The sequence below is a fragment of the Thalassophryne amazonica genome, chromosome 9 (assembly GCF_902500255.1).
Source record: "Thalassophryne amazonica chromosome 9, fThaAma1.1, whole genome shotgun sequence".
NCBI lineage: Eukaryota > Metazoa > Chordata > Actinopteri > Batrachoidiformes > Batrachoididae > Thalassophryne > Thalassophryne amazonica.
The window spans coordinates 13,999,859-14,144,037 of NC_047111.1; the positions used below are offsets into that span (position 1 = coordinate 13,999,859).

Consider the following 144,179-nt stretch of genomic DNA (forward strand, 5'->3'; position numbering starts at 1 on the left):
GCTGGTGAAGTGCAATTAAAAGGTTGTGACATGTGACGCCAACCCCAAGCGGCCGGCGGAAAGTAGAGGTGTGGTGCAGGGAGCGGGCTACACAAACTGGCCCCACAGGGCAACCGCGGCCCACCTCCAGACCCGCGGAGGCACCAGGGAGACCACGAGACGGGGCGAGGGGGAAGTGGGCAGCCCAGGAGGAGCACTACAAACACAGGGAAAAGAACAAACCAAAAGGGGGGACAAGGGGCCAGGCAACCGTAGATGGGTGAGCCATTCTGCCCGGCGGCCACCCAAGCCAGGGAGGCACGAGATGAGACCTAGGAGAGACGGCGGCCCTAGGAGCTAGAGGGAGTACAGGTGGCCCACAACCCGAGGGTAGAAGCAGGGGCATGGGGGGCCACGTGCGATCCGGCCATGGGGAGAGGCACCCCCCCCCCCCAGGCACCAGACCCTGGCCCACCAATGGACAGGCCCAACGTGGATAGTATCAATGGCCGTGCAGTTATCCCCCCATCCACCACCACCCCACCCCCCCAATAGGATCAGAAGCCAGCTGGCGCGGCTCTCCGGGCCCCCGCGGCGCCGGCCAGCCGCCAGCACCCCCCCCAGCAAGGGAGGAGCCTTAAGGGAGCGTGGGCTAGCACCCAACCCATCCCCCCCCGGAAGCCCACAGAGCCACCGGGCAGCACCGGAATGCAAACCCCCCAGGCTCCCGATGCCCCACCCCCGACCCCAATCCACAGGCAGCCCAGGACTCCGCACCCATACACCAAGCATCCCGCAAGCTCTGGCCACACAGCCCCCGCCATACCCGAGGGACCACCCACACGAGAAGACACAAGCTCTCTCCAGCACCAATTCAACATTTTCAAGATAGAGAAAGAAAAACGCAAAAATACACGTATCAATCTCTGACAGCTGCAGTACCTGTAAGAGCTGCAACCTGGATCTGCAGCACAAGAGAGAAAAGTAGTAGGTTAGCATAATTGGAACAAGTCTTAATGTAATAGTAATACAGTACAGGTGCAAGAGTGGCAGAAAAAAAATTGAATAAATAAATTTAGACCTCCAAATTCCAATTCAAATTTAATGGGTTGATAAATAAAGACCATGTTTCATTAAATTGTGGCAATTGGTTTCTTAATAAAGCGGATATTCTTTCCATTGATATATATTCGAAGAGGCGGTTTTGACCAGTGGTTAATACTGATTGATTGTTATTTTTCCAATTCAGCAAAATAGTTTTTTTTTTTTTTTTTGGCAATAGTCAGTGCTACAAGTATAGTTTTAGATTGTTAGTTGGCAGTTCAATTAATTGTCATGTCTCCAGTAAAACATAAATTATTAGATAATGGAATTCTATGAGGTGTATAGATAAGAAACCGACACTTTATTTTTTTTAACTATATGGATTTGAATGACGTGCGATTACACCAATCATGCTTGAACCCTCGTGCGCATGCATGAGTTTTTTCACGCGTGTCGGTGACGTCATTTCCCTGTGGGCAGGCCTTGAGTGAGATGTGGTCCAGCCCTCTCGGCTGAATTCCTTTGTTTCACACGCTGCTCGAGACAGCGCGCGTTGCTTTATCAAAATTTTTTATGGACCTGTAAGGAATATCCGAGTGGACACTAGTCGAGAAATGAAGCTGGTTTTCAGTGAAAGGTTTAACGGCTGATGAGAGATTATGGGGTGTTTCTGTCGCTTTAAGGACTTCCCACGGAACGGATGTCGCGCAGCACTTCCAGGCGCCCGTCATCAGCCTGTTTCGAGCTGAAACATCCTAATTTAAGGCTTAATTTACCCAGGACGTCGTTAGAGAACAGAGAAGATTCAGAAGAGGCCGGCATGAGGACTTTATGCGGACATTCCACTGTTTAAGGACATTTTGTAATGAAAGACGTGCGCGCAAATTAGCCGAGTCGTTTCCGTGACAACGACGCAAATCTGTCTGCGCCGCGACAGGAAAAACACCTCCGTGTTGAAAACCATTTGTAAAATTCAGGCGGCTTTTGATGGCTTTCAACAAGTGAGTAACTGAGAAATTGTTTAACAGCTTGAGCATGTTCCAACTTGCCCGTTAAGGTTTCCAACGGAGGTGTTTTTCCTGTCGCGACCACCCGCGGTCGGGTCCGGCCCGACATGTGACTCTGCCCCCGCACGTCTTTCATTACAAAATGTCCGTTAACAATGGAATGTCCGAATAAAACTCCTCATGCCGACTTCTTCTGAAAGTTCTCTGTTCTCTGATGACTTCCTGGGTCAACAGAGCCTGAAATGTGGAAGTTTTCAGCTTGAAACGGCGAGACCCTGCCGCCTCGAAGCGCAGATCACCGTCAGGCGCCATGGGCCGTCCTTAAAGCGACACTACCAGACCAAAATCTCTCATCAGCCGTTAAAATTTTTACCGAAAACCAACTGAATTTATCGAATGGTGTCCACTCAGTTGTGCCTTACAGCTTTTGAAAAAATTTTTATCAAACAAAGCAGCAGTCTCTGAGCCATTCCTAAACAATGAAAAAATCGACGAGAGGGTGGACGACTCCTCACTCAAAGACTGCCCACAGGCGAATGACGTAACCGACAGGCGTGAAAAAACTCTCGCATGCCCATGAGGGTTCAAGCATGTCTGATGTAATCACACGTGATTCAAATCCATATGGTTTTTGAAAACAATAATAAGGTCGGATACTTTTCTAATAAACCTCGTATATCCCAAGATGGAGGAGAGTTTTTCAGTGACTTTGGACCAAAAACACTGGACAGGTGAGCAAAGCCAAAGGGCATGAAAATAGGTATCAGTGGTGTTTAGCTCACACTGTGAGCAAACATCAGAGTCTGAGAAGCCCATTTTATACATCTTATATTGTGTAATGTGTGTTCTATGAAGAATTTTGTATTGGATGAGTTGTAAGTTGGTATTTTTTTTGTCATTGAAAATGTGTTTTTACAAATCTGTGTCCAGTGGTCAGAGGTGAGGAGGAAGTCCACCCCCCATTTCAAGCTGGGTAAATGTAAAGCAGTGTCCACGCATGATATTAACTTATATACCTTAGACAAGGTTTTCTTTATTGAGAGGAGGTTCTTGATGTCTGTCACTAATGTGGGTGGTTCTGATGGGCAGTGAAGCGTCTGGAGTTTTGACATCACTGCATGCTTTACTTGATAGTAATGAATAAAATTTCCTCCTATAATTCCAAACCTCTGCATCAAGTTATTAAATGGTATAAACCTGTTATTATGAAAGAGGTGATGAAGGTGTGTGATTCCTTTCTGTTCCCATGTGCTGATATAAAGAGCTGCTTTATTAATCTTGAAGTCTAGGTTGTGCCAAATAGGAGCGTGCAGATTTCCATTAGTGAGTTTGTAATTTCTAAAGTTTCCACCAGGCAGTCAGAAGTGGAAGAAATGAACAGATTTTAAAACATTTATGGTGTTTAATGGAAGTAGTATTAAAGGGTAAATCTGAGAGTTTGATGTTACATTCTAACTGTTCTAATTCAATCCAGGAGCTGTGGACTGGATCAGGATGAATCCATTTTATCAGGTATTGTATCTGGTTAGCCAGAGAGTAATGTAGAAAATTTGGTGCTTCCAGACACCCTTGAGATTTATTTTTCTGAAGACTAGCGAGACTATTTTTTAGCTTTTTTTATTTTTCCAGTAAAACTTTGAAATGGCTGAATCTAAACACTGAAACCATTTGACTGTAGGTTTGAAAGGAATCACTGAAAACAGGTAATTAATTTGTTGTAATATTTTCATTTTGATAGTTGCTATTCGTCCTAATAGGGAGATGGGGAGGTTGTTCCATCGTTTCAAATCATTACAGATTTTGTCAGTGAGTGGGCCGAAGTTCAAATGGGCCAGCTCTCCTAATTTAGAAGAGATGTTTATGCCTAGGTACCTAATATTGCCAGAAGGAAAGATATAGTGTGGATCCTGGGGTGAAGAATTCCATGAATCCTCAGTTAAAGGAAGTATCATTGATTTTGACCAGTTAATAGAGTAATCTGATAGTTGTGAGAAAGTAGTGATCAGTTTAAATACTTCTTGTAGTGATTTTGAGGGTTCTTGGAGATATAGTATGATATCATCAGCATATAGATTGATTTTGTGGTCAGACATTGAAGAGTTGATACCCTTGATGTTAGCGTTCTGACATATTGCAGCCGCAAGTGGTTCGATAAATATTGTGAAAAGCAGTGGTGAGAGTGGGCAGCCTTGTCTAGTCCCTCTTTGCAATGTGAAACTTTGAGAGGTAATCTCATTAGTTGTGACTGTGGCCTTTGGTGAGTTATATAGGGTTGTGATCCAGTGAATAAATGATTCTCCAAAACCAAATTTATGGAGGACTCTAATCAGGAAATTCCAGCTGACTTTATCAAAGGTTTTTTCTGCATCCAGTGACACCACTATTGCCTTTGTATTGCTATGCTGTAATTTGTCAATGAGATTGAGAAGTCTTCTGACATTACTGGTAGAATGTCGACCCTTAATAAACCCAGTTTGGTCATTATGCATTATTGATGGTAATAGTTTTTCTAAGCGAGATGCCAATGCCTTAGCAATGATTTTTACATCAGTATTTATTAATGATAGCGGGCGATAATTAGAAGTCAGAGTAGGGTCTTTTTCTGGTTTTAATATAAGTTTTATTGCTGCAGTATTCAAATGAGTGGGAATCTGACCTTTAGTCCAAATTTCTGAAACACTCCTAAAGAACAGTGGAGCCAGTATCTGCCAAAAATGTTTCAGGAAATCGGGAGGAAAGCCATCTGGGCCCGGAGCCCTGCCATTCTGCATTTTATTCAAAGCTGCATGTAGTTCTATGATAGTTATAGGTGTGTCTAATATATCTGTGTGTTCTTTAGATAGCTGAGGTAGGTTTAGATTGTCGAGGAATGACTGGATATCTACTGGATTAGGTGTATTCTCCAATGACTATAGATTACTGTAGTAGTCTTTAAATATCTGATTAATTTCCTGTGGCGACTGCGTATAGTTTCCAGCTTGATCCCTAACAGATGTTATCACTGATTTTTCCTTATTGCATTGTAGTTGATTTGCCAGAAATTAACCTGATTTATTATTATGTTCGAAATTATTATATATAAGCCGTTGAATGAGGAACTCTATTTTTTTTCGATATAATATGGTCAAGTTGAAATTTTGCATTATTTAATTCAGACGTTTGATCACTTGCTTCCTCAGCATATTTATTTGTTAAATGTTTAATTTTTTCTTCAAGGTCATTTTCTAATTTATGTTTCATTTTATTTTTATCCACTGCAGCACGGGCTGGGACACTGCTCACCAGGCCTCCTTACAATTCCCTCGGTTTGCACATTTGCTATTTATGTTGGTGTAAATAAATCCAATTCATTCTCATTCCTCTGCTCCGTTTCAGTCTCCTGCATTTTGGGTCCAGCATTCCATTTGGGTTCAGACCGTAACAGGAAAGGCTAGTTGCTATCCGCACAGTCAAGGTAGTGCATTCCACAGAGTTGGAGTGGCCAGTCTCCTCTAGTTTGTAAGACGGATTGAAGAACATCCAAAAGCATCTGATTCACCAACCTAAGGGTGCTGGAGGGCTGGTGCAATTTAATAAGGTCATACAAATATTCCGAGGCCAGCCTATTCAAAGACTTAAAAACAAACCTAGACTTAAAATCAAACCTGTACCTAATCGGACGCCAGTGATGGGAAGAGAGCACCAGAGTTATGTACTCACACTTCTTTGTCCCAGTTAGGAGATGAGCTGCTGCATTCTGCACGAGCTGCAAGCAGTTAAGCTCTACTGGTCAATGCCAACACACAAAGAGTTGCAATAATCTAAGCGAGATGTAATAAATACATGAATCACTTTTTTTTAGATTTTTCTGGCTTCAATAAAATCCAATTTTGGCTTGAAGACTCAACTAGAGCCCTGCGCGGGACTATATTTTTCGTCCCTCTCCTGCCTGCTCCCACTGAAATTCCAACCATTCGTGCCCACACCTGTAATGTGTGTGCTACTTATTGAGTGTTGTTAGAAGGAAAGGTGATGTAACACACTGGTAAACATACCACTGTCCCACCTTTTTTGAAACATGTTGCAGGCATCCGTTTCAAAATGAGCAAATATTTGCATAAAAACAATACATTTTATCAGTTTGAACATTAAATATCTTTTGTGGTGTATTCAATTGAATATAGGTTGACAAGGATTTACAAATCATTGTATTCTGTTTTTATTTAAGGTGCGATAACCAAGACGCGTTACGAATGTTATTTTTCTGTCATTCGTGACACATATCTGACATTCTTAATGTGACTTAACGCATCTGAATATGTTTCTTAATAGTGCGTGTTGGTGCGTGATATTCTTGATATTCATGGAGCATGTTTTTGCCTGTCAAAAAATCTTCCACGAATGTCACACACCACCCTCATTTCGTCTCACGTCGTGGAGGTCACAACTGAGCGTACTGATCCATCTTGATGAGTATTGATCCTTAATAGAACGTGACACATTCGTAGTGGTTCCTGTGATGGTTCTTGGAGCCCAACAGTCACGCGTTATTACAAAGTGACACGGAAACTGTCAAGTTTTGACACAACTTGTAACGCGGCGTCACATTTCACTGAGCGCCACGACAGATCAGTTTTCTGTCACGTGCGCACAATTAAAACTCGGCTCCAATGTCGTTCCACAGTTCCTGCTGAAGCTCCTCAGGACGCTCCTGCAGGTGTTCCACCTGCTGTTGTAACCGATGAGCGGGAGAACGAGTCTGAGCCAGAGGAACCAGAGGAGCGAGAGGAGACTCACGTGCAGCCAGACATCTCTGCACCTCCTCCAGTCCGGCAGAGGAAGAAGCGCGTGCACAGTTAAACCCTGGTGTACCGCATTCAGTTTGATTGCTGACACCAAGTCGGCTAAAAGTCAAATTTCAGTGCTCTTCAGCGCGCTCCTGCAGGTGTTCCACCTGCTGCATGCGCCTGATGTTTGGGAAAATGCACGAGACGAGAGCCGCATGAAGCCACACATCTGGCTCTGTCCTCCTCCTCCTCTCTGCGCCACTCCATGGCACAGAGCCCAACTACGCATGCAGTCACAAAGTTCTTCTGAAAAACTGGAGCGATCTGAATTCGGTTGGATGAATATGGGTGTGTGTGTGGAGACAATTCACCTCGTTCACAACGTGACAGAACGTAACGATGCGCTGTTACACGCAATAGCGCGCGATAGCACGTAACAACGCGGAACACTATTCTTGACCGTGCGTAATGGTTCCTGATAATTCTCTGGCAACATATGCCATTAATCGTAATGTGTGGTAACAGGTTGCAGCAGTTCCTGAGGACACCTGACCCAAATCATCACATTCGTGATCAGCGGCCAAGAATGTGTACTTCGTGGCATTCGTGACTTGTCGTCGTTATGTGTAAATGCAGCATTACATTTTATACAACATCCCAACTTAACTGGAATTGGGGTTGTAATAGAGATGCATTAATTTTGTGTATTCTCCCATCCTGTGGGAGAAAGCATGCCATTTAAGCTCATTAATAAAGAAATTCATGGGATTCAAAGGCTGCTGTCAGATCAAGAAGAGTTAAAAAGGTGCAGTTGCCAGAATCAAGGTTTATTCAAAGGTCATTAAAAACTTTAAAACACCATTGATTAAAACTGGTCATGGTTTTGGTTCTGGACTTCCCCAAGTCGATGACCAGTTCCTTTATCTTGGAGGTGTTGAGCTGTAGATGATTTGTGTGGCACCAGACAGCAAAGTCCTTTACTCGGCTCCTGTACTCCTCATCTCTGTCATTCCTGATGCATCCAACGATGGCTATGTCATCTATGAACGTCTGAATGTGACACAGTTCAGAATTGTAGCAGACATCAGAGGTATACAGGGTGAAGAGAAGAGGGGCAGCACCATGCTCTGGGGTGCTCTGGTGCTGTTGATCACATAACAGACATGGTGTTCATCCAGCACTTGCCTGATATGCAAACTGCAAACAGTTCTGGGCATGTTGTCTGCTCAACTCCAGCTCCATTGCCAAGAAAGCTTACCAGTGGCTCTACTTCCTGTGGAGACTGAGGAGAGCCCACCCATCATCCTCAACATTTTCTACAGAGGGACTATAGCAAGCATCCTGTGCAGCTGCATCACTGCCTGTTTTGGAAACTACACCGCAACAGCCTGCAGAGCATAGTAATCAGCCAAAAAGATCACTGGGGTCATTCACTGTCAGAGTTGAACCTGCTGGAAAAGACAACTCAAATTTATCACAGAATATCACAGAAAATGACCACACAGAAACACTGAATTTCTTTCCTGCGCAGGAGAGAGCTGGATGAGTAGGACCCCCCTTCACCACCCACCAGTCAGCTCTGAAGGGGCCGCCCCCAGTCTCCTGCATTTTATTGAGGCAAAAATGAAAACAGGCAGATGCAGAGACATAACATAAAAACATCTTGGAGTCTCACAGTCTGCTCTCATATAGATATGGCATTATTATGGATTTCTTAAACAGACCAGCAGCAAACAGGACCAGCTTCAGCTGGTGTGAACAGGGTGCAATGTTCCTGCTCAAGACCAATCTTGTCAGGGCGGGCAGGAGCCTGTCACCAGGAGCGGCTGGACCCGCAATGCAAACTCCCAGACAAGGCTTTGGTGTTGGAGAAATCATGGTCTTTATTCCAGGCTTGGTTTCGGTACACATGTAATCAGTCAGCGTGGCAGAGGAACAAACAGGATCAGGCTGAGACGCAGTCACAAACGAGCAGGGTTCAGAGGCACGAGCAAACTCAGACATCCGAGATGAAGCAAAAGGCATGGTCGAGGTAACAGAGCAAGATTCAGAACACGGCAAGACAAAAGCAGTACTGTGAAGGTGCTGTAAAGTGTACTAAGACAACCATTTGGCAGTGTGCTGTGAGACTGTAACGACATAAATAACAGGTGCTGTGAACAATGTGCATGTGCAGACTGATTAGGTAATAAGGTGCAGGTGTGGAGGGAAGATTCCAGAAAGGGGGCGTGACTAGTAGACAAAGATCAAACACTGTGCAAGAGAGTGATGTAAGGCAGTGATTCTCAACCGGGGTGCCGCGGCACCCTAGGGTGCCGTGATCGATCGTCAGGGGTGCCGTGGGTATTTTTAATATTCGCGATTACCGTGAATTATTTATTTTATCCACAAAGCATAAAACGACTCAGAATCTGATGTCAAACGTGCTGCAGCCTCGCTCTCGTCTTAAGGCGGGACAATAACAAGGAGGCTGACGGCCGATTAAAACAGTGCTGTCTTCTTCAAAAGCCGTCTAAAATGCGGAGCTGTTGGTGTGTGTGTCTGTGCCTGTGTGTGTGCGCGCGTGGAGTTAACAGGCTGCAGACTGCGAGGGAGGGGGTGGGTCAGGGAGGGGAGGGGGTGAGTGAGGGAGATTCCTGAATGCAGGTGCGACACATTCAGTGCGCAGCGAGTGCAGAGCAGAGAGAGGATTTTAACCCAAGTGAACGTTAACAAAACGGAAACATGAAGCTGCCTTTACTTCTCTCTGAACTTTCTCTAAAGGTGTGATTCTGCCGTTACTGTCCTGTTCACACCATGTGCGCGTCGTATGCTGAATTTATGAGATCATGAGATGAAATAAACAGTCAAACATATTTAAAAAATGAGAATATATGAATGAACTGAGCCACAAAAAAAAAAAAAAAAAACAATGTTCAGACGCAGAGATCACAAAAAGCAGGTGAGAACTCTGAACTTTAACAGCTGTTATTTTCCAAAGGTATTTATTTGTTCAATCTTGAGCTTAATGCAGTGTTTAAGCACAAAACGTGACTGATGAGGAGAAACAATTTCAGAAATGCAACAGAAACAACCACAAATCAGAAAAGGTTGGGACTGTATGTAAAATGAAAATAAAAATAAAAATGTTGCACCATTCCCAGTTTCTCCACTCACAGAAGCCAAACGTTCTTCCAGAGTTGTGTAATTATACTACAATAGTAGAATATAAAGAAGGCGAAAAAAAGAAAAAAAAAATAGACAATATATTCGTCAATCGCAATTATTTGTCTGACAATTAATCGTCTCCAGAAATTCCTAATCATGACAGCCCTACTTGAGATCAGAGCACAAAATGCTTGAGGATTTTCGAAATGCGATGTTTTCTGTATTGATTTTCTATTGCGATAATTGGGTTCTGCGCAAAACCAGAGATAATAGCATTCTAATATTATTTTGGTTGGTGGTGTGCCGCAGGATTTTGTAAATATAAAAAGGGTGCTGCGGCTCAAAAAAGGTTGAAAATCACTGATGTAAGGAGCAAAGATACTTGGGCTGGTGTAGGGAGTGTGAGTGAGGTGAAACAACACAGACAGAAACAAGATGAGAGACATGGGGCAGGTGCAAAGAGTGTGAGTGAAAGGAAACAAAGCAAACAGAATCAAAGTGAGGGAAAAACATAATGTCAGGTGCAGGGCGTGGAGTGAAAACAAATGGCAAAAAACAGAACAGAGCTAAAATGGAAATCAAGGGCAGAATATAATACACTGACAAACCAGGCATGAACATGAGAACTGAAAGAAAATATCACCAAGCCAAAACTAAACTGGAACTGACTAAGAAGCCAAAGTGGCTAAACAAATTACAAATAAAACAGAGACTGTAATAACAAAACCTGACACTAGAGCACAACCAATAATAGAACAGCAAAAATAGGCAGATGATAACTAAATGATAAACCATAAAAACACAGACTGATTGAACGAAACCAGAACAGAACTGAAACATGACCGAAGTATAAAAGTAACAAAGAAAGAAAGTAACAAAGCAAAAATAGAACACAGAATAAACACATGATGAAAGTAACAATTAATAAAACAAGGCTGGGGCAGAAGGAGCAGAACCAAATAAAGAGGGAAAAGGTGGGCTCAACGTGCTGATTGTGCCAAAACCATGACAGATCTGCTAATTAAAATGTACTACTGTGCTCAGTAAACAAGATTTACGCTCTCACACATTCCTCAAGGCAGCAAGAGGTCATTTTACCATGTGAAAGGTTCAGTGGTTAACTTGGAAAGTAAAATCATAAAATCACACAAATGTACAATGTATATGAAATATAAGGATTGCAGTGGTGGGCACAGTTCCAATAATCTGATAACCGATAATTATCAAAGACAATGTTTTCATAATCGGATTATCTTTTCAGATAATTTTGAAAACCATTATCTGACTAATTATCTTCCGATAAATTTCTGTCAGATAATTTTTAGACTGTTAACGTGGTAAACAAAGCTGAACAGGTACAAACACTTATAAAATTTAAAATCAGTTGAGCACCTACCTGTTAAATGTTTTGTAGCAGATGTGTAGTTCTCTTCTCTGCAAACAGAGGACAGCTGCTTCTAGAAGAAGAAGGAGAAGGAGAACTGGTCACAAAAAAAAAAAAAAAAAAACGCATTTCTTTTAACCCCATACTAATAGGAGGGCAATATCACCCAAGTCGTCCAGAGGCATACATTTTTACCTTATGGTTCAAATTTTAACCAAACTAATTTTGGAAAAGTTATTTAAATTAACATCACATCTGAAGTTTTATAAAGTGAAAATATCAGATATATGTTTTAGTTTTAAAGTAATGCGCTAATTTTTAAAGTTTTAGTGTGGACATGCTGTGTCCAGGTGCATTATGGGTATGATAGGGTAATCTCAGTACGTTCACGACATGAGAAATGCATTTGAGACACTCTGATCAGGCTCCACAGACAACAGCATTAAACTCTAGTACCTAAAACTCTTGTGAATATATTCTCTGGGTTTATAGACATTGTTATTGTGTTTGCGTTTATTAAATTCCACACATCTTAAATGTAGCAGAATTGCAGACACAGATTAATTGGAATTTTGTTTTGGCAAGTTTGCAAGGTCTCTACTGCCATCTACTGGCCAGTAGTGTTCATGGCAGTATTCACCCTGAAGCTGGGCTGATATTTTCAATCACTGTACTCGGTTCCAGTTCAAACTGTACCACAGAACCGCACAGTGTAAAAGTTCAGAGCACACGATTTATGTTCTCACACACATTGTACGTACAAAAACCACACGTCGGACTCCAGAAGCAAAACGTAAACAGAAGCTTTTTTTCAAATAATTTACAAAAACTCTCGATGGGAGACATCAAAGTTTAAAAACAAAACAACAACAAAAAAAAAACATTACAAGACAGGTCTGTGGTGTTTGCACAGGCACAGTGCAAGAGGTTGGACGCTTGTCGCGCTTCAGCACCGGGATGCCCTCACGACAGCTGACCAGAATATCAAACAGGTTTGATTTTCATCTGACCATACGTTCGTCGATAAGGAGGTGGTCGTGAGATGTTAAACACAGCTCGTTACTCCATGTATACTAAACAATGTAGGATGTGTGATTAACCTGAAATTATATTTATTTTGACACCGTTATATCAGACGGCTATCTAATTACAACTTGGCTTTTTTTTTTTGAAAATGCCTTTTTTTAACAAATAAAAAATGGCATATTTTACAAAAGCACATTTATCTGTAAACACCAACACACGACACACCTCACATTAACGTGTTGGTTTACATAGAATGAATGAGTCAATCAATCAGTGTTAGCGAAGGCACATTTTACCCAGAACGCCATCTGTCTGTGTTTTTACAAAACTTCAGAATTAGTGCATTATTCAACATTAAAAGATATATGTTTTATCTTAACTTTGCACAAATGACAGAATTGACATTAATGGAGTTACTGTATCAGTATTCATTTTATTTACACCAAACCATAAGTCAGCATTGCTTTATTTTCCAAGACCTCCACCTGACGGCAACATTGTGATTGAGTAGAGAGTTGAGCTTTGTGGCTCCTCTCAGCTGCGTTTGTGCTGGAAGCCTTGTAGTAAACTGGAGCTTCCAGCAGGGGGCAGGATGCTCAAAGACACAAGTGCTGACTCATTGTTTGGGTCTGTCATCGCCTTTGATGCTTTCAGAAGTAATCGTGGTGCTAAACTCAAAATCAACTTGTTAGTAGTTGCAAGTGTACAGGAGACAATACTGGAATTTATCGGTTATCATTATCTGTAACTTCAGATTAATTTTTGGGTGGTTTATCTTTTTAACTTCATCAAAGATAACTTTTCAGTTATCTGATTATCTGTTATCGAAGTTCATTTTTTGGTTATCTGTGCCCACCACTGAAGGATTGAGACATTATAATTGGTAACATATATTTACAACCTGACATTTGCCCCCATGTTTATCAGTGTTAATGTCTATATTCTCACTATCACAAAGCCACCACTTCCATCACCGGATTTTAGGTAGCCTGATCATGTTTATAGAAACATCAAAATCTTACACCTGGAGGAAGAAATGTTTTCAACCATCATATCTTCCCACCTTGAATGGGGTAACAGGAATCAGGATCAGACTGCAGCAGAGCTATGTAATCACGATCTAGCAGCAAACCATTGACTGTGCCCGAAATCATTTTTTGGATCAATGATCGTATGAGTGGAATTATGCAGCAAATCATAACACTCAGCAGGCCCAACAATACAATAATCAGGGTAAGCAGTTTTAACAGGATGTGATACCACGTTAATCTGTAATGAAATCCTTACTCACAGTGTTTCTTAACATTGTTAAATTTTGGATGGCCAGACCTATTGAACCTCCATCATCATCATTGTCAGGGATGAACGTACATCAACTTTCTCCCACCATGGCACACACACCACCCGAGGCTGCAGTTAATTGATCCAAAACCATTCAATCTTACATTTCCATGATGCTCAGGGCTGTCAACTCCACCCTTATGCCTCTAACAGCCTCAAAACTGGAGTTGACAAAGTAACTGAATCTATAATTTAGAGTCTCCACACGTAACATCACCTTGCCCATGCCAACCAGGGGAAGAGTGGCAGCAGGACTTTCTGGTCTGTAGACCACAGCTTCGCATCCAGAGGCACATCTGTTCCCCATACAGAGTCGTGGAGAGCCAAGTCACACTTAAAGCGATGACTGGTTGAGAGGTGAGTGGCTACAATGTAGGAGTGCTGAGCCGTGTTTATTGGGGCACATCTGCCTGTCCATCCCGCTAGGAGGGCTATGACGGCGTTATGGCCACACAGCCAATACATGCTCACCTGAGCATAAGTTCCCATTGGGTCCGGCGCTTGGAAGTAATCTATGCATTTACCACCATAGGGAGCCTGGGTATTATTAAGGCTTTTTATGGACAGGCGAGTGCACGGCCCCAAAATGATCTCACAGAGTGGCTTAGCTATCTTTCCCAAATTGGTAATTGGGCCAGAAAATAAAGGCTGGTTGTTTGCATAACAGGTGAGTCGAGCTCTGGGATCAAGGAAAAGATTAGTGTGTACAGGTGTATCGAGTGATCCTTCTGCAGGCAAGAAATTTTTAAATGATATGTTTTTTGGTGCCTTGGTGGTTATATATGAGCCCGTATGTCGGTGAACTGATTGATTAAGTAAGATTGCTGATGCTAACACATGTGGAAACAAAAGGCTGACATTTAGAAGCAGCAGTGGTCTTATGCGTGGGTGTGCCACATAGACAGGCATCAGAGAACACAAATAACAGTTGTTCAAATTTACCTTGTTAGCCAAAAACATAGCATATCTATACCACATGTTTGTCTGATATGGGTTACGTAGCGTATCAAACATCCATTCAAAACTCAGTCGCGGGCTTACTTGGTTCTGGTCTGAATTTTCACGCTGTGTATATATTTTTATCATACCACCACACAGTAGATGCCACGATTATAGCAATAATTGTCAGGATTAACAGTAAAGTGTGAACTTTACACCCCGCTCTGGGGGCAAATCTTTCCATAGCTGGAACAGGTTAAGTAATATATCTCTTTTTTTTTTTTACAGTTCTATGCTTGGAGAGTAGATGTCTTCTTTCTTTGGTGACAGTTCAGGATTTCAGTTCAGCAGTTCTGGGCTTGGGGACTGAAGGAACCAGGAACTCTTTTTATGCTGTTTTTCCTTCAGATGTAATGCATGAATCTGTACTATATCAGTATGTGTAAAGCATGCTGCAGTTGGAAGTACAATAATATGTTATGTACTTTGTCCTGGGTCCTGTTCTCAATGTTTCACGCACACAGGTACACAGGAATGGCACAGGATTTCCTCGTGTTCTGTTCATGAGGAATTAGATGCATCTGCTTCTCTTCCTGGTCTGGTCTCGTATACTTCTTTTGCTCTATTTCAAGCTTGTAGTCCGTCTGCTTCTCATCCTGGCTTGTGTTGATAGGATTCTCCTCAGTTTTAGCTGGTTTCTCGTCTGCTTCAGGACCCTGGATGGGCTTGGGTTTTCTTATCTGGTTCAACTTTATCTTTGTCTTTGTTCTCTGGTCACCCTCTCTTGGGCTGTTGCCTTGACTCTGTGGAGGGACAGACATGCTTCCAGCTGTTGCTGGACCTATACAGGCCGTCAGGCGACACCTTTACACACTGTCTCCTTTGTCTGGATTAGTGTCTTTCAGATATCTTTGCCTTTTGCAGTGGGATAGATGCACCCAAGATGACCTCTCTGCAGTTTTTACTGCAGTGGGGGTGGTTAGCAGCACTTGGAATGGACCTTCCCATTTTGGAGATGACCAGTTCTTTATCTTAATGGCCTTAATCAGCACCCAGTCACCAATCTGGATCAAATTCTCTGTTTCCTGCACAGAAACAGGAGAATCTGGCATTGTGTATTACGTCTTTGTGGGTCAACACTCGTCTCATATAATCAACTAATTCCTCATCTTCACTCTCAGGCCCCGTTATTGCCTGCAAATCTGGTAACCTGTAGGGCCTGTCATACAGGATTTCAAATGGAGTAAGACCAGTTTCTAAACTGGGCGTTATATGCATGTACAACTTTACTAAATCTAGGCAATAAATCCAATTTCTTCCTATTTCGTCCATGCACTTTTTTAGTCTATTCTTGATTGTGCCATTCGTCCTTTCCACTAAACCTGCACTTTGGGGGTGGTAAGCGCAGTGTGTTTTTGCATTTATTCTCAAGTGATCCGTTAAATGCTGAATGATTTTATTTACAAAATATGAGCCGTTATCACTGTATAAAGTTTCTGGTATACCATGTCTCGGTATTATATCTCTACAGAGAATCTTTGCCACTGTCAGAGCATCTGCATGTTTAACAGGGAATATTTCCACCCATTTACTACATGCATCTATCAACACTAGGCAGTATTTCTTTCCCTCACATTGGTTTAATTCAATGAAGTCCATGTGTATTTGGAATGGATATTTAGGTGCTGGGAATTTCCCTCATTTTGGCCTCTCATTTCCCTGTGGGTTTTGTTTTACACAAATTAAACATGCTCTGCAGTAGTTTTTTGCATATGCCTAAAACCCTAACATTAAAAAATGGTGATTCTAAACATCCCCCCTGTAGAGACATGGCCCATGACTCAAAACAGCTGCCCACCTAAAGAGGCTGCGGGGAAAGACTGGTTTGTTCAAGGGTCAGGCATAAATACCATCTTCATTTTGGTGCACATTGTGATGCTCCCAAAGAGCCTTTTCAGATGTTGAAGCATTATTTTGCATGTCTTTAAGAATTTGTCGATCTATGCTGTCAGCTGCAGCGAGCAGAACCATCAGTCCCCCTCGGGCTGCAGATTTAGCAGTTTCATCTGCAAAAGGATTTCCACAGAAAACTGGGTCCTGACTGGTAGTGTGTGCAGCACACTTACAGATGGCAACCGTTGTAAGGAGCTGGACTGCTTGCAATAAGGACAGCAATAGATCTTTATGTAGCACTGGTTTGCCTGACGAAATCATCCCTCAGTTTTTCCAATATTGGGCACAAACATGAACTGTAGAGAATGCGTATTGACTGTCAGTATATATAGTCACTCTTTTACCTTTCATCAATTTGCAGGCCTCAGTCAAGGCTATGAGCTCTGCAGTCTGCGTTGACATATGATTAGGTAAAGACTGAGCAATAAGGATGTTGTTAGAAGAGACTACAGCATAGCCTGAAGCATTGGTACTGTCAAGATTTTTCTTGCAAGACCCATTAATGAAAATAACTTCAGAATTAGGAAGTGGCGTATCTCTCAAATCAGAACGGGGTTTGTGAATTTCCTCGGATTCAGCGAGACAGTCATGTGTTTGTCCCTCTCCCTCAACAGGGAGAAGTGTAGCTGGGTTTAAAACAGAACATCTTTCCACAGTAAGATGTGGTTGGGACAACAAGGTAGTCATACATGTTTCTGTGTAGGCTCTCAGTTGTCCAGGTGGTTTCCATAGTAGAGAAGCCTGAATCTTCGACTGGACTGGGTTGCTTGACGCGAGGACGTTTCGCTTCAAATCGCAGAAGCTTCCTCAGCTAAAATTCTTGCTCTGGTGGTCTGACTTCTGTCTTGACTCTTGTAGAGAAGAATAATCAAGAAGTCACAAAAGCTGGAGTTTTAAACCTAACCAGACCCCTCCTACCGAGCGGCAGACTGTTATAGGCTAGTGACTAAACAATAGCTCTAATCAGCACCTATTGTGCTCTAGTTAGCACCCTCCTAATGACAGGGCAGCTGTCCCTCTCCTGATGGCTCCCTTGACGACTCTGCTGATGACGTGAATGACTCATTACCGTGAACAAAAGACTGAAACTGCTTTGACCTGAGTACCCCATTGTAAACAGGGGATAAGGCGTGTCTCAGACCCCCTCCCCGGTTAAGGCTGGGTTTGAAACGTTTCACAAAGAATGCCTCCTTGACCCCTCTCTCAAACCATTTCTTCTCTCTGGCTAATATTTTAACTTCCTTGTCCTCAAACGTGTGGTTAGTGTCTTTAAGGTGGAGATGACCTGCAGACTGAGGTCCACTGGCGCCCTCTCTGCGGTGCTGGTATAGCCTTTTGTGTAAAGGTTGCTTAGTCTCACCGATGTAGTGTTCCTTACAGTTTTCCTGACATCTGATAGAATACACTACATTGCTCTGTTTCTAACTAGGGATCCTGTCCTTAGGGTGAACTAATTTCTGTCTCAAGGTGTTAACCGGTTTAAAGTAAACTGGGATTTTGTGCTGTCTGAAGATCCTCTGTAGTTTTTCCCCTACTCCTGCTAAATAAATGTAGTCATACATGACAAATGTCTGGCTGGGGAGAGGAAGGTCATATTTGTTTGTAACAAAAATGTAGACACAGCATGAGGCACTCTCAGGGTTAGAGAATGAAACAAAACTATTCCAGCTGAGGCGTGCACAGCCAAGGAGGCAGCAACCACTGCACAGACACAGGGTGGCAGCACCCTGGCCACAGGATCCAATCTCGTGGAATAAAAGGCCACCGGTCAGAGTTTACTGCCATATTGCTGTGTAAGCACTGATGTCATGAAGTCGCCTTTGCAATTAACCATCTGAACAAAAGGTTTGTTGTAATCTGGTAAGGCCAAAGTTGTGGTAGAGGTTAAGGGTTTTTAACATCACAAAAAGGTTGTTCAGCCTGTTCCGTCCATGTCAGAGTAGCTGACATGGGGAGATTTTCCCCTTAAATCATGTTTGAGAGGGGCCCCGTTATTTCAGCAAAGTTTGGTATCCACTGTCTGCAGTAGTTGGTTCGGCCCAGGAAGTACATCATCTGTTTTTTTTGTGAGAGGTTTAGGTTTAGGAACTTGCAATATTGCTGTTTTTCTGTCTTCAAAAATGGTGCGACCACCTGCACTGAGATTGTGTCCTAAATATTTTACTTGTGACTGACAATACTGGAGTTTATTCTTACTGGTTTTATGACTGTTCTGAGCCAAAAAAGTCAGTAAAGCTAAAGTGTCTTGAGCACAGGCTTTCTTTGTCTCTGATGCCACTAAAATGTCATCAACATACAGCAATATTTGATTTCCATTAGGTGGAATGAATTTTGCCAAATTGCTAAACATAGCTTGTGAAAAAATTCAGCGTATGTGGATCTCGAACACATGGAGCTCTTTGTATAACAGCAGCATTGACAGTTTGAAGGTCTTGTATCATTCTCCACCCCACAGAGGGGGGTGCTTTTTTCACAGGAAATATTGGTGTATTACAAGGTGAGTCAGGACATTCAATCAGGACTCCTGTGGACAACAAAGCCCCAATTACAGGCCTTATACCTTCAACAGCATCAGGTTTTAAAGGATACTGTCGCATGCAAGGTTTGTATTCAGATTTAGGCCATATTTGTACTGGTTGTGTTCTTTCTATTAGCCCTACGTCAGCAGGTCCCTGTGACCACAGGCATTCGGGTATAGTGGTTAAGTCGTTGTCGTCACCTTCTGATAGTTCATATGTGGTTCACCTTTGTGTGGGGTCTCCTTGCATGTGAACTGCTGCATGTGTTAGAATGGCCCAGTTTAGTCTGTATCAGTAGGCATCCTGTGTTCTCCCCCATCTTTTGTTGGAGTCCAGTCTCTTGCAGCCATACACTTTGTCACAAAAATCCCTATATCACACCATGAAGCATCAGGTGGTTTTGCCAGGAAGATGTGAGAGTCAGAGTATCCATCAAAGCATGTCATAGCATTTTTAGGAATGCGCACAGACTCAGTTTGTCGCGGCCACCTGGGGGGTGTCGGCGGGGTCCTTGGGTCCGAACTGTTTCTGGCTCCGGACCGTTAGTGCTGCTGGGAGCACACCGTCATCTCCACCTTGCAGACCGCGCACTCATTTGTTGTATTTAGCACGTCACTGTTATGTCATTAAATTTTGTTATCCTTTGTACCGTGCTCTGCTTATTTCATACTGGGTCCTTCAAACGCTGGTCGGTTCTCCGTCCTGCGTCCGACACATAACACCCCTTCCCCGTTTATGTAGTTTATTGTCTTTCCACTCTGTGTTGTCCTGTGTTGTCAGCATTTATGTAGTCCTGCATTATACTGTCTCCTGTTTTTATTGTGTGTGTATTATGTTATTTTATGTAAATATTGTGTTCTATTGTTGCACCATGGTCCTGGAGTAACGTTGTTTCATTTCACTATGTACTGTGTAGATGGGTGAAAGACAATAAATCCCTACTTGACTTGAAGAGGTTAGCCACACCCAGCCTGGACTCACAAAATAGACATACATACATACAGGGGGGAAAGGAAACACAGCAGAGAATACAAACAGAAAAAGTAAAATCTTAACAGCCTCTATCATTGAGACTTTTGAACTGAAGTCCTCAGTCATCTGATGTAATTCAGATTACTTAAAAGTGTTCAGTTGTTCAAAAAGAATCTTTAGCAGGAGTCACAGACAGTCCTGGGTACAGGAAGAGTAAACTGCAAGAAATGTTTCTTTATTACTATGCAAGAAAGGAGAGCAAAGTTCAACAGAGCAAGCATTACACCAAGAATGCTCTGAACTAACCTTGACATATGCCTGACTTTTATATGGTTTTGGACGGGAGTGCTCGCCCCTATGGCCAACCCTTCAACATTGTATCTTTTCACTATTGGAACAACAGTGTAACAACTCTCAAGGCCATGCACAGATGAGACCTGTACAAACTGTCCTAAAACCCTCTGCTCAGGGCATCGGTACAGTTCATGTCAGGTCATACTTTATTTTTTATTGCATTGTGATTTTATTTACTAATGACTGGAAGGTGGCGGGAGCGTTAGTAAGGCCGAAAGCCATGACCAGTTACTCGAAATGCCCTAATAGCGTTTTGGACACAGTGTTCCAGTCATCCCCCCTCCTTGACCCTGATAAGATTGTGTAAACCCAATTTAGTGAAAATAGCAGCCCTGTGCATGGAGTTGAATGGCAAATCCAAGAGTGGGAGTGGGTACCAGTTGCGGACCATAATGGCATTCAACCCCAAAAAACCTATGCACAGGTGCAGAGCCCCATCCTTCTTGCCTACGAAAATGAAGCCTGCCCCGAGGGGGATGATGAGAGACAGATGAGACCTGCTGCCATAGAGTCACTTATGAACTGTTCCATCGATTCCCTCTCTGGCTGGGACAGGTTGTACAGTTGACTGGAGGGTAGGGACGCACCCAGAAGTAAGTCAATAGAGCAGTTGTAAGGTCTATTGGGGGGGTGACGCTTAATGAATACCTCATGCAAGTCATGATAGTTAACAGAAATAGAGGTGAAATCTGGTGGTGGATAGTTTGATTCTCTGCCACCCTGACTGGGACGTACTTGTTAGGTATATTTCTGTGTTCAATTATGGTTTTCTTTATCTGTTTTCTGTACTTGTTTTGGTATTAAGGTAGTTATTTCATTTAGGGTTATACTTTTAGTTTCATTCTTATTCTCATTTTCCTTTGTTCTTTCTTGGTATATGCATGTAGAACTGGATTTAACCAGTTTGTACCACTTAGGATAAGGAGAGTTAGGTTACAATTATAAATCATATGTCTCCCGTTATTGCGCGGGCCTGGGGCAGGGGGGTGGGCCTCCCTTGAATGCCCATGGTATTGTGTGGGCCGCTGAAGAGGAGGTACTGCTGGCCCACCACCACCAGATGGCGCCCTGCTTGGAGTGCGGGCTTCAAGCACGAGAGGGCGTCAGAACTACTGGACTGACAGCTGTCACACATCATCAACACCAGCTGTCATTCATCAACTTCATCCTCCATAAAAGCCGGACTGCAACTCCACCTCCCCGCCGAGAAATCAGCTACCATTCAGGTAATCGTTCTCTGCTGTAATTTTCTGAGTGTTTGAACATTGTTCTGTGTGCAGCTGTTTTTCCTGTGGATACAGTCTGAAGCTGGATTGGTGGATTGTGTGAGCGCGACGTCTTCGCCTCTCACTCCTTCCAGGGAAGAGACTGACAGGAGCTGCACGGGTGATTCTGTATCTGGAGGTGGAGGTTTTCCCTCCTGGAAGACTAAGCACTGTAAGATTGCTGGGTGTGTCTTCACACACCCATCACTAACTGTTTCTGTTTCTGCCAGCAGTACCGGGTCTGACTGCTGAAGACAGTGGCCACCTGGGGCGCAGGGCTTGGCGGCTCCGGTGTTCTTCAGATCCGTTGGTGGTGGAAGCTGTGTGGGATCCGGCTCTTCTCTGGCCAGACGTCTTCTATCTTCGAGCCTGCCCACACGTCACCTTGTGTCTAATTGACAATCCACAGTATTGTTATTGTCTGTATTTCGTTGTGCGATTCACAACATTAAATTGTTACTTTTGGCTTATCCACTGTCCGTTCATTAACGCCCCCTGTTGTGGGTCCGTGTCACGACACCTTCCCAACACATGGGGGCCAATAAGAGAAGGAATTTGCGAAAAAGGTCCGCCTCTGTCACGCATATGTAATCCTATACTTGTATAAAAACTGTTTGTATCCATTGTTCTGGGTTCTGTAAGAGCGCATCTTGTCTGTAAGAGAAGTTCTTGCAGGGCCCAGGCCTGATTATTTTTGCTGTGACTTTGGTTAAATTTAAAAGTGCAGAATAGTTCGAGTTTGTACTTTGTAAGGGGCAGTATTACAGAAAGAACTGGGGGAAGAATTAACAAGTGGTGCCATGACCGGATGTGATAACTGTTTTGGATGAGGCCCCCATCTGGTAAGAAAGCGGACCTTTCTTTGTGCAACCAATTTTAAGGTGCCTTTTCTATGGTGAGCAGAAAACCTGTTATTGAATTTCTGCAATATTGATTACTGTAAAATTTATATTGGTTGTATTAAAGTGTCGGTCTCTGTCTCTCTCTCTCTCTCTCTCTCTCTCTCTCTCCAAAATTTTCGCTATTAATTTTGTATGTTCCTAAGAGTCACAGTAAAAAAAAAGTCCTGTTTCTCTTTTTGTCTAATATTTATGGTAATTTTATTAGTTGGGGAAAGTCCAGCCGTTTCGTGGTCCGGCTGAGCCGAAGAGAGGAGGGTCTTCGAAGCCGAGAAGGGCGTGTTCTCATTGCTGGGGTTATGAGCCTCAATGAGGGATGAATTTTCAGGGAGTGATTAGCCTTGGTAATAAGTCCCGAATGTTTGTTTTTTTATATAAATGTGGGGTGGCTTGCTGTACAGAAGGGGTCCTAATGGTGTGTACAGTGGTCCCTCGCGGTTCACCTCGCAGTTTCGTGGATTTTTTAGTCCAATTTTGCATGCTTTTTTTTTTTTTTTTTTTTTTTTTTACAGCGCATTGTGTTCTGCGTCCTCATCAAGCAGGCCAGTCGCGGCACCGCGAAGGGAGGGTACGCGCATTGTGTTCTGTGTTTGTTTATAAGAATCTTCTTGCCCAGAAGAAAAAAGAGCGCCAACAACTACCCATAACTGTGTTCTTCACTTGGAAGAAGATACCTGCACCGAGGTGTGACTCAGTGGAAAAAGACGCGACAGTGGAGGGGCACCAGGACGAAGAGGCGTTATCAGAGGAACTGTGAAATACTGGTCAGTCACTATTAATAATTTCTTATGTGTCCAACCTTGTAGGATTTCCAGAATGAACATTTGTCCAGGGTTTAGTGTTTCGCTCAGGCCTCATTTGAGGATGACTTCATGTCACAGTCGAACAGTGTTTGGTGGGAATTGTTACCACATAATTGTTACAACATATTTCTTGCTTTCTGATTCCTTTAATATCAGCTGCTTAATTCGTGTTTGCAGTGAGGCATGATATTATAATTATCCAGGGTAAAACATGTACATTGTACACAATATAATTGTAAGACCTGGATACAATCATTTCTGTATGTAAAATGCAACATACTCATTCTGGTAAAAAATAAATAAATAAATAAAAAGCATCAGTGATCATTGTCTATAATTTCCTGTAATCACATTATACATTCAAGTATTGCCAATTAAGTTAACAAATTTCTAGCATAAGTGTTTGGTTCCTTCGTGGTTAAAGGTAAAGGCAGAGCAGGTTTATCAGCTCAGAGAAATGCTGTCTCACAAAACGGTCAGAACGTCTGAAACACTATAGTGCTTTATTTTAAAACATGTTTGACCAACATTATCAGAGGATACAATTCAAATGAATTCATTTTATTTAAAGTAGTCTGTGTACATAGATCTATTTACTATTAAATTATTTTGTTAACAATATTCTTGCTGCTTCACAGTTGCTTGCAGTGCTGCTCACAAACCAGTTGGTGGCAGTAGTGCACTGAGTTGGGTTAAAACCCGCTGTTTAACAGAGCAGAAGAAGAAGACTTAGCTGAGTTACAGCGGTCAACTCCGTTCTGTTTTAGCAAATAATAGTTTGTGTTCCACAAGTTAATTCGCCTCATTGCGTTTTTAATGAAACAAACTCAAGTTGCCTTAAACCAAATAGTGCGGTGGGCAAATAAATGGGGCTTTAAGATTTCTATATCAAAAAGTAGTTATATGATTTTTGGACTTAAAAAGAAAATCCCAGACATAACCCTTATCATGTATGGCTGTCCTTTAGAGAGGGTGAAAGTTTTAAATTTTTAGGTATGTGGATGGATGAAAAACTAACGTGGTGTACACATATAGAAAAAACTGTTGTGAAATGTGAAAAGATTAATAATGTACTTCGTAGTCTGGCTGGTAGTGATTGGGGGCCAGAAAGGTCAACGTTGCACATGATTTATAGAGCAATGATAAGGTCATCACTGGATTAGGTATTAAAGGCACTGCGCTGCGGTGGTTTGAATCATATTTGTCTAATAGATTACAATTTGTTCATGTAAATGGGGAATCTTCTTCACAGACTAAAGTTAATTATGGAGTTCCTCAAGGTTCTGTGCTAGGACCAATTTTATTCACTTTATACATGCTTCCCTTAGGCAGTATTATTAGACGGTATTGCTTAAATTTTCATTGTTACGCAGATGATACCCAGCTTTATCTATCCATGAAGCCAGAGGACACACCAGTTAGCTAAACTGCAGGATTGTCTTACAGACATAAAGACATGGATGACCTCTAATTTCCTGCTTTTAAACTCAGATAAAACTGAAGTTATTGTACTTGGCCCCACAAATCTTAGAAACATGGTGTCTAACCAGATCCTTACTCTGGATGGCATTACCCTGACCTCTAGTAATACTGTGAGAAATCTTGGAGTCATTTTTGATCAGGATATGTCATTCAAAGCGCATATTAAACAAATATGTAGGACTGCTTTTTTGCATTTACGCAATATCTCTAAAATCAGAAAGGTCTTGTCTCAGAGTGATGCTGAAAAACTAATTCATGCATTTATTTCCTCTAGGCTGGACTATTGTAATTCATTATTATCAGGTTGTCCTAAAAGTTCCCTAAAAAGCCTTCAGTTAATTCAAAATGCTGCAGCTAGAGTACTGACGGGGACTAGAAGGAGAGAGCATATCTCACCCATATTGGCCTCTCTTCATTGGCTTCCTGTTAATTCTAGAATAGAATTTAAAATTCTTCTTCTTACTTATAAGGTTTTGAATAATCAGGTCCCATCTTATCTTAGGGACCTCGTAGTACCATATCACCCCAATAGAGCACTTCGCTCTCAGACTGCAGGCTTACTTGTAGTTCCTAGGGTTTGTAAGAGTAGAATGGGAGGCAGAGCCTTCAGCTTTCAGGCTCCTCTCCTGTGGAACCAGCTCCCAATTCAGATCAGGGAGACAGACACCCTCTCTACTTTTAAGATTAGGCTTAAAACTTTCCTTTTTGCTAAAGCTTATAGTTAGGGCTGGATCAGGTGACCCTGAACCATCCCTTAGTTATGCTGCTATAGACGTAGACTGCTGGGGGGTTCCCATGATGCACTGTTTCTTTCTCTTTTTGCTCTGTATGCACCACTCTGCATTTAATCATTAGTGATCGATCTCTGCTCCCCTCCACAGCATGTCTTTTTCCTGGTTCTCTCCCTCAGCCCCAACCAGTCCCAGCAGAAGACTGCCCCTCCCTGAGCCTGGTTCTGCTGGAGGTTTCTTCCTGTTAAAAGGGAGTTTTTCCTTCCCACTGTAGCCAAGTGCTTGCTCACAGGGGGTCGTTTTGACCGTTGGGGTTTTACATAATTATTGTATGGCCTTGCCTTACAATATAAAGCGCCTTGGGGCAACTGTTTGTTGTGATTTGGCGCTATATACAAAAAATTGATTGATTGTTTGATTGATTGATTATGGTTGTTTTGTTTTTGGTGCTGCGGTTAAATCCAGACTTCTCAAGCTTGATAGGATCCAAGCAAAAGCTCTGAGAATCTGTAGCAGTGCCTTCAGAACTACTCCTATCCCAGCACTGTTAGTCGAAATGGGAGAGACCCCTTTGAGTGTTAGGAGAGAGAAGTTGGGTCTTCAGTACTGGGCCAGGCTGTCAGGACTTGCGCATAACTCGTCCGCGAAGTGTTTATTGGAAGAGAGTTATGAATTTAGTAAAAAGAAGGATAAATCTAATTTCCTTTTTGATGTCCGGCAGGTCGTTAAAAGGGCTGTCAAGGGAAATAAGGTGATAGGGCCAGTGTGGTCTCTTATTCCTTTTTGGGTTTTGCCTGTACCAGATGTTGAGTTGGACCTTCTGGGGCTGAATAAGACTGTAGTCAGCAATTTAGTAAATTGATTTGTATCTCAGAATACAGTTAGTATGTGCCACATTTTTACAGATGGGTCTAGGGATCCAAGCTCTGGTAGGGCAGGCTTTGGGGTTTATGTTATGAATAATCATATAAGGCAGAGTACCCGTGTTACTAATTGCTCTTCTGTATGTTCAACGGAACTGTCAGCCATATGGTGGGCGTTAGAGTGGGTACAAAGTAACAGACTTCTGAGTGTCATATTTATTCTGATTCTGCAGCTGCATTGCAAGCTTGGATGGGCGGAGCCTCGGGAGGAGCTCGTCCTGACCTCGTGCTAGAGATTCTGTCTTGCCTCCATCGCGTTGAGTCAGCTGGCTGTTGTGTAACCTTCACTTGGATTCCTGGGCACTCTGGCATTTTAGGTAATGAGATCGCATATTCATTGGCCAAAGAGTCCCTTCTGAAAAATAAAGTTGATGCTAATATCCCTTTGGGAAAGGTTGATTGTTGTAGTATTTTTAAAGAGTTGAGTGATCAGAAGTGGCAAAAGCAGTGGGAGAGTGAGTCGGTAGGGCGGCACTATTTTATGTGTCAGCCTTCGATTAAAAATAAGAGACTCCTCTCCTCATCCTGTCGTAAGGATCAAGTCAAATTGATTAGATTGAGACTGGTGCATTGTGGGTTGGCAGCATATTTAAAAGTGAAAAGGAAAAGGAAAACATCCAGATGGTTTGTGTCAGTGTGGTCAGTTGGAAAGTGTTCATCATGTTTTAATGTGCTGTCCTATGTATTCTAGTGATAGGCGGAAATTGTTTAAAGATTTGTCAGACTGTGGATTGACTGAGTTTTCTTTTAGGTCAATTTTTTCTGAGGGCAGTTACTCGCATTTAGTGGACAAAGCTGTGATTAAGTTCCTCCATTCCACCAACCTCTATTTGAGAGTCTCACATGAGATAAAGTATTTATCTATTACCTGTGGGGGGCAGCATTATGCTATGCCAGCGTATAGCCTGCCGGAATCTATTGGAAGAAGAAGGAAGAAGAAGTTAATTCGCCTGTTCAGTCTCTATACTGTGATTAAGAGACCACTGAGAGCAGAAGAGGAGACTAATGCTGGGCGCTCGTCGACTGGGATTCCTCACAAAGAACCATCAGATAGCTACCCTTGAGGTAGCAGCTAGCTTCAAATGGCTGGGCCTTTGTGCCGTGATATCGACGCTGTGAATATCAAAAGAAGGTAACGGAACCTGATATGAGCACAAATTTGTTTTAGCCAGAAATAACAAAACTTGCTTGAAGCTTAATTATGCCAGCCATAGATTAATGGGAACCAAACTAACACATTTTTGACTAGCACAGAGCTAACGTTAGCCACAGAGAGGCACAGGCCTAATTAATATTTTGACTAAAACATGACTAAAATATATACTCTCTTTTATTAGGTGTTGACGCAATTGAAGTTTAAGTAATGTCAGTGCCCAGAAAGAGATTTTATGAAGATAAGCTTGTGATAATATTTTTGGATTACTGCTTGTTTCCCCCCCAACAGCAACCTGCCATAAGAGTTGTTGAATCAGTGAATCCTCCATCTGATCAGTGGGTTGAGTGTGTGCCTGCAGTTGATTCACATCAGCCCGATTATCCCGAGGTTTGTACTATAATTGTTATGTGCAGACGCGAGTTGAGGAGCGGACCAGCGTCTGACTGAACCCAGCACTAAATAACCAGAAAGCGGTTCCAAAAACAAAACAAATTTATTTCCCTTCTGTGCAATAATTTGTGTACAACATAAATGTGCGGTTGTCTGCCGAGGTGAAGGACGGCGCACTCTCCAGCACCCAAATGGATCGAAGCCCGACGCTTCTGGACCCAGACTCACCGCCGAACACCCCCCAGGTGGATACGACAAACTGACTCTGTGAAGGATGGAAAAGGTGAGGTAAGTCAACAGCTACAACAAATATCCTTCAAAGGCACACACTATCAGCAACACATTCAGGTCTGAATTTAAGCTTTATGTAAATGAGCAGCTTCTCACAACAGGTGGAGGATCATCATTCCGTACGCCACAGCAGTGAGAAGCGAGCTGCACAATTCTCATCAATGTTCAAATATACTGCGTAACAAAATACCAAATTACTGTTAACACTTATTCAGACAATCATCACCTCTGATGTGTGCTGACAGCATGTGTCCCTCACCCATCCTCCTTCACAGGCACGATGTGTCAAACCCAGGCGCGGTCCTCAACGAACGTCACAAGGTCGAGTTACCGGCAATTCTGCTTGAATCACTCATGGCTTAAATGCAGAACGCCATCTCATTATCTGCTTCAGCTGAAAGTCTTTAAGTTTGCACGTGAGCATCATCCACAGGTGCTGCAAGTTATTAGGCCTGCACGTGAACATCCTCCACAAGTGCAGCCAATAATGCTGATGAGGGTGAAGGACTCTTCTGCCAGCACCTTCTCCACAGAAAAAAACAGTTTGCATACCACCTGGAGAGCAAAGAAAAGAAAACAACACCAAAATATCCAGCCAAACCCCCCAACACACAACAATAATGGTTAAATAAGATTGTATAGTGTCTCGTGCCAGTAGATTCTAAAATTCATGTTCAGCAAGCAAAATATTCAAACATTTCTGTCAAGAAATACTCTGTTCTATTTGGGATATAATTTGAAAACACAGTAAAATCTGTCAGTAATGAAGTTGTATATGCTAACTTTCCTTCCTTAAAGAAGTAATTTACAGGCCCTGTTACTCAATAAACATATTTATTTATTGCTGATATAAAGTTTCAGAACTTCTTATATAAAAAAATTCTGTGTCCCTTGCATAATGTTTCCTTTGCATAGTGTGTGCATACTGTCTATGGTACCATACACTTGAAACATAAGGACTTCTATGCTGTATTACTGAGGTTTACCACCTTATCTGGGGTGGAAAAACTGACCTGTGCCAACAAAAAAATTAATTTTTTGAGATTGTTTTGGAATAGACCTGAGTAAGCACCAGAATGCATTTGCAATCTGTAAGTGAGATATCTTCTGAGATATCTCATGTCCTGATCTCATCCAGGATACCACAGGATGAATACTTCTGGTGGAGGTGGAGTGGCTGAACCAGGCTTTAAATATAGGTGAGGATGATTGATAACAGGTGTGGGTAATCAGCTCTGTTTTGCAGAGCCTGGGGAACAGATAGAGAGAGAGAGAGAGCAAAAGAAAGCAGAGCAGAGCAACCAAGGCAGCGCAACAGGTCGGAGTTTGAAGAGGCCATGAAGAATGACTTTCATTCAGCGTCAAAGTGGTGCTGGCAAACTGTCTAGTAGCTCAAGAAAGAGAGTGCTAAACTGGACTGACAATATCGTCAGGCAGTGGAAAGAACAGCTTGAGGATCTCCTCAAACCCACTGAAATACCTTGTTTGAGGACACATGGATGGAAGACTCAGGCAGATCTGGTGCCATTACCCTAGTGGAAGTGACTGAGGTAGTAACAAAACTCCTCTGGAAGATGCTGAGGGAGAACGACATTCACAATGAGATGCTGAAGTCTCTGGATGTTGTTGGGCTGTCGTGACTGACACACTTATGCAACGTCACATTGACGTCCAGGAAAGTACCTCTGGATTGGCAAACTGGGGTCTTGTGTTCTAATTACAGTGGAGTCACACTTCTCAGCCTCCCTGAGAAAGCCTATTTTGTTGCATCTCTGCTTTTTGCAGATGATGTGATTCTGTTGGATTTATGAGGCAGTGACCTCAAATGCACACTGAGCAGATTTGAGGCCGAGAGAGAAGAGATTTGGTTGAGAATCAGCACCAGTGTGGTCTGCAGGAGAAGCGTGGACTGTCCCCTCTGGGTCAGGGGAGAGTCATTGCCCCAGGTGGAGGAGTTTAAATATCTCAGGGTCTTGTTAATGAGTGAGAGGAAACTGGAGTGTGAGATGGATGGACTGATTGGGGCAGCAGAGGACGTTTTACGGATGCTGTACCAGACTGTTGTGGTGATGAAAGAGTTAAGCCAGAAGGTGAGGCTCTGAATTTACCAGACGATTTACGCTCCCGTCCCGGGCAGGGTGAGAAGTTCAACTATCTGGGAGGGACTCTGAGCAGATCCACTGTTTCTTTGCATCAAAAGGAGCCAGCTGAGGTGGTTCGGGCATTGGTGAGGATGCCAGAGTTAAGAGGACTTGGCTGAGGCTAGTGGTGTAGGATAAGCTGCTTGTTCTCCTCCACTGTGACCCGAGAAAGCAGCAGAAAATGAATGCTTTTTTCGTACCGTCCAAACATTTTATGATTTTTGGGGTTGTAAACATGCTAGCTGCCTACCCACGTTGATGAGAACAGAACTTGGTTTAGAAGTTGAGTCGGCTGACTACTGAAAAACAGAATGACATCATTCTGATGCAACGTCTTCAACTGACACCAGTCATGCTGGAGATCAGTGAGCTGCTCATGGAGCTGATAAAAACTGTTGTTCACCTCGAAAGCTTCACATCTCCAGAGGTAAGAAGAGACACACACACTCTAACGCACAGCGTGATGTTCGATCTGTTCTGATGGAAAACAAGTGTCAGTATTTCCCAACCAGCCAAACAGCTCAGTGATTTCTTATCTTTTGTTTTTTGTGACTGTGTTTCTTGTCTTTTGTTTTTATGCAGTCAGGTTTAATTATTATTATTTTTTGAAGGTTTAAATTTCCATCTTATTGCATTATTGTGTCAGAATTTCAGCCCTTGTGTCCTCTGTCAGCACTCAGTTCATAAATTTTCTTTCCATGACCTTCTCTGGGATCATCTCTATAGAGAACCAGACTTTCAGTGCAGTTATCCTGAATCTGGAAGGGTTAAAGGTCAGCCTCTAGTCTCCTCTTCTGTCAACCTTTGTGGATTCAAATTATTGCAGCCTTAATGTTCATATAGTCATGGTTAGAAATAACCACACGTTCTTTAAGTACAGAACCTCACCTCCTCAGACCCTGCCTCCACATACAGGGGCATCGTTTTTATTTCACAAAACCTGATTCCTGTTCAAGCTCAGGTTTTAGGAGTTTAATTTGAGCTCATAAATGAACGATTTTACAAATTCTGTTCACTTAAATATTTTTTAATGTCAAAGACTATTGAACATCAAAAACTTTTAATATATTCAAATTATTATTATTTTTTTACTAAATTCCAGATTGCAACATTTTCTTTGGCCTTCATGATTCATTATTGTGGTTTCAGGATGATGGAAAACTACACCTACAACAGTTTGGTGCTACAGCTGGAGAGACTAAATATCTCTGAGGATTACGTTCATGCCGTCTTTGTCGTCCTCTTTTTCATCTTCATGTTTATTATGGTGGCAAACGCAGGCATCACACTTCTGATTTTTATCAATAAGAACCTTCACCAGCCCATGTTTCTCCTTTACTGTAACCTGTCACTTAACGACATCCTGGGAAACTGTGTCGTGATACCACGTTTCCTCTCAGACATGTTGATGTCCACATCTGAATGTATCATTAATTATAACGAGTGTGTCGTCCAAGCATTCCTAACACACTTGTATGGAACCACGACTCACACTGTGCTCATGATTATGGCTTTTGACAGATATGTGGCCATCTGTAATCCTCTTCACTACACCACCATCATGACCACTAACATGGTGTGGAAGCTGTCGCTCTCTGCCTGGGGAGTGGGTTTTGTTCTGGTCGGGATTCTGATCGGTCTGTCCGTCCGACTCAACAGATGCAGGACTCTGATCACAAATCTTTACTGTGACAACGCCTCACTGTTCAAACTATCCTGTGACAGTGTCTTCATCAATAATGTCTACGGTCTCACCTTCACTGTGGTCTTATTTACATCTTCTATCAGCAGCATCGTTCTCACGTACACTAAGATTACAGTCGTCTGTCTGACCAGTAAGAACAAATCTCTGAACAAGAAGGCCTTAAAGACCTGCAGCACTCATCTCACCGTCTATCTGATCATGATAGTTTGTGGATTTACAACCATTATTCTGCATCGCTTCCCACAGTTCACATATTACAGGAAAGTGTTTTCCATTCTCTTACGTATGATCCCAGGTAGCCTCCAGCCTGTCATTTATGGAATACAATCAGCTGAAATCCGCAAATCTGTGTCAAAATTATTCAGAAACTGAGTTTTTGGCATACAAATGAAACATTTTGTTTCATTTGTATGAAACAAATTAAACAATTTGTTTGAATTTTATGGAGTAAAATTCCTAAAATAAATTATGCAGAATTTCTAACGTTATTATTTGTAGTTTTGAATCATGGCATATGTATTTTAATGCAACTTTGTTTGTCATCATAATATCATAATATGTTTGTCATCATAATATCAAGTAGACCGTTTCTGTAATTCTGCTTCTGTAAACCACCAAAATCCACAATCAAAATGTACATGTGTAGATTATTTGGTTTAATTCAGTGTGAGGTCATGTCTGGGAGAATTTGCTGTCACCATGTATCCACAATTCAGTGTATTTACAGAGCACCAAATTACAACATAAGTCACCCCAAGGTGCTTCACAAGGGCAAGGTCTAACCTTGCCACCCCCTGTTGACCCCCAAAATGTGAATCTTCTGCAAATCGTGAATTACCCACAAATCATTAATAAAAATTAACACAAACCGTGAATATCCGCAAACTGTTAATAATTTTGCTGCAAACCGTGAAAAAAATATCCCACGAAACATGAACATAGATCTCGCAAAACATAAGTTGGAAAACATGAAGACCTTTCATGACATATATTTTCTTTCACTTTAAGTACGGATTTCAGTTTATGGATCAATTACTTCAGGAAATCTTGATTGCAAACCCTATCTCCACAAAAACATATATTTTTTGGGGAGGATGGGGTCACTACACCCAGTGAGGTGGGTCGGCGAGCTTCGAGCATGCTGTCGCTTCTGGTGTCACGCGTGATGCGCTCCAGGGACTGTGGCAGGTGGGGTGGTACACCTATCAAACGATAATGCAGGTGTCCTAAAGCGAGCTCAGGGAGGACAGAAACCTCCTGTAGAGCAGAACTTTTCACTATGAATACAGACCATGAAAGCACACGCGGGGCCTCATGATCCTTCTGACTTTTTGGGTTTTAAGCAGGAGGTGACAGAAAAGTCACCACAGGAATAACTGGCTTGTGGCAGCCAAGCATTCATAGCGAGGCCACTTTTTGATCCTTCAATGTCTTCTCTTGCTGTCATCATGAAGCAGAATTAACCAAGCATTGGATTGTTCACCCACCAACTCCATGGTTGTGCGATCGGGTCTCCAGTATACCCCATTGTGGCCAATTTGTACATGGAGTTAGTGGAGAAGAGAGACTTGACATCGTTCATGGGCATCTCTTCCAGTCACTGGTTCAGATATGTCAATGACACATGGGTTAAAATCAAGCAACGGGAAGTTGAGGACTTTACAGAGCACATCAAGTCAGTGGACTCCAATATTAAGTTCACACGTGAGGATGCCAGAAACAACCATTTAGCCTTCTTGGACTGTGATGTTACAATTGGAGAGAACAAGCAGCTCCAGATAGGGGTTTAGAGAAAACCCACTCACACTGATCAATATCTGATCTTTGGCTCAAACCACCTCCTTGAACACAAGCTCGGGGTGATCAGGACTCTTCAACACAGAACCGTACAGGTGCCCACAACTACAGAGGGAAGGGCTAAATCACAACAACTTGTCTGGGAAGCCCTCACAATATGTGGGTACCCACGATGGTCCCTGGATGAAGTGCAGAAGTCCCAGAGAACAAAGAGACCAGACAGACAGGAGACGGAGATAAGAAGAAGAGGAGTGTCTCTCCCTTATTTAGCAGGAGTAGGGGAAAAACTACAGAGGATCTTCAGACAACACAAAATCCCAGTTTACTTTAAACCTGTTAACACCATGAGACAGAAATTAGTTCACCTAAGGACAGAATCCCTAGTTACAAACAGAGCAATGTAGTGTACTCTATCAGATGTCAGGAAAACTGTAATGAACACTACATAGGTGAGACTAAGCAGCCGTTACACAAAAGGCTATACCAGCACTGCAGAGAGGGCACCAGTGGACCTCAGTCTGCAGTTCATCTCCACCTTAAAGACACTAACCACACGTTTGAGGGCAAGGAAGTTAAAAGAGAGAAGAAATAGTTTGAGAGAGGGGTGAAGGAGGCATTGTATGTGAAACAGTTGAAACCCAACCTTAACCAGGGAGGGGGTCTGAGACACGCTTTGTCCCCTGTTTACAATGGGGTACTCAGGTCAAAGCAGTTTCAGTCTTTTGTGCATGGTAATGAGTCATTCATGTCATCAGGGGAGCCGTCAGGAGAGCCATCAGGAGAGCCATCAGGAGAGCCGTCAGTCCCATCGTTAGGAGGGACAGCTACCCTGTCATTAGGAGTGTGCTAACTAGAGCACAATAGGTGCTAATTAAAGCAGTTGTTTAGTCACTAGCCAATAGCAGTCTGCCTCTCGGTAGGAGGGATCTGGTTAGGTTTAAAACTCCAGCTTTTGTGGCTTCTGTTTGTTCTTCTCTACAAGAGTCAAGGCAGAAGTCAGACTACCAGAGCAAGAATTTTAGCTGAGGAAGCTTCTGCGATTTGAAGCATCCTCACGTCAAGCAACCCAGTCCAGTCGAAGATTCAAGCTTCTCTACTATGGAAACCATCTGGACAACTGAGAGCCTTCACAGAAACACCCACTGAGCACCTACACGTGCACCTTGACACTTTCACTGCCACACAATTTGTCATGCCCACTGTCAGAGAAGGTGACTTTCAGCTTAAATCTCATCTTGGCATTGGGTGACATATTATTAGATTAACCCACAGAAAGTTTGGTACTTTTCAGAAGCAAGTAAGATCACACTGGACTTTCCACTACAGATGGAAATTTCCAGAAATAACTGTTGTGGTGAAAACAATGACGTGTGCTTATATTGTTAAGAGTGTAATAGTGTTCTAATCATATCGATGATTGAAAAAGTAATTTACGGTATTGATATGGTAAACTCAAGAAATGATTAAGAGATGTGATTTATGAATGATTAACAGTGATGATCACATGAGTTATTTTTGATCATATGTACAAAAATCAAAAGTGAGGTAAGCCAAGTTGTTGTTATATGGGTAAGAGGATCTGACTTAAGAAATTGTCGTGGTTCGTCTTTCGTCTTCTCGGGATGTCGTCTTTTAGATAACACAAACTAATTGCAAGTGATATGCTAGAAAAGGACACAACACTTTAGAATAATTCAGCCTTAAGCAAGATAAAATGCACAGAGTTTTTAAGTTTATTTAAGCCTTCGACACAGAGCTTAGACAAACTGAGTCCTCTAGAGAGACTGAATATGTGACAACCGCGCTCATCTATTTATTGGAGACCCGCGGGCATCGCTCCTCCTTTGACTTTTTTATTTATTTCATTCCCAAGACATGGTTTTCTATTGGAAGCGTCCTCTAGTGAACCCTAAGCAGGTGTTAGGCCATTATTTCAATGTGACAAACGCTCGCATTAAAACGTGAAGGATTTACAACTGATTTTTTTAAAAGACCTTCAGCCACAGGTGCAGCTGGCCTGAGGCCCCCCCGCACGTGGCCTCAGCCACAGGTGCAGCTGGCCTGAGGCCCCTGCACGTGGCCTGCGGGAAAGCACCTAAAAGGCCTTGGAAAGCCCCTGACAGACCGAATGACTAATAGAGCCCTTTTTTTTGGGTTGAACACCTGCTAGTTCAGCCAGAGGACATACAGTTCAGATCAGGACACTTGATAGTTCATCATAGTTCAAATAAGGACCTAAAAATTCTTCTACAGTGTCTCCTCTGGGACTCGAAAGAGTCCCATTACATCAACTATACTCTTGGGTTGTTTACTGACAAGACATCTTCATTTGTGCATTGCAATAAAAAAGAAAAACACATCACTCAAATTACTGATAACTCTGGTGCGGATATAAATATAAGTGATACTTCACACGGTAAATATAGTTAAGTTTAAGTGCAGGTGAACCTACCTACTAAGGCACAAGGTGATCAATTAGCTGGATTATATCAACGCAAGGTGACATTCAAACATTGAGTTTTGGTGTAATTCAAGGCACTTAGAATGGCCACATAAAACAAGTTACAGCAACCTCTTAATCATGGCAAAGTAAAGGCTTTACATTGACATCAGTGCAACCAATCATCTTCTGGCATCTATTGACTCACTCAACCAGAGGCTCCAACCCATTATACTTGGTTCTACATATTATTTTGTTAAAGCGTCACACATTTATTATTTAAATGCATCAAATAACCCCTACGTTACCACTATTTAGTCAACCAATCAAGAAACTATTCTAAGGTTAGCGCAGCTATGTCTAGTTAAATGATAAACACCATAAATGGTTTCCCTTCATGTCCGTCCTTAAGTCATTTGCCTTAGTCAATCATATAATGGTTTTCATTATAGGCCATTTCTCAACATTCTCCACTTTGTTTTTCTTCTTTTTCAGCTTGTTTTCTAATGCCCTTTTTGGCCAGACGCCAAATTTAGGCGATGCATGTCTCTTGAGGCATGCTATAATTTAAGAAAAAGGGGTCCCTATGGTGCATCTTTACTACTAAATCTACAAACACGCCGTGTAAGGGTCCCCTTTTTATAACTTTGCAATGTGATATCTATGTGTACGCATTTAGCTTTATCTGTGTTACGCAGATGATGGTAAGGACAGACATTTACCCGACCTTCGTTACTAACATATATCTTTCTTTGTTTTTATTTACACTCGGATTTCTGGAACCAGTCCGCAATTCAAACTCAAGAACCAAGATCATAGTCCGTTTTCAGTGCCATTACGTCAGTCTGCGCTCCTCAGCATTTACTCAGCATCTGAAGTTTTGGGAGAAGTTGGGGAATATGGGGAGGTTGGCCTTTCAGGGGTAGTGGGGGAAGGATCAGGAATTCTGGCTTTCAGACAGTCGTGCAGTGCTCTGATGGATCTTTCCAGCTCCTTGTGCTGCTTGGCCAGGTTGTACAGGGCCCCCAGAGAATTCTTGCCCACATTCAGGGTGGTGGTGGCCAGCCCTAGCTGTTCCCTTTCCATATGCTCCATCATGCTGGCTAGCATGTCCATACTTGACTGAAGACCACACAGTTGAGTATGGAGGCCCTCCTGAGCACAAGAGATGTTGGCATTGTCACGGTGTATCCTTAACAGGTATGCAGCTGTCTGACTCAGTTGTGGCATGATTTCCTCAAATAGCCCCATGGGGAATGTGATTTGTGAGGGGCAGGAGCTGCTCCAAGGTTTTTGGAACAGACTCTTGTGGAAGACGAAGCTCTCGAACCAAGATTGCCATGTCCAGTGGGGTGACCATGACCAGATTAAGGTTGTGCAGTCCAGGGGACAGGAAGTACAAGGGGGAAAGCATTTCGTGTGTGGGGGGAATATTGTTGATGTCGCACAGGCAAGTGGTTGGGACACTCTGGGCATTTAGCAGCCTGTACAAAGCTCCCCTCTGTCCTGGTGGGTGAGTTCGGCTAAGGTCCACCCCTGCTGATCCTCCTCCAGAGGCACTGGGCTGATCAGAATATCTCTCCTGCCTTGGGGGTGGAAAGTTGGGGACAGGTCCTAGCAGTGAATTGGGTCTAGGATGCACTTGGGCAGTTGCTGCATATGGCCGACCTTGGCTGCCTCCCCTGGAGGGTATCATTGCCACTGGCACATGTGACTGTCTCCATGGCATCTGCAGAAGGGGTGTGTTCCTGAGTCCAAAAGGTCCTTCAGGTGATGGTGGAGTCCTTGGGCCAACTCTTGCTGCAGGCAGATTCTGTGAAGCCGTCATCGCCAGGTGCTGGAACGATGAAGATCCTTCTGTTGCCAACTGGTTTAGCTGCTGGATGGATGGCGGCTGTGGCGACCAATCATGTCTCGACCATCCCTCCTGTATATCCTCTTCTCCAAACAGTTCTGAGAGTCCAATCAGACTTGATAGAGGCAGATCAGGCATAGGTCCCTGATCAGGGGAGTCTGGTCTCTCAGCCATACTCCTGTGTCCTAGTAATATACATATACGTTCATTATTACAGCTCCATGTCATTCTTTCAGATATTGTCTATCCTATCCCTCATTTTTGTGGGTGCATGTGTGTGAATGTAAATGTGCGTGCATGTCTTCTTCCTCGTCTACAATATCACCAAGCACGGTCCATCCCAGTCCTCCCTATCTGGGGTATACGCCACAATATTAGGTAGCTGGGGGCTGTCGGGGAGGATAATTGGTATTTCATCCATTTCCATATATTCTGGTTCTCTGTCTATTTCGTTTGTGCTTTCTTCCAGGGCTCGGATGGCTAACAGTGGGAGCTGTCCTACTGTAGATGCAATCAGTTTATTGACCAGAAATTTTATCAAGGGAATACCACAACATATTACCAGCAAGACCGCCACCCCTGTTAGTGCCAAGATTACACCTATCTGATATAACCAGTCTTTCCATGATATCCACCCTCTCCTTAGAGTCCCAAACAGTGAAAATAGTGGGCCAATATTCATTCCATTCCCTACAATGTATCCAGAATCGTCATTTTCATTTCTCCCTCCTATGGAGTTACTTAATAGTTCCTGTTGCATCTCTTCAAGTGTGATTAAGAGCTCTGTCAAATTTCCGTCTTCCCCTGTACGCATGGGAATAGCTGTGCAACATTCGGTGGCTTTGATCATAATACAAACTCCTTGTTCATCAGCCATCATCATCTCGATAGCTAATCTATTTTGCATTGTCATTAGCGAGGTGGCGTGCAGTTGTTCGGTTAAGGCTCCTACTGCTGCCAATGTCCAGTTCAGGTATCTTTGCTGATTATACCACAAGTAATTAATCCACTGCACCTCCTGGAACCTAGAATGGATTTTTGGAGTAACCCCGAACAGCGCCAATGCCCATCCCCATTTATCCGCGTCTTCATCTGCTTTAACTCTGCTACTGTCTATGGCTTCTAACTGTCGGGGTATCCCTTCTGGTATCCCGTTTCTTACTGTGACGTTGTAGTCTGTTTTAAACGTCATTATTCCTCTTTTCTTACGTGGCATGGGTTGTATTGAATTTGGCATTTCAATTACTGTTATTGCTCCTGTGAGCATCACAGGAGCACAAAGGCCTTTCCAATTCGGGGACAGCGATGACAGGAGTTTCCTTTTTTGTCCGCATATCCAAAAGATGTCAGCTAAGGGTACCGTTCCCTTAGCTAAATTTGGAGTAGATACCCATGAAGCATGGGCGAGATTCAGTCCAATTACAGACCCCCCTGTGGCCGGTACTATTTGTTCACACTGTATGCCTGCTGCTGGCAGGGTGTGACAGACGGTAATGTTCCATGCTGTTTTGGCCGGTTTGTATTCTTGCTGCTTTTGCATACACTGTATGTGGTGTTTTGGCTGGGTCGTCCCTACCTGCCAATCGCTTATGTATTGTGCTACTAAGCCTTTAGCTATACAGAATGGGTGTATCATCCCTTTCTCTATTTTAATCATAGGTGGAACGGTTCCTTCTGTACTTAGAGGCACTGGACAAAGTTTACTGTCGGCAGCATATTTTTCATCACCTACTGCCATTTTCATAACACATTGTGTATAGCATTCTGCTTGGTCTGAGTTATGTTGGGGACTCCTATAACAGTTGTTGATATCAGGTAGGGGTTTAGCCTGAGGTATCACACCTTTCCGGTAACAGGCTATGCAAGGCTTTTCACTGATCTGCCTAGCCGAAAATTTCAACCATTGGTAAAATAAATTGGTCTTCAACCCTTGTGTACGGGCTAGGTCTGTACTGGGATCCCATCTCCCTAAGTGACTGCTTGTTTCTAGGCTTCTAATTGTCCTCTTTTTCCTTGGTTTGATTTTTACCCATTTTGTGGCTTCATGTACTGTAACAGTTACGTCTTGCTTGGTTTCCCTGCATCCTCTTTTATCACAAATTACCTCTATGTTGAGTGTTCCCTCCTCTTCACATTTGATGCTAATGGCTTCGCCTAATATGTAATCCCCCAGCTTTCCCTGTATTCCTATGTTCTTGTAGGCTTTTGATTTAATGTATACCAAATTATATGTTTTTCCTGTGTTTAGAATGCCTTGTTTAGCTGCTATTGCGGCCATGGCCACGGCACATTCCGTTGTATGTTTTGGATGTCTATTTTCTCCCATACTGACCACCAGTAGTATTGTCAATCCCTTGAATAATTCCTTAATCATTGCTCTGATGACTGTTGAGATGTGCTACTAGATGTGCTACTGAGTGAGCCGTCACTAGATGAGCTGTCACTAGGGATGTGTGGTGTATCTGTGCTTTGTCTGGCTTGTACTTCCTGTGGTTCTTCTGTCGGTAAATCTACTAAGTTGCTGTCCGAGTCTGATGTCTCCTGTGGCCTGTCTATCTGTCGGTCTGTATTTCTGTCTGTCTGTTGGCCTGCGTCTCCAGTTGTTTCTGAGTCTGCATCTGAGTCTGTCGCTGCTCTATCTGGCAGGGATCCACTACTCTCTGAAGCTGTGCGTCGTCTTTGTTCAATCAGTCTCTGTGAGCGCCTTGGCCGGTGTTCGCCTGGCTGCAGGGAGGCGTGGCCTTCCCTCGGTGCTTCTTCTGGCTGCAGGGAGGCGTGGCCGTCCCTCGGTGCTGCTGTAGGGTCTCTGGCTTCTCTTGCTTCCCCCCTTGGCCCGGCGGCTCTGCCAAGACGAGCTTGCCGAGGCCGCAGGGGCACTGGGCCACCAACCCTACAGCAGTGGTTTAAATGAAACCAAGTGTCCTTACCGTCTACTTTGACTGCTGTACGTGAGGCAAGAATAACTTTAAAAGGACCTTCTCGGCGGGGCCTGTCCCACTTCTTTTTGAACACTTTGACGTAAACCAGATCACCAGGCTGGATGCTCTGATTTTCGAGTGGAATCTCTGCTTCTCTGTCTTCTGTAGCACCTTTGACCTGCAAAAAGATAGTTTTGTGTATTTGGGTTAACTGTCTCAGATAATTATGCCATTCGTCTTGTAGCTGCTCCAGCGATGGTCCTTCGTAGGGTCCTCTCAGGTATGGAATAGGCATCGGCCGACCTGTAAGAGCTTCAAATGGTGTCAAATGGGTTAGTCGGTTAGTTTGTGAGCGCACTGACAATAAAGCAAGTGGCAACGCATCCAGCCAGGTTAGTTTGCCATTGCTGTCTGCTATGATTTTTGCTAGTTTGTTCTTTAAAATGCCATTAGCCCGTTCCACCGCCCCATTTGATTGAGGGTGATAAACACACCCAAACTTCTGTTTGATACCCAATTGTTTGAATGTTTCTTGTGTAACCTTGGCTACAAAAGCCCTACCGTTGTCAGATGAGATAGTATCTGGAATGCCAAATCTTGGAAAGACATCTCGGCACAAGAATTTGGCTACCATTTTATGGTCTTGATTTGCAGAGGCTACTGCCTCAATCCATCGGCTGAATCTGCATATCACTACCAAAACATATCTCATTCGTTTAACTCGATTTTCAGCTCCCATGTCTATGAAATCCATCATAAGATGTCTGAATGGCCCATCAGGGACCGGAATGTGGGCTAAAGGGGCTGTGAATGATTTCCGGACATTGTACTGTGCACATACCTCACACTCATTCAACAAACGGTCCACTGTAGCTGCCATATATGGTGACCACCAGACAGCTTTTAGTTTGTTCATAATTTGGACTCGCGAACAATGATCGGGTCCGTGGGCCCAAATGATTGCATGTCGTAATAAATTGGTGGGTAACACAAAATGTCCATGACTACTGCGCCACAGCTTGTCCGCTGGCCCCTGACTGCGTGTCTCAATAGCGCCTTGTTTAACCCACATTCGTTTTTCTTCTCCACTGGCCCTACTTTGAGCCACTATCAGTGCGTCAAGTGAAACCAGTGGGGCACAATCTTGGATGGTTAGCAGGGGAAACATATTTTCTCCTTGTGCTCCTTTGCGAGCTGCGTCATCTGCTAGGTTGTTACCTTGAGCTATGATGTTATTATTCTTTTGATGACCTGCACATTTAATGATGGCTACCTCAGACGGTAATTGGAGAGCTTGTAACAGTTGGGAAATCGCTTCTCCATGAGTGACAGGGGTGCCATCTGCTCTCAGGAATCCCCTTTGTTTCCAAATGTTCGCATGTACATGACATACGCCATAAGCGTAGGCTGAGTCTGTGTAGATATTAACACGTTGATCTTTAGCTATCTGGCAAGCCATAGTTAAGGCTTTGATTTCTGCCAGTTGGGCTGAACAAGGCTGATCAATTCCTTGGGACTCCAGTAATTCAAAGGTTTCGCCATCCGTGTTTAGTTTAACAATCCCCATACCTGCATGCAATCCCGCGGCATCCCGAAAGCATGAGCCGTCCACGAACAGGGTTAGATCTGCATCTATGGCGTGATTATACAAATGTTCTCTGGCTCTCAAAAATTTCTCTGTCTCTGCCACACAGTTATGTGGAGTACCATCTAACGGTGTGGTCAATTTGGTGGCGGGATTCACCGTGTGACAACGTTGTATTGTTATTTCTGGAGCGGACAACACAACTTCATATCCAGTGCGTCTAGCTTGTGTTAAGACAAAACGTTGACTGGTTAGCAGGGCATGTAACTGATGCGACGTGTACAACGTTACTGCATGTCCCATGATTATGGATGATGCTTTTTGAAATGCAAAGGCAGCTGCTGCTAGACCCTGATAGCATGGTGGCAATCCTGTTTCAATGTTGTCAAGCTTTGTACTATAATAGGCCAATGGTTGTTTTCCTTCATTTTGTTTCCTGCATTAGTACAGCACAAGCATATCCAGCTTTTTCAGTAACATACAAATGGAAAGGTTTCCCATAATCTGGGTTACCTAACGCGGGAGCAGATTGCATGTCTGTTTTTAGGGCCCCAAAAGCTCCCGTTGCCTCATCTGTCCAGACGAGGAGAGCTGCATTGCTTGTTTGCCCCACTGCTCTAATCATGGCACGCAAAGGTGCAGTTTTTATAGCATAAGCACAAATCCACGGCCGACTGTACCCTGCCATCCCAAGGAATGAAAGCATCTGTCCCACTGTTTGGGGTTTGGGAGCCTTGATTATAGCCTCCACTTGGCTTGGGGCTATACATCGCGTGGTCCCACACAACTGTCTTCCCAAGTATTCTACTTGTTGTTTGCAGAACTGCAATTTGTCCTTACTTACTTTATGACCTCCATCTGCCAATGCATGCAATACAATTAATGAATCTTTTTCACACTGTTCTTGAGTCTCTGATGCAATAAGGAGATCATCCATATATTGCACCAATGTACTGGGTATGTCAAGGTGTTGTAAATCTTCAGCCAGGACTTTGTTAAAGATGGCTGGAGACAGGTTCAGTCCCTGAGGTAGCCGTGTATACGTTAGCTGTTGTCCCAGAAATGTGAATGCAAACAAATGTTGTGAGTCTGGGTGCACAGGCACACTGAAATAGGCTGAACACAGATCGATTACTGTGTACCATTTTGCTCCAGCAGGAATGCTTGATAGTATAGTATGCGGATCAGGTACTATAGGTGCATCCATTTCTATTATTGCATTGATAGGACGCAGATCATGTACCTTCCGATACTCTTTGGTATCGTTTTTAGGGATAGGGTAGATAGGAGTATTGCATGGGCTTGCAGTTTTTATTAAAACTCCAGCTGCCATTAGTCCCTTAATTACTGGTTTTATGCCTTCAATAGCCTGAGGTTTTAATGGATACTGCCTTTGGTGAGGCAGTTTTGCTCCCGGTTTTACTTTTATTTTTACTGGTAAGGCTGTTTTTACTAGTCCTACATCCGTTTTGCTTTTGGACCACACCACTGGTGGTATTTGCTCTAACAATTTCTCTTGTTGGGCCGATAACACCATCTGTCCCTCTGGTCTAGGATTGAGCTCCACTTTTTGAGCTATAGCCTCATCATTTACTTTTAAATTAATTCGTATAAACTGCTGGTCTTTTGACAGATGTACTTGTGGACTTTCCATGTTTGGCCATTCTTCAACTTCTGAGGCTGTCTTTACCATTGGACCTAGGTCATGGGATTCGTACTTTTCTGAGACTAAAAGGGTCACATGAGGCGTGGCATTCGGCACTTGATACCATTGTTGTTCAGCTGAAGTTAGCTTGACAGAAGCTGCGGCCCCTTGGGGGCCTAAATAAATTTCTGTGGTGGTTATGTGAAACAGCCGTTGATTCATCAAAACATCCCAGCAGCATGCATAGTCAGTTTGTTCTTGTTTGGCATCGAACATCAGGGTGACATGTAAAGGTAAACTAGGTGTATATACTGCTTCATAGTGTTGTTCTGCCCAGGGCTTCCATTTTTCCCATTCCAGTTGAAGATTTGAATTTTCTGGTTGTAACTTCAGCCAGTATACCATGGGTTGCACAGGTCGGACCTTGTTTTCCATGTCCATAAGCACCATAATGTTGGCGAGTGCTTCGTCAGGAAAGTGTATTTGCAGTCCTTGATGGGTACACACTATCTGGGTTTGTAGCTTACATAAAATGTCTCTTCCCAGCAAATTCACAGGTGTATTTTGTGAGTATAACAAGGGTGCTTCAATTGTTTTTCCTGCAATCGTTACAGGAAGTGGGCGTGTAAAAGGTATTATTTGAGTCTTCCCAGAGAAGCCGATGGTCTTAATTACAGACCCAGAGAGGGGGAGATGAGCGCCCATTTTCCCTATGCAAAAGTATGTTGCCCCTGTATCCACCATGAAAGGGAAATCTCTGTTTTGTATATTAACAGTGACGGTTGGCTCTTCCTTAGGTATCATCGAAATAGCCAATGCCACCGTTTCCCCCTCTGTCTTCTCTAGGCCCCCCTATTGCCAATAGGCAGAGGGTCCAACCCAAGGTCGGGCCGGACAATTTCTCATTCGATGTCCAGGTTGTCCACAGCTCCAACACTCATTAGAGGGTTGATCCCCTATTGGGGGTGTTGATCCCATAGGCGGTCCCGCTTGACTGTTCCTGGGAGCTGAGTTTTGGAATCTGCTTCCAAATGAAGGTTGGCGAGATCCTCTTCGCCACCCTCCTCTTTGACCTTGAAAGTTCCGTGACTCTCCTCTCCACCCATGACTGTAGGTGGGTCCATTTCCGGGTGTGCCAGTGCTATGGTAGTGATAGTGATGCTCCACTGGTGCTGAGACTTCTCCTGTAGGAGTGCTTCCTGCTGCTCCTTGGGGGCTCTGTGTGGCTGTTACCACAGGTGCCTGTATGGTGGCAGCAGTGTTTGCCGTAGGGCCTGTGCTTGCCGGCTCAGAAGGAACAGGGGTCATCATTGGTGCCTGGGTCTTTGTTTTTTCTTTCTTGCCTTTGGTTAGTTCTCCCAACTGCATCTGCACCAATTTTTTCGTCAGGGATTTTGCTGCATCTTCTTCTTTTTGTTTTTCTTTCTTGTAGATTTCAAGATGGTGACAAATATGCTCAGAGTATAAAGCCCAATTCATTTTTGATAGTCCCACGACTCCATCTAGGGCTTTCTGAACCTCATCTGGTAGAGCCTTTTTTACAGTGATTTTAAACAGGATTTCAGTTGCTGGAGAATGGTTCCATGCATTTCCTGTTTCCTCTGCCCATCTCTTCTGGAATCGGTGCAGGAACTTCTTTGGGCACTCTTCAGGTGTCCACTCCTCATCATCCAATTTAGAGGGATCCAAGACCTCAGGGTACTTTCTTCTCAGTCCTTCCCACATGGAGTTTCTATAGCGATTAAAGGGGACTTCATCATGTTGATTAGTGCCCATCATTTGTGTTAGTCCAACCTTTCCTGCTAATTCTTCAGTGTCATGTTTTCCCATTACATGCATTAGCAAGGCTTTTATGTCACCTAAAGACAAGGTTACCCCTGCAGTGCCTTCTTCTAAGGCAGTTATCCATCTCCCAGCTCCTTGGGTAATGTCTGGCAGCCTGTTGGCCAGCCCCACCATGTCTGTCCAGCTCCATGGGGTATACACATGATGACCATTTCTAACCACCAAAGGGCATATGAGGTCTTCGTCCTCCTCTTCTTCTGTGGGGGCTCCATACTGTCTTCCAGATCGAGTGCGACTGACTGGTTCCAGGCAGTCCATCCAGTTGGTTATATTCTGTTCTAAAGCCGCTATGTCTTTGGCTACACATTGTTGTCTTTGCCTGAGTCGGGCCTCTTTTGCACTCTCAATGATGATCTCACCAGAAATTTTTCGGGTGGGTGGCTCTATAATGTGATTCCCTTGATTGGGCGTCGATTGTTGTAATATTCTTCTTTCCTCGGCGTCCCTATGTCTTTGTATTCTTTCCTTCGCTAGCCGAAGCTGCTCAGCTAGTTCTTCATTATCTCTTCTGGCCAGATCCAGTGTGTCACAGAAGCTCTTGTGCCACTCTTCGGAGCCTCTATAGCCTATGAAGGTCCAGGCGGCTGACTTATGGTGGGTGGGGACGGTTTTCAGTGGACCTCGATGTGCAGGCGGAGCCTTCAGGTCTCTCTCTTTATCCTCGTCTGCCTCCGTGTCACTGTTATTTGTGGCCCCCCCTGCTGGTCGTGGTGAGCGACCACCTACTTTCGGACTTGGAGACCTTGTACGATCCATTTGACAGACTGAGGACCTGTCTCCTTGTGGCTCTTGAGCTTTTAGTGTCAGTGTGAATTTGCCCTCCACATCCATGCCTTGGTCCTCTTCACGAGTTCCTAATACAAATTGTCCAGCTGTCTTTCCCATATCATGACGTTTATATGGGGGTGGCTCTGCTTCCCAGCTCGGTGCACTGGCTTTAGTCTCTTTGGATCTTTCCTCTGTCATTTTTTCTCTTTTCTGCTGTAGCCTCTGTGCTTCCTGCTTGAACAAGGCCAAGACTTCTTTTTCGTCAGTGCGTTTTTTGTTGTTATTCACGTTCTTCTGCTGATCTTTAATTTCTTTTTTCTGTATTTCTACCGCAACTGCTTCACACATCACCGGATCAAATGATCCCTCCAAAGGCCATTGCCTGCCCCCATGTGACCTTTTGTGCCACTTTCTCATACATTGGTTGGCCTTAGTGCGTTTTCCTGGATATTTTCTTAGTACTAAGTCTAGCGGGGTACTTTCCCGACCTTGACCTTGAGCGTTACCCATGTAACCCTGACAAACGCTATGTGAGGTGTTTCTATGGTGTTCTGGTAGTCCCTCAGGGGCTGTCCTGATCCAGACCAATAACTTGCCGGCTGTAACACCTGTTTTGTATTTTAAACCCTTAAAAGGATTAAATTTCCAACTGTTATGCCCGTCTTCTTTTTCTTTAACTAAATACAAAAATTTACCTGTTTCCCACCGAACCTTCCTTGGGACCACAGTCAGAGTCAACCTAGGAAACAGTTCTTCACCTGGATCGGTTGGCAGTGTTATTAAATGATTTAATGGTATGCTAAGTTCTTTATTAGGATCAGCACAAAGCAGCTCCAGCCACGGGGTTAAACCCTGATGCCACAGACGTCTTATCAGCAGCTCCCAATTAATTAGAGGGAATTGTTCTTTCTTTTGCTTCAGATTGATTACCTTAGTAATCTGCCATAATTTCTGATTGATCTCTTGTTCGTCCTGCCAATGTTCTGCTCCTACACTGTCAAAATAGGTCCTTTCCAGCCAAAAATGTGTCCTGATTCCCTGGGTTTCGATGTCTCCGTCAGTCAAGTAATGTTCTGGGAGTATTATTTCATCATCACTTAAGTCTCCCATCAATGACTGTCCCAAGCATTGATCAGTCTGTCAGCTTTTTCACTATAATCTAAGCTTTAACTCTTTTGATTTATAACCAATTTTATTTCTTTACTCCTCTTACAACCCTAACACTTCCTAATGTCTTTGCTCCCGACTTTCTATTTTCCTTCTAATTTTTTAACTTTCTGCTTCTCGTCTTTTTCTGCTATGTTTGTTTATTAGTTTTCTTTCTTTGAAATAATATCTACCTTCTCTGTATTTACATAGCAGTCTCTTCTCCTGTCTTTTTCTTCACTGTCTCTGTTTCACACTTTCCTCTCTGCCTGTCATGCACCTCCCAAGTCCTTCTGTTGGGTCTAAACGCCTCCTCCTTCTCGTACTCTTTCACATTAATCTTGTATATCAGCCAGCCTGCAAGCCCTCACAGCTTTGCCTGCAACTCCCCGATTACTCTCCGCTCTCCCACACACCAATCTTCAAAAGCTTTATACACAAAAATTATTAAAAACAACTTTCTATATATCTCTATCTAGACTTCTGCCACTTTTCACTCCGCGGCTTTAAACAACCTTTTTAATCACTTAACACCAATGTGTTCTGTTTAAATATGTATCTCTTCTTCACGTTAGACAGCTTCTCCGGCGCTGCCAGCAACTCATATATTATTTATTTATTTTTTTTTTTCTTAACAAGCTACTCTTTGAGCGTACAATATTTCATTTACTTCTACGCCTTACCGCGCCTCGCGTGCGTATCCTGTGCTTAATATATTTTTTTTTTCACAAGCTCCTCTCTGAGCATACAATATTTCATTTATTTCTACGTCTTACCGCGCCTCGCGTGCGTATCCTGTGCCTTTCTGCACTTTCTTCTACTTTTTTTTCACTTACTGAGCTCCTCGTGAGCTTAATGTGCCTTTGCACTGAAAATACTCTCTTTTTCTTTTCTTATAAAAAACTCATATTACTGTATACTTAATTACTTATTCTTCTCCCACGCCCCACAAGCGTGTATTTGGTGCCTTACTGCACTATTTTCTGCTTCATTAATTCTCATGTATTCTGCACTAACTCTTCATTCATTTTTTTTTATAGTTTTTCTCTTTTCTTAAAAAATGACGTCCTTTATTGAGCTCTTTTACTTACTGTCAGCTGTGCTACTTTGCACTTTTCTCTTTAAATCTCTTTATCACGTACGGTATTTCTACTGCGCCCCCTCAGGCGCTTATCTTGTGCTTCCTCTGCACGTATTCTCTGTTAAACTCTTTTTCTCACTTATTTCACTTCAGTCTCTGTTAAACTCTTTAAATAACCTTGTATTACCTTGTATCTATTTGTCAGTATACTCCCCTAAATTAACCCCTACAGCGCATGCTATCAGCCGGCACGTTAGTAACAAATTTCAACACCAATTATTCCCCAAGCATCCAGGTTAGTTCTCCACGCACTCTTTTCCGCACCAGAGTTCATGAACATTCCTGACCTTTCACTCACACAGACATTCTTTTTCCTGGGAACACACACATCTTCTGAGCATTTTATCTACAAGGCCTGATAATTTTCAATCTTATCTTTTTTTAGTCTCTTATCAATTTTCTTAGTCCAGGTTCTTTTGGGTAAGAGGCAATTAAAAAATATCACCTGTCAACTTGGGCGGAAATCCCGACTCACTCCTCCAGATCGTGCAGAAGTTATAAAAGGTTTCTGCTTACCTTTTAGTCGTGATCACTGTTATTTACGGTCTGGAGGGATGAGCTGGACTGCCCCAGGTTGCCGGAATGCCCCTGGACCCTCCTGAAGCTGGCTCGCCAAGTTCTGTCGTGGTTCGTCTTTCGTCTTCTCGGGATGTCGTCTTTTAGATAACACAAACTAATTGCAAGTGATATGCTAGAAAAGGACACAACACTTTAGAATAATTCAGCCTTAAGCAAGATAAAATGCACAGAGTTTTTAAGTTTATTTAAGCCTTCGACACAGAACTTAGACAAACTGAGTCCTCTAGAGAGACTGAATATGTGACAACCGCGCTCATCTATTTATTGGAGACCCGCGGGCATCGCTCCTCCTTCGACTTTTTTATTTATTTCATTCCCAAGACATGGTTTTCTATTGGAAGCATCCTCTAGTGAACCCTAAGCAGGTGTTAGGCCATTATTTCAATGTGACAAACGCTCCCATTAAAACGTGAAGGATTTACAACTGATTTTTTTAAAAGACCTTCAGCCACAGGTGCAGCTGGCCTGAGGCCCCCCCGCACGTGGCCTCAGCCACAGGTGCAGCTGGCCTGAGGCCCCTGCACGTGGCCTGCGGGAAAGCACCTAAAAGGCCTTGGAAAGCCCCTGACAGACCGAATGACTAATAGAGCCCTTTTTTTTGGGTTGAACACCTGCTAGTTCAGCCAGAGGACATACAGTTCAGATCAGGACACTTGATAGTTCATCATAGTTCAAATAAGGACCTAAAAATTCTTCTACAAAATGATTGAAGATGTAATTGCTGAAAATGTGATTTATGGATGATTAATAATAATGATTTAATATGTGTTGTGATGGTTATATGTTTAAAGAATCAAGTGTGAGACAGGCTGAATTGTTTTTAAGAGAAAAACAGGAGCTAAACTGTTTTTGAGACAGAAAGGAGAAATGTGTTTGTCAGTTCAAGAATAAAGAAGTAACTGGGTTGTTTATGATAAAAAAAAAGAGGAACTGTGCTTAACCGTTAGTTACAGAATAAGGAACTTGTGAGTTGTTTTTCAGACGAAAAGAGGAATTGTGTTCAACTGTCAGTTGAAGTAAGGAAGTCCCTGAGACAGATGAAAAGGAGGTGTGGGTTGGGGTTTTGAATGTCATTGTTCCCTGGCAACCAAAGACAATGTCATACAAAAACTGTTTGCAATGAGGAAGCTACGTTATTCTTCCAGACCTCTGTAAAGGCTTAGGAGGAGCACACAGGAACTGACCAGCCTGTGGCAACTTACTGCAACTTTATCTATCGCGAGTGAGAGGACTTGGAGCAGAATCATCTGAGAGAGAGATTTCTACACACACACACACACACACACACACACACACACACACACACACACACACACACACACACACACACACACACACACACACACACACACACACACACACACACACACACACACACAGGCAATCCAGGAGAGGAGCTGCAGAAGGAGGAAGATAACCACTGGCCAGACTTCTCTCTCACATACGGGTGTTGGTTCAGGTCGGCTGTTGCCAGCTGAAGTAGGATTAACACTTGGCATACGGATGTTGGATTTAGGTTGGCTGTTATCAACTGAAGAGGAAGTCATACTCTGCAGAGATTAAGATCCCCTGGCCAGGGAGTGTGATCTCAAATCCTCATACTCTCACCTCTAAGAGACTTTTAGGAAATCAGACCTGTCCCTACTAAAGTGAGTGATCAGTTTTAGATTTATAGTATCAGATAATTTCTGCCAATCATATTTTTTAATCATATGTTAATCACTTTTGAGACGTTATCAGAACTATAATCCATGTCGAATATGTTGCCTGCACTTGCATGATCTGCAATAAATTTCTAAACTGCAGTTAAAGTGCTGATTCTGGACATTGGATTATTGGATCTTCTTAAGGTGTAAAAATTAAGTGTATTGGGTGTACAACATCAAACAGCTCTTAAAGGTTGGTCTGGTTTAACGAAACTAACACATCCCTGAGGTCCGCTGTACTTACCACTAAATACAATTCTAGCAACTTTCCAAGAACCCTGATCCATTAGAGAGAGAGCTGCCATTAAAGGCGTGGTCGGCTTGTATCCAGGTTCCAGTGGAGGCTATTCGACCGGGGTGTGAGTCCAGCTTTAGTGGGGTGGACGTCCGGATGGAGGCAGTGAGCAGCTAGATGAATCTCCTCGCCACCAGCTTAAGCAGCCTTCGATCTGCTCCGCTTGGCAGGGCTGGAGGGAGGTCAAGGGTCAGACCCTTGTGATGAAGAGCTGGTCCGAGTGCCCTCTGCGCACGCAGGTGGCATCTCTGTGATCTCACACAATGCATCCCGCTTTATCCCACGTGACGGTACACTAAAATAATTTCGTAGCCAATGAAGGATTTGCTCTCAGCACTTGGCTGATGAAACCATCTCTCATTGCTCCCAGAATCACAGGGAAATTATCAACAGCTGTCATTCGTGTGCGTCGTGCATTGGAGAATGCATTTGGAATCTTGTCTCAAAGGTAATTATTTATAATGTTTATATAGTATTGGATTGGTAAAATGGGGCATTTTCATTCATTCTCATGAGTTACATAATGTATCTGTAAAGTTATGTTTGTTATAGATGTAACATCTCGTTATAATCTCAAATTCAGGTTCACAGGTGCTGCATGCATTGACACACAGTGGTTTCGAATAGGTTGCATAATGTTCATGACTATCTTAGACTAGTTTATGATGTGTTTACTCTCTGGCATGCCAGATTGCGTGCCAGTGTGGGATCAACTTTGTGAAAGTGTTAAGCCACCTGACACTTGCATGAATTTGATCCCCACACTGCTGTGCAATTCATTGTGTCAATGCGACCCACTTTGTCCCACTGAACACCACACTTTGTCCTGTTTGATGCCATCTTATGTACAAACATCATAGATGGACTCTGTACTGGTCAGCAGACGGGAGAAAGAAAGCACAAGGATAGATCCTGTGTGTCTGACTGCTGGGATAGAACGGCCCCTAACCTAGTGTCAGAGGCATCGACTTCCACAATGGACTGGCAGCTTGGGTCAGGTTGAATGAGGACTGGGGTGGTGGTAAATAACTTTTAATTTTTTAACTTTTTTAAATTTTTAATTTTTTAACTTTTAGTGAAGGTATGGCCTGCTGCCAGAAATTTTGGATAAACTGTCAGTAGAAATTGGCAAAACTGAGGAAACATAGTTGTTTAACGGAATATATAACTCGGCAACTGCCTGATTCTTAGCTAGGTCAGGCTTTGCCAGCTCCCCTTTCGAAAATGTACCCCAAGCCAAGAGGGCACTGAATGGCTCCAGAAACATGGAGCCCAGAGTCTCTCGATCTGGTGGGGCTTGGACTGGATCTGGAACTGCTTGGAGTGCGATGTCCTCTTCTGTGGTTAGATCAGTTCGTCATGTCCAGTCACCCATCTGTTCAGTGACTTGTGGCTGCTGCTGGTAGTCAGCTGCATAATGAAAAACAGAACATCATTCTGATGACATCATTCTGATGCAGCACCTTCAAATGGACACCAACAGTTGTGCTGGAAAACCATCAGCTGCTCATCAAACTGATAAAAACTTCATCAGAGGTAAGCGGGCACACACACACACACACACACGCTCTAACACAGTGTGGTGTTCAATGTGTTCTGATGGAAAACAAGCATCAGTATTTCCCAACCAGCCAAACAGCTCACTGATGTCTTATCTTTCATTTGATTTTTGTGGCTGTTTCTTGTCTTTCGTATTCTTGAAGTCACTTTTATAATCGAAAATGAAACAAAAAGTATGTCAAAGGGTTTCTGAACAACAAAAAATACTTTCATACATTTAACAGAGAAAAGTACAATCAAAATATTGGATTCACATTGTCTGACTGTTCGACTGAAGAGATGCAGGACTCTGATCCCCAAGAAACCCATCAGCAACGATGAAAGAGATTCAGGCTTCCAGGGCTGTTACTGAAACTTTGCTGTACATCATTTGTTACAGCTTCATGGAGTGAACACGGAAGGATTTTCCTCATAAGAAAACATGAATTTACAGCTGCAGTTTCCCAGAAAGTATTTGAGAGCTGAGTCTAAACTTGAGCAGTTTTCTTTCTGTCCTTTTGTGTTCCACTGCACCCTGAAGCTGGAACTGTTTATGTAACAGACATTTTAACATGCAGATGACCTCAACATTTTCTTTGGCCTTAATGATTCATTATTGTGGTTTCAGGATGATGGAAAACTACACCTACAACAGTTTGATGCTACAGCTGGAGAGACTAAATATCTCTGAGGATTACGTTCATGCCGTCTTTGTCGTCATCTTTTTCATCTTCATGTTTATTATCAAATCAAATCAATTTTATTTATATAGCGCCAAATCACAACAAACAGTTGCTTTATATTGGCGCTTTATATTGTAAGGCAAGGCCATACAATAATTACGGAAAAACCCCAACGGTCAAAACGACCCCCTGTGAGCAAGCACTTGGCGACAGTGGGAAGGAAAAACTCCCTTTTAACAGGAAGAAACCTCCAGAAACCGCCCAGCAGTCTAAGTCTATAGCAGCATAACTAAGGGATGGTTCAGAGTCACCTGATCCAGCCCTAACTATAAGCTTTAGCAAAAAGGAAAGTTTTAAGCCTAATCTTAAAAGTAGAGAGGGTGTCTGTCTCCCTGATCTGAATTGGGAGCTGGTTCCAGAGGAGAAGAGCCTGAAAGCTGAAGGCTCTGCCTCCCATTCTACTCTTACAAACCCTAGGGACTACAAGTAAGCCTGCAGTCTGAGAGCGAAGCGCTCTATTGGGGTTATATGGTACTATGAGGTCCCTAAGATAAGATGGGACCTGATTATTCAAAACCTTATCAGTAAGAAGAAGAATTTTAAATTCTATTCTAGAATTAACAGGAAGCCAATGAAGAGAGGCCAATATGGGTGAGATATGCTCTCTCCTTCTAGTCCCTGTTAGCACTCTAGCTGCAGCATTTTGAATTAACTGAAGGCTTTTCAGGGAACTTTTAGAACAACCTGATAATAATGAATTACAATAGTCCAGCCTAGAGGAAATAAATGCATGAATTAGTTTTTCAGCATCACTCTGAGACAAGACCTTTCTAATTTTAGAGATATTGCGCAAATGCAAAAAAGCAGTCCTACATATTTGTTTAATATGCGCAGTGAATGACATATCCTGATCAAAAATGACTCCAAGATTTCTCACAGTATTACTAGAGGTCAGGGTAATGCCATCCAGAGTAAGGATCTGGTTAGACACCATGTTTCTAAGATTTGTGGGGCCAAGTACAATAACTTCAGTTTTATCTGAGTTTAAAAGCAGGAAGTTAGAGGTCATCCACGTCTTTATGTCTGTAAGACAATCCTGCAGTTTAGCTAACTGGTGTGTGTCCTCTGGCTTCATGGATAGATAAAGCTGGGTATCATCTGCGTAACAATGAAAATTTAAGCAATACCGTCTAATAATACTGCCTAAGGGAAACATGTATAAAGTGAATAAAATTGGTCCTAGCACAGAACCTTGTGGGACTCCATAATTAACCTTAGTCTGTGAAGAAGATTCCCTATTTACATGAACAAATTGTAATCTATTAGATAAATATGATTCAAACCACCACAGCGCAGTGCCTTTAATACCTATGGCATGCTCTAATCTCTGGAATAAAATTTTATGGTCAACAGTATCAAAAGCAGCACTGAGGTCTAACAGAACAAGCACAGAGATGAGTCCACTGTCTGAGACCATAAGAAGATCATTTGTAACCTTCACTAATGCTGTTTCTGTACTATGATGAATTCTAAAACCTGACTGAAACTCTTCAAATAGACCATTCCTCTGCAGATGATCAGTTAGCTGTTTTACAACTACCCTTTCAAGAATTTTTGAGAGAAAAGGAAGGTTGGAGATTGGCCTATAATTAGCTAAGATAGCTGGGTCAAGTGATGGCTTTTTAAGTAATGGTTTAATTACTGCCACCTTAAAAGCCTGTGGTACATAGCCAGCTAATAAAGATAGATTGATCATATTTAAGATCGAAGAATTAATTAATGGTAGGGCTTCCTTGAGCAGCCTGGTAGGAATGGGGTCTAATAGACATGTTGATGGTTTGGAGGAAGTAACTAATGAAAATAACTCAGACAGAACAATTGGAGAGAAAGAGTCTAACCAAATACCGGCATCACTGAAAGCAGCCAAAGATAACGATACGTCTTTGGGATGGTTATGAGTAATTTTTTCTCTAATAGTTAAAATTTTATTAGCAAAGAAAGTCATGAAGTCATTACTAGTTAAAGTTAAAGGAATACTCGGCTCAATTGAGCTCTGACTCTTTGTCAGCCTGGCTACAGTGCTGAAAAGAAACCTGGGGTTGTTCTTATTTTCTTCAATTAGGGATGTAGTAGTAAGATGTCCTAGCTTTACAGAGGGCTTTTTTATAGAGCAACAGACACTTATTCCAGGCTAAGTGAAGATCTTCTAAATTAGTGAGACGCCATTTCCTCTCCAACTTACGGGTTATCTGCTTTAAGCTGCGAGTGTGTGAGTTATACCACGGAGTCAGGCACTTCTGATTTAAAGCTCTCTTTTTCAGAGGAGCTACAGCATCCAAAGTTGTCTTCAATGAGGATGTAAAACTACTGATGAGATACTCTATCTCACTTACAGAGTTTAGGTAGCTACTCTGCACTGTGTTGGTATATGGCATGGTATATGGTATATATGGTATATATACCATACCATATATATATGGTATATATACCATACCATATATATATGGTATATATACATATACCATATATATATATATATATATATATATATATATATATATATATATATATATATATATATATATACCATATGGCAATATGGTATATTATGGTGGCAAATGCAGGCATTATTTTTATCAATAAGAACCTTCGCCAGCCCATGTTTCTGCTTTACTGTAACCTGTCACTTAACGACATCCTGGGAAACTGTGTCGTGATACCACGTTTACTCTCAGACATGTTGATGTCTACATCTGAACGCTTTATTAATTTTCACGAGTGTGTTGTCCAAGCATTCATCACAATGTTATACGGAACTGCTGCTCACACTGTGCTCATGATTATGGCTTTTGACAGATACATGGCCATCTGTAATCCTCTTCACTACACCACCATCATGACCAGTAAGATGGTGTGGAAGCTGTTGCTCTCTGCCTGGGGAGTGGGTTTTGTTCTGGTCGGGATTCTGATCGGTCGATTTAAGAGATGCAGGACTCTGATCACAAATCTTTTCTGTGACAACGTATCACTGTTCAGACTATCCTGTGACAGCGTCTTCATCAATAATGTCTACGGTCTCACCTTCACTGCCGTCTTACTTACATCTTCTATCTGCAGCGTCTTTCTCACGTACACTAAGATTACAGTCATCTGTCTGACCAGTAAGAACAAATCTCTGAACAAGAAGGCCTTAAAGACCTGCAGCAATCATCTCACCGTCTATCTGATCATGATAGTTTGTGGATTTACCATAATTATCCTGAATCGGTTCCCACAGTACTCGTATTACAGGAAATTCTCTGCCATTATAATTCGTGTGATCCCAGGTAGTCTCAACCCCATTATTTATGGAATACAATCAGCAGAAATTCACAAATCCTTGTCACAGTTCTTGAGAACTTAAAATGTTTTCTCATGAGAATGAAGTATTTTCTGAGTAAATGTGAAGTGAAAATAAGAGAATATAAAATACCCAGATTATCTTCATTTATTGTACAAGAGAGACATTACGCATTTTGTGCCGCTTGTCAACAGGACAGGTGGGACAGCCCCAGTGGTGGGCACACTTCCAATAATCCAATAACAGATAATTATCGAAGATAATGTTTCCGTTATCGGATTATCTTTTTAGATAACTTTAAAAACCATCGGACTAATAATCTTCTGATGAATTGTCCTCCGATAACTTTAAGACCGATAACACAGTAAACCCAGTTGAACAACAGCAAACATTTTTAAAATCAGTTGAGACCTACCTGTTAAAAGTTTAACAGATATATATATAGTTCTACTCTCTACAAACAGAGAGATTTCCAGAAAAAAAAAAACACTCTACCTCTGCAGACAAAGGACAACTAGTCGCACGCACGCACGCACGCACGCACGCACGCACGCACGCACGCACGCACGCACTGATGCACTAGCAATATCACCCAAGTCATCCAGAGGCATACATTTTTAACTTATGGTTCAAATTTTAACAAAACTAATTTTGGACAAGTTATTTAAAATTGCTGTCATGTCTGAAGTTTTATAAAGTGAAAATATCAGATATATGTTTTAGTTTTACAATAATGTGCTAATTTTTAAGGTTTTGTGAGCACATGCTGAGTCCAGCAGTGCATTATGGGTAGGACAGGGTGTTCACGACAGGACAAATGCATTTCAGACACTCTGTTCAGGCTCCACGAACAGCAGCATTAAACTCTATTGCCTAAAACTCTTGAATATATTCTCTGGGTTTATAGACGTTATTGTATTTGCGTTTGTTAAATTCCACCGTTTTTCCTGTACAATTAAGTGATATTTCTTTAAAAATAAATGGTAGTTCAAATGAAAATAACTTTCTAAAAAAGCGACTAATGACAAATGTAGCAACTTGACCTGGTGTTACTGGAGACTTTTGGAGATTGACATGAAGCATGTATCATTCTTCCTCTGCTCAATGAGCAACAGGTACTGCCATGCTGGGCTCCTCTCCCATTAACACTAGAACGCCTGGAATTTTCTGCCACCTCTGCAAGGCCCTCATCACCCTCTCAAATTAGTGTTGCGGTGATCACCATATTGACTGGTTCCTTTGAGTTGCAAATTAGATCAGTACCTGCTCCCTTGCCCCACTCAGACTGTGTTGAAAGAGGGAGACATGTAGGAAAACAGGTCTTGAGGACCATGGCTGGGCATCCCTGGCCTAAATTGAAGGATAGACCAAACAAAGGACTTCAGTGAAAAACAACATTTATTTCACACATAAAAATATTCAAGAGAAATCGCACTGATAAACAATTTGTGAGCACAGTCAACAGAAGATTTTTCGCCGCAAATCTTCTTCAAGCTCCACTTTCTTATACAGTGTGCTGAGAACACACACATTTTTCTTCTTTTTAGCTGCATAAACTGTTAGCAGGGCACTGCCAGAAGTGAACACCTGTGTTGAAAACTCCTCACATTCACTGGTGTTTTACCTGCTCTGGAACTTCCCGTCAAATTTTGTTGATTGTGCCAAGGAGAGTTGTGTTGCGTTGTAGAAGCCTGTTTGCCAGACACAACAATGTGAAAAAATTGCCCATAGTGACAGTTCTGCCTCTGTCCAAAAAGGGTTCCATAAGCCTTGTCACAACATTGTCTGCAAGTCGCTTTCCTATGGCACGGCTGGGGTCTTTTCCTAAGTAAGGAATGGCATTGCACATGTACTTAGTGTCCAAGTCTGCTGCAATCCAAAACTTTATTCCAAACCTTAGATGCAATGTATTGCAGAAAAAGAACATTGGACCTTTGTTGGAAATAACTGTTCATCAACTGTTATGTGTTGCCCTGGGTTGTACGACAGCACACAGTTCTGAACAAAGCACCCCCAAATGTCTGAAATTTGTCCGTCTGCATGTGTTCCAAACGGGTGTCCTTGATATCGAAGCGTAAATAGCACATCAACTCTTCATATCGGTCTCGGGACATTGTGGACATGATTTCCGGAATGCCGAAGCATTTAGTCCAGCAGTCACGCATGGCACCGGTTCTGACAATCGCTCCTCTGAAGAATAAGACAGTGATGAATGCCATCAGCTCATAGACACTGGTGCTCCAGTCAGGGTTTGTTTTGCGGGCTTTGTGTACTGTGCAGTCAATGATGGTCCTCAGCATGCTGATGTCAAATAGACAAAGGAAGCTTTGCAAGCGACTAATCACTTTGTGTCTTTCAATCTCCATCGATCCTGCATTGCTGACTGATGTCTGGGTTGTCTGCGTTGGCTGAACGGTGCTGAAGTCCTCAATTTGTCTCTGAACCCAAACAGTTCCATCTCTCGCTGTCTCACAAGGTCTTGCCTAAAGATAACATGAGATAAGATGAAACCTCTATTGCCCAAAAGGGAAGAATTGTTTTGCATTTAGGAGCATATATAAATAAAACCATAAACAGAAAGACGTGAACACAGACAATGCTACAATATAAAAGCAAAATGTATAAACACCTTGGAGTTTTCACTTGCGTCCTTGCTTTTCTGGGCCTTCTCTTCTCTTTTCTGGGACTTCTGTTCAGTGCGCTTGCGCTTCTGGGTATTTCTTGCTTGACCGTCTTGCTGCCATTGTGATTTTTTTTTTTTCCGTTTTGGATTTTTTTTTTCCTAAATATTTTTATTGGATTTTTACACCAATAACACAGAATACAGGTATACAAAATATACATGCATTTTTTTTAAAGAACAGAACAGAACCAACTTTCCACAGTGCACAGCACAATCACGCCTCAGTAAAAAAAATACTGAAATAAAAAACAGCTACAAAAGGTACAATCTGAAGAAAGAAGTCCCATCTTAACAAAAGTATTAAGATGTGCAATGTAGGCAGCTTAAAAAAAAAAAAAAAAAAATAATAATAATAATAATAATAATAATAATAATAATATATATATATATATATATATATATATATATATATATATATATTAAAAAAAGAGACAAAAGAAAAATTAAAAAAAAAATAAAAAGAGGGGGTCTTCATTGTGCAAAGACAAAAAGAAAAACTACTGAGATAAAAGGGCCAGTAAGTACTAAGCTAAATATGACTAAATAATTAAAGTTGAGTTAATCCAGATAATATAAAGGGCAATAATACAAGGGTCAAGCATAAAATATGTGATTATAGCTGAAATTCTGTTACGGTTACGTGGGTACCTTCCGGGTCTTCAATGTCCGAATATGATCAAAAAAAGGTTGCCAGATCTTAATAAATTTTGAGGTGGATCCACATAAGGTAAATTAAATTTTTTCGAGTTTGCTGAAATATAAAGAGTCATTGATCCAAATTTCAAATGATGGAGGAGAGGCTGATTTCCAACACAACAACATCCTACGTCTTGCCAACAAAGTGAGGAATGCGACAAGATCAGCTTTAAGTTTTGGTATGGCGACTCTGTCAGGGAAAACCCCAAACAGTGCTGTTAAAGGATCAGGTTGGATGGTCAGCTGGACAACTTCTGACAATGTTGCAAAAATTTTGGTCCAATATTGTTGAAGTGATAGGCATGACCAGAACATATGGATTAGTGATGTAGGCGTTTGGTGACAACGGTCACAATCTGGACTAACATTAGGATATACACTAGAGCATCTAGCCTTAGTCCAGTGAGTGTGATGCACTATCTTACATTGAATTAATCCATGCCTGGCACACAGTGAAGAACCATGTACCCGATGGAGAATTTTTTCCCATAAATCATCCTGGATAGCAAAGCCCAAGTCTTCCTCCCATGCCGCTTTGATAATTAAAATATGAGATTCGCGGAAAGAACACAATCTCTCATATAGGCATGCTATAAGACCCTTTCATGATGGGGGAGGCAGCATAAGATTCTCAAAATCCTGGGCAGGAGGTTTAATGGAAACAAAGTAGTTTTCTCTTTAACATAGCTTCGAACTTGTAAATAGCAGAAAAAGTGGCTTTTTGGGAGATCAAATTTCAAAGAAAGCTGATCAAAAGATGCGAAAGTACCCTCAAAATAGAGATCGTTGAATGATTTAATACCAAGAGAAAACCAGAGGGAAAATGCAGAATCAATCAGGGAGGGCCAAAATAAAGGGTTTTTAAAAATAGGGGATTGCAAAGAAAAGAAGTTAAATTTAAAGTAGCGCCGAAGCTGAAACCAAACCTTCAAAGTCATTCCTATGATTTTATTATTAGAGATTTCAGTGGCTGGTAACGATTTCAGAGCATAAACCAGAGCTGATAAGGATGATCGCACACACAATGAGGTTTCCAAGCTAAGCCAAGCTGGGGTATTGTCCAAGTCATCTGACTTAAGCCAGTATGTAAGAATACGGATATTAGAGGCCCAATAGTAAAACATGAAATTTGGTAATGCCATTCCACCAACATTTTTTGGTCTCTGTAGATATGATTTATGGATCCTAGATGGTTTATGATCCCAAATAAAGCTGGTAATAATTTGGTCCAGTTTACTAAAGAAAGAGACAGGGATATAAACAGGGACACATTGGAAGAGAAAAGAAAACTTCGGAAGCATGTTCATTTTAACTGTATTAATTCTTCCAGAAACAGACAGATGAAGTAAGGACCATCTGTCTAAATCCTGCCTAACCCTATCCACAAGAGGCTCAAAATTAAACTTGAAAAGGTCACAAAATTTACTTTTAACTTTCACCCCTAAATATGTAAAACCTTCAAGTGCAACCCGAAACGGAAGGGAAGCCAATGAATAATTTCGAGCCGCAGAATTCAAGGGAAAGATTTTGCTTTTGCCTAGGTTTAATTTATAGCCAGAAATATGGCTAAACTGGTCAAGAATTGAGAGAACAGTGGGAATTGAAGAAGCTGGTTTTGAAATGTAGAGAAGCAAATTGTCAGCGTACAGGGAAACCTTTTATTCAAGGCCAAGTCTTGTGACTCCAGTGATATGTGCATTAGATCTAAGTGAGATGGCCAATGGTTCTATGGCAATCGCAAAAAGTAATGGAGACATAGGGCAGCCCTGTCTAGTGCCTCTAAAAAGAGGAAAAAATTTTGAATAAATAGAATTTGTTTTGACAGAGGCAAGTGGGGTAGTGTATAAAAGGTTTATCCATGAGACAAACTTATGACCAAATCCGAATCTTTCAAGCACATAGAAAAGGTAACCCCACTCGACCCTGTCAAACGCCCTCTCAGCATCCAAACTAAGTGCAAATTCGGCTTCAGCAGAGTCTGTAGGGTTGTAAAGTATATTAAACAAGCGTCTAAGTTTAGAGAAGGCATATCTACCCTTAATAAATCCAGTCTGGTCAGGACTGATTACTGATGGCAATACGGTTTCTAGACGAAGGGCCAAAATTTTTGCAAGAATTTTATAGTGTATGTTTAAAGTGAAATCGGGCGATAGGAGCCACAGGACAGTGGGTCCTTATCCTTCTTCAGGATTAGGGATATGGAGGCCTGTAATAAAGAGGCAGGAAGAGATCCAGATTCAAATGAGTGATTAAACATCTTCAAAAGGAGTGGGGCCAATTTAAGAATAAACTTTCTATAAAATTCAACAGGGAATCCATCCTGTCCAGGACATTTAGAACTTTGCATACTATTAATAGCATGAAGAACCTCCCCGACACCAATAGGCTCCTCCAACTTAAGACTCTGTGCTCTATCCAATACAGGACAGACAAGGTTGTCAAAGAATGAGTCCAAAGACAGAATACTAAAAGGACATTCAGAGATATAAAGTGAAGAATAGAAGTTTCGAAACTGATCGTTAATTATTTGAGGGTCAGATGAAACACCACCAGGGGTTTGGATCTGTGGAATAAGATGTGCTGTCGACACGCAACGGAGCTGATAAGAGAGTAGTTTACTGGCCTTGTCACCGTACTTGTATTGGGCGTGTTGTGCCTTCAACATCTCCTCAGCCTGGACTGACAATAAGCGATCAAATTCTGCCTGGAAAGACAATCATTATAAACTTTGGGTAAAGGAAAGGCGGCATACAATTCATCCAACTGACGAATTTGAGTTGTAAGTTCTGATAACTTTGCCTTTCTTTGCTTCACATCAAAACTACTGTAAGAAATAATATGCCCCCATATAAAAGCCTTAAATGCCTCCCACTGAAGGGAAGGCGATGTACCGGGTATATCATTTGTGGCAACAAATATATCAATTTTTGACACCACAAAGTCAGCAAACTTATCATCAGACAACAGGCGCGTATTCATGCGCCACGGGACAAAAGAGAAAGCGCCACCGCCCACTACCAAGTCCAATGTCACGGGGCATGATCTGAAATGACAATAGCATTATGAGAACAAGCACGGATTTGAGATATAAGCCGACTGTCCAGGAGAAAGCACTTGTAATCAATACGTGTGTATGTATGATGAACTGGGGAGAAAAAACTGTATTCTCTCCGAGCAGGATTAAGAGAACGCCAGGCATCAACAACTGAGAATTCCTTGAGAAAATTATTTACAACTTTGGAAGAATGCGATTGTCTGATAGAATTATTTGATGATCGATCCAGCTGACTCAACCAACAGTTGAGATCACCACCCAAAACCAAAAAATATGAGGATAAATCTGGAATTTTTGTGAAAAAAAAAAAAAACTAAAAAAATTACAATCATCCCAATTGGGCACATACACATTAGCCAAAATTAATTTGGTATCAAAGATACTTCCACTAACAATAATGTATCTACCATTAGGATCAGCAATGACAACAACAAACAAATGGCACAGATTTGTGAATCAGAATGGCAGCACCCCGGGCCTTACTTTGAAAAGTTGAATGATACAACTGACCCACCCAGCCCTTCCGAAGTCTAGAATGATCTGAGATTTTCAAGTGAGTTTCCTGTAAGAGAGCTGTTTGAACGCCTAAATGCTGTAAATGATGGAGCACTTTACTCCTTTTAATAGGTTGATTTAATCCTTTACATTTCCAGCTACAAAACCTGAGAATTTGACCCTTCAGTACATTACCCTTATTGGATTGTGACATTATTTAACAAACACCAAATAAATAAATAAAATAAAGTAAAAATTTAAAAAAGGAATGACCCATTGCAAGCACTTGAAGACCAAAAAAACCTGTGCCAAAACAGTGCAAAAGAAGAACAATCAAACTTACCCCTAATTGCTGAAGCATCTTCCCAAACAAGATGCGCGCACACCCCCTTTTGCTATTCACTAGGTACCTCCTTCCACTCATCCAGTGACCCAGCAGAACTCAGGCTTCCATCAAGCAGGAACAAAATATGTATATATTTTTTCCACAGTTAAGCATATGGAAATTTACCAAAGAATAATAATAACCAAGAACAAATAAAACAACAAGGCAGAAAAAGGAATTTGAAGACAGAGAGGGAGAGGGAAAAGAGAATTTTTTTTTTTTATAAATAAATAAATAAATAAATAAAATTAGAAAATAGTAATAATAATAAATAATAATAACAAAATAAAATGATTTTAAAGATAGATAAATAAAAAAGATAATTAAAAAAGGAGAAATAACAACAACAACAAAAAATAAATATGCAAATTTGTCTCCTCTTCCCCCTAATAAAAACTAATAACTGAACTGTTATTGTTAAACTGTTAAACGCCTGTGTAAAGAAAAACTATTTATATAGGTGCTTTTTAAAAATGCAAACAAAGGAAACAGAACACAGATACAAAAAATATAAAATTAAACTATTGACAATAATTAGGAAACAAAAAAAGGAGTGATGGAGTGAAATCAACTTTTCCAAATTACCTTGTCAAGGAAAATAAAGAGATATATGACATAAAAGAAGTTGTAAATGAGTTTAATGATTATTTTTCAAAGGTGGGATCAAGTCTGATGGGAAATAAACCAATAGTAGAAGATAAATTAAATACAATCGTAAATATGGTCAATAGTATTTTCCTTGACAATGTAGAAAAAGATGAAATAAGGAATATTGTAAAAAACTGTGTAAGCAAAAGATCAACTGACTATGAAGATTTAGACATGATGACTGTAAAAAGTATAATAGAAAAAGTATACAGAAATAGAGTATAATAGTTATTGAACCTTTCACTTACATTTGTAATCTGTCTCTGTCAACAGGAATTTTCCCAGACGAAATGAAAATTGCCAAGGTAGTCCCATTATATATAAAAATGGAGACAAACATAACGTTTCAAATTACAGGCCAGTGTCATTGCTTCCACAGTTTTCTAAAATTATGGAAAAAGTTTTTGTGACAAGGTTGGATAAATTCATTGAGAAACATCATATTTTAAATAATGCTCAGTATGGATTCAGAACAAAACATTCGACAGCTATGGCAATTATGGAATTAACAGAGAAAATATCAACAGCAATAGATAATAAGGATTATTTTGTTGTTATTGACCTGAAAAAAGCTTTTGATGTTATCGATCATTCAAGATTGCTTCACAAGTTACAACAATATGGAAGAGGGATTGCACATCAGTGGGTAAAAAGCTACTTAGAAAATAGAAAAGAGTTTGTTCAGATAAATAATACTAAATCAGAATTGTGTAACATTATGTGTGGAGTACCACAAGGGTCTGTACTTGGACTCAAACTGTTTATTTTGTATATCAATGATTTTGTGAATGTATCTAATGTACTTGGTAGCATTTTATTTGCTGACGATACAACATTATTTTACTCTGGATCAGATATACAAGAAGTAGCACAAGTGATAAATACAGAGTTGAAAAAAGTTAAATATTGGTTTGATATAAACAGATTGTCACTTAATCTTAATAAAACAAATTTCATATTGTTTAATGACAGAGTAAAAAAAAAAAAGATGTGTCATTAAAAACAGATGGAATGGACATTCAAAGGGTAAAAGAAATGAAAGTTTTAGGAGTTATGATTGAAGATTTTACATGGAAGTCACACATAAATTACATAAAAGGAAAAATAGCGAAAGCTATTGCTGTTTTGCATAAAGTTAAATATTAACATTGTACAATTCATTGATTGTTCCATATTTGACTTATTGTGTAGAAATCTGGGGATCAACATGTACAACTTATACGCAACCTTTAATTATTTTGCAGAAAAGACCTTTAAAAGTGATTAGCAACAGTCGTTTTAGAGACCATTCTAGTCCATTGTTCATTAAGTATAGGGTACTTAAAGAGTAAGTAGTTATAATTTGAAAGGCATAGAAGTCTTTAAAAAACCAAGATTCAGAACCAAGATAAAGGAACGGAGTATTGCAGTGAATGGTGTAAAATTATGGAACAACCTGAACAAAGAAATCAAAGAATCAAGGTCGCTTAAATTATTAAAAAAAAACGTATTAAACTAGATGTATTTCATAAGTATGAAACTATTAAATAAGTCAGTGGGCTGTGACAAAGCCAAAAATCTGTGTTGTGTGCTGGGGTGTTTGGCTGGCTTGGTTTCTGTTTTTTCCCACCAGGTGGTATGCATTCAGGACTGAGTGGCTGAGCATTAGGACCTCACCCTGAACACCTGAGGCTTGTTTTCACGTTCAGGTCATCAGGACTCACAGCTGTGGTGTATCTGTCTTGATCAGAGATTGCTGCATTTAAACCTTGAATGCACAGTGTGCGATTGCCAGAGACTCGACCTTGTGAGCAGACGTGTGAGATCAACGTCAGGAGAACAATCTCACCATCACGGATGCAGAGACCACTCCAGGTTTGACGCCACAGTCTGTGAAGGAGGATTGGGTGAGGTCTCACGCTCTTCAGCACACTTCCTGAGGTAATTTGGTTTTGGTGACTTTTATGAAGTAATGACAGTGGATTTGGTGTCCCTCACACCTTGTGTTATTGAGCTGTCACGTTATGCTAATTGTCTAATCAGCTTCTGCTGCAGTGGAGATTTGAACTGAGTTGTTCCGTGCCTGCAGGGTGAGAAGCTGATATATATATTTAAGCCAGGAAGTGTTTGCTGATTGTGTGCACCTTTTGAGCTGTGTCTCTCTGGGTGGAGAGTGTTGGACTCACCTCATGTTTTCTTTCTTCACAGACACGGTTTGTCGCGGCCACCTGGGGGGTGTCGGCGGGGTCCCTGGGTCCGAACTGCTGTGGCTCCGGACCGTTTACGCTGCTGAGAGCGTGCCGTGTTTTCACCTTACCAGACCGCAGACTTTTTAATTGTTTATCATTGCACTCACTTTCATTAAAATGTGTTATCCTTTGAACCGTGCTCTGCTTATTTTATGCTGGGTCCTGTCAAATGGGTCGGTGCTCCGACCGCGTCCGACACATAACAATCTGTTAATAATGTTTAGAATGTTTGAAGTTTAAAATGTAATCTGTTAGGGATGTAATCTTATAAATAATGGTTAAAATTATGAAATAAGTCGGTGGCATGTGACAGTCATAGAAATGTAATCTGTTAATTATGTTGATTAATGATGCTTGATATTGTAAGATTGTATTGTAAAAAAGGGGCAGAAAATATAAGACTTATTCTTCCAATCTGCTCCTTTTCATTCAAGGGTTTGTAAAGTTTTGTTATTTCTGCTATTCTGTTTTTTTTTTTCTTTTAAATGAATGAAATATATATATATATATATATATATATATATATATATATATATATATATATATAAAAACTAAACTCAAAGATTTTTTCCAAGTATATATAGTATTAAAAATAGCTAGGTAGAACTAAAAAGAATAATAGTAAGAATGATGATAATATAAAATTTGAAATAAAGATAGTAATACAAAAACTGAGTAAAACAAAATGTAGTAGCTAAAGCACACCCTACATTGATAGGGAACTTAACACAGGATTTTCAATAAAATAAATTTTTACCAATATGGGTTAAAAAATAATGAACAAGAGTCCCATCAGCCTCCAATCAATTTAAAGCTACAAATCTGAAGAAGTCGTGGTCCCCCGTGTCTTACGAATTAAATCTGTAGCAGCCTTGGGGTCAGAAAACTTGCTAACAGCTCCATCCGGTAGTGTGATCCTTAGCTCCGCAGGGTAGAATAAGCTGAACTTAATGTCAGGACATGAGTGTAGGAGATGTTTAGCATTAGCAAACTGTGAGCGTTTTTTGGCTACTGATGACGTGAAGTAAGGAAAAATGGAGATCTTCTTACCTTGATAGAGAAGAGGTGCAGCAGCTCCCGCACAATGCAGTATTTGCTCCTTTACATGAAAATAGTGCACTCTGATGATCGGTCGTGGTGGGGCCCCTGCTTTAGGCTTTTCCCTGTTAGATCTGTGAGCTCAATCCAACAGTGGTGCATCCTCCAATCTCAAGAGGTACCGCAGAAGTTGGGAGACAAACTCTCTGGAATTGGGCAGCTCAACCCCCTCAGCCAGCCCGATAAGGCGAAGGTTGTTGCGTCTTGATCTTCCCTCAAGATCCTCACATTTAACCTGTAGATATTTGACCTTCTCTGCCAAACCAGACACAGAGGCCTGAAGAGAGGTCAGATCATCACTGTAAGAGGTGGCAGAAATTTCCAGCTCCTTGATGGTGGTCCCCTGAGCATCAACAAGGGCCTGGATGGTGTTTACATTGGCCTTCAGCTCAGTTTTCACAGATGATATTTCCGACCTTAGTGTGAGGGTAAGGGAATCAATCTTGGAGTCAAACGTCATACAAATATCCTGCTTCAAGCCCTCTAGCACCTTGGTAAATGTTGCCACACTGAGCGGTGTGTCCGAGCGCTGTTCGTCACTCTCCACCAGAGCCTCGTCCTGACGTGGAACACCAGCTCCTACACCCGCCTCGGTAGCAACACGTTTAGGTCGACCCTTCGTTTCCCTCTTATCCATTTTGCACAAAGAGGAGCTTTTAGCGAGTAAAGTAGTCCAAAACAAAACAAATCTGACAGAGAGATAGCTGGCGCACACGGTGACATCACTGTTGTAGCCGCAGCTGAACGGGGCTAATGGTTAGCCTTAACACTTCAGAAGTTTGGAAAAGTCACTTTATGCTCACCCGTGTCCATGACAATAATTAGTCCCGGTGCCACAGTGTGGGGGTCAGCGAGCCAGCCCGAAGGTGTAGGCCAAATACCGTTCCTGGCCCGGGGTTGAGTGTGGTTGTGGCTACAGCCGCTACTGATGCTAACTAGCAAGGCTCGAGGTGGCGGCCGTGGCCTGTTCCAGAAGTCGCCAAAGAAGTTTGTCGCCCACAAATGAATCAAGCGGCCCAAAAATTAACAGTGTACCACTAAAAAAACATGTTGGAGGCTGGTTTAAAAGTAAAAGTGTGCTTTAAAATGAATGTTTTGTTCCTGCTATTGCGGAACCTCAGGTGTCAAACAGCGTCCCCCGCCATTGTGATGTTTGTCTTCTTGACTTGAAGATGTATCTGCTTTTATAGTCAAAATGTCACACATACGCCCACATACATCAGGTAACCCTAACCCCACACAGCCTGTTTGTCTATGCAACACAATGCAACTCTACATTTTTGCCGATATAAAAGGGGCTTAAGGTCTAAACTTACCAACCCCCCTGTACAAGCATAGGCGACAGTGGCAGGGAAAAACTCCCTGTGGTGATAATGAGGAAGAAACCTCTAGCAGACCAGACCCAGAGGGGTGACCTACTGCTTTGGCCAGTCTAACAGTTACAAGGTTTTTACAGATTCTACAAACAGAGCCCTTAATTGAAAATACAGTAGAGTCCATGTCAGCTCTCTAATATATAATGTCCAGCACTGGTAGGCTGCAGGCCTGGACTTCCAGCCAGTGGTGGGACAGGTGTGGCATCTCAAAGTCAGTCCAGTCAGTGCATTGGTGGTGCTGCACCAGGATCAGTCATTGGTGTTGTCAGTGCCTCGGACAGAGAGGAAAAAGAGCAGAATCAGTTGCCTGGAAAAACTGCTCTTAAGGTATGAATTCACCAGCAATAAATCGACAGGGAAGCAAAGAGAATATACTAAGGTGATCACAAGCAAACTGACCCAGCAACAAACCCAGAATTTAGATGAAGTGAGGACAAGACCTGTTCCATTGCCACTAAGATGATTTAAAGAGATAGGAAGGCTTGTATGACCACAAACTTTTTGAATTTAAATGAAAACAAGACCGAAATCATAATGTTTGGATGTGGTCAATTAGACTTTTCTGCTGGCTTTCTGGGCCCCCTTACACCAAAGATCCAGTCATCAGTGAAAAAACTTGTAATATTTGATGAATATCAATAGCAATAACTTCAGGCTGAAATTTGATCACCAAGTTAGTTCAGTTGTGAAAAACAGCTTTTTTCATTTGCAGATGTAATCAAAGGTAAAGGGTACCTGCCACGTAAAGATCTTGAGACTGTAATCTATGCTTTTATTAACACACGACTGGATTACTATCACTCACTATTTTGGCCTGGACCAGTCACTCTTGCACCGCCTGCAGCTGGTACAAAATGCAGCTGCCCGTCTCCTCACTGGCAAACGCAAGCGTGACCACATATCCCTTGTCCCAGCTTCGCTGCAGTGGCTCCCGGTTGCTGTTAGAATAGATTTTAAAATATTATGACCTGTTTTTAAAGCTGTTAATGACCTAGCCCCCCAGTACTTGACTGAGCTCCTCCGTGTCTATGCCCCTGCCACAGCATTGAGATCTGTGAATCAACTGCTACTGGTCACCCCAAAAATGAGGCTAAAAACCAAAGGTGACAGAACCTTTGTGGCAGTGCCAGGGCAGGCTCTCGAGCAACCTGCCCTGGCACATCTGCTCTGCATGACTGATTAAGGTTTTTAAATCTTCCCCAAAGACATACTTCTTCTCCCTGGTTTTTAATTAAGTTTACATGGAATCTGGCAAAATTTTTATTAAATTTTAATTAATTTTATTCTATTTTTTGTATCCTATTTTATAGCACTGTGTTATGTTATTTAGTTATTTATTGTAATTGCTGCATTTTGTTGATTATCTTTCTTTCAATGTGTACAACAGTTTGGTCAGCCCCAATTGCTTTAAATGTGCTCTATAAATAAAGTTTGAGTTGAGTTGAGTTGAATTGAGTTGAGTTAGCATGGTTCCATACTATACCAGTGTGCTAACCATAGGAGAGGGAGAACAGATGCATCTTAAGTCTGGAATAAAAAAAAGTGGAAAAAGTCAGAGAATAATTTTATAAGTTAGTAACAGAACCTTAAAATCCAACCTCACAGAGACAGGAAGCCAGTGAAGAGATGCCAAAATGGGTGCTGTGAGATATATTTGTGTTCAATTATGGTTTTCTTTGTTTTCTGTACTTGTTTTGGTATAAAGGTAGTTATTTCATTTAGGGTTATACTTTTAGTTTCATTCTTATTCTCACGTTCCTTTGTTCTTTCTTGGTATGTGCATGTAAAACTGGTTTTAACCAGTTTTTACCACTTAGGATAAACTGAGTTAGGTTACAGTTATAAATCATGTGTCTTCCATTATTGCGTGGGCCTGGGGCAGGGGGATGGACCTCCCTTGAATGCCCACGGGTGCCAATAAGAGAAGGATTTTGCGAAATAAGGTCTGCCTCTGTTACGCTTATGTAATCCTGTATAAAAACTGTTTGTATCCATTGTTCTGGGTTCTGTAAGAGCGGATCTTTCTGTAAGAGAAGTTCTTACAGGGCCCAGGCCTGAATATTTTTACTGTGACTTTGATTAAATTTAAAAGTGCGGTATAGTTTGAATTTGTACTTTGTAAGGGGCAGTATTACAGAAAGACCTGGGGTGCAATGTGCAATGTGGTCAAACTTTCTGCTTCCTGTCAAAACTCTTGCAGCAGCATTTTGAACCATTTGGAGACTCCTAATGCTGGACTGAGGTAAACAAGAAAATAGAAGATTGCAGTAGTCCAATCTGGAAGAAACAAATGCATGGATCAGAGTCTCAGCACCAGTCATAGACAGGATGGGACAAATCTTAGCTATGTTTTGTTGGTGGAAGAAAGCAGTCCTCGAAATATATCTAATGTGTAGGTCAAAGGACAATGTGGGATCAGAAATAACCCCAAGGTTCCTCAAAGTCAGTGTGAGATATATGATACACAAGCCTTGGTTAAGCATTAGCTGGTCAAACTGATGACAATGTTTCACTGGACCTGTTATGTGTCGACGCGGGTTGAGGAGCGGACCTGCGTCTGACTGAACCCAGCGCTAAAATAACCAGAAAGTGGTTCCAATAACAAAACAATTTATTTTCCCCCTTTTGTGCAATACTCGGTGTACAAACATAAAGCGCGTCTGTCTGGTGGCGTGAAGGACGGCGCGCTCTCCAGCACCCAAAGGGATCGAAGCTCGGCGCCTCTGGACCCACGTTCACCACCAAACATCCCCCAGGTGGACACAACAAACCGACTCTGTGAAGGATAGAAAAGGTGAGGTAAGTCAGCAGCTACAACTAATATCCTTCAAAGGCACACACTATCAGCAACACATTCAGGTCTGAATTTAAGCTTTATGTAAATGAGCAGCTTCTCACAACAGGTGGAGGATCATCTGTCCGCACGCCACGGCCGCGAGAAGCAAGCTGCACAACTCTCATCAATATTCACATATACTGTGCAACAAAACACCAAACCACTGTTAACAATCATTCAGACAATCAAATCACCTCTGATGTGTGCTGACAGCATGTGTCCCCCACCCGTCCTCCTTCACAGGCACGATGTGTCAAACCCAGGCGCGGTCCTCAGCGTCACACAAACGAACATCACAAGGTCGAGTTCCCGGCAATTCTGCTCGAATCACACATGGCTTAAATGCAGAACGCCATTTCATTATCTGCTTCAGCTGAAAGTCTTTAAGGTTGCACGTGAGCATCATCCACAGGTGCTGCATATCACGTTGATGAGGGTGAAGGACTCTTCTGCCAGCACCTTCTCCACAGACAATAAATCAGTTTGCATACCACCTGGAGAGCAAAGAAAAGAAAAGAACACCAAAATGTCCAGCCAAACCCCCCCAACACACAACAGTACCCCCCCCCCTTTAACGGGAAGCCTCCCGGCGACTGAACAGACCAGGTCCAAGAACAGCACCTCCTTCCGGGGTCCTTGTCAGGAAGCAGACGGCGTAACGCTCCCAAGGTCCACCGCAGACAGCAGAACAGGGCACCACAGCCGGAAGGCCGGCTGGCATCAACAAAAACCCCAAAACAGTCCCAAGTACAACCCAACATACAAGAAAAACACAAAACCCACCCAAAACCTCCCCAGGGGACCGCCCCATTTAACCCCGGGAAGAAAAGAAAAACTCCCAAATGCAAAAACCCAACACAGCCCCACAAACACAATACAAACACAAATGCACAAAGAAAAACAACAAACAACCCCCACAGAACGACCCGCAGAGCCCAACACCTCCCAGAAGGCCCCCACCGCCAGTTCCAGGAGAAATAGCCAAAGCCGGAATCCCACAGAAGTCCCCAGGTACACATGGGGCAACAGCGCCCCCCAGAGGACCGTACCATCAAACCCCAGGAGGCACCATCCCCACAAACCAGGAACTCCAGACCCGGCCACACTTGGCTAGTCGGCCCCACAAGCCAATTCCCCCCCAGAGGACCGTCCCATCAACCCTGGAGGTGGAACCTGGAAGGAAACAGAAGAAACACAAAATTCCAACCCCCGGTGGACTACATTAAACAACCCCGGGGGCAAATAAAACAACCGATAAACCCTGTTACTTTCCCCAGCACCCCGAAAGGCCCCAGATCACTCCCAGAGCCCTCCGTCGGCTCAATTTTGGCGAACGGCAACAAAATTACCAAGCCGGGGAAGTGAACAGGAAAAACTAACCCGGCCCCAACCCCAAGGCGCAGCGGAAAACCGGAAAATACATCTGGTGCCCCAACCCGACCATACCCCCAGCCTATCAGGAGGGGTGGAACTACCGAAATGGCAAACGGCAACAGATCGGCCTACCCCTCCGACTGAGGCATGTTCCTGCTGCACCACACCCCGGCAACACCAATGATGAACGGTACAAAGGCCCACCGAGGCTGGAGTGGAACCGGGCCCTAACCAAACCAAAAAAACCGCCCCTGACAACCCCCCCCCCCCCCCCCCCCCCCAGGTGCAGAGGTCTTCTGAGAACGCTCAGCGTGACCAACCTGCACCACCCCACAACCCACAAGACGAACGGTCTTAGGGCGAGTGAGGTTGGGGTTAGGGAAGCAGGGAAATAAAAAATAACAAAACAAAACGACCCCAGACCCAAACAGAAAATACCTAAGTACAAATAATAAAAACTAACAATCAACTGAGTCCAGCCGAGCTCCGAACCGCCTGACGTTCACTCCACCAGAACCGCCTCTGAATCCCCAAACAATTTATAACCCCTTTCAAAAAAAAAAAACAAAACAGCCCAAATAATTTTTTTTTTTTTTTTTTTTTTTTTTTTTTTTTTTTTTTTTTTTTTTTTTTTTTTTTATGTGCATTATTTTGCCTGTCCCAGAACACCTGGAGATAAGTCACCACTATTTTTCTTGACGCTTATGTGACGGGGCAATATAGCGGCTTCAGCTCGTCCGAGCTGCATGGGCTCATCCGGCAAGAGGAGCCAGAGGTCCCGTCGGAGGAGTCTCAGTGGGGCGAAGAAGAGGCAGCCCAGATCTGTGTCGGGGAAAGCCCCGAGACAAAAAACCCGCTCTGATGTCCGCCCTCTCTCGCGTCCACGCTCCTTTATCCGATCTTCTAGACGAATCACCAAAGATATTAGCTCATCTAAATCGTTTGGTTCGTCACGGACTGCTAGCTCATCTTTTAATGTATAATTTAAACCATCCACAAACACTCCTCTTAAAGCTGCGGCATTCCAACCGGACTGAGCAGAAAAAATTCGGAAATCCACGGAATACTCCGCCGCACTCCGCCTCCCCTGCCTGAGATTCAGCAACCGTTGGGCAACGGTATTTGTTTTCACCGGATGGTCAAAAACCAATCGGAACTCCCGGGAGAAATCCTTAAAGGATCCTAACAATGGAGAGTTATTACTCCACAACGCAGTGACCCAAGCTAAGGCGTCACCTCGGAGCAAATTTGTCACATATGAGACACGGCTACCATCAGAAGAGAAGGAAGCCGGTCATTGAGCAAAAACCAGAGAACATTGCATCAAAAATGGAGCACAGGCTTCAACGTCTCCCGCATAAGGCTCCGGATGACAAATAATCGGTTCGGAAGCCGAATCTCTGGGTGACGGAGTTATCTGCACCGGTATCGATGGTGCCGCAGCTGGAGCAGCAGGAAGCGGAACGGCTTGCGCTGCAAGCTCCGTAATGCAGGCGTCTGTTTGTTTAATTTGGTTTGCGAGATGCTGTAATTACTCCCATATTTTCTCCAAGTGTTCTTGAACTCTTTCGGCAAATGGAACCACCTCTGCTGCTGGGTCCATTTTAGAATGGCCGGGAACTACTGTTATGTGTCGACGCGGGTTGAGGAGCGGACCTGCGTCTGACTGAACCCAGCGCTAAAATAACCAGAAAGCGGTTCCAATAACAAAACGATTTATTTTCCCCCTTTTGTGCAATACTCGGTGTACAAACATAAAGCGCGTCTGTCTGGTGGAGTGAAGGACGGCGCGCTCTCCAGCGCCCAAAGGGATCGAAGCCCGGCGCCTCTGGACCCACGTTCACCGCCAAACACCCCCCAGGTGGACACGACAAACCGACTCTGTAAAGGATAGAAAAGGTGAGGTAAGTCAGCAGCTACAACTAATATCCTTCAAAGGCACACACTATCAGCAACACATTCAGGTCTGAATTTAAGCTTTATGTAAATGAGCAGCTTCTCACAACAGGTGGAGGATCATCTGTCTGCACGCCACGGCTGCGAGAAGCAAGCTGCACAACTCTCATCAATATTCACATATACTGCGCAACAAAACACCAAACCACTGTTAACAATCATTCAGACAATCAAATCACCTCTGATGTGTGCTGACAGCATGTGTCCCCCACCCGTCCTCCTTCACAGGCACGATGTGTCAAACCCAGGCGCGGTCCTCAGCGTCTCACAAACGAACATCACAAGGTCGAGTTCCCGGCAATTCTGCTCGAATCACACATGGCTTAAATGCAGAACGCCATTTCATTATCTGCTTCAGCTGAAAGTCTTTAAGGTTGCACGTGAGCATCATCCACAGGTGCTGCATATCACGTTGATGAGGGTGAAGGACTCTTCTGCCAGCACCTTCTCCACAGACAATAAATCAGTTTGCATACCACCTGGAGAGCAAAGAAAAGAAAAGAACACCAAAATGTCCAGCCAAACCCCCCCAACACACAACAGGACCAAGGACCATCATTTCAATCTTGTCAGAATTTAAAAGTAGAAAGTTTCTAGACATCCAAAATTCAAAAGTTCAGAAGTAAGAAATCGCTGGACATCCAGTTTTTCACTGATGCAAGGTAATCCTAAAGACTTTACGTGTATGAGACTACCAGCAGTTATTGACATGTACAACTGAGTGTCATCAGCGTTGCAATGAAAAGTAATTCCATAATGCAACAGTATGTGCCCAAGGGGTGCTATACAAAGGGAGAAAAGCAGGGGGCCACAGACCCCTGTGGAACTCTGTATTTCATGTCACCGAGGTTTGAGGTAGTGTTGTTGTATAGAACACAATGAGAATGACTGGTTCAGTAAGACGTCAACCATGCATGGACATTCCCTGTAATCCCAAAACGATTCTCCAAGTTATCAAGTGGAATGGGTGTAGGACAACCCCCCCAGGACAAAACCTCCCTCAGACAAAACCCTCTTTTAAACGTGTCTTCGGCGTATGAAGACTAATGTTTATGTTATGAATTGTCAACAGCATATCCAATATAATGTCATATTCTTGTCCTGCATCAAAATATTCTTTAATAAGAGCATGTACGTTTTCACTAGCAGCACTCATATTTTGAAAACATGTAAACCTTCTGGTTCACAGGACAGGACGGACCACCGTCCAATCAGCGACGATTCGTGTCGCCCTAAGGTACCTACCTTTTCTGTTTTGGTTAATGTTGTTGTCGTTTCTCTTTTGCTGTTGTGTTGTGCGATTTGCTGTTGTGTTGTGCGATTTGCTGTTATGCTGTGCGATTTGCTGTTGTGCTGTGCGATTCGCTGTTGTGATGTGTGATTCGCTGTTGTGCTGTGCGATTCGCTGTTGTGTTGTGCGATTCGCTTTTGTGCTGAGCGATTCGCTGTTGTGCTGTGCGATTCGCTGTTGTGCTGTGCGATTCGCTGTTGTGCTGTGCGATTCACTGTTGTGTTGTGCAATTTTCTGTTGTGCTGTGCGATTCGCTTTTGTGCTGTGCGATTCGCTGTTGTGCTGTGTGATTCGCTGTTGTGTTGTGCGATTCGCTGTTGTGTTGTGCGATTCGCTGTTGTGCTGTGCGATTCGCTGTTGTGTTGTGCGATTTTCTGTTGTGCTGTGCGATTCGCTGTTGTGCTATGCGATTTGCTGTTGTGCTGTGCGATTTGCTGTTGTGCTGTGCTATTTGCTGTTGTGCTGTGCGATTTGCTGTTGTGTTTTGCACTTCAGGGCCACCATAAATAAGTCTGCAGATGTGTCGCCCAATTAAGGAGCGGAGAATGTTCCAACCAGTTCCCAAGTGTCCAGACATATACCCATGGATAATGAATATGGTCTATGTACGACTTGGAGACAAAAGATTCAAATTAAGGTGGGGAATTAATCATTCCAAACCACTGCAAGGAGCCTATGTTGAAATACGGCTGGGATACCTTCTGATTTGGACTAACAGCTTTCTGATGCGACAACAACTTGTCCAGAGAGAACAAGACCAGGGCAATATGTGCTTGAGAACCAACAGCTAAGGTTACGGGTGATTGAGAACCCTCTCCCCACTGGGGAATGTCCGCCACCCACGGAGTATCCAACATACCATAACCGATTCTTCCATGCTCTATTTGGAGAAGGATTATGGCATTGTCATCAAGCAAGGATGATACAACTCCAAATTGAACCAAGAGATGGAGACCGTCGACCGCCAGCCCCCCTTTATTCAGCAGTATCACAAGCCAGGTTCGAAGGGGGACAGTTTTGGAAAAATGTGTGTGCGTTATGGGAATACAATGGCGACCCTCAACGAGATGTCCCAGAGGGACCATCACCCAAAACAGAAGTTATGATTGTCACCTTGTGGAAATGGGCTTGGAAAGGATTGGATCCTATATTCAAGTATCCATTTCCTATATTTAATCACCTCCTCAGAAGACGAGTCATCAGTACACCTGAGGGAGGCAGAACGGAACCACGTTCCATCATTATCCACATGACCCAAAGGAAGAAGAAAACCAGCCACCAGAGAAGACATCAAGAAAAGGAAAGAAATGATGGCGCTAGCCATCATTCAACAACCGCAGTGAGGGAAGAGACCCCCAATCTCACCACCAGGCCTCGACAAATTCGACCTAGGTGGCATTAAAAAGCAGCAGCTGCAACGACAACTACGACAACAGAGAAGATGCCTTTACTGTTGGAGTTGGGTAGCCAGAATTATGGGAATAATGATAGGTCTTGCTGTAATCCTGACTATCCTTTACCATTATGGTAGTCACCCCTGGGTCCTAACCCATATCACGGTCCAACATGGCACAACTAAAACTGTCCAGCAGGCTTGCTGGGCAGTAGAACCAAGAAACAGCTTTATGATATGGGAGAAGAACCGCACGGCAAATCTAACGAACTACTGGGACAAAATGTCAAAGCAGGAGCTGACAAACTGGACGCTAACTTTGAATGGAACAGAGGGCACTCTGAACATCACCGTAGAAGGTAACCTAACCTCTGGAGCAGAGATTCTCTGGGATGAGCAACCCACAGATGAGGATGGAGGAGTCCTGCTACAAATCTTTAGCCTGAAGAGGAAAGAAGTCAAGAAAGTACGATGTACCTGAATATGGCCAGAACCCAGAGAACCATCTTGGTACTGCTCGTGGGGATGCAGACCATTACCAGGCTTCCGAATTCAAGGATACTGGCAAAAAGAAGTTGTATTCCCAGCATCAAAACAAAATGATACCTGCCTCAGGATATTGCCAACATGGGTATTTTGGGGATATTACAACCTTATTTGTGAAAATAGCAGGACACGAACACCCAAACCAGTAAAGACAAAATGGACAGGGTCCGACCATATTTCCATCCTGACACCACTGCCTGGAACGACAAACCCCACACCAGCACCAGGGACAGCGGCCCCAACGCTGAAACTAGAGATGGTTATTCCACTCGCTACTCCGACACCAATTTCCACTTTGAGTCGGGTGGATCCACCATTTGCACCATCACCATAATCTGTGTAAAGAAACAAGTAATGGCTTTGAATCCATGTTTTTTGAATATCTACAAAGAATGTAAATCTCAGAACTATATGGTAATTACTCCAAGACAGAAACCATATTTCTACATACAAAAAGGAATGTATGATAGCCAAGACACCGCAGACCACGAAGCTTGGTTAAACGAAACCTTCCCATGGATCTGGTACACCCCAGTGGTCTATTTCAGAGGATACTTCCTGGCAGGAAGCCAATGGACGGGACAAGGCCTCCGTAGACCACTTAAATCAGCCATGTATGTACAAAAATTGAAGAATTGATGATGTACCACAAGAGGACTTTCAAAAGATTGATAAATGTGTGGCTGACAAAATCTTTGATAATCTCAATGATATTATGTCAAGGATTTTATACAGTTCATGCTCATATTATCATTTATTTTCTTTAGTTTATGCTTATATTATTATTATTTATTTTCTTATAGTTTATGCTTATTATTTTTCCTCTTTGTGAGAAGAAGAGGTTTTAGAAAGAAAGACTTGTTGTCTGCATTCTTCATGATTGAGCAAACTATTTTTCATTTTGCCTTATCCTGCTTTGACGAGCCACAAGGCTCATGTTGCAGGAATGGAAGGTTTCAGCCGTTACCTTGCTTTTGCTATCACCCTCTTGCAGACATGACTCATGTGTAACCTCTCCCGACTGTCCTTGTTTGTTTTTTCTCATGTTGATGAACTAAATGAAAGGCTGGGCCAGAGGAGAAGATTTTAGGAGAGCTTTGGAGCTTAGCACATAAGCTGCTACTTGCTCTCCTCCTCTGCGCAGAGGATATATATATTTGTCTCTCTCTGACTGGTTTCTTTTCAGTGTTTGTGCCTCTCATTTCTTTAAAAACAGGTTGCAAACCCAACAGTTTTTTCTTGGCGCCAAACGTGGGGCGTCGACAGATCTTCTCGAGCGAACGGAGGAACACACGCCGCAGACTGTGCACAGCCGATTCCACTAATTCAATTCAATCAATTTTTTTATATAGTGCCAAATCACAACAAACAGTTGCCCCAAGGCACTTTATATTGTAAGGCAAGGCCATACAATAATTATGTAAAACCCCAACGGTCAAAACGACCCCCTGTGAGCAAGCACTTGGCTACAGTGGGAAGGAAAAACTCCCTTTTAACAGGAAGAAACCTCCAGCAGAACCAGGCTCAGGGAGGGGCAGTCTTCTGCTGGGACTGGTTGGGGCTGAGGGAGAGAACCAGGAAAAAGACATGCTGTGGAGGGGAGCAGAGATCGATCACTAATGATTAAATGCAGAGTGGTGCATACAGAGCAAAAAGAGAAAGAAACAGTGCATCATGGGAACCCCCCAGCAGTCTACGTCTATAGCAGCATAACTAAGGGATGGTTCAGGGTCACCTGATCCAGCCCTAACTATAAGCTTTAGCAAAAAGGAAAGTTTTAAGCCTAATCTTAAAAGTAGAGAGGGTGTCTGTCTCCCTGATCTGAATTGGGAGCTGGTTCCACAGGAGAGGAGCCTGAAAGCTGAAGGCTCTGCCTCCCATTCTACTCTTACAAACCCTAGGAACTACAAGTAAGCCTGCAGTCTGAGAGCGAAGCGCTCTATTTGGGTGATATGGTACTACGAGGTCCCTAAGATAAGATGGGACCTGATTATTCAAAACCTTATAAGTAAGAAGAAGAATTTTAAATTCTATTCTAGAATTAACAGGAAGCCAATGAAGAGAGGCCAATATGGGTGAGATATGCTCTCTCCTTCTATCAATCAATCAATCAACTTTTTTTTTTATATAGCGCCAAATCACAACAAACAGTTGCCCCAAGGCGCTTTATATTGTAAGGCAAGGCCATACAATAATTATGAAAAACCCCAACGGTCAAAACGACCCCCTGTGAGCAAGCACTTGGCAACAGTGGGAAGGAAAAACTCCCTCTTAACAGGAAGAAACCTCCAGCAGAACCAGGCTCAGGGAGGGGCAGTCTTCTGCTGAGACTGGTTGGGGCTGAGGGAAAGAACCAGGAAAAAGACATGCTGTGGAGGGGGGCAGAGATCGATCACTAATGATTAAATGCGGAGTGATGCATACAGAGCAAAAAGAGAAAGAAACAGTGCATCATGGGAACCCCCCCACAGTCTACGTCTAAAGCAGCATAACCAAGGGATAGTCCAGGGTCACCCGATCCAGCCCTAACTATAAGCCTTAGCGAAAAGGAAAGTTTTAAGCCTAATCTTAAAAGTAGAGAGGGTATCTGTCTCCCTGATCTGAATTGGGAGCTGGTTCCACAGGAGAGGAGCCTGAAAGCTGAAGGCTCTGCCTCCCATTCTACTCTTACAAACCCTAGGAACTACAAGTAAGCCTGCAGTCTGAGAGCGAAGCGCTCTATTAGGGTGATATGGTACTACGAGGTCCCTAAGATAAGATGGGACCTGATTATTCAAAACCTTATAAGTAAGAAGAAGAATTTTAAATTCTATTCTAGAATTAACAGGAAGCCAATGAAGAGAGGCCAACACGGGTGAGATATGCTCTCTCCTGCTAGTCCCCGTCAGTACTCTAGCTGCAGCATTTTGAATTAACTGAAGGCTTTTTAGGGAACTTTTAGGACAACCTGATAATAAAGAATTACAATAGTCCAGCCTAGAGGAAATAAATGCATGAATTAGTTTTTCAGCATCACTCTGAGACAAGACCTTTCTGATTTTAGAGATATTGCGTAAATGCAAAAAGGCAGTCCTACATATTTGTTTAATATGCGCTTTGAATGACATATCCTGATCAAAAATGACTCCAAGATTTCTCACAGTATTACTAGAGGTCAGGGAAATGCCATCCAGAGTAAAGATCTGGTTAGACACCATGCTTCTAAGATTTGTGGGGCCAAGTACAATAGCTTCAGTTTTATCTGAGTTTAAAAGCAGGAAATTAGAGGTCATCCATGTCTTTATGTCTGTAAGACAATCCTGCAGTTTAGCTAATTGGTGTGTGTCCTCTGGCTTCATGGATAGATAAAGCTGGGTATCATCTGCGTAACAATGAAAATTTAAGCAATACCGTCTAATAATACTGCCTAAGGGAAGCATGTATAAAGTGAATAAAATTGGTCCTAGCACAGAACCTTGTGGAACTCCATAATTAACTTTAGTCTGTGAAGAAGATTCCCCATTTACATGAACAAATTGTAATCTATTAGACAAATATGATTCAAACCACCGCAGCGCAGTGCCTTTAATACCTATGGCATGCTCTAATCTCTGTAATAAAATTTTATGGTCAACAGTATCAAAAGCAGCACTGAGGTCTAACAGAACAAGCACAGAGATGAGTCCACTGTCCGAGGCCATAAGAAGATCATTTGTAACCTTCACTAATGCTGTTTCTGTACTATGATGAATTCTAAAACCTGACTGAAACTCTTCAAATAGACCATTCCTCTGCAGATGATCAGTTAGCTGTTTTACAACTACCCTTTCAAGAATTTTTGAGAGAAAAGGAAGGTTGGAGATTGGCCTATAATTAGCTAAGATAGCTGGGTCAAGTGATGGCTTTTTAAGTAATGGTTTAATTACTGCCACCTTAAAAGCCTGTGGTACATAGCCAACTAACAAAGATAGATTGATCATATTTAAGATCGAAGCATTAAATAATGGTAGGGCTTCCTTGAGCAGCCTGGTAGGAATGGGGTCTAATAAACATGTTGATGGTTTGGATGAAGTAACTAATGAAAATAACTCAGACAGAACAATCGGAGAGAAAGAGTCTAACCAAATACCGGCATCACTGAAAGCAGCCAAAGATAACGATACATCTTTGGGATGGTTATGAGTAATTTTTTCTCTAATAGTTAAAATTTTGTTAGCAAAGAAAGTCATGAAGTCATTACTAGTTAAAGTTAATGGAATACTCAGCTCAATAGAGCTCTGACTCTTTGTCAGCCTGGCTACAGTGCTGAAAAGAAACCTGGGGTTGTTCTTATTTTCTTCAATTAGTGATGAGTAGAAAGATGTCCTAGCTTTACGGAGGGCTTTTTTATAGAGCAACAGACTCTTTTTCCAGGCTAAGTGAAGATCTTCTAAATTAGTGAGATGCCATTTCCTCTCCAAGTTACGGGTTATCTGCTTTAAGCTACGAGTTTGTGAGTTATATCACGGAGTCAGACACTTCTGATTTAAAGCTCTCTTTTTTAGAGGAGCTACAGCATCCAAAGTTGTCTTCAATGAGGATGTAAAACTATTGACGAGATACTCTATCTCCCTTACAGAGTTTAGGTAGCTACTCTGCACTGTGTTGGTATATGGCATTAGAGAACATAAAGAAGGAATCATATCCTTAAACCTAGTTACAGTGGTTTCTGAAAGACTTCTAGTGTAATGAAACTTATTCCCCACTGCTGGGTAGTCCATCAGAGTAAATGTAAATGTTATTAAGAAATGATCAGACAAAAGGGAGTTTTCAGGGAATACTGTTAAGTCTTCTATTTCCATACCATAAGTCAGAACAAGATCTAAGATATGATTAAAGTGGTGGGTGGACTCATTTACTTTTTGAGCAAAGCCAATAGAGTCTAATAATAGATTAAATGCAGTGTTGAGGCTGTCATTCTCAGCATCTGTGTGGATGTTAAAATCGCCCACTATAATTATCTTATCTGAGCTAAGCACTAAGTCAGACAAAAGGTCTGAAAATTCACAGAGAAACTCACAGTAACGACCAGGTGGACGATAGATAATAACAAATAAAACTGGTTTTTGGGACTTCCAATTTGGATGGACAAGACTAAGAGTCAAGCTTTCAAATGAATTAAAGCTCTGTCTGGGTTTTTGATTAATTAATAAGCTGGAATGGAAGATTGCTGCTAATCCTCCGCCCCGGCCCGTGCTACGAGCATTCTGACAGTTAGTGTGACTTGGGGGTGTTGACTCATTTAAACTAACATATTCATCCTGCTGTAACCAGGTTTCTGTAAGGCAGAATAAATCAATATGTTGATCAATTATTATATCATTTACCAACAGGGACTTAGAAGAGAGAGACCTAATGTTTAATAGACCACATTTAACTGTTTTAGTCTGTGGTGCAGTTGAAGGTGCTATATTATTTTTTCTTTTTGAATTTTATGCTTAAATAGATTTTTGCTGGTTATTGGTGGTCTGGGAGCAGACACCGTCTCTACGGGGATGGGGTAATGAGGGGATGGCAGGGGGAGAGAAGCTGCAGAGAGGTGTGTAAGACTACAACTCTGCTTCCTGGTCCCAACCCTGGATAGTCACGGTTTGGAGGATTTAAGAAAATTGGCCAGATTTCTAGAAATGAGAGCTGCTCCATCCAAAGTGGGATGGATGCCGTCTCTCCTAACAAGACCAGGTTTTCCCCAGAAGCTTTGCCAATTATCTATGAAGCCCACCTCATTTTTTGGACACCACTCAGACAGCCAGCAATTCAAGGAGAACATGCGGCTAAACATGTCACTCCCGGTCCGATTGGGGAGGGGCCCAGAGAAAACTACAGAGTCCGACATTGTTTTTGCAAAGTTACACACCGATTTAATGTTAATTTTAGTGACCTCCGATTGGCGTAACTGGGTGTCATTACTGCCGACGTGAATTACAATCTTACCAAATTTACGCTTAGCCTTAGCCAGCAGTTTCAAATTTCCTTCAATGTCGCCTGCTCTGGCCCCCGGAAGACAATTGACTATGGTTGCTGGTGTCGCTAACTTCACATTTCGCAAAACAGAGTCGCCAATAACCAGAGTTTGATCCTCGGCGGGTGTGTCGTCGAGTGGGGAAAAATAGTTAGAGATGTGAACGGGTTGGCGGTGTACACGGGGCTTCTGTTTAGGACTACGCTTCCTCCTCACAGTCACCCAGTCGGCCTGCTTTCCCGGCTGCTCGGGATCTGCCAGAGGGAAACTAACGGCGGCTAAGCTACCTTGGTCCGCACCGACTACAGGGGCCTGGCTAGCTGTAGAATTTTCCACGGTGCGGAGCCGAGTCTCCAATTCGCCCAGCCTGGCCTCCAAAGCTACGAATAAGCTACACTTATTACAAGTACCGTTACTGCTAAAGGAGTCCGAGGAATAACTAAACATTTCACACCCAGAGCAGAAAAGTGCGGGAGAGACAGGAGAAGCCGCCATGCTAAATCGGCTAAGAGCTAGTAGCTGCGCTAAGCTAGCGGATTCCTAAAAACACGCAAAGTGAATAATGTGTAAATAATTTAGAGGTGATTCAGCAGAAGGAGTGCTTTAGTTAAGGCACGTGAAGATTACACTGGGAAACAAATCATAATCTAGATAACTAGATCAATCTAACTGCGCAGATTAAACAGCTAACAGATACAGAAAAACACCGCTGTGCTCCGGAACAGGAAGTGATACAATACCGCAGTGAGAGCCAACCACCAGTAGAGGCCAAGGGAGGGATAGAAGCCAAGGGAGGGATAGAAGCCCTCCTCAGGTGGCGGAGGGGTTCGAGTCCCCATCCGGCTGAGAAATACAGGAGGAGTAAGAATAAATTTCAGGAGAAGCAGTTAGAGAGACGCTAATTAATTGATTATTGCAAAAGTGAAACTAAGTGTGTTTGTGGTATGAATGAGAGAAAATTCTGTTTTTGTTGTTTTGTTGTAAGGATTTTGTTGTGTTATTTATGTCTTGATATAAAATGATTTATTATTATTTTTTTTTTTTAAGCTGAGGGCTTGTCTGTAATTGCAATCATTGATGAAATCTGTAATTTATTTTGTATATGTGTGAGAGTTGGAGCAGTTGTGGGAGTGTGTGTGTGTGTGTGTGTGACAGTGTCGGACTGTATGTGTGGTATTGTTTGACTGAGTATTCCTTAGTAATGATAAAAGAATGAGACTGTGAGTGACTGAAGCACGGACAGCTTGATATCCCATTTTATCAGGGGATAAAAGTGGAGCCGTTGTCTGCAAAGTAGGTAATTTTAAGTCCATACGCACCACACTCACATATTCCCGACGAGTCTGCAAAGAGGGGGATTCCAAGGAAGGTCCGCCCCACGGGGTAGAAGCTTGACCTGAACTTTGCAGAGTGAAGGGGAATAGGTGACCAACATGGGAAACACATGCACAGAAAATAAGCCCCTATTTCAGGGCGACGAAAAATACATGCACAAACGCAATCCGGAAAATCTGAAGTACATAACTAAATGGAAAAATATGGCTTTTCAGGTAAATTGGTTATGCCAGAATGTGAAGGTTTGGTGTTAAAACTTACAGCAGCAGCAGCAATAAAAAGGGTAACAGGAAAGCAAGAAAAGGAGAAATAGAGTGTGCAAAAGTATGGCTCAGTGAAGCACGGATGAGAGTAGAGGCCATAAAGAGGAAGAAAGACCTGTGGTGACTCTAAAGGTAAATGTGTTGTGTGGGCCGCCAGAAGAGTAGGTACTGCTGGCCCACCACCAGAGGGCGCCCTGCCTGAAGTGCGGGCTTCAGGCACGAGAGGGCGCTGCTGCCTACAGGAACAGCCGAGGTGACAGCTGTCACTCATCAACTATGACAGCTGTCACCGATCATCTGCATCTCACCCTGGATAAAAGCAGGATGACACCTCCACCACATCGCCGAGATATCGACTTCTGTGAGAGGTAACTTTCTCTGCCAGCATTCAGTGATTTCAAGAGCTATTGTGTTGCAGCTGTCAACCAGAGGACCGGCGTGGGTCGCGACTGTTTCGTCCTACGTCCCGTCAGATAAGTGGTTAAACAGACGCTGCACGAGTGTGTGTTAAAGGTGGAGGTGGAATTCCCACCATTATTGTTACGGGGTGTACACACACCCACACTTGACTGTCTTTGTTCTCCGCCAGCAGTACCAGATCCGACACGCTGAGACGGTGGCCACCTGGGGACTTCGGGACTTGGCGGCTCCAGTATCCTTTGGGTTCGGTGGCGGTGGAAATCGTGTGGTTCCGGTTCATCTCCAGACGGGCGTCTCCTATCGTTGAGCCTGCCCACATGACACCTTCATTAATTGACTTGTATTTATTCTGTAATCTGCTGTGCGTGGTTGTGACATTCACAACAGTAAAGTGTTCTAATTTAACTCCCTCTATTGTCTGTTCATTTACGCCCCCTGTTGTGGGTCCGTGTCACTACACTTTCCCAACAAAATGGACAGGACATGGATTTTCTCTGTGACACAGGAGCATGTAGGACAGTGATAACAGACAGACCTCCCGGAACTAAATTTGCAAAAGAAGTCGTTTGGGTAAAATCTGCAAATGGACAGGTGAATTCAGAGAAAATATTGAAGTTTGTCAATTTTGAAGATCCTGAAATGAACCAAACTGCTTGTGTCTCTGTGGTTTATTCACCCCATTGTCCAGTAAATTTACTGGGATGAGATTTGATGACTGCCTTATCTATAGGAGTCACGCCAACAGTAGGTGGTATGAGAGCTGTGAGGCAGCCTGCTACTGTATATACAAATTTGGCCCAGGCCTGGCAGTACTCTTTGGATCTGTCGGAGTTGAGACAAACTGAACAATTATTGGAGGAAGGTCTGATGACCTGTGAAAACAGAGAACACGTAGTAATGATGTCACCAAAAGATCTACACATAACTATGCTATTCACTCCACAAAAGGATGAAAGGTATGGAGCAGGATTTCTGAAAATTCCATCAGAATTACAGACAGTAGCACACCTATACACAGACAGAAAAACCACCTCTGTGTGTAGTGTAGTGCTGACCCAAAGTGCAGACAAATGGTACAGAGGAAAACCTGAGGCTGTGCCGCATATTTCACTGACAAGGGCAGACACTCAGTCCTGGAAGGACCTTGGAGGAATTGCTAAAATAGCTGAGGAAGCAACTGATTGGCACGAAGCAGATGCAGTGTCGGTGTGGGATTTCAGTCCATCCACAGGCTTGTATCGGAAATACATGTTTGTAAGTGCTTGGACGACACTGGTGATACATGAAGTAGATCTGGACGATTGAAATTTAACAACATCTGTGTTGTTGACACAGGAAGATGAAACTTTATTGGCCAAACTGCCTCCTCATCTCTGGGTGAATGCACCCACAGATGTAGGACTGTTGAAAAATATTCCGCCAGTCAAAATTAAGCCACGATCTGATTGGAGACCACGGATCAAACAATATCCGTTAAAACTTGAAGCAGAAAAAGGAATTGAACCGGTTATTGCAGAATTATTGGAAGCAGGAGTCATCAGGGAATGTTTAGATGCATCCTGTAACACTCCAATATATCCTGTGAAAAAAGCAGACAATCAGAATTGGCGAATGGTACAAGACCTATGTGCAGTAAATGCTGCAGTAGAAACTAGTGCCCCTCTGGTACCAGACCCACATATGCTGCTAAATAGATTAAGTCCTGGAAACATGTACTTCTCTGTCATAGACATCAGTAATGCATTTTTCTCAGTACCTGTTCATCCAGACTCTCAATTTTGGTTTGCTTTTACATTCAAAGGGAAAAAATATACATATACAAGACTCCCTCAAGGTTTTGCTGACAGTCCGACCATTTTTACACAAGCAATAAATTGTTGCTTATCTTCATTTACTCCACCAGAAGATTCACAAATCTTGGTGTATGTAGATGACATTTTGGTGGCAGGAAAGACAAAAGACAGCTGTACAAAATGTACTATGATGCTTTTGCAACATTTGGCAGAAACAGGAAGTAAAATTAAAAAGCAAAAGTTGCAGTTTGTGCAACCACAAGTGACTTATTTAGGCCATGTCCTATCAGCTGAGGGGAAACGAATACAAGACGATCGAAAGCACGCTATTCTCAAAGCGCCTAAACCGTCAACAAAAAAGGAAATGATGACTTTCTTAGGTATCTGTAATTATTGCAGAGCCTGGATTCCATGTTATGCAGAGAAGGTGCAGAAAGTGACAAAATACAGTGGAATAAAGAAGCTGAAGAACAGTTTACAGCTTTATTGTGTACATAACAAACCCATCCTACCCAAAAGCTTATTCAAAGCAGCTGCAATTGCGACGCATGGGTTAACGCATGTGTCGACAGGGGGGATGGTATATATATGGTAGACCAATACTTTACTACCTATGGATTTAATTTATACTCAAAAACTTTTGTAAAGCCTGTGTTACCTGATTGAAACACAACCCACAGGGAAATATAAGATCCCGGAGAGGGCAATTCCCAAAACCACAGTATCCTTTTCAAATTGTTCATATGGACTTTATTGAACTAAATCGATGTGGACCTTATCAATACTGTCTAGTATTAATTGATGCCTTTTCAAAATGGGTAGAAATTGTTCCATCACAAAAAGCAGATGCTTTAACAGTAGCAAAAGCATTGTGTAAGACAATTATTCCGTATTATGGAATACCAGAGACATTGTACAGTGATAATGGAACACATTTTGTAAATGAAGTTGTACAAAGAGTAGCAGAACACATGAAAATTAAGTTAAAACATCATTGTGCTTACCACCCACAAAGTGCAGGATTAGTGGAAGGACAAATGGCACAATAAAAATAAGACTAAGGAAATGTATGGAAGAGACAAAACGAACCTGGATTGAATGTTTGGACTTAGTAAAATTGTATATGAGAATAACACCAACACCATCAGGTTTAACACCATTTGAGATACTTTATGGATGACCATATCGTCTACCAATTTTTGACATGGATACTAAAACAGCAGATGAGGAACAAACATTAGCAGATTTTATGAAAAAGACATTAACACAGAAAGAGATAACTCAAACACATTTACTGCCGAATAATTTTGATCTCCCACAGGACGGCCTTCCAGTAGTCCAGCCAGGAGACTGGGTGTTCATCAGAGTGATTAAGAGGAAGAACTGGTCCAGCCCTCGTTGGGAAGGTCCATACCAAGTGCTGTTAACACCAACTGCAGTAAAGATAGCGGAGAGATCAACGTGGATACATCTAAGTCACTGTAAGATACAGCGTGTGTTGGCTGCCTCCACAGTGTAAGGGGAAGTCTGGCTACAAAGGGAGTCTATTTAATTAGCAATAGATTGTCTCAACGCCAGTGAAGCAGTGAGATCCTTGCACTATTAGGTGAGGTTGGTTAACAACACTGTATCCTAGCAATCATGACTGAACTACAGCAGACCCCGGAGCGGCGTGCTCAGCGCCGCCACTGCCGGACTGTTGGTAGGGCAGCCGGTTGCGTTGTGATCTTAGTGTGTTTCGTGCTCCTCGGATTCCTGGCCTGGTGGTTGACCCAAGAATTGCAGTTCACTGTGGACCGAGCCAGAGAACAACGGAAGCGACGTCAGAAGAGGTTTATTCATAATGTGAATGAGACAGATGGACACCCTCATATATACCATACTAATATGTGGTACAGATATGTTCATTTATTGGCTATGGAATTACGTTACTAATTGTTATGTATGTTTGTTCGCAAATGCCTATATCCTCAACACACCCAGCTCTGACAGCTAAACCGTACTCTGCTAGGGTGACAGAATGTCTTATTATACGGATGCATAATCAAACTGTATTTCGGGGGCAACAGTTCTCAGCAAATCTGACAAGACGTAATACCACTTGCCTCAGTGCAACCACTTATATGATAGGGATTTCAACAGAAGACGTACAAGCGTGCCCAAGTGCTGCTCCATTGACTAGACTGAAGGGAAATGCAAAAATATCATCACATGTTAAATTGTCATCACAACGGCCATTCCCGATTTGCTTTTACAGGACAGGGAATAAAACTGTAGGTAAAATTAAGAAACGTCTGTGTACCCAAACGTATGTTTTATCAAATAATTTAAGCCTAACCAAAACATATTATGTGGATGGTACTTATCTTCATCACATTGGATGGGGATGTAATTATACAGGCTCCTGTCCATGGGGAACGGATGAATCATGTGCTTATGTTAGTAAGTTTTTGCTACCACCTGTAAATGGTACTCCGGTGTATGATGACATCTATTGGCTTTGTGGTTCCAGACTGTACATGAGTCTCCCACCAAATTGGGGTGGTGTGTGTGCACCTACCCAGGTGACTGACCGTACATATGTGGTAGTGCCAAGGACCGCCACAAAGAAGAATGGCAGCACCAGACGGAGGAGATCGATATACCCAGATGCGTTGCCACATGATCACATGTGGGGCTCGGATGTACCAAAGGACCAAAAAATTGTGGTCTGTAGGAGATAAAATAGCACATTCACTGTTCCCCTGGATAGGAGTGGTAAAAATTCATTAATGATTGAAACTCTGAATTATCGATTGGGTCTGTTCATGAATGTAACTGAGAAAATAGTAGTAGCTCAAAACACTGAAATAGATGCTTTACGTACCATGGTGATGCAAAATCGCATGGTTTTAGACTTGCTTACTGGTTCACAGGGAGGAGTTTGTGTTCTGCTGAACACAACATGCTGTACTTTCATCCCAGACTCCATTCATTCAGTGGATGTGCAGGACGCATTGGAAGAGCTGAATAAACTTCGTGATGCAATGCATAAAGACACCCTAGCCGTGAACCGGTGGAATCCCTGGTCCTGGTTGACTTCAGGACCATGGTGGCAGTTACTATTGAAAATGGTGACACCAGTTATTATAATCCTAATTCTGATTGGACTTTGCATGTGTTGTGTGATCCCTTGTATCAAAACAATGGTTGGCAAAATGGTGTCAAATACATTTGTACAGTGTAATCTGGCTTTCCAACAAACTATGCCAAAATATCAAGCATTGAAACAGTCAGACCTTAGTGGAGAAAACTATGATGACTGTGTTGAGAATTATGATGATATTGAAAAGCTCACAACTCCAGTTCAAGCTTGAACTGTTGACGTGATGAGTTAACACACTCTTAGCCTATGAAGCTTTAGCTGAAAATGTAATAAGACAAGTGGTTAAAGTGGACAAATTTTCTATTGAAGTGTGTTTTGGACATGACAACCTTATGTAAATAAACGATAAACAGGGAGGATTATGTCAAGGATTTTATACAGTTCATGCTCATATTATCATTTATTTTCTTTAGTTCATGCTTATATTATTATTATTTATTTTCTTATAGTTTATGCTTATTATTTTTCCTCTTTGTGAGAAGAGGAGGTTTTAGAAAGAAAGACTTGTTGTCTGCATTCTTCATGATTGAGCAAACTATTTTTCATTTGCCTTATCCTGCTTTGACGAGCCACAAGGCTCATGTTGCAGGAATGGAAGGTTTCAGCCGTTACCTTGCTTTTGCTATCACCCTCTTGCAGACATGACTCATGTGTAACCTCTCCCGACTGTCCTTGTTTGTTTTTTCTCATGTTGATGAACTAAATAAAAGGCTGGGCCAGAGGAGGAGATTTTAGGAGAGCTTTGGAGCTTAGCACATAAGCTGCTGCTTGCTCTCCTCCTCTGCGCAGAGCAAAAAAAAAAATATATATTTGTTTCTCTCTGACTGGTTTCTTTTCAGTGTTTGTGCCTCTCATTTCTTTAAAAACAGGGTGCAAACCCAACATACCCACTATACGAATGATGGCAAATCTCATAGATGTCCAATCAACCAAGTCAAGAATGGGGCCTGGGGAGAGTGGATCTATGACTGTACTGGAGTGAAGAAAAATCAGACCATCAAAGGTGTTCTACAAGCCTGGAATTAAACAACTGCAAGAGACCCAGATACTACATGGTGGGTATTAGAAAAGGAAGAAGTACAAAGATGGGTGATTCCCTGTTTATCCCACAGCAACAACTACTGGGTGAAGTATCAGTACATTGGCACAGTTTACTCCAAGGAACGTGATATATGGCCTCAGGTGCGATGGCGACCAACATCCTATGTCAGTCCAAGACCTTGGCGAATGCACTGTGACTGAACAAACAACACATGGACAGTTAGCCTTGCCCAACGAAGCTGTCAAACTGTCCCAAACTGGGATGAGTGGTGCAAGGAGTACTACAAAGATAAATACGACACCTACGGACATCAGACCCTATGGAAGAAGATAGGTGGTGTATGGAGAAGATCCTTCCCACCTAAAGTTGGATGTGCTAAGGCCATTCTGGGACATGGAATGTCCAGAAGAAAAGAGGTACAAGGACACATAGTACCTTTTGCAGCATAATACCTTTTGCAGCAAATGCCTTGGTCTTCCTGGCAGGACATGCCTTCAGGAAGAGTCTGTGTGAAGGAAAATAAATCGGCGGCTATCAATGACTCGGACGAAACCACATCTACAACAACGGGACCTGCCATTTGCCCGCAGAACACTGGATGCACTGCAGACAAGGGAGACATGAACATGAATGCACCTGGTACGAGAGAGCAGGAATGGTCATCAAAGGAGTCCTTACCACAGTGCTGACAGAAGTGAAAGAGATTGTTGAAGAAGGATTTGCAGTGGTAACGGGCTGGATAGGCAACCTGTTTGGAAAACTTTGGCCCTATTTGTTGATGATTTTGGGCCTTATTATTACAGCAGTAATCAGATATGTTCTGGTGAAAGGAGGAATTGGAGCCGCCCTGCGTTCATGTGGGCAGAGAAATCCGTCAAAGGAGGAAGAAGACAAGAAGCCCGTCCTCCGCAAGAGGGAGGAGTGACGGAGCCTATAAGACCCGAGGCACCGGCACGACCCAGTCATTCCAGCCACAGAGACCGAAAGAAGAGGAAGTATCTAGCAGCAGCCAGACAACAAAAATAAGTAAGATAGCAAAAGAAAGTCTGAACCATGACCAACAACACCATCGAAGCCCCTTCAGCCATGTTCAAAGTGAGTAACCTGGAATTTGCTACACTATTAATTCCATGGCTCCTCTATTGCTGCGTTGGCTGCTGGACCATACACCAGCCACTGCGGCTCGTGACTTTGCTGCATGGATGTTGCAAACTAGCGCTTGTCAGTACTATCAAAAGCGCAACCTGGGCCTATCCCTGTTTGTAACTCACGTCCTGGGCTGATTCAGGCTGAGATTCGACTATTGGGGGATATGGCAGCATGTGTCTATCATGAGCTGGATGGTGCTGGAAATGGCAGCAGTCTTTATTGCACCAGTGATAATTGCTAATGTCATATGCGAAGCCGTGATGGCTGTAACCTTATTAACCTATGCAGCCACTTTAACTGGAGCCCTGCAGAAGAGAGGACAGAAGCGCTGGCTCTACAGACTTGGCTTCATCACCTTATGGGGCCTAGCCTGGGGAGTGTTTTCTGTAATGTACTGGCTGTCTCTGAATGATCAACTCATCCTGATGATATGGTTCATGACCTACGCTGCATGCTTCCCACAAACAACCACCGCAAGCACTGCAGGGGCAACGCCACCACCCCAGCTACGTTCTCCTTCGCTGGTGACATTGGCCCTAAGATTCTGAAATCGGAGGTGCCTGAGTTGTATTCTCCCATCTCGCCCATCACACCTCCCCTCCTACAGAAAGGGAGGCTACAAGTGACGATGAAGAAGCAGTCTTATCAATCTCATGTCACCAAAAATCGGGAAGAGACACGTACCTACAGTGGCTCGTCTTTCACCTACAGATGAGGACGCTGCTACACCTTGCTGTGATGAGTTCCTGGTACTAGATGAGTGCACTGGCACTCCATCACCGCCCCATCTCTCACCCGTGGCGGTAATGGATGAAGAGGAGGCACTCGCCCTACACCCTGAGGACGATGATGATTTTGCATCTTCATGGATCTCTAAAGGTATATCATCAATGGCAGAGAGCGATGTCAAGGAGGGGGTGTCAAGAAAGGTTGAATCAGTTCCCTGCCTTAAGCTGCAAGGAGTGCAGAAATCAGGAAGCTGAGTGGTTCTCATGCTGAGCACAGAGAGAATGGGACTTTTTATTTTAATCATAAGGAAAATTCCAGCATGAAGCAATGTTGTATTAAAACAGTATGATTGATTTCTCATGTAATCACAAAATGTATTTGAAAGAATGAATTGAGATGTATTGAAAATGATTGAACTGAAGTTGATGAATGATTTTTTAAGTGATTAATGGGTTTTATGATTATTAGTTTATGGTGAATTATGTGTAATGTTTATGCTGAGAAAAGTTCATTTGAGTTATGTGAAAAGTAATGAATCACTTAGTTTAGGGATGTTGGTAACACAGAGAGAGACGTGGGGAGAAACAGCCCGCTGCGCTTGTGAAATGAGGATGAAGTCATTCTCATGTGAGTTGAGCTTGTTCGGACATGTCCAACATCAGCAAATAAGAATGTCATATCAGCTATAAAAACAAACAAACGGAGCAGAGCTTCGTTATTCCTCTCCTGTCCTCATCTGGAACAAGTGGCTGCAGGATCGAGCACTCCGAGCTGTAGAACCCAAGATATTATCAGCTAAAGAAGAGAGAGTTTTCAGAGCACTTTTCAATACAAGAGAAAGACTTCAGACAAGACCCTGGCTATGCTAAGATGCTAACAAGAGGAATCAGGCTACAGAGGTTAACCAATGACCCCTCAGCCAGGGTAAAATCTTCAGACTGAAGACTTTGTCAGCTCCACCACCTAACAGTGAGTTAGGTGGACTCATCCAGTCCTTGAAAGATTACGTTTTTGATTGCTGGTGTGGACATTCCATTTATGGGCATGACACATACCAGTGACTCCCTGTCGCTGTGCAGACAGTGCAACTTTTGCAAGGTTGCATGACAATTATTCCATAACAAACATAATATTTATGACAGAGGTCTTACTGCTCTTTATAGAGTGCTACTACCAATCTCCTTTTGAACCAAATGAAACCAGTAAACTGGAAAACCTGTCTAGATATTGATATTTACGATACCAGCCCTGGGATTCGTGGCATCAATCTTTCAGGGAAAAACTTCTTCCTTTATCCTGTACAGGTGTTACATTGGAAAAGAATGTTGAGGAGAAAAATTAAAATTAACAGAAAAAACGTTTGGCATTCTGCAGAAAACAAAGAATTTGGACCCTCACAAATTTGCTCTTAAATTGAAAAACTCAGCGAGGAAGTTGTCTTCAAAATGCAGGTGACTTGACTCAAGCCTAACATTTACTTACAAAAGTTAGTGACATTCCAAGCTATGGCTAACAGAAAAAAAAAACAAAAAAAAAAAAAACAGGGGACTAAAACAAAGAAACAATGGCAGTTTGAGAAACAATTTTGACCTCTGGTCTTTTGGCTATCTGGCTGAAGGAGGTACTATGTTTATTGAGATGATGATGATCGGTAGGAAGTGTCCTGTTGCTATATGCACATTCTCTGAATTGGACAGGTTTCATTAAACTGTCTAATTAATTCCATTTGAGCTAGCACTGACTGTAACCAAGGTGTAGTTTGGAACCTACACTGTGGTCGTACTTACATCTTCTATCAGCAGCATCGTTCTCACGTACACTAAGATTACAGTCGTCTGTCTGACCAGTAAGAACAAATCTCTGAACAAGAAGGCCTTAAAGACCTGCAGCACTCATCTCACCATATATCTGATTGTGATCATTTGTGGATTTACAACCATTATTCTGCATCGCTTCCCACAGTTCTCTTTTTACAGGAAAGTCTTTGCCATTCTGTTCCATCTGATCCCTGGTAGCCTCAACCCCATCATTTATGGAATATAATGTTCAGAATTCCACAAATCCTTCTCAAAATTATTCAGAATTTAAAATATTTCCTACAAAAATCAAGCATTTTTTAGTAAATATGGAGTGAAAATGACAGAATACAAAATACCAGGAATATCTTGACATCTTAACGAGAATCAGAATTGTGATGTGACTTTGTGGTATTTTCCATGGACAGGCGTTCTTTTTTCTTTATGTTGAACACACATTTTAACACATTTCCTTGGGGGTTGCATTCAATTTCCAAAATAATAAACTATGAGCAAATAAACTTGTGATGGACAACATATTGGAGGTTTATTGATGCACTTTGAACAGAAAACAGCCAGTATGGACATGGACTGCTGATCCACAGTGTTAGAAACACTTTCATCAAAACAAATCTATTTTTTTTCTACTCAGCTCTTTATCTTGGAATTTTTGTGCACTGTTGTAGTGTATTTTATGATTGGAATTTCTTTTGTTTTGTTCTTTGATTCCTAGGAAAGCAATACATGAATAGCTGTAGTTATTATTATTATTATTAATATGTATATGCCGTGGACATGAACGAGCGAAGCTCTGCAGCACTTTTGTCAGTAAATGCTTCTGGGGAGCATTAGCATGGTTAAAAGCTTTCAGCTTGGGCCCACTGACTCCCCAACTACGGCCCTTATTAATCCCCCATCATTTTAAGCATTTTTCTTTATTTGGGTCTTATGTGCCTGGAAAGTCCTCACTATCTCATTTAGGTCCTTCACACTTTATTTTCAGTAAATGCTTCTTGGGAGTCGGATGTGTGCATGTGGGTCCTCCGTGGTCTCTTCCCGGTGTCCGTGTGATCAGACTGTGCTCTATCATCCATATCAGCCCCGGTCTGTATCTGTAGTCTGTCTGTCTCGCTGTCTGTCTGGTTCTCTGTCCGAGATGTGCCCCACTTGCTTGTCTTGTGTTTGTGAGATGTTTGGATCATCTGTGTTTGTGTCTGTGTCAGTTCCTGGTCTGTGCCCCGGTGTTCTACCTGCATTATGTGTGTACTTTGAGTTATTCTGAGCTCCTCGTTTTTGATCTGTTGCATTCTGATTTTGGTTTTGTTCATGGTTTCGTATGTGATTGTCTTGTGTTTGTTATCTTGGATTTTCGTTCTTTGTTTTCGTTATGTTTACGTCCGAGGTTGTCTTTTATTTCTGTGTTTATTCACTTCATCTGCAGTGTTCCTTGGTTTTTGTTTATTATTTTCCTACTCACCCGTTGTTGTCTCCAGTTATTGTCGATTTAGTTATTTATCTCTGTGTGTTATGTTCAGCCCCTTTCACACTGGGCTTGCATACAGTTGTGCTAAAATGCATATGGAGTATGCTGGAAAATTGCGCAGATTTGGCATAGTCCCTGTTTAGGCTGGTGTTTGATTGCGTATGGTTGCGTTCCTAGTCTTGCTTACGATTGCTTAATGTAGCTTTTACTGCCACCTATGTAACCTTAGCTGTTGTTTTTTTTTTTTTTGCCTTTTCACAGTCCACTCCTGCCTCCCTTTTTTTTTTTTTGCATTGTTTAAAATGCGCTCCCTTCTCAAACAAAACAGTGAAAAGCAAATGGCACTCACATTTCCAGATGTACAGCGAGACACTGCTGCCTCATCAGGGCTGGGAACATCAGATTGCAAAGTTCAGAGTCCACTGTGCCCCCCCCCCCCCCCAAAAAAAATATTGCCATTTAAATGCACAATTACACTTAAACACCCCGTTTCTTGTTTCACCATTGAGAGTGAGACAGAGGGGGAGAGAGAGAGAGAGACAGAAAGCGCTGTCTCCCTGCTCTTTTTTTCAAGACCTGCGGTTTGTGTTCTCTGGATTTTGAAAGAAATCCATTATATGAATTGAAAGAATATAACCATGTTTTGCGATCTACATTTTAATGGATGGATCCCTGTTGGGAAGGTGTCGTAGCACGGACCCACAACAGGGGGCGCAAATGAACGGACAATAAGTAAGCCAAAAGGTAACAATTTAATGTTGTGATATTACACAACGAAACGTGTCTTAATGTTCACAGTCAATAAACACCAGGTGACGTGTGGGCAGGCTCGAAGATAGAAGACGCCCGACGAGACAGAAGCCGCGTCCCACACGGCCTCCACCACCAACGGTCTGAAGAACACCGGAGCCGCCAAGTCCCGAGTCCCCAGGTGGCCTCTGTCTTCGGCTGTCGACCCTGGTACTGCTGGCAGAAAACAGAAAGATGATGTGTGAGTGTGAGTCCGCACACTCAGTAATTAACAGTCCAGACACCGTTAGGAGGGAGCACCTCCACCTCCAAATCACACACACTCGTGCAGCTCCTGATCAACCACTTATCTGGGACGGGGTGCGAGGTGAAGCCGTCACTGTCACACCAAACGCCAATCCTCCAGACAAGGAAAGCACCAGGAAAACGGCTGCAACAGAAGTTCAGATTACTATTCAACGTATAAGTCAGCAGAGAAAATTACCTTAGTACTGGTAGTCGATTTCTCGGCGGGGAGGTGGAGTTGCAGTCCGGCTTATATGGTGGTGTAGATGAGTGACAGCTGGAGTAATGAGTGACAGCTGTCACCTCCTCTGGGTCTGGCGCCCTCTCGTGCTTGGAGCCCGCACTCCAAGCAGGGCGCCCTCTGGTGGTAGTGGGCCAGCAGTACCTCCTCTTCAGCGGCCCACATAACAGGACCCCCCCCTCAACGGGCGCCTCCTGGTGCCCGACCAGGCTTGTCCGGGTGTCGTCTGTAGAAATCGGCCAGGAGGGCCGGGTCCAGGATGAAGCTCCTCTTCACCCAGGAGCGTTCCTCAGGTCCATACCCCTCCCAGTCCACCAGATATTGGAACCCCCGGCCCTTACGACAGACGTCCAGGAGCCTGCGGACCGTCCAAGCAGGCTCCCCGTCGATGAGCCGGGCAGGAGGCGGCGTAGGGCCAGGTGCACAGAGGGGAGAGGTGTGGTGTGGCTTGATACGGGACACGTGGAAAACAGGGTGGACCCGCAGTGAAGCTGGGAGTCGGAGCTTCACTGCGGCCGGGTTGATAATCTTGAGGATGGGGAACGGGCCGATGTATCTGTCCTTTAATTTGGGTGAGTCCACACAGAGGGGGATGTCCTTTGTTGACAGCCACACCTCCTGCCCGGGCTGGTATGTGGGGGCCGGGGAACGTCGGCGGTCCGCATGGGTTTGGCCCTCGTCCGGGCCTTTAATAGGGCAGAGCGGGCGGTCCGCCACACCCGGCGGCACCTCCTGAGGTGGGCCTGGACCGAGGGCACACCGACCTCTCCCTCCACCAGCGGGAACAATGGGGGCTGGAACCCCAAACATGCCTCAAAAGGGGAGAGGCCGGTAGCAGACGAGATTTGGCTGTTATGGGCATACTCGATCCAGGCCAGATGGTGACTCCAGGCCGCCGGGTGCGCGGAGGTGACGCAGCGAAGGGCCTGTTCCAACTCCTGGTTAGCCCGCTCTGCCTGGCCGTTGGTCTGGGGGTGGTACCCGGACGAGAGACTCACGGTGGCCCCCAGCTCCTTACAGAAACTCTTCCACACCTGTGAAGAGAACTGGGGACCACGATCTGAAACGATGTCCGATGGTATCCCATGCAGCCGCATGACGTGGTGGACCAGGAGGTCTGCCGTCTCCTGGGCTGTCGGGAGCTTCGGGAGGGCCACGAAGTGGGCCGCCTTGGAGAACCGGTCCAGTATCGTGAGAATAATGGTGTTGCCCTGGGACGGCGGGAGGCCTGTGATGAAGTCCAGGCCGATGTGAGACCAGGGGCGATGAGGCACTGGCAGGGGTTGGAGGAGTCCCGTCGTCCTCCGATGGTCTGCCTTGCCCCTGGCGCAGATGGTACAGGCCTGGACGTAGTCCCGGACGTCGGTTTCCAGGGACGCCCACCAGAAGCGCTGCTGGACTACTGCCACGGTCCTACGCACTCCGGGATGACAGGAGAGCTTGGACCCGTGACAGAAGTCCAATACGGCAGCTCTTGCCTCTGGTGGGACGTACAGTCTGTTCTTGGGGCCAGTCCCCGGGTCCGGGCTCCTTGTCAGGGCCTCCCGGACGGTCTTCTCCACGTCCCAGGTGAGGGTGGCCACGACAGTGGACTCGGGGATGATGGTCTCGGTGGGGTTCGACAGCCCCGCTTTGGCTTCTTCTTCGTGCACCCGGGACAATGCATCTGGTTTTTGGTTCTTGGTCCCGGGGCGATACGTGATCTGGAAGTCAAAGCGCCCGAAGAACAGAGACCAGCGGGTTTGCCTGGGGTTCAGCCGCTTGGCGGTCCGGATGTACTCCAGGTTCCGATGGTCTGTGAAAACCGTGAAGGGCAACGATGCCCCCTCCAGCAGGTGTCTCCACTCTTCAAGAGCCTCCTTCACCGCAAGAAGTTCCCGATTGCCGACGTCATAGTTCCGTTCAGCTGGGGTCAACCTGCGGGAATAAAAGGCACAAGGATGGAGGACTTTATCAGCCTCCAAGCTCTGGGACAACACGGCTCCTATCCCTGAGTCAGAGGCGTCCACTTCTACTATGTACTGGCGATCAGGATCAGGCTGCACCAGAACTGGTGCAGTCGAGAACCGGCATTTCAACTCCTGGAACGCGGCTTCGCACCGATCCGACCAGGCGAAGGGGACCTTGGTGGAGGTCAGGGCAGTCAGGGGGCTAACTACCTGACTGTAACCTTTAATGAACCTCCTGTAGAAATTTGCAAAGCCTAGGAACTGCTGTAGTTTCCTGCGGCTTATCGGTTGGGGCCAATCTCTCACCGCCGCAACCTTAGCCGGATCAGGGGCGACGGAGTTGGAGGAGATGATGAACCCCAGGAAGGACAAAGAAGTGCGGTGGAACTCGCACTTCTCGCCCTTCACAAACAGCCGGTTCTCCAACAACCGCTGTAGGACCTGACGTACATGTTGGACATGGGTCTCAGGGTCCGGGGAAAAGATGAGTATATCGTCCAGATACACGAAGACGAACCGATGCAGGAAGTCCCGCAAGATGTCATTTACCAAAGTTTGGAACGTCGCAGGGGCGTTAGTGAGGCCGAACGGCATGACCAGGTACTCAAAATGACCTAACGGGGTGTTGAATGCCGTCTTCCATTCGTCTCCCTTCCGGACCCGAACCAGCTGGTACGCGTTTCTAAGATCCAATTTTGTGAAAATTTGGGCTCCATGCAGGGGCGTGAACACTGAATCCAACAGAGGTAACGGGTATCGGTTGCGAACCGTGATCTCGTTCAGCCCTCTGTAATCAATGCATGGACGGAGTCCGCCGTCTTTCTTGCCCACAAAAAAGAAACCAGCACCCATCGGGGAGGTGGAGTTCCGGATCAGCCCGGCAGCTAAGGAGTCCCGGATGTAGGTCTCCATTGATTCGCGTTCCGGACGTGAGAGGTTGTACAACCTACTGGACGGGTACTCAGCGCCCGGGACCAAATCGATGGCACAATCATACGGTCGGTGCGGGGGAAGAGTGAGTGCCAGATCTTTGCTGAAAACGTCAGCAAGATCGTGGTACTCCTTTGGCACCGCCGATAGATTGGGGGGAACTTTGACCTCCTCATTAGCCGTAGTGCCGGGAGGAACCGAGGATCCTAAGCACTCCCGGTGGCAGGTTTCGCTGCACTGCGTCACAACCCCAGATGGCCAATCAATCCGGGGATTGTGCTTCACCATCCATGGAAAGCCCAAAATCACTCGGGAGGTAGAAGGTGTTACATGGAACACTATCTCCTCCCTGTGATTCCCAGACACAACCAAAGTCACTGGTTGTGTCTGATGTGTGATTAATGGAAGCAGGGTGCCATCTAGTGCTCGCACCTGCAATGGTGCCGGCAGAGCCACCAGAGGGAGCCCTACTTCCTTTACCTATCTGCTGTCCAGCAGATTCCCTTCAGACCCTGTGTCTATCAGTGCTGGGGCATGAAGGGTTAAATCCCCACAAAGGATTGTTACTGGGATTCGTGCAGATTTGCGGGGTTTTCCCGCGTGCGTGTTATGACCCACCCTTAGCCCAGTTTCTAAGGACGGGCGTTGTAGTTTGACCGTTTTAGGGCAGTCCTTCTGCATGTGCTCGCAAGAGCCGCAGACAAAACACTCCCCGCGGGCCAGCCTCCTTTGTCTGATTTTTGATCTTAATTTGGCCCTGCTCGTGTCCCTAGCCTCCTCAGCAGGGGGAGCCGTAGCCACACGGAGCTCTCTGGCAGTGAAGCGTGGGGACGACGCCACCTTGTCGGAACCAGAAGGGGGAGGGACGGCTCGTGCCCAGTCACGCCCCCCGGCCTGCTCCCGACGATGCTCATTTAAACGGTTGTCTAAACGTATAACCAAATCGATCAGCCCGTCAAATTCCCGCGGTTCCTCCTTGGCCAGTAGGTGCTCCTTAAGGACCGGGGACAGTCCATTTACAAAGGCGGCGCGGAGCGCAACGTTATTCCAGCCGGACCTCGCTGCCGCGATGCGGAAGTCGACTGCATACTCGGCTGCGCTACGGCGCCCCTGTCTCATCGACAGCAGCACGTTCGAAGCGGTCTCGCCTCTGTTGGGATGATCAAACACTTGTTTGAATTCCCGTACGAACCCAGAATAAGACGTTAGGAGCCGTGAATTCTGCTCCCAAAGCGCCGTAGCCCATGCGCGTGCCTTTCCTCGAAGCAAATTAATAACATAAGCCACCCGGCTAGCGTCTGATGCGTACATGACGGGGCGCTGTGAAAAGACGAGCGAACACTGCATGAGGAAGTCCGCGCACGTCTCGACACAGCCCCCGTACGGTTCCGGAGGGCTTATGTATGCTTCAGGGGACGGTGGGGGGGTTCGTTGAACGACCAGTGGAACGTCTAATACGGGCCCAGGACCAGCCAGAGGAGTGGCTGCAGCAGCGCCCTGATCGCGCGCTTCCACCCTGGCGGTGAGAGCCTCCACCCTCCGATTAAGGAGGACACTCTGCTCGGTCACAAATACTAACCGGGCCTTGAAGGCGGTTAAGATCTGCTGCAGCTCACTCAACCCGCCTCCCGCTGACGCCTGCGCTCCTGGCTCTTCCATTGGCCGTTCAAGCTGGAGTTGACGCCCCTCGGAGTCCATGACGATGGCCGAGAAATCCTGTTGGGAAGGTGTCGTAGCACGGACCCACAACAGGGGGCGCAAATGAACGGACAATAAGTAAGCCAAAAGGTAACAATTTAATGTTGTGATATTACACAACGAAACGTGTCTTAATGTTCACAGTCAATAAACACCAGGTGACGTGTGGGCAGGCTCGAAGATAGAAGACGCCCGACGAGAGAGAAGCCGCGTCCCACACGGCCTCCACCACCAACGGCCTGAAGAACACCGGAGCCGCCAAGTCCCGAGTCCCCAGGTGGCCTCTGTCTTCGGCTGTCGACCCTGGTACTGCTGGCAGAAAACAGAAAGATGATGTGTGAGTGTGAGTCCGCACACTCAGTAATTAACAGTCCAGACACCGTTAGGAGGGAGCACCTCCACCTCCAAATCACACACACTCGTGCAGCTCCTGATCAACCACTTATCTGGGACGGGGTGCGAGGTGAAGCCGTCACTGTCACACCAAACGCCAATCCTCCAGACAAGGAAAGCACCAGGAAAACGGCTGCAACAGAAGTTCAGATTACTATTCAACGTATAAGTCAGCAGAGAAAATTACCTTAGTACTGGTAGTCGATTTCTCGGCGGGGAGGTGGAGTTGCAGTCCGGCTTATATGGTGGTGTAGATGAGTGACAGCTGGAGTAATGAGTGACAGCTGTCACCTCCTCTGGGTCTGGCGCCCTCTCGTGCTTGGAGCCCGCACTCCAAGCAGGGCGCCCTCTGGTGGTAGTGGGCCAGCAGTACCTCCTCTTCAGCGGCCCACACAACAGATCCCTGCCAGATGATGCACACACGCTGCACGCTGTATGGATCATTTTATCACAGATTTGCACACATGTTGGATTACACTCGGTGCGGGCTGCGTGGATCACTTCACCACAGACTCGCGCGCACTTTGGATCACACGCGTTGCGGGCTGCGTGGATCAATTCACCACAGACTTGCTAGCACGTTGGATCACATGCGCTGCGGACTGCATGGATCACTTCAGTACAGACTCGTGCGCATGTTGGATCACACATTCTGCAGGCTACGTGGATCACTTCAGTACAGACTCACACGCATGTTCGATCACACTCGATGCAGGCTATGTGGATTACTTCACCACAGACACGCATACACGTTGGATTACACGTGCTGCAGGCTGCCTGGGTCACTTCACCACAGACTCAGTACATATGTTGGGTCACAGGCGCTGCGGGCTGCATGGATCATTTTTTTACAGACTTGCACGCACCTTGGATCACAGGCGCTGCAGGCTGCATGGATCATTTTATTACAGACTCGCGCGTACGTTGAATCACAGGCGCTGTGGGTCACATGGATCATTTTATTACAGACTTGCGTGCACATTGGATCACATGCGCTACAGGCTGTGTGGATCACTTCAGTACAGACTCGCGCGCATGTTGGATCACACTCGATGTGGGCCGCATGGATCACTTCACCACAGACTCGAGCGCACATTGGATCACACGCGCTGTGGACTGCGTGGATCACTTCAGTACAGACTTGCGTAGACGTTGGATCACAGGCACTGCAGGCTGCATTGATGATTTTATTACAGACTCGTGCACACGTTGGATCACAGGCGCTGCGGGCTGCATTGATCATTTTATTACAGAATCGCACGCACGTTGGATCTTACGCGCTGTGAGCTGCGCGGATCATTTAATGAAAGACTGGCGCACACGTTGGATCACAGGCGCTGCAGGCTGTGTGGATTATTTTATCAAAGACTGGCGTGCATGTTGCATCACACGTGCTGCAGGCTGCGTGGATCATTTTATCACTGACTCGTGCACACATTGCATCACACGTGCTGCGTGGATCATTTTATCACAGACTCGTGCACACGTTGCATCACACGCGCTGCGGGCTGTGTGGATCATTTTATCAAGCAATATAAAACTAAATTACAAAAATATGGAATCAGAGGTCTTGCATATTGGCTGGATAAAAAGTTATTTACAGGGAAGATTTCAGTATGTTCAGTTCAATAACACTGAGTCTGTACTTTGGGAAATTACTTGTGGAGTGCCGCAGGGCTCTGTGCTTGGTCCCTTGTTGTTTGTTTTATATATTAATGATATAGGTTTGGTGTCGCAATCTTCTTCTTCTGCTTTGTCTTTTGGCTGTTCCCGTTAGGGGTTGCCACAGCAGATCAATCGTTTCCATGTCACGCTGTCCTCTGTATCTTCCTCTGTCACACCAACCACCTGCATGTCCTCCCTCAGCACATCCATAAACCTTTTTGGCCTCCCTCTTCTCCTCCTGCCTGGTGGCTCCATCCTCAGCGTCCTTCTCCCTATATACCCTGGGTCCCTCCTCTGCACATGTCCAAACCATCTCAATCTCGCCTCTCTGACTTTGTCTCCAAACCGTCCCACCTGAGCTGTCCCTCTGATATGTTCATTCCTAATCTTGTCCATTCTCATCACTCCCAAAGAGAATCTCAACATCTTCAGCTCTGCCACCTCCAGCTCTGCCTCCTGTCTTTTTGTTAGTGTCACCATCTCTAAGCCGTACAACATAGCTGGTCTCACTACGGTCTTGTAAACTTTCCCCTTCACTCTTGCTGATATTCTTCGGTCACAAATCACTCCTACCACCTTTCTCCACCCACTCCACCCTGCCTGCACTCTCTTCTTCACCTCTCTACCACACTCTCCATTACTTTGAACAGTTGACCCCAAATATTTAAACTCATCGACCTTCACCACTTCTTCTCCTTGTAATTGCACTATTCCACTGGGCTCCCTCTCATTACATACATCTACTCAGTCTTGCTTCTACTGACTTTCATTCCCCTTCTCTCCAAAGCATATCTCCACCTCTCCAGACTGGACTCAACTTGCTCTCTACTCTCACTACAGATCACAATATCATCTGCAAACATCATCGTCCATGGGGACTCCTCTCTGATCTCATCCGTCAATCTACCACCACTGCAAACAAGAAAGGACCTCCACCTTGAATGAGTCTGTCATTCTGACTGCGCATCTCACCGCTGTCACACTATTCTTGTACATGTCCTGCACTACCCTAACATACTTCTCTGCCACTCCAGACGTCCTCATACAATACCACAGCTCTTCTCTTTGCACCCTATCATAAGCTTTTTCTAAGTCCTCAAACACACAATGTAACTCTTTCTGGCCTTCTCTGTACTTCTCCAACAGTATTCTCAGAGCAAACATTGCATCTGTAGTGCTCTTTCTCGGCATGAAACCATATTGCTGCTCACAAATCTTCACCTGTTTTCTAAGCCTGGCTCTTACTACTCTTTCCCATAACTTCATGCTGTGGTTGATCAACTTTATGCCTCTCTAGTTACTGCAGCTCTGCACATCACCCTTGTTCTTGAAAATAGGAACCAGCACACTTTGTCTCCACTCCTCAGGCATCCTCTCACTTTCCAAGATTTTATTAAACAATCTGGTTAGAAACTCTACTGCCATCTCTCCGAGACATTTCCATGCCTCCACTGGAATGTCATCTGGACCAACTGCCTTTCCACTCTTCATCCTCTTCATAGCAGCCCTCACTTCTTCCTTCTAATCTCTTGTACTTTACTCTCACCACATCATCCAGCCGTTTCTCTCGCTCATTTTCATTATTCATCAGCTCTTCAAAATATTCCCTCCACCTTCTCAGCACACACTCCTCACTTGTCAGCACATTACCGTATGCATCTTTTACCACCCTAACGTACTGCACATCCTTTCCAGCTCTGTCCCTTTGTCTGGCCAATTGGTACAAGTTATTTTCTCCTTCCTTACTATTCAACTTCTTGTACAGTTCGCAATATGCCTTTTCCTTCGCTTTTGCCACTTCTCTTTTCGCCTTACTCCGCATCTCCTTGTACTCCTGTCTACTTTCTTCATCTCTCTGACTATCCCAAAACTTTTTCACCAACCTCTTTCTCCTTATGCTTTCCTGGACCTCTTCATTCTATCACCAAGTCTCCTTGTCTTCCTTCCACTGTCCAGATGTCATACCCAGTACTGTCCTAGCTGTCTCCCTCACCACATCTGCAGTACTTTGCCAGTTGTCCAAAATGGCTTCCCCTCCAACCAGTGCTTCTCTCACCTGCTTGATAAATTTCACACAACAGTCTTCCTCCTTCAGCTTCCACCATCTGATCCTTTGTTGAGCTCTCACTCTCTTCTTCTTCTTTACCTCTAAAGTCATCCTACAAACAACCATCCTATGCTGTCTAACGACACTCTCTCCTGCCACCACCTTACAGTCTCTGATTTCTTTTAGCTTGCATCTCCTATAAAGAATGTAGTCCACCTGTGTGCATCTTCCTCCACTCTTATATGTTACCCTGTGCTCCTCCCTTTTCTTAAAGTAGGTATTCACCACAGCCATTTCCATCCTTTTTGCAAAATCAACTACCATCTGTCCTTCCCCATTCCTATCCTTGATACCATATCTACCCATTACTTCCTCATCACCTCTGTTCCCTTCACCAACATGCCCATTGAAGTCTGCTCCTATCACCACTCTCTCATGCTTGGGCACACTCTCCACCACCTCATCTAACACACTCCATAAATGTAGAAACCTTACTATAAACAATATGGAAATAGAATTAGTAACGGAGAACAAATTCCTAGGTGTTATAATTGATAACAAACTCAGCTGGAAATCACATATAAATTATATCAAATCGAAAATGTCAAAATCCATTGCCATTTGGTATAAAACTAAAGACATACTTTCACAAAAAGGGTTACTTACTTTATATCACTCCTTGATAAGTCCATACATGACATTGTGTGGAGATATGGGGAAACACTTACAAATCAAATACTAATTAAATATTTCTTTTACAGAAATGAGCTATAAGAATCATCTGCAATAAACATTACCATGAACCAACGCATTCTCTATTTGTGTCTTTGTGTCTTTAAATGTATTAAAATTCAGAGATTTGGTGGATTACATCACAATTCAAACTTTGTTTAAAGCAAAAAGCCAAGCCTTACCGAGACATGTCCAGAATCTGTTCAGATTGAGGGAATCCGGTTACAGTTTAAGAGGTTGTGCAATTTTTAAGAAACCACCAGTAAGAACAAAGAACAAAAAAGGGTTTTTGTGTGTCTGTGATTGAGGTGAAGAAGTGGAATGAATGTCCAATAGAGATTAGAATGTGTGGTATTTTAGTATTTTTGCAAGAGATTATTTAAAAATAATATTATAACAAAGTATTACAGTGAAGAAAATATGATTTGAATTATAGATATTGTTTAATTATGGACAAATACATGCATATATGTGTGTGTGTGGACATGTATGTATCATCACTCATTCGAGGTATGTGAGAAAAGTATCCGACCTTTTTATTTTTTTCAAAAACTATATGGATTTGAATAATGCACGCTTGCATCAGACAAGCTTGAACCTTCGTGCGCATGCGTGAGTTTTTTCACGCCTGTCGGTTGTGTCATTCGCCTGTGGGCAGGCTTTGAGTGAGCACTGGTCCACCCCCCTCATCAGATTTTTATTGTTTAGGAATGGCGGAGCGACTGCTGCTTTGTTCCATGAAAATGTTTTCCGAAACACTGCCAGACAGCCAGATGGAAACCATTTGGAAAATTCAGATGGCTTTCAGTGAAGATTCTATCGGTATCACACGGATTAAGGACCATTAAAACTGGATTAAAAATGGCCCATGGCAGCGGAGGGTGCACCGCGCCCCGAGCGGCCATCAACAGGCTGGAACGAGCAGATCACTTCCAAATTTAAGGCTCTGTTGATGCAGGCGACGTCGTGTGACTAGCAGAGAAGTTTCAGAAGAGGTCGGGATCAGCACTTTATCGGTACATTCCACTGTTAAAGGAGATTTTGTAATGAAAGACGTGCGGACGGATTCGCGCATCACGACGCAGCCGCTCATGGCGTGGGACAAACAATACCTCCGTGTTGGAAGTCTCACAGGACAAGTTGGAACATGCCTAGCTGTTAAACAATTTCTCGGATACTCACTCAACTGAAAAGCCACCGAAAGCCGTCTGAATCTTCCAAATGGTTTCCAACACGGAGGTGTTTTTTTGTTGAGCGTTTTTTTTGTTGAGCGCGTCAGCTCTGTGCCAACGCGTGAAATCCTCCGCACGTCTTTCATTACAAAATCTCCTGTAACAGTGGAATGTGCCGCAAAAGTGCTATGTCCAGCTCTCTTGCCATTTCTGTGGTAGTCACACGATGTCCCGGATCAACACAGCATTCAGTTTAGAAATGATCTGGTCGTTCCAGCCTGTCGATGGCCGCTTGGTGCGCCGCATGCCCTCCACCGCTGTGGGACGTCTTTAAAAAGGTTTTAACACTCCTTAATCCGTGTGACGCCGACAGAATCTCCACTGAAATCCATCTGAATCTTTCGAATGGTTTCCAACTGGCTGTCTCTAACAGTTTCTGAAAAAAATTTCATGGAGCAAAGCGGCAGTCACTCAGCCATTTCCTTGACAATAAAAATCCGATGAGGGGGGTGGACCAGTGCTCACTCAAAGCCTGCCCACAGGCAAATGACGCAACCGACAGGCGTGAAAAAACTCACACATGCGCACGAAGGTTCAAGCTTGTCAGATGCAAGCGCACGTGATTCAAATCCATATAGTTTTTGAAAAAATAAAAAGGTCGGATAGTTTTCTCACAGACCTCGTATGTAGGTATGTGTATATATGTATATATGTATGTATGTAGATAAAGATATGGTGTTCACTTGATATGTTTATGATGATGGGATTTGAGTTTGTGTTGTGTTAAATGTGTTTGTAGCATGGCCCAAGCAGAGGGTCGCCCCTTAGAGTTTGGTCTGCTTGAGGTTTCTTCCTCAATAAATTGGAGGGAGTTTTTTCTTACCACTGTCACCTGTGTGCTTGCGGTGGGGTTTGGTAATGAGTATAAATGTATGTATGTATGTATGTATGTATGTATGTATATAAGGGGTGGGCGTTTATAAGTTTTGCTTCTGCTGACCCCCTTTTGGTCACACATGTCACTGTGGAATTGTGGTCTTGTGTATCAGTTTTTTGTTACTGTTGAGTCTGTGTGCCAAATAAATTCATTCATTCATCACAGACTCTTGTTCATGTTGGATCACACACACTGTGGGCTGCGTATCACAGCCTCGTGCGCACGTTGGATCACACACGCTGCGTGGATCATTTTATTACAGACTCTCGCGCACATTGGATCACAAGGGCTGCAGGCTGTGCGGATCATTTTATCAACGACTGGCGTACTTGATATAAATTAATTAAAAGTATACCACACTTTGGTATAATACCTGTAAACAATAATCAGTTTTATTGTCAGTTTTCTTCAGACAAGTCAGGGGATGGATACATGAAAATTTCCAATTCGCTGAATATGTCTTGGACTTTACATCAATTATGAAGAAATACAAAATTTTCTTTCACCAAAACATGAAATCTAGGCTTTCATCTCAGATGTCCTTTCTGACAAATTGTAGCTGAACTTTCAAGTCTTCTCTTTATGAAAATCCTCCTCTGCACCACTTCATCAGGAAGCTGGATTTTACATTTTTAATTCATTTATATCAAGTTGTAGAGATTTGCTTTCAGTTTGAGTTTAAGGAAGATCATTTTAGAATTTATTTATTTATTTTTGTATTTGAAAAGGTATAAATGAATTAAAATGTGTGAAATAGCAACTGTTCCAAAACTTTTGAGGGCAGTTGAGAAACACTCAGGCATGTGTATATTTAATGCTGCATTTACACATAACGACGACAAGTCACGAATGCCACGAAGTATACATTCTTGGCCGCTGATCACGAATGTGACTATTCGGGGCAGAACTGCTGCAACCTGTTACCACACGTTATGATTAATGACACGTGTTGCTGGAGAATTATCAGGAACCATTACGCACAGTCAAGAATAGTGTACTGTGTTGTTGCGTGCTATTGCGCGCTATTGCGCGTAACAGCACATCGTTAAGTTCTGTCATGTTGTGAACAAGGTGAATTGTCTCCACACACACACACCCATATTCATCCAACCGAATTCAGATCGCTCCAGTTTTTCAGAAGAACTTTGTGACTGCATGCGTAGTTGGGCTCTGTGCCATGGAGTGGCACATAGAGGAGGAGGAGGAGGAGACGGACAGAGCCAGATGTGTGGCTTCATGCGGCTCTCGTCTCATGCATTTTCCCAAACATCATGCACATCCTGCAGGTGTTCACCTGAGGAGCTTCAGCAGGAACTGTGGAACGACATTAGGAGCCGAGTTTAATTGTGCGCACGTGACAGAAAACTGATTCGTCGTGGCGCGCAGTGAAATGTGATGCCGCATTACAAGTGGTGTCAAAACTTGACAGTTTCCGTGTCACTTCGTAATAATGCGTGACAGTTTGGGCTCCAAGAACCATCGCAGGAACCACTATGAACATTGTCACGTTCTATTTAGGATCAATACTCATCAAGACGGATCAATACGCTCAGTCGCGACCTCCACGACGTGAGACAAAATGAGGATGGTGTGTGACATTCGTGGAAAATTTTTTGACAGACAAAAACATGCTCCATGAATATCAAGAATATCACGCACCAACACGCACTATTAAGAAACCTATTCAGATGCGTTAAGTCACATTAAGAATGTCAGGACTGTGTCACGAATGACAGAAAAATGACATTCGTAACAGGTCTTGGTTATGTGTAAACGCACCTTAAGTAAAATGCATTGTCCTTGTGTCCTCGGAGAGCAAAATTAAGAGGTTAAAAAAATTAAAGGATAAATGGTGCTTTTAACAACCTGGACCTTATTTCTGGCATAAAATACTGTTGTTTACTCGTTGATATAACTTTGGCATCATTAGGAGTCCATGGCTGGACAACATGCACTGCTCAGGTGCAAATCTGGCTCAGAGAGTTTGTCTTCTACTAAGGTGGGCTAGAACTTTTTGTGATACATGGCGCCAACTACAGTACAGGAGGGACCTAGCAGTCAAAACGCAGCTGGCTCTTTTAAACTAGACGTGCGGTACTGTGACATGTCAGTCATCTGCAGTGGTACCTGGGGTGTCCAATTAGATTTCAGGGGAGTCTAGCGCCATCACCTCTAGCACCTCCCATGCCAGGAAGTGTTCAACATTTGACATTTCATGTTTCACTGTGGACACAAAATTGGCACTTCCTCTTTGGGACAGGGTACCATGAGTGACCTCTGCCCTGCGTTGCTCATAATATATATATGTCGCAGACACAAACGAGCGAAGCTCTTCAGCATCTCACCATGTTATTTAGGTGCTTCAGACTTTTTCAGTAAATGCTTCTGGAGAGCATTACCATGGCTAAAAGTCTTCAGCTTCTGGGTCCTATGGTCCTCGAAACCCCCTGCTGCTTGTAGCATTTTCTTTATTTGCATTGTCACTGTCAGGCTTTGGACTCCTGGGTGGTTGTGTTTTATATTAAAGCCCCTTTCACACCAGGCCTGCTGATTTCTCGTCTAGGGTTATATTTGTTCTTCTGCAGGGCTGCAGGGCTGCAGGTTTGCGCTCTGATTTCTGTTATACTTTATCTTTCTTCCTTTGACCACGAGCTGCGTTCACGTGCATGCGAGCGTACCGTCCATGAGTAAATGTGGAGATATCTGGAGTTATACTTGATGTGGACACATCCTGTCTCTGGCAATCAGTCTGTGAGCAGGACATATGTCCATTTTCGTACTTTATTTAACACAATGATGAGACAGTTTGAGGGGAAAACGAGGAACTGCCTGCAGCCAGCAAGTTTTTTTTCTATTAATTGTTCACATGTGCGTGCGCGAACAAAGTATCCGTGAATGGACTGGAGATGTCCAGACTTTTTACTTGATGTAGACATGTCCTGTCTCTGGCAATCAGTCTGTGAGCAGGACTTTGCATTGTGTACATGGTATAAAAACAATCCTGCATGATTTATACTTTGGGAACAATGGAAACCGTACATCAGTTTATGTGTACAAACAAAAAATAAACACGAAAAACAAATACCAGTCAGTAATGTAACGCAGTGATACAAACATACAACAGACAAACAAACAAAAAATAGCAACACAGGCAATTTACTTAATTACGCAAACTATAACAAGTTAATATATTATTTTTATACAGTCTTTTAAAACAAGCCAATGTACTAGATACTTTAATACAATCTAAACAACCATTCCACACTCTAACACCCTTTACCGAAATGCAATGACTTTTAGCAGTAGTTCGAATCTTTCTTCTATCAAACACCAAAGATCCATGTAAATTATAACTGGACTCTCATTTTAAACAGCTCCTGGACATGTTGAGGCAAGAGTCCATTTTTAACTTTATACATTATCTGTATTGTAAAATAATCAACCAAGTCATAAAATTTCAAAAACTGAAGATGAACAAACAGTGAATTTGTTGGTTCACGGTATGTTTTTTTTTTACTTATCACTCTTATAGCTTTTTTTGTAACAGAAATATTGGATTAGTATTTGTTTTATATGTGTTTCCCCAAACTTCAATCAATCAATCAATCAATCAATTTTTTTATATACTTACTTCAATGCATTAAGTCATATAAGGGACAAGTAATGAGTGATACAATGAAACCAACAGATGCTGGGGGAGAAAGTATTGTACTTTGTACAAGATAGCAATAACTTTTGATATTTTGGACACAGAGAAGTCCCACATCCTGCGACCGCAAAGCCCGGGCCGGCACGTAGAGTTCCACCAGATCAGCCAGATAAGATGGCGCCAGTCCATGAACAACCTTATAAGTCAATAGCAAAACCTTAAAATCTGCTCTCACAGAGACAGGGAGCCAGTGTAACAATGCCAAAATGTGTGTGATATGTTCAGACTTTCTGCTATGTGTCAGAAGTCTGGCGGCAGCGTTCTGAACCAGCTGAAGATCCCAAATGCTGGACTGTGGTAACCCTGAAAATAGAACATTACAATAATCTAGTCTAGAAGAAACAAAAGCATGAATCAGGGTCTCAGCATCAGCCATGGACAGGATGGGGCGGATCCTTGCTATATTTCTCAGGTGGAAAAAAGCAGTCCTAGTAACATCCCTGATGTGGAGGTCAAAAGACAACATGGGATCAAAAATTACCCCAAGGTTCCTCATTTTGTCCGTATGATGTATGACACACGAACGCAGGCTGAGCGCCAGCTGGTCAAACTGATGCCGATGTCTCGCTGGACCAAGAACCATCATTTCAGTCTTATCAAAGTTTAAAAATAGGAAGTTACTAGACATCCAACTTCTCATTGATAGAAGACAGTCCTCCAGGGATTTTATGGGAGTGAGATTTCCCACAGTTATCGGCATGTACAACTGAGTATCATCAGCATAACAATGAAAGGCAATCCCAAAACTCCGCAGTATACGCCCAAGGGGTGCCACATACAGGGAGAAAAGCAAGGGGCCTAAAACAGATCCCTGTGGAACCCCAAATCTCATGTCAGCAAGGTCAGAGGTAGTGCCATTATACAAGACACATTGAGAACGACTGGACAGATATGATGTCAATCAGGCAAGGGCACTTCCAGTAATCCCAAAAAAATTCTACAACCTATTGAGCAAAATATGATGATCCACGGTATCAAACGCAGCACTGAGATCTAACAACACCAAAACCGTAGTGGTGTCTGAGTCCATTGCTCGCAGAAGATCATTCACTACTTTAGTGAGCGCTGTCTCTGTGGAGTGATATTTCCTAAAAGCAGACTGCAGTGGCTCAAAAAGATCATTCTCAGTGAGGTGGTCTACGAGCTGCCATGAAACCACCTTTTCTAAAATTTTGGAACAGAATGATAGATTTGATATCGGCCTGTAATTTTTCAATACACTAGGGTCAAGATTAGATTCCTTAAGTAATGGTTTAATCACTGCTGATTTAAAACATTTCAGAACAGATCCAGAGGTTAATGACAGATTAATAATTTCCAGCACAGTCGGCCCAAGAGTGGGCCACAGGTCTTTAAACAATTTTGTTGGTATGGGATCAAATAAACAGGTTGTGCTTTTTGTAGACACCACAAGTTCTGTCAGTACACCCAATGAAATACTATTAAATTCTGTCAATCTAGGTAACACCTCAATGGTAGCGCCCACCTCCATAGCAGGTTTTAATGGCTGGGCCGAGGCATGCTGAGATATGCTCAGCCTAATATCTTCTATTTTCTTCTCAAAATAATCCAAGAAATCCTGTGCTGAAAAGGGAGAACGACTAACAGGTGACTGCCCGTGAATAAGAAATGCTACCGTGCCAAACAAGAACTTTGAGTTATGTTTGTTTTTACTGATCAAATCAGAGTAGTAGGTCCGCTTTGTGGCCAGAAGTGCATGCTTATAATCTAAAATAGCATCCCGCCACACAAGGCAGAACACCTCTAATTTGGAACAACGCCATTTCCGTTCCAAACCTCTAGCCTTCTGCCTGAGGTCACGCAAATAATCATTGAACCAAGGTGACTGTGCCTTAGGAGGGCATGACCTTAAAAGAGGAGGTGCAATCTTATCAAGTTATCTGCGAGGCTGTCCACTGATTTAGCATTCTCCAGATTCAAAGCTAAAATATCAGGTAGTCTGGCCTCAAGTTCAGTCATAGTTGAGGGTTTAATACGACGCCGCAGTTGTAGACAAGGTTGTTGTTCCACTAAATGCGGCAGTGTAAATGTAAACCTGATAAGTGAATGGTCAGAGACTATAGATGCAAGAGGCAAAATGTCAATATTTGTGACAGCAAACCCACGTGCAAGAACCAGATCCAGGGTATTTCCACTAATGTGTGTTGGGTCCTGAATGCATTGCTGGAATCCTAAAGCATCCACAATTTGCATAAATGATTTGCTAAGGGGATCAGAGGGCTTATTTATATGAATGTTAAAGTCACCAATAATCAAAATGTTATCTGCACTAGTTGACAAACTAGAGATGAACGCACCAAATTCATCTAAGAAGTCAGAATATGGGCCAGGGGGCCTATAAACAGTGACAAAATAACATAGCTGAGCTACAGTTTTATGACCCTGACAGTACTTAGCATCATGGGCATAACGGAGAGTCAGATGCTCAAAGGAACTATATTTGTGACCCCCAACAGCTAATAAAGAAAACCTAGATTTGTAAATAAAAGCCACACCCCGCCTTGCGTCACACCACGAGACACGTGACTAAATGTGTATGCTGGTGGACAGGCCTCATTCAGAGGAAGGAGAGCTAGACGTGGACGTCCGGGCCGACAGTCCTCAGAGCCGACCAGTGGCATCACACAGGCTCTAACCGGATCCACAAGGCGCCAGGGCAGCACAGATCCTGCCAGAATTCTGTGCACAGCTCGTCCGGAAGCCAAACAGCAGGCCAAACAGAGCTTCAGCTTCACCAGACGTCCACTTCGTCTCCCGCGGCGACGACTGCGCTTTCGGCTGAAAGGCAGCGCAGGAGCACGGCACAGAAAAGCCGGCACCTCCGATAAAAATGGGGGCGGAAAGTTCTGTCCACCCGCCGATAACCACACCGCACCATGAACCGGGGGCTGGAGATCCAGCAGAGCTTGACGATCATACACCCGCAATGCCTCTGACTCAAAAACAGCATAAATTAAAAACAATAAAATAACAAACAGACTGGAGAGCAGCAGACGAGCAGCCAGACACAACGACGCCATCTTGGCACTCCCTCCTTTCAAAAGCAAAATACTCATTACGACATGACGACAGCAAATCTTGGACAAGTGGCAGAAGTGCAATACTGCAGAGCGGGCTGAACGTGCCATAAAAAGACAGTCAGGAGGTCCCCAACCTGGGACAGGCCACTGCAGTTGGGCATTTTTGACAGTCCTCAAGATCTCCCAGTTGAAGTATCTAATCACTGTCTGAAGGGATGATCAGTTCAGAGTTATTAGTTTGACCCATATTCGATAGTTCAATCGATATTGATGGGAGCGAGCATCTTAATGCTCTTAGTGTTGTATGGCTGGGGGGCCTGGCTGCCTTTTTGTTTCTGTCTTTTGTTTTTCCTTCCAGGTGGCTTGCATTTGGGACTGAGTGGCTGTGTTGCTGAGGTTATCAGGACCTCACCCTGATCACCTGCGGCTCGTCAGGACTCACAGCTGAGGTGCATCTATATGGATTGGAACATGGTGGCATTTAAGACTGGAGTATACAGTGTGTATTTGCCAGATACTCGACCTTGTGACCAGACGGGTGAGATCGTCGTCTCGGGAGCCATCTCATCATCAGTGGATGCAGAGAACGTCCAGGGTTTTTGATGCACGGTCTGTGAAAGAGGAGGGGGTGAGGTCTCACGCTCGTCAGCACACTTCCTGAGGTACATTAGATTTTGTGACTAACATTTATACAGTCAGTAAATGTGGTGTCCCTCACACCTTATTATATTGAGCTGTACGTTAGTCATGTATCGGCTTCCACTGCAGTGGAGTTTTGTGAACTGGATGTTCCATGCCTGCAGGTTGGGAAGCTGATTAGTAATCAAGCCAGGAAGTGTTTGCTGTTTGTACACCTTTAAGTGTTCTCTCTGTGTGTAGAGTGTGGACTCACATAATGGTTCCTTCTTTCACAGACTCGGTTTGTTGCGGCCACCTGGGGGGTGTCGGCGGGGTCCTTGGGTCCGAACAGCTTCTGGCTCCGGACCGTTAGCGCTGCTGGGAGCGCACCACGCCAGACCGCACTTTCTTTTGTTATTTTTTGTATCACTGTTATGTATTAAATTCAGTTATCCTTTGTACCGTGCTCTGCTTATTTCATACTGGGTCCTTCAAACGCTGGTCGGTTCTCCGGGCTGCGTCCGACACATAACACTTAGTTCTAGTTCTGTATGTTATTATCAAATTAAAGTGTCCAAAAAAGAGAAACCACCTGTCGTGCCATGAGTTTAATCTCTTGGCTGTTTGGATGTAGGACAGGTTGTGGTTAAATAATAACAAAAAGTGTCTCTTTTGGGTCACTTTTGCTGAGCCCACTGACACTAAAAAACAATAGACAGAGAAAACTTGATTTGTAGTTCAACACATATTTATGGTGGTTTTTACTCACTTTTCATCACTCTCACAATGTTATTCCTCTCCTAAAGCCGCAATTACAATTACATGCACATGGCCAGTTATGGAAATTAGGTGATGACATCATTTAGCGAGTTCTAGGACTTTTAGGGCAGCAAACAGTGACTTTCCTTGGAGTTGGCAAGAGTCAACAAGCGGTTAAGCGTGCTTGTTTCCAGTGTACAAGATTCCTATTTCAAGGCCAAACAGTGTTGCCAACTTGGTGACTTTCTTGTTAAATCTGGCGACTTTCCAAACCCTCTTGATGACTTATTTTCTCAAGAGCGACTAGCAACAAATCTAGCTACTTTTCCTGGCATTACTAGAGACTGTTCTGGTGTTTGGCAACTCAAAAGTGAAAGCACGTATTGACCTCTGTTGTCACTGAGTGACAGCGGGTCCCCCCTCCTCCGCTCTGTCCTCTACAGCTGCAAAGCCACAGAGCCCGATTGCAAAGCACTGAGCAGATGGATATCTACAATTCTCTGTGTTCAAACACGTACGCGTGATGCCTCCGCGGCTGTTCCCGCACTGAATGGCAAATCTGACCCGGACTCAGTCAGCCTTCAGCCCCTTTCACACCAGTGCAAACATAGAGTTGCGTTGTGTTGCGTTTAGAGTACGCCCGAAATGCACGCATACTCACCAATTTTTCCTGTGTAATCGCGTGTCGTTGTATTCGTAGATTTGCTTGCACTTGCGTATGTTTGCTTTTAATCTATGTGTACTGTCCCATGTAGCCCTTGCCACTATTTAAAATCAATTTAACTCTTTTTCAGTTCACTCCTGCTGGCTGTGCTGAACACATTGCTGCACTTGGGAAACAGTGGACTGTATCATGAGGTTTTTACAGTTGAATTACTGCCACATATGTAGCCATCACTGCTATTTTCTGCCTCTGTTGACGTGTGCGCCGTTCTCATAGCGGTTCATGAAAGCAAACAACAGTCACGTTTTCTGATGTACAGCGGGACACACCCCAGATAGCAACATATATGGGGCCCAAACAGGTTTTACATCCCATTTAAAACCCACGTGTACACCCACCTAGAACCCACATATGTGTTTTCATTAATGGATTGGTATGTGGAACATATAACAATTATTTATGTAATTTCATTAAAATATCAGTCAATGTTTACATGAAGTATCTGGGGCTCATATGGGTTTACGTGAGCCCAAATGTCCCATGTAAAACCAAATAGGACCCACATGGGTACGCCCGCCGCCCACCAAGAACTCATGTGGTTTAGTATATGGCTACATCATTACGCACACGTGTACCTACGGTGTGCCACGTCACGCAGTATATATAATTTACAGCCCACCCCATCACACATTTCGTTTCAAGGGGTTGTGTTCAGCTTAGCACTGTCTTCCATGTTCTTGAACTGGAATTTTGAAGGCATTTTTATAGACTGCTATAAGCAATTCCAAAAAATATTATGGGTAGTCATGTTGTGAGATGTTCAGCAGCTTGTGTAGGCCGACACTACTTGGTGGCCTTTTATTGTATGATGTGTGCAAACAGAGTCATTATGGTAGCCAGCTTATAACAATCTACTGCAGTGTGTCAGCTTTGAAGTGTGTCTGTATGTGTTACTCATTCCATTCTTGTATTAAAGTCATATGTTATGCTTTATCGTGCATATAAAAGACTAGAAGACTGGTCTACCTAGGTTTTTTCTTAACTTTTATTGCCAGCATTTTGGTGGCAATAGTAAGATAGGAAGTGTAATCAAATTGAGAGAAAGTGGGACAGATTATTACAAAAAGGGGGTAAAATGTACAACCCCAATTCCAATGAAGTTGAGACGTGTGAAATAAATAAAAACAGAATTCAATGATTTGCAAATCCTCTTCAACCTATATTCAATTGAATACACCACAAAGACAAGATATTTAATGTTCAACCTGATAAACCTTTTAGTTTTTGTGTAAATATTTGCTCATTTTGAAATGGATGCCTGCAACACATTTCAAAAAAGCTGGGACAGGGGCAAGAAAAAACTGGAAAAGTTGATGAATGCTCAAAGAATACCCATTTAGAACATTCCACAGGTGAGCAGGTGAGTATCATGATTGGGTATAAAAGGAGCATCCAAGAAAAAAAGGCTCAGCCGTTCACAAACAAAGATGGGGTGAGGATCACCACTTTGTGAACAACTGCCTGAAAAAATAGTCCAACAGTTTAAGAACAATGTTTTTCAATGTTGATTTGCAAGGAATTTAGGATATTCCATCATCTACAGTCCATCATATAATCAGAAGATTAAGAGAATCTGGATAACTTTGTACATGTAAGCGGCAAGGCCGAAAACCAACAATGAATGCCCATTACCTTCGATTCTTCAGGTAGCACTGCATTAAAAACTGACATCATTGTGTAAAGGATCTTACCACGTGGGCTCAGGCACACTTCAGAAAACCATTGTCAGTTAAGACAGCTTGTTGCTACATCTACAAGTGGAAGTTAAAACTCTCCCGTGCAAAGCAAAAGCCATACATCAACAACATCCAGAAACGCCACCGCCTTCTCTGGGCCTGATCTATGACCCGCAGACTTCTTATTCACCCTAGGGACACAAAGTAGTCCTGCACCCTGAGAACGCAAAGCCCGGGCTGGTGCGTAAGTTTTAATTAGGTCAGCTAGGTAGGGAGGTGCCAGTCCATGAACAATTTTATAGACTAGTAGCAGAACCTTAAAATCGGATCTCACTGGGACAGGAAGCCAGTGAAGGGATGCCAAAATGGGTGTAATATGATCAAACTTTCTGCTTCGTGTCAAAAGTCTGGCTGCAGCATTCTGAACCAATTGGAGAGCCCTAATGCTGGATTGCGGTAAACCAGAAAATAGAACACTGCAGTAGTCCAATATAGAAGAGATAAACGCATGGATCAGGGTCTCAGCATAAGCCATAGAGAGGATGGGACGAATCTTCGCTATATTTCGCAGGTGGAAGAAAGCAGTCCTCATAATATTTCTAATGTGGAGGCCAAAGGACAATGTAGGATCAAAAATTACCCCAAGGTTCCTCACTTTGTCAGTGTGATGTATGACTGTTTTGAAACACAAGGTTCGGTCAGATCGGCACACAGAAATGATCACACAGACTGCATTTTGCTAGAATAAAAAGGCGTATATTTATTCCCCACAAAAGCAGTTACATCAAATACAAGTGGTTGCAGCGCATTTTTCTCTTACCGTGACGCCTTTAAGGTGGAGAGCCAACACCTTCAGCAGAGTGCGCCTGTCAACCAGCTGGGCGTTCGTACGTTAACCCGCAGCAGACTCTGTTGAAGCATGGTTCTACTCCCTCTTTTCTAGTGTGTCCGCGAAGGGAGGGTGAGTGGCCAACTCAACCTCCCTGGCGCACATAATTTCTTTAATCAACAGGCATCTGAAAGTTATTTCAAAGATATAATAAAAGCAGTTCTTCACTCCCAGTTCAGAATGATCCCAGCATGCTTCACTCCCAGTCGTTAGTGGCTACGAAAACAAAGTCGTGCTATCAGTGTAATAATAACAAGTACATCCAGCTCTTCGCTCCCAGTTCAGACTGACCCCAGAGTGCTAAAACAAAATTAAATAACAAATACATTCTCAGGGTTACTTTAAGACAGGTGCAAAACAGCACAATAACATTTTTATTATACATTCCACTCTTGGTGTTTTGCACCAGTCAATTTATGTAACCAGCAACAGATTCAGGTAAGGCTGGGCTCCAGCCTATTCCAACGATTATGTCCTGCCATAGCATTTCCCACATTTCTTCTAGCGATTCACAAACAAAATTTTGAGTAATATAGTCGTGATTATACCTGTCCCAAACAATATACTCATATACAAAACCCGATGTTGTGGGGTCTAATGTAACATTATATTGGTTTACTCCAAAAGGATCATGAATTAACAGTGTCAGTTTCATCGCATTTGTTGAAATATTACCCATTCCACCTCTCGCCTTAAACGTATAACATAGATACATGTAAAAGTGTTACAAAAAGTCATCACACATATTGCTATAATTAATAGTATCAAAGGTGGCACTAAGGTACTCCTGGCAGTGACAGACATCCCTGAAAAGATATCCCACCAATGATGTGCTGATGCTTGCTGTACTAATTTTGCCACATGTTTTACCCGGTCACTAGCTATCAATGTAGACACCATGAGACTGGAGATGTTGGACGTATGTGACTCTATTAATTGCTGAATTTCCGTAGATTGTTCCAATGCGCATTTGAAACGCTCCAGGGAAAGACTCCATGGGGAATGCAATACATCCCACTGTACCGAAGTCAGCCGACTCGATACAGAATAATTAGTCAAACGATACGTCCGGTTTCCCCAATGCCATAAGTGCACATTGTTCAGGCAGCCAGTAAACGGAACCGAAGGTACTTGTGAATTATTTTTCATTGTTGCAACACACAGAGCATGTGGGCCGATCTGCCACAACATTTCTCTTGGTGTTTCCCTAGTCCAGTCACAAAGTACAACCTCTGAGTCGGTTAGACATGGATTGGCATATCCCGTTTGCAGCACACAGGCCATACCTTTATCTGTTTTGTCACACATTTTGGTATCAAAAGTCGTTGATAGCCGTTATCACAGGTAACACTTGATATTTACAAACAACCTTTGGTTGTGTCACATTGTACTGGGTCCAATACCCAGTACATACTGTTTCATTACATTGTGTATATGCTGGATGTAGCTTTAACCATAAGGTGTTGCTAATGTTCCAAATCCTTCTCCAATCATGATAGTTCCCTGTAGTAACTATACGCTGAATGCCAATTGCCATTTGAAATTCTTTTGCCACAAATTAGTCCTACCAATGCTGTGGGCATCCACTCTCCAACCTGATGAACTACTTGGGACGAGTATTTCCCAGTGTTTGATAACATTGTTCTGGTTACCTCATTATCTACTGTATTCGACACCCCCAGGACAGTTCCTGTTCCTCCTAATAGAGTGTCATACCACGCCCTTCGACGTCTTCTGCAAATTGGAATTTTTGGAAAGGTAACTTGCCAATATACCTTTGTCTTCACTGTTGCTTGTGGCACAAGTAAAATTGTCCTGTTGACTTGTTTTAGTGAGATTTCTCCAGACGAGCTCCACTCGTGGTTGGACTTCTCTCACTTGATGTCCTTCCGTCATTCCCCAACAACCGGAGACCATGGCACCACCTACAAGGAGGAGTATGACCCAGCAGCCGACACCTCCAATCCCGGGGCTTCCACTGGTTGCCATAGCGACGCCCGCCTCTTGTGGTCCTCGATCACCCGATCAGCAACTCCCAGCAGGGCATCAATCCGAGCCTAGACAACACAAGTGTAACTACGGGTAGAATGACAACGATTAGTCTTCTCTTACATAACACTTTGATACAGGCACATTTACCCATTTTTCTTCACCCTGATAGAGTATACTAACAGTTGCATCATTCCCTTGAGCTATAATTTCTGCCGCCTTAGGCGGTCCGTTAGGTTGTTTCACCCAAACTTTGGCACCTGCTTGATCTGAGGCCTGTACCAACCCCATTTCACAAGGTTTAATGATTAATTGAGCAATTTTGTCCCCTTTGTTCAATATCAGGGGTTGTTCTCCAAACAATCTACAAACCACTCCAATCTCACCTTGATAATCTGCATCTATCACTCCGGCTTGAATAGTTAGCCCTTTGAGTGATAGACCACTACGTGGCAGGACATGCCCATATGTGCCCTTCGGACACTGTAGGCCTAGTCCTGTTTTTACCACTTGAATTTTATCAGGTACCAATGTGACAGTAGTCAATGTTCTTAAGTCTAGTCCTGCTGAGCCTGGAGTTGCTCTGACAGGTAATTCTGCTTGTGGATCAATTTTCCACATTTTGATGCTTTCTGTAGTATGCTCTATCATTTCTCCTGAAATCATTCTTATCAAGGGTGTGGATCCCGACCCTAAAGGTCGATTGTTCAGCTGATCCACAGCAGTAGTCAAGTCCTGTTTCCAATGTCGCATAGTGCGATCTTTTGACAGCTTCCGTAGGGTCTCTTTAAGAAGCCCGTTCATTCGCTCTATTAACCCCGCCGCTTGCGGGTAATAGGGAATATGATAAATCCATTCAACATGATGTTCTTTGGCCCACTCTTTCACTTTATTTCCTGTAAAATGAGTACTGGCAAACCATAATACTGCTGTATTATTTTTAAACACTTAAGTGTGGCCATTTGATTTGCAAATTTACATGGATGCACTACCAAGACCCCAGAAAATGTATCTACAGCAGTGCATGCATGTCTACATCCCTTAGACATGGGCAGTGGTCCAATAAAATCTAACTGCCAAATTTGACCGGGACTTTTACCACGATTTAACTGCCCATGCAAATGTTGAGGAACACCCTTCCGGTGGTGTTGACATTGTTCACACTCAGTGATTGCTGTTTTCACATCATCCAATTTTAGATCAATACCTCGATCTCTGGCCCATTTTAGGGTACCTTGAACCCCCCAATGTCCTGCTTTGACATGAGCCCATCTAGCCAATCCTGGGCTGGATTGTCTTAATTCAATCATTACTTTTACTAATTGATCTGCAGCTTTATTATATAAAGCTTCTGAGTCTTGTCCATTAGTGTGTGCATCTACATGCATCACAGTAATAGGAATTGTTTTAGCCTTTTCCCAAATGTCTTCCCACAATTCTCTTCCCCAAACTTCTTTAGAATGTATTTTCCAATTAGTGGCATGCCATGTAGGCATCCAGGTAAGTAGTCCTTGGGTCACTGACCATGAATCTGTATAAATATGGAGGCCCTGTGGTCCTCCCTGCATGACCACCATATGCACGGCCTTCAACTCCGCCCACTGACTGCTTTTTCCTTCTCCTAATTCTTCCAGAGACTGACCTAATTGTGGATTAAAAGCTCCTGCTTTCCATCGCCTTTTTCCTGCTTGATATTGACAGGAACCATCAGTAAACCATGCTCGACTTTTCTCATCATCTGACAAATCATCCCACCTTTTTCCTGCTTTAACAGGAAATTCCTCCAATGGTTGAACTTCAAAAGGTTCCTCATCTTCCTCAGGAGCATCAGCTACTTGTTCATGCAGCAATGACACCCCTTTTTCACCTGGTTTTACACGCTCTGACACATACCATTTCCATTTTATCACACTAGCCTCCTGAGCTGTCCCTATTCGGTGAGTGGTGGGATTACGCATCACCCATGAGAGAATAGGTATCTGTGTCCTCATCATTACTTCATGTCCCACCGTTTGTGATTCAGTTTCAATCAACGCCCAATAGCATGCTAAAAGCTGTTTTTCAAAAGGTGTATAACGCATACCTGCGTCCGGGAGTTTTCTCGACCAGAATCCTAAAGGTTTTCGTATCCTGTTTTGTTTTTGCCATAAGCTCCAATTAGCATAATCATTTAGAGCAGACACTTGAAGTTCTACTGGTCCTGATTGCATTTTTCCTAAGGACACAGCTTGTTGTATGGCTTCCTTTGCCATATCAAATGAGCATTGTTGTTCCTCTCCCCATACAAACTCTTCTTTCTTTCTAGTGCATCGATATAAAGGCTGTCCCAAATGTGGAATATGATGTCTCCAAAATCCAAATAAACCAATATATCGTTGTGCGTCTGTCTTACTGTGAGGTACTGGAAAGTTAGCTATTTTCTCTTTAGCTTTTTGTGTGATTTCCCTCTCTCCTTTATTCCAAACTATTCCTAAGAATTTCACTGTTTGAGCTGGTCCCTGAATCTTTGCTGGATTAATTTCTCAGCCAAATGATTTCATATGAGTCACTAATTTCGGTAGATATTCCACTACTTCTGCTTCTGTATCTTCTTGAAGCATAATGTCATCAATGTAATGTGAGATCATCATTCTCATTGGAACCTGGAACTGTTCCAAATGCTCCGCCACCACTCTATGACAAATAGTGGGACTGTGTAAATATCCTTGTGGCAATCTTGTGAATGTATATTGCCGTCCTTCCCACGTAAATGCAAACTGTTCCATCCTATCCTCTGGGATTGGTATGGTAAAGAATGCATTGGCCAAATCTATAACAGCATACCACGTACCACTATGATGTTGCACTCGTTCAATTATACTCACAGCATCAGGTACAGCTGAAGTCAAAGCCGGTGTATGTTTATTTAGACCTCTAAAGTCTACAGTCATTCTCCATGTACCATCCGATTTACGGACTGGCCACAATGGATTATTCCATTTTGTTGTCACTGGTTTCAAAACTCCTGCCTCCAAGTAGTCTTTTATGGTTGCAGTAATTTCTGCTTGTCCTCCAGGAATACGATATTGTTTCTGATTAATCACACATGTAGCCTCTGGAATGGGAAAAGGTTTAATTTTTACTTTTCCCACCAGAATCATTCTTACGTTTGCTATCCCAAATTGAAATTTACCCTGTTCTAAATGCAAAGTCATTCCAGCTAAAATATCCATGCCAATTATCCATTCATTAATTGGAGTCACTATTACAGTGTACACTTTAATTGGCATATTTCCAATTTTAAGCGGTATTGATATATTTTTTCCATACACCAATTGTCCGCCTAATCCAGTTAAGGGAACTATAGGTCCCTTCATTTTCTCTGGATTTCCATGAATCAATGAGGCCTCCGCTCCTGTGTCCACTAAAGCCGAGGTGACTTGAACTGATTTTTTCCAAAATATTTCCAATCACACATGGGGTCTAATATCACTTGTGAACCATTGTTTTAATTCTCGGCGGGCCACAAGAGTTTGACCATCATCCTAATCTTCCTCGCAAGGGTCAAAGCTCCAAGAACGCCTTTCTTTATTTTTCCCCTTCTTTTTGTCTTTCTTTCCTTCCCGGACTGCAGCTATTTGCACCAGATCATCATCAGAGTCCTCCTCCTCCTCCTCACATTCTGATGAGCGGACTGTATCTAAAGTTAAAACCCGCTCTTTCCAGGCTTCTGCACAAATCCACATCATTTCACTAATTCCTCCCAATGGAGCTTTATCTTTAACCTCCACCTGTTTCAACATTTCACATAAAACTGGCGGAGTCGCGGTGGGAATTGCTCCAGTCCACGACCCAGGGCGTCCCCCACGTCGCCGTAGAAGCTGGCCTATTTCCTTAAAAGTGATCCCATCCCACCCCGGGACCACTTCTTCCTGCTGATATGCCACCTCCGCATCTCTCTTTCCCAATCTAAAGCAAGACATTTCTGTGTGTAGTCTGAGCGTAACCGTATCCTGCCGACAACGCCAAAAATGTTTTGAAACACAAGGTTCGGTCAGATCGGCACACAGAAATGATCACACAGACTGCATTTTGCTAGAATAAAAAGGCGTATATTTATTCCCCACAAAAGCAGTTACATCAAATACAAGTGGTTGCAGCGCATTTTTCTCTTACCGTGACGCCTTTAAGGTGGAGAGCCAACACCTTCAGCAGAGTGCGCCTGTCAACCGGCTGGGCGTTCGTACGTTAACCCGCAGCAGACTCTGTTGAAGCATGGTTCTACTCCCTCTTTTCTAGTGTGTCCGCGAAGGGAGGGTGAGTGGCCAACTCAACCTCCCTGGCGCACATAATTTCTTTAATCAACAGGCATCTGAAAGTTATTTCAAAGATATAATAAAAGCAGTTCTTCACTCCCAGTTCAGAATGATCCCAGCATGCTTCACTCCCAGTCGTTAGTGGCTACGAAAACAAAGTCGTGCTATCAGTGTAATAATAACAAGTACATCCAGCTCTTCGCTCCCAGTTCAGACTGACCCCAGAGTGCTAAAACAAAATTAAATAACAAATACATTCTCAGGGTTACTTTAAGACAGGTGCAAAACAGCACAATAACATTTTTATTATACAATGACACAAAAGCCTAGGCCAAGCGTTAACTGGTCAAATTGATGCCGATGTCTCACTGGACCAAGAACCATCATTTCAGTCTTATCAGAGTTTAAAAGTAGGACGATGCTAGACATCCACCTTCTCACTGATGCAAGGCAAACATCTAAGGATTTTATGTAGATGAGATTACCAGCAGTTATCGGCATGTATAAGTGAGTATCATCAGCATATCAGTGAAAGGTAATCCCAAAACACCGCAATATGTGCCCAAGGGGTGCTATATAAAGGGAGAAAAGCAGAGGGCCTAAGGCCTGCGGAGCCCCAAATTTCATGTTACTAAGATCAGAGGTAGTGTTACTGTACAAAACACAGAACGACTAGTCAAGTATGACGTCAACCATGCAAGGGCATTCCCAGTAATCCCAAAGTAATTTTCTAGCCTGTCAAGTGGAATATGATGATCCACGGTATCAAATGCAACAATGAGATCTAACAGCACCAGAACCATAGTGGTGTCTGAATCCACTGCAAGCAGAAGATCATTCACCACTTTAGTGAGAGCCCTCTCTATTTTCTAAAAACAGACTGCATTGGCTCAAAGAGATTATTCTCAGTAAGATAGTCTACGAACTCAAAGCTACAGGTACTTGCTGGTCATTGTGGATTGCTATACAAAGTGGGTAGAGGCCATCCCCACCAAAAAGGAAGATGCTGCATCAGTTTGTAAATATCTGATCAATCCGTTCATACATAGACATGGGTTTTCCAAGATCAATCAGATCAGACAATGGTTCACATTTCAAAAATGAAGATTTGGCTAGAGTCGAGAAAAGTATGGGCATTAAACACAGATTTGGCTATGTTTATCACCCACAGTCCCAAGGACTGGTGGAGAGAGCAAATCGGACACTGAAGGAGAAGTTGGCTAAAATTTGTGCTGACCCAAAGCTGACCTGTGTACAGGCATTGCCAATTGCCTTGATGGCTATCAGGGCTTCTGTTAACTCATCGACAGGATTCTCCCTGCATGACCTTTGCACAGGAAGGACTTTTCCCAGCCCAGCTGCCACTGGCATAAGGGGGATGCCCATAGATGTCAGCCAAATACAACACATTACCTATTATTCGCTGCTAACTGCATTGGTAGCCTCACTCTCGTTCCAGCTGCAGCAATGAGAAGGCATTCCTCCACAGGGACCTGTGGAGAATAAACTAGATCCAGGAGATTGGACCTGGTTGAAGATCACCAAGAGGAAGTGGACAGAACCAAGGTGGACTGGTCCACACAAAGTGATAAAGGCAAACTCACACCCAGTACAGGTGGAAACCAAGGAAGGTACTTGGTATCATCTGTCTCCATTTGCTCCAGCAAGAACACCTGACAGAACATTGAACAAAATTAGAAACATTCTAGTTGACCAAAGATTTGCCGAACCATTTGATGAGCTAATTGAAAGGGAGTTGGAGGAGCACCTAATTATAGATTACGACCCAGGGACATCAGACTAAAAATCCAAAAATGAACCAAGCAGGTCTTATGATAATAGGCACGGCACTGCTGTCTCCAGAAGGATGGGGTGTGAACAGGCAGGAGAGTCACTCAAGGGACAATCAATTTAATTTAGAGACCTTTCCATGGCCCTATGAGACCCTTCAAAATCCTTACCAATCGAGCTTCTGGTACAAGTATGCTAAATTCTTAGCTGAGCAGCAAAATAACACCAACTGCTATGTGTGCTCGGCTATGCCCATTTCTGCACATCATCCATGTGTAACTCCAAAATCAGTTAACTGCTGCACAGGGTGGTGTCTCCTCAGTTGTGGGAGCAGTAGATTCATTCCAGACAATTCAGGTGACAGTGGTGTCATTGCTCAAGCCATAGCTAATCTGACTTGAATTCAGGATGCAATTGAAAAGGGATATGTGCTAGATAATTTTTTAACTTGTTATTTTCAGGAGGTTGGAAACTATGGATGATCAAGATGGCTATGATATTTTTCTTTGTGTTCTTGGTAATGATATTGATTGGATGTTGTGTTGTTCCATGCTTTAGAACTCTGATCACCAAGTTCATTGATAGTACCGTTGTTAATTCCTGGGGAAAAAGAACTGTTAGAAGTTGATGAATATCTATAAGGTGTTGTCTACAGTTTAACTGTGGACAAAAGGGGGAATTGTAAAGAATAAATGAAAATTTATGCTATTTTACTGGCGGGGCTTAAATTGGTACATTATTTTAAGTCTGAAATTGATATGGCTTGATCAGAAGTTGTATTTATTGTTTATTTTAAAACTATTTACAGAACAGCCTCAGAATTGAGATTCAATGTTTTTGGTCACAATAGTAAAGGAACTATTTACAGAACAAGTTTTTTATAAACTCAGAACATGAATATGTTTTGATCACAATAGTAAAGGAACTATTTATAGAACAAGTTTTTTTTTTTTTTTATAAATTCAGAACATGAATATTCTTAAGTGTATGAATGAATAACAGGAACCTCAGAATTGACATTCAATGTAGTAGGAAATTATGAACTAATAAGTATGCATGAACAACAGTTGTCATACTCAACACAACTTCCATCCATCCATCCATTTTCTTCTGCTTCATCCGGGGTCAGGTCGCATGGGCAGCAGCTCAAGCAAAGCCGCCCAGACCTCCCGATCCACACACACCTCTCCTAGCTCCTCCAGGGGAACCCCGAGGCGTTCCTAAACCAGCTGAGAGATGTAGTCCCTCCAGCGTGTCCTGGGTCTTCCCCGGGGCCTCCTCCCAATGGGACGTGCCTGGAACACCTCTCCAACGAGGCGTTCAGGGGGCATCCAGAAAAGATGCCCGAGCCACCTTAGCTGGCTCCTTTCAACGTGGAGGAGGAGCGGCTCGACTCCGAGCTCCTCCCGGGTGACCGAGCTCCTTGCCTTATCTCTAAAGGAGCGCCCAGCCACCCTGTGGAGGAAATTCATCTCGGCCGCTTGTACTTGCGATCTTGTTCTTTCGGTCATGAGCCAAATCTCATGACCATAGGTGAGGGTAAATCGAGAGCTTTCCCCCCCTACTCAGCTCCCTCTTCACCATGACAGCCCGATACAGCGACGGCATCACTGCAGACGCTGCACCGATCCGTCTGTTGATCTCAAGCTCCATCCATCCCTCACTCGAGAACAAGACCCCGAGATAAATAAACTCCTCCACTTGAGGCAAGGACACTTCTCCGACCTGAAGAGGGCAAGGCACCTTTTTCCGGTCAAGAACCATGGCCTCGGATTTGGAGGTGCTGATTTTCATCCTGGACACTTCACACTCAGCTGCAAACCGCCCCAGTGCACGCTGAAGGTCCTGATTTGACGAAGCCAACAGGACCACATCGTCCGCAAACAGCAGAGATGAGATTCTGTGGTTAAATCGTAAATGGACTGCATTTATATAGCGCTTTTCCATCTGAATCAGACGCTCAAAGCGCTTTACAATTATGCCTCACATTCACCCCGATGTCAGGGTGCTGCCATACAAGGCGCTCACTACACACCGGGAGCAATAGGGGATTAAAGGCCTTGCCCAAGGGCCCTTAGTGATTTTCCAGTCAGGTGGGGATTTGAACCCATGATCATCTGGACTCAAGCCCAACACCTTAGCCACTAGACCGTCACCTCACCATCACCTTCCCAAACCGAACCCCCTCTACACCCTGGCTGTGCCTAGAAATTCTGTCCATAAAGGTAATGAACAGAACCGGTGACAAAGGGCAGCCCTGGCAGAGGCTAACGTGCACTGCAAACAGGTTTAACTTATGACGGGCAATGCGAACCAAGCTCCTGCTGCGGTCGTACAGGGACCGGATAGCCCTTAGCAAAGGACCTTGGACCCCGTACTCCCAGAGCACCCTCCCACAGGGTGCCTTGAAGGACACGGTTGAATGCCTTCTCCAGATCCACAAACCACATGTGGACTGTTTGGGTAAACTCCCATGAACCCTCGAGCACCTGATGGAGGGTGTAGAGCTGGTCCAGTGTGCTACAACCAGGATGAAAACCACACTGCTCCTCCTGAATCCGAGGTTCGACTATCGGTCAAATTCTCCTCTCCAGTACTCTGGAATAGACCTTACCGGAGAGGCTGAGGAGTGTGATCCTGCTGTAGTTGGAACACACCCACCCAGTCCCCCTTCTTAAACAGAGGGACCACCACCCCAGTCTGCCAGTCCAGAGGCACTGTCCCCGACCGCCATGCAATGTTGCAAAGGCATGTCAACCAAGACAGTCCCACAACATCCAGAGACTTTAGGTACTCAGGACGGATTTCATCCACCCCAGGAGCCTTACCACGAAGGAGTTTTCTGACCACCTCGGTGACTTCGGCCTGGGTGATGGATGAGTCCACCTCTGAGTCCCCAGTATCTGCTTCCTCTTCGAAAGATGTGACGATAGGATTGAGGAGATCCTCGAAGTATTCCTTCCACCGCCCGACAAAATCCCCAGTCAGGGTCAACAGCTCCCCACCTGCACTATAGACAGTGTTGACAGAGAGCTGCTTCCGCTTCCTGAGGTGTCGGACGGTTTGCCAGAATTTCCTTGAGGCCGATCAATAGTCCTACTCCATGGCCTCCCCATACTCCTCCCATACCTAAGTTTTGCCTCTGTGACCGCATAGGCTGTAGCATGCTTGGCCTGCCGGTACCTGTCAGCTGCCTCCAGGGTCTCACTTACCAACAAAGACAAGTAGGACTCCTTCTTCAGCTAGACAGCATCCCTTACTTCCGGCGTCCACCACCGGGTTCGGGGATTGCCGTTGCAACAGGCACCAGAGACCTTGCGACCACAGTTACAAGCGGCCGCATCGACAATGGAGGTGGAGAACATGGTCCACTCAGACTCCATGTCTCCAACCTCCACCGGGATCTGGGGGAAGCTCTCCCGGAGGTGGGAGTTGAAGACATCTCCAACAGAGGGTTCCACCGTTCCTTCCCAGCAAACCATCACAATATGTTTGGGCCTGCCAGGTCTGATCGACTTTCTCCCCTCCCAGCGGATACAACTCACCACCAGGTGGTGATCGGTTGACAGCTCAGCCCCTCTCTTCAGCCGAGTGTCTGAGACATGTGGCCTAAGGTCAGATGATATGACTACAAAGTCAATCATCAACCTCCGGCTCAGGGTGTCCTGGTGCCACGTGCACTTATGGACACCCTTGTGCTCAAACATGGTGTTCGTGATGGACAAACTGTGGATAGCACAGAAGTTCAACAACTGAACACCACTTGGGTTCAGATCGGGGAGGCTGTGCTTCCCGATCACCCCCTCCAGGTCTCACTGTTGCCACCCATGTGGGTGTTGAAGTCCCCCAGGAGAACAATGGAGTCCCCGGTCGGAGCACTATCTAGTACCCCTCCCAGGGACTCCAAGAAGGTCGGGTACTCTGCACTGCCGCTCGGCCCATAAGATGAGACAACACTGAGAGACCTGTCCCCGACCTGAAGGCATACGGACACGACCCTCTCATTCGCCGGGGTGATCTCCAACACATGGCGACTGAGCTGGGGAGCAATGAGCAATGCTACCCCAGCTCGCCGCCTCTCCCCACAGGCAGTGTCAGAGAAATCGAGCGCCCAGCCCCTCTCCAGGAGTTGGGTACCAGAGCCCAAGCTGTGCGTGGAGGTGAGCCCAAATATCTTTAGTCAGTACCTCTCAACCTCCTGCACAAGCTCAGGCTCCTTCCCCCCAGCGAGGTGACATTCCACATCCCAACAGCCAGAGGCTGTGAGCGCAGACCGGGCCGCCGGGCCACACGCCCTCGATTGCCACACAGTCCTCTCTGCACTCGACCCCCATGGCCCCCTCTGCTGGTGGTGAACCCACAGGAAGGGGGGCTCAAATTGCTCTTTCGGGCTGAGCCCGGCCGGGGCCTGTGGGCTAAGGCCCGACCACCAGGTGGTTGCGCGTGAGCCCCAACCCCAGGCCTGGCTCCAGGGTGGGGCCCCAGCTCCGCCATATCGGGCGATGCCTCGGTCCTTGATATTGCACTGGTCTAGGAGCTTCTGTACTGCCCTTAGTCTGACCCATCACCTAGGACTTGTTTGCCATGGGACACCCTACCAGGGGCACTCTCAGGGCTCTTAGCATTTTTTTCCACACAAAGTTAAACAATGTTCATTAAGGTGTGTGTCTGTGTGTGCATGTGTGTGTGAGACTGTGTGAGAGGGAAAGAGAGAGGTTGTTCTACTGACCAAATAGTCCTATGCTGTTTTTCAGTTCTTCAGTTACTTTAATGAAGACTAATTGTTCCACATGGCTGGGGTCTTGGTTTGCTCGTTGCTGACTGACCACATTTCCAGCTGTGCTAAAAACACGCTCAGACTGGACACCATTAGGTGGACAACTGAGATACTGCAGTGCAAAGCGTGTCAAATTGGGCCAGCACTGGAGCTTGCCTGACCAGTATTTCACTGGGTCATCTGTAAGGCTGATGTCCCCATCTACCAGGTAGGCCTCCACATCACCTGATGGCAAATGTGTTCTCATTGGAACAGCCGATTTCTTTTTCTGTATGAAGGACAGGACTGAAGTGCTGCTGGTGGCAAGAGTCTCTTCTGTGTTCCTTGCATGTGCAGCCACAAGGTCACAGAGCTCCATCTTATGGAATAATGTCCTCTTCAGTGCATCCACATCAACACTGTTTGGGAAACAGTTGGCCTTATATCTGGCGTCAAGGAGAGTGACGAGCAGAAATCTGGAGTTTGCAAAGATGGGTTTGAAATGCCATTCTAGTTCTTTGCTCAGATTGGCTGCGAGTTTCCTTGCTGCTGCTCCTAACGTATCCCTGGACTCAGCTGCACCATCCTGGTCCTGTCCCTCTGTGGCATCCTGATCATCATCACCAGCCATAACATGATCAGAGTCATCCTCAGATTCCTCACCAGCTGCACAAGCCCCCAAATGCAGTGACCTGATGATGGAGCACAAGCCATGCAGTAGGGGGATGACTTCAGAGATGGAGGCACTGTGTTTTGAGAGTGCCCATGTGACCTCTGCAAAAGGACTCAGAAGAGTGAGCATGTCTGATGCCAACCTCCACTCATTTGGGTAGATGACTGTCGGAGCTCTACCCATGTTGGACTCCTGTGTCATAATCTGCACAGCCCTGCGCTGCTCCACCAACCGCTGGAGCATGTAGGACGTATAGTTCCACCTTGTTTTTACATCTGTTATGACAGTGTGCTGGGGGAGGTTCAGCTGTGTTTGCAGCTCATGTCATCTGTTGTTGGCTTTGCTTGAGCGATGAATATAGCCAGAGATGGTCCTGACTTTGGACAGAAGGGATGTCACAATCCTGTCCTGCTCCGCCAGTGCTTTGATCACCACCAAGTGAAGCGTATGGCACATGCAATGCATGTGCCCAAATTCACTTAAAGCCTTCACCATGTTGCTGCATTATCTGACACGACAAACTTCACTCTAACAGGCTGTCCAACAGACTCCTCCCACTCTCTCATCTTTTCTTTCAGGCAGCACAGAATGTTGTTTGCTGTGTGCTCGATGTCCAGCACACCAACATTTAGCAGCCCTGCTGTCCTCTGCACTGATGATTCACCCACACGTTCACACCAGTGCCCAGTTATACAGAGGTATGCATGGGCATTGTGGTTGCTGGTCCAGAGATCGGTAGTGAGGTTGATGACACCTCCATCAGCTGCCTTGAGTGACTGGACCAGCTCCCCTCTCATTGCCTCATACAGCTCAGGCACTACAGTTCTACTGAAATAGTGCCTTGACGGGATCTTATACTTGGGCTCTAAAAAGGCAACAAGAGACTTGAAACCTCTCCTCTCCACCATAGAGAAAGGCTCAAGATCAGTGCAGATCATTCTATCAATCATCTCTGTAATTTTTTTTTAACCGGGGATGGTTTGCAGAGAATGGCTGCATTGCTGTAAATGCAGTGAGTATTGGTGAAGAGGAGGAAGAAGGTCAGCCCTTAGCAGCACTCAGCTGAACACCATTGTCCTGGGAAGAAATGATGCCAGGAGAGGTGTAGGAGGAGGTGGTTGATACAGTGGGTTTTCTCATGTGATGAACATATAACAGATGGTTATGTAGAGATGTTGTAATGTTTTGAATCTCTACCTCTGGTTATTTTGGACTTACAAAGCTTACACATGGCTTTGGAGGGATCATTTTCACAAACAGTGAAAGAGTCCCACACTGCAGAGGTCCTTTTCGTTTTTGGTGGAGGAGGAACTCCATCACCAGATGCACTATTGGTCTCAGTGGGGGCAAGGTGGGTGCTACCACTAATGCTACTGCGAGTGATACTGCCTGGTTCAGTGTCAGCTGAATTACCCTCTGTATCACTCGTATAAGAGAGAGAGAGAGAGTACGAGGTCTGTTAGAAAAGTATCGTACCTTTTTATTTTTTTCAAAAACTATATGGATTTGATTCATATGTTTTTACGTCAAAGGAACACAAAGGAACACCTCCGTTTCGGAGTGCCAGAGGACAAGTTGGGACATGCCTATCTCGGCTTTCAGTGCTTACCAGTCGAGTGAGTATAAGAGAAATTGTGGAGAGCTGGGCATGTCCCAACTTGTCCTCTGACACTCCAAAACGGAGGTGTTCCTTTGTCTCGCTTCATCAGCAAATTTGTCGTGACACGCGAAGCCTCCGCGCGACTTTCCATGACAAAATCTCTTGTTAAAAGTGAAATCTGCTGGAAAGTGGCTGATGTCCAGCTCTTGTGATAACCAGAGAAATTGCACATGACAGTCCCGGCTCCACACAGCCATCCGTTTAGAAATGATGTGGTGGTTTCTGTCTCTCGATGGCGGCTCGGAGCGTGGCACGCCATGCGCCATTGTGGGCCGTCCTTCAAGCTGTAGTAACACTCCTTATTCTCTGTGAAGCCCGTAAAATTTTCACTGAAAGCCAGATAAATTTTTCGAATGGTTTCCAGCTGCCTGTCTCTAACAGTTTCTGAAAAAATTCTGATGGAAAAAAAGCCCAAATCATTCCACCATTTCCTCGCAATGAAACAACGACGAGAGGGGTGGAGCAGTGCTCACTCAAAGCCTGCCCACAGGCGAATGACGCAACTGACAGGCGTGGAAAAACTCACGCATGCGCACGAAGGTTCAAGCTTGGCTGACGTAAAAACATATGAATCAAATCCATATAGTTTTTGAAAATAATAAAAAGGGCCGTTACTTTTCTAACAGACCTCGTATGTGAGCACAATGTAACAGTTAAAATATCTACTGTATTCAAATCTATAAAAATCCTATATACAGTATATAAAGCTTAATTTGTAATATTTATAATATTGTATTCATTTTTATGAACTGCAGTGAGAAAGTGTCATATACTGCATGCAGCCATATACACTAAAAATATTAATGTAGACTACTTTGTGTGTTCAGCTATATAAGACTGTTTATTTTTTAATGATCTGTGTGAACTTTGTGATTCATGCAAACATCCAGTGATGGCAAACAGGGAAATAATACTGCATTCTTCTCCAAAGTACCATGAGCAAACATAGAACATAGAGAGGGCCGGCTTCCTATATGCTGCATTGTAATTGACTGAGCGTCGGCCGCCATTTTGAATGTGTGTGACTGGGTGTTGCTATCGATAATAATAATAATAATAATAATAATAATAATAATACATTTTATTTGTATTGCACCTTACATTTCAAAGAAATCTCAAAGTGCTACAGCAAGGATTTAAAAACAGAATTAAAACAGATTTCAAAAACAGATTTTGTAGAAACCATTTCAAACGATAAGATATCTAAAAGTCCTTTTGAAATAACAATGTCTTTAGGCCTTTTTTAAAGGCCTCCACACTTTGTGGGGCCCTCAGGGTCTCTGGAGGGAGTTCCAGAGCTGAGGGGCCACTGCCTGGAAGGCCCTGTCTCCCATGGTGGAGAGTCTGGTCCTGGGTTGGTGAAGGCAGTGTGAGGAGGTGGTGGAGCGGAGAGATCTTGAGGTGGTGTGTGGGGTGAGGAGTTCACTGAGGTAGGTAGGGGCGGTTCTGTGCATGCACTGATAAGTCAGGAGGCAGAGTTTGTACTCTATTCTGTATTTGATGGGCAGCCAGTGGAGGGATCTGAGGACAGGGGTGATGTGGTCAAACTTGCGCCTCCTCGTCAGGACCCGGGCAGCACAGTTCTGGATGTGCTGCAGCTTTTGCAGGTTTTTACCAGGGGTCCCGACGAGGAGGGCATTGCAATAGTCCAACCTGGAGGAGACAAAAGCATGGATCAACCTCTCAGCATCCGGTTGGGAAAGGGAGGGGCGGAGTTTGGCTATGTTTTTGAGGTGATGGAAGACTTTGCATAGGTGGCGGATGTGGGTGTCAAAGGTGAGATGTGGGTCAAATCTGACTCCAAAGTTGGTGATGGAGGCGGACAGGGGAATGTTGTGGCAGAGAATGGGAATACTGGTGAGGGAGGAGGACTGGGTTTGATGTGGGGTACCGATGAGGATGGCTTGAGTTTTGTCAGTGTTTAGTTTCGTATCGATCATTTAGTATCGATGCACAATGGCAGTCTTTGTGTCACTCTAGAGTCGTATTAGAGACAAAGGTTTTTGTTTATGTGCATTTTTCACGACCCTGGATCATAACTATCATACCAGCAACATAAAAAAAAAAAAAAAAATCTAAAGGAACCGAGTGCTCAGCTATCAATTGCACCAGGTACACTAAAACAAACAAGGAAGTGGCATTCTACTGCTTTCCAAAGGGTATCGTTAAGAAATTATCCGATCCACTGACACCAACAGCCTTTTTGCTTAACGATTCCCTTATCGGTCCTTCAGAGTGGCCGTTGTTTTTGAGGGTGTTGGTCAGGAAAATGATCATTTCTCTACACTGATTACAGACCCTGTAGCGGGTCTGTAATCAACTTTTCTGCAGTGCGGCTTTGCTTTGAACTTTGAACCGATCGAAGCAGTGATTCACAGATCAAAGCAGTGCTTCGATCTAATGCTTCATTGATTCATTGTTTTATTTCGCTTTACCTTAATTTTCCTCCGCTAAAACCCTAAAGAGCATATGTCTGTGAGTAATATTTACCTTTTTTATGTTAAACCAACCTGTTATGATCTTCTGAAACAGTTGATAGATGTATTTTATAACAAAAAAAGGACGATGCTAACGTGTTAGCATGTCTATGGCATTTTCAATGTTAAAGTTAGCATTAAGCTGCTGCAGCTGTCAGCACGTTTGTGTGCATTTGTTTTCTATATAATAATTAATGGCTCAGCGTTTGTTGTCATAAAAGAGTCAAATGTATTACAAATTATAATATTTTTAAATTTATTTTTGTTTATATATTAATAATAATAAAAGCAACAAACAATAAACAATGATAGTAATAATAACTAATAATGCTACAATACAATTTTAGAGAAAGAGACAAAAAGAACCTGATTAAAAACACAACAGAAAATATAAAACTAAAAATATAAAAGATCAGGCTGGCTAGGTTATAATATACTTACAGCACCTTATTTTCCACTCTATACACTCCGCAATCAACAGCTGTTTAAAAAAATGTTTGTATTAGTAGTTCCTTGTGTTCTAAAGTCAGATCGTGCATTACAGTAGCTTGTAGTTGTTATGCCTTCATTTGTTGTCACTTAAATGTCTAAAGGAATTGTTTTCTTTAAATTGAAGTAGAAGTAACCCTGTTTTCCATATGCAATGTTCAGATACATAAGATATCTTAGATCCTTGTCTCGCTTAGTCAGAGCAACAAGAAATCTCTCATGGCGTGATTAATGCAAAATTTCTTTTTCAATACACAGTGTTCAGATACATGAGGATATCTGAGTTTTGATTTGTTTAGTCAGAGCAAGTAGAAAAATAAGCTGTTGCCACACATTCGCACGTGGTATTTGTCATCATATTTTGCTCATGTTGACACTTAACTAAAGATTGAAACTGTCTTTGTTCCTGGGAGAGACTGTGCTGAGTGTTTCTGCTTTGTAAGCATGGTGATGGCATCCTTGTATGCTTGAATGAAAAGAAAGCGAGGTAGTGTGTCACTCAGCAAAGAGAGGGAAGGAGAGAAGGAATGAATCTGTTGCTCGAGTGATATACTCTCTCTCTCCTTGCGAGCCAACACTCTGCTCGCGAGCAAAAGATAAACAGTGACTTCTGGTGTGTTTCGTTGATATCAGGTTGTCTGTGATTTCTATTACAGGGTGAACCTGACAGTCGTCCACTCAAGAGAAGTTTTGTTTACAAAATGTCACTCCACTGCAGCAGCCAAGCTGCCCCCATTACACACAATCAAAATGGCGTCCAGATGACATAATTTTGTGGAAGTCGGCCCTCTCTATGTTCTCTCTGTCCATACCGGATACTCATCTGAAACAAGTATCGGGCTCAACCCTAATAAAAAGTTGTGTGTTCATTATTTTCAAAAAGTAACAAATGTTTAGACGTATGTACACATGCAGGTTTAAATGAACTAGATATTGTATTTAATGAATGAAGTTGAATAGAGTGTACACTTGTGCCATAATGTGCTTAAGGGTTTTATCATGATGTCAAATGAATGAAAATGTGTATGCCTATGCTTTGATGGGTGTTCAATTGATTTATGATGGTTTTGAAATGATACAATATTATACGATTTGATTAATGATTGAAATATGTGCTTATGATGAATTGTATTTAACATGTGGAACTGCTGATGTGTGTTGACTCTCATATCAGTAAAAGTGTTTTGGTTTAAGGTTTTCATAAAATTATATATGCTTAGAAGTAGGGTGTAACATGGTTTGAGCATGTCAGGCATTTGACCATTTGAATAAAGTCATGATGCCTGACATGATGTTTCATGATATGTTCAAAGGTCTTGAGGTCAAGATGTCTACTGCAAATGATATTGTTGTTGCCTCTGTTTAGAATCAAATGGTTTATATTTTTTATTACATTCATGTTTGAACTATGCTGATCAGTAATGTGCAGCTGAGTGATTGTACTGTGAACTGAACTTGTGGACTTTTACTCTCATAACAGAGCTGTAACAACAAGCTGAAGAGAGTGACTCCTTAACACTGATCTACATTAGCTAATGAGTTACACATTGTCGCAAAGACAATGTGAGGGCGTATGTACTGGGGACCTCTGCGCTCAGGATGATTATTAGATCAGTTTCCATCACAACATTGGACGATATATTTATTCACATTTTTTGCGCTCAGATCAAGGACGTGAGACTGGATTCCCCTGCCGGACAAATTTCTGGACTGAAAGAATAAGAGCCCTGTTTTTGAAAAGAATGTTCATTTTGCTGCACAATGCTGTGGGTATCGGTTTAGTGGTAAAACGGGGCATTTTCATTCACTCTTATGAGTTATATAATGTATCTACAAAATTATATTTGTTACAGATGTAACATTTTGTTATAATCTCAAATTCAGGTTCACACATGCTTCATGCATTGACACGCAGTGTTTTCGAATAGGTTGTATAATGTTCACAAGGAGCTCATGAAATTAAACCCGCTTTGTCCCACTGAATGCTACGCTTTGTCCTGTTTGATGCCATGTTATATACAAACATCATAGATGGACTCTGAACGGGTCAGCAGATGGGAGGAAGAAAGCACAAGGATAGATCCTGTGTGTCTGATTGCTGGCATACAACGGCCCCTAACCTGGTGTCAGAGGCATCGACTTCCACGATGGACTGGCAGCTTGGGTCAGGTTGAATGAGGACTGGGGTGGTAGTAAATAACTTTTAATTTAGTGAAGTTATGACCTGCTGTCAGAGACCACGAGAATAGAATCATCAGAGGAGCTGCAGCCTGACTGAAATTTTGGATAAACTGTCAGTAGAAATTGGCAAAACTGAGGAAACATAGTTGTTTACCAGAAGATAAAACTCGCCAGTCAGCAACTGCCTGATTCTTAGCTGGGTCAGGTTTTGCCAACGCCCATCTCGAAAATGTACCCCAAGCCAAGAGGGCACTGAACGGCTCCAGAAACATGGGCCCCATAGCCTCTCGATCTGGTGGGGCTTGGACTGGATCTGGAACTGCTTGGAGTGCGATGTTTGTCATGTCCAGTCACCCATCTGTTCAGTGACTTGTGGCTGCTGCTGGTAGTCAGCTGCATAATGAAAAACAGAACATCATTCTGATGACATCATTCTGATGCAGCACCTTCAAATGGACACCAACAGTTGTGCTGGAAAACCATCAGCTGCTCATCAAACTGATAAAAACTGTTGGTCCACCTCAAAAGCTTCACATCATCAGAGGTAAGCGGGCACACACACACACACTCTAACACAGTGTGGCGTTCGATGTGTTCTGATGGAAAACAAGTGTCAGTATTTCCCAACCAGCCAAACAGCTAATTGATGTCTTATCTTTCATTTGATTTTTGTGGCTGTTTCTTGTCTTTCGTATTCTTGAAGTCACTTTTATAATCTAAAATGAAAAAAAAAAAAGCATGTCAAAGGGTTTCTGAACAACAACAACAACAAACAAAACAAACAAAACAAAACAAAAACAAAAATACTAGATTCACATTGTTCTGACTGTTCGACTGAAGAGATGCAGGACTCTGATCACCAAGAAACCCATCAGCAACGATGAAAGAGATTCAGGCTTCCAGGGCTGTTACTGAAACTTTGCTGTACATCATTTGTTACAGCTTCATGGAGTGAACAT

At 43.5% G+C, this 144,179-nt stretch overlaps 2 protein-coding genes and 2 long non-coding RNA genes across 4 annotated transcripts; 3 read left to right on the forward strand and 1 right to left on the reverse strand.

Moving 5' to 3' along the window:
• Positions 1-31,647: 31,647 nt before the first annotated feature.
• LOC117516474 (olfactory receptor 52N5-like) lies at positions 31,648-32,589 on the forward strand. The gene has a single exon (XM_034177385.1). The coding sequence runs from the start codon at positions 31,663-31,665 to the stop codon at positions 32,587-32,589; it is 927 nt and encodes a 308-aa protein (XP_034033276.1). The 5' UTR covers positions 31,648-31,662.
• Positions 32,590-54,108: 21,519 nt separating this feature from the next.
• On the forward strand, positions 54,109-57,562 carry LOC117517530 (olfactory receptor 6M1-like). The gene is made up of 2 exons (XM_034178573.1): positions 54,109-54,222; positions 56,771-57,562. Exons 1-2 carry the CDS (start codon positions 54,109-54,111, stop codon positions 57,560-57,562), a joined length of 906 nt encoding a protein of 301 aa, XP_034034464.1.
• A 2,223-nt stretch (positions 57,563-59,785) lies between these two features.
• Positions 59,786-71,254, reverse strand: LOC117516475. Its single transcript, XR_004562423.1, has 3 exons — positions 71,155-71,254; positions 61,010-61,011; positions 59,786-59,800 (listed from the first exon to the last, which is right to left on the reverse strand). It is a non-coding gene; the product is annotated as an uncharacterized LOC117516475 (long non-coding RNA).
• Positions 67,348-67,822, forward strand: LOC117516476. Its single transcript, XR_004562424.1, has 2 exons — positions 67,348-67,381; positions 67,649-67,822. It is a non-coding gene; the product is annotated as an uncharacterized LOC117516476 (long non-coding RNA).
• Positions 71,255-144,179: the final 72,925 nt, after the last annotated feature.

Coding starts and splice junctions, on each gene's coding strand:
- LOC117516474 (XM_034177385.1), top strand. CDS start 31,663: ATGATGGAAAACTACACCTACAACAGTTTGGTGCTACAGCTGGAGAGA.
- LOC117517530 (XM_034178573.1), top strand. CDS start 54,109: ATGGAAAACTACACCTACAACAGTTTGATGCTACAGCTGGAGAGACTA. Junction 54,223..56,770: donor TCATCTTCATGTTTATTATC/AAATCAAATCAA, acceptor TGGTATATTATG/GTGGCAAATGCAGGCATTAT.